Here is a 136,911-nt window from a genome sequence, read left to right as displayed (position 1 = left end):
CACTCCCTTCTCTCTGGGTTAGCGGCTGGAAGTGCTCCAAGTGTGACATGAGAGAGAACCTGTGGCTCAACCTGACAGATGGCTCCATCCTCTGTGGCCGGCGCTACTTCGACGGCACTGGGGGCAACAACCACGCTGTGGAGCACTACAGGGAGACCGGCTACCCGCTGGCAGTCAAGCTGGGGACCATCACACCCGATGGAGCTGGTACTGACCGCCCCCTGCCCTCCACTCCAAGCCCCAGCCACCTCCATGCTGCAGTGTGCTTTGTGAGAGAGAGGTAGAAAGAACCAGAGCATCACTCTTGGCACATTTGACAGTGGGGCTTGAACACAAAATTTCATGTTGCAGCACATCCTCCCAGGCTGAAGCAAAATGGGTTTTAACTGAGAGGAGTTTCGCTTCCTAGAAGTGGTGTCAGGATCTGTTAAGCAAGTGTGCTTTCAAACCTGCCTTACCCTTCCCCTGGGGTGGGGTCACAGTTGATTCCCATTCTTGCCCTCTTTCACCTCATCTTCCCTGACAGTGCCTCCCAGAAAAGCTTGTGACCTCACTGATATCTGAGGGGGTTCCCCAGAGTTCCCCTCATAGGAGATGCTACACCAGGGTGCTCCTGTGCTGGTGGCCGGCCTGCTCTGAGCCTCCCTCTGACATGCCTGCCCTGTGCCCTAGATGTGTACTCATACGACGAAGATGACATGGTCCTGGACCCCAACCTGGCCGAGCACCTGTCCCACTTCGGCATCGACATGCTGAAGATGCAAAAGGTGAGGTCCCCAAGTTGCCACAGGTAACCCACCCCAAGGTATGTGGGCTTCCCTTTAAAAAACTCCAGGGGGCTAGGCAGTAGTGCATTGGGTTAAGTGCGCATGACACAGATTGCAAGGACCGGTGTAAGGATCCCGGTTCAAGCCCCTGGCTCCCGACCTATAGAGAGGTGGCTTCACAAGTGGTGAAGCAGGTCTGCAGGTGTCTATCTTCCCCTCCTCTCTCAACTTCTCTCTGCCCTATCCAACAACAATAATAACAACAAGAGCAACAAAGATGGGAAAAAGTGGCCTCCAGGAGCAGTGGATTCATAGTACAGGCAACAAGCCCCTGGAAGCAAAAAAAAAAAAAAAAAGAAGAAGAAGAAGAACTTTCCAGAATCATTTCCTCAGCAGTGTAACGCTGCTGAGTACCTTATATGTGCTGTCCCGTGGGGAGTGAGACAGGCCTGGGCCTTGCTTAGACAGAAGCCAGGTGTGGATGATGGGAAAGGCAAGTGTTCACCTGAGCTGTGCTCACACACATACGTGAGTCACTGCGAACAGTGGCCTGTGACCCGGCAGGGGCCGTGAGAGCTCCCAGCAGGGAACCTGGCATGATCTAGGGGTCAGATGGAATGAAAGAAGTTCCCCCTGAAGAAGTGGTGAGGAGACTAACTGTAGGAAAACACTCCACATCTGGGAACTGGATTCATCTCCTTTCTTCAGGCAGAGGCCTCGTGAAGGCTTGGGGCCTTCTGGAGAGTGGTCCCTGCAGGGTGTCCCCTAGACCCTAGGTGAGAACCATGTGCCCCTGTTCCTTCCCTCACAGACGGACAAGACGATGACAGAGCTGGAGATAGACATGAACCAGCGGATTGGCGAGTGGGAGCTAATCCAGGAGTCAAGCGTGCCCCTCAAGCCCTTGTTTGGGCCCGGCTACACAGGCATCCGGAACCTGGGCAACAGCTGCTACCTCAACTCCGTGGTCCAGGTGCTCTTCAGCATCCCTGACTTCCAGAGGAAGTGAGTGTTGCCCTGTTCCCTTGGAGCTGCATCCAAAGGCTCTAGCTCCTGTCCTGGTCTCCAGCTCTAGACACACTCCTCAGCCGCCCTCAGTACCTCTGTGTTAGTGTCAAAATAGCGCCTGCCGCACTCTGCAGGCGTGCTCTGAGGGGAGCCAGCTCACTCTGCCACATACAGACCCTACTGCTGAGAGGAGCACCGCCTCTCAGGGTGGAACAGCTGGTCTTTATCTCAGGCCAGTGACATCAGGCAATCACCTCACACAGACTGAAAGGAGAGGGGAGGACCTAGGACACTAGGAAGGTAAAGTGCCAGGATAGCATAAAGGTTAGCATAAAGCAGCTCGGCCTCTCATTAAAAGGACCTGAGGCCTTTGTGAAAACTTTTTACTTATCAAGTTCTGGATCATAGAACATGAACCAGAATGTTACCCTTTCCCTAGACTGTCTCCCTATCTCCTGGCTCTCTCTCTTTTGGGGATGGGCTGGGAAAGAATGCCTGAGTGTGCCTTGCATGCTGACTTAGTTGAGAAGAGGAGGAAGGGCAGGCTACTGGAATGAAAGAAGTGGACTCCAGGGAGTCGGGCGGTAGCGCAGTGGGTTAAGTACATGTGGCACAAAGTGCAAGGACCGATGTAAGGATCCTGGTTTGAGCCCCCGGATCCCCACCTGCAGGGGAGTCGCTTCACAGGCAGTGAAGCATCTCTGAAGGTGTCTTTCTTTTTCTCTCCCCTCTGTCTTCCCCCCTCTCCACTTCTCTCTGTCCTATCTAACAGCGATGACAGCAATAACAACAACTACAACAATAATAAAAAACAAGGGCAACAAAAGGGAAAATAAATATGGATATTAAAAAAATGTTTTTAAAAAATAAGTGGACTCCAGGCTTCAACCACATAGGAACCTGTTCACTAACCTTGGAGTTAATCGCCCCATTCCACTTTCCTCTGAGCCCAGGCCAAAGCCTCTCAATGCTCCTTCCCATAGGTATGTGGATAAGTTGGAGAAAATCTTTCAGAATGCACCAGCGGACCCTACCCAGGACTTCAGCACCCAGGTGTACGTAGCCAGGGCCTGAGTACCAAGGCTCACGCCAGCCTCTTTAACCACCTGGAATGAGCAGCAGTTTGGATCCTGATCAGCGAGCTCTCTGATGATCGTCTCCTGGGCCTGCTGTTTGCTTGGAGTTTGCTTTCTGTGGAACCTCTGGGTCACACATTTTGCAGACTTGTCTGTGGGGGAGGGGCACCACCAGGGCTAAGTTGGGAAGGGGAAGGGGTAGCTGTTAGCTGGTCAGGAGTCCACTGAAGCTAAATGATTCTTTTGAATGCTGATGCAGAGCCAAGCTGGGCCATGGTCTCCTCTCAGGAGCGTATTCGAAGCCAACACCAGAGTCACCTGATGGAGAGCAGGGCCCAGAACAAAAGGTGAGCCTAGAAATCGCCCCTTTGAGACTCTGGAACTGTGGGGAGACTTTGAGCTCTGCAAGATGTCTAAAGAAAGAGTTCCAGCTAAATTACTGCCCCGATTCTGCCTAGGAAGTTCAAGAAGGCATCGCCCCTCGGATGTTCAAGGCCCTCATTGGCAAGGGTCACCCGGAGTTCTCCACCAACAGACAGCAGGATGCCCAGGAGTTCTTTCTTCACCTCATCAACATGGTGGAGGTGAGGGCTGGGAAGATGGCAACAGAGTACTCTTCACAGACTTCCTATCTCCCTCCTGCCCATCCTGTTCACTGTCAGCCCCAGCTCAGTCCCAGCCCTGAAACACAAGAGTCCCAGGCTCCTCTGAGTGTTCCTGTGAATAGCACCTGCACCTGAGGAGAGCTGGAACTCCAAGTGGTGATCCTACACTTGTTGGGCTCCTGGCCTAGTGAAAGATAGACCCAGGGAACTGAGCCAAGGAAGCTTCTTGTTTGTAAAAGGGGATATAAGCAAGAATCAGGAACAGGGAGGAAGGGCTTCTCATGTCTCCGTGCCTTGTGGTGTCAGTCTTCTTCCACTACCCCTCTCCCAAACCCCTAGAAACCATCTCAGCCATTTCATTCCCTGGCCTCCTGGACCTCCCCACCTGTCTCCTTTCTGTAGAGGAATTGCCGGAGCTCTGAGAACCCGAACGAAGTGTTCCGCTTCTTGGTGGAGGAGAAGATCAAGTGCCTGGCCACTGAGAAGGTGAAGTACACCCAGCGAGTAGACTACATCATGCAGCTGCCAGTGCCCATGGACGCGGCCCTCAACAAAGGTCAGAGGCCAAGGCCCAGGAGGGGTCCTGGACTGACCCAGCCAAAGGCCCAAGGCTGGGCCATGGTGGGGAGATAGGCTGAGCCTCAGCGTAGCCTGTTGGCAGAGCTGTCAAGAGTGGTGCGGCCTTACGTGGATGTACAAAGGGGGGGGGGGGAGGCTAAAGGAATTGATGGAGCATGGACACAGAGATGGTCAAGAGACAAAGCAGCACTCTGAAGGATGCACCCTGTTCTGTCACCAGAGGAGCTTCTAGAATATGAGGAAAAGAAGCGGCAAGCCGAGGAGGAGAAGCTGCCACTGCCTGAGCTGGTGCGGGCCCAGGTGCCCTTCAGCTCCTGCCTGGAGGCCTATGGTGCCCCTGAGCAGGTGGAGGACTTCTGGAGCACAGCCCTGCAGGCCAAGTCAGTTGCTGTCAAGTAAGTCCCGCTGGTCTTGGCTGAAAGTTCCAGGACAGGGCCAGGTTTAGGGGAAATCCCCAAAACTCCTCTTGCCACTTTCTTATTCTCTTGTTCCTCTGTGGGGGGACTCTCAGGGAGGTGTCACTGGGGTGAGTGGGCTCCAGGAGAACTGCAGGCCCCAGCAGGGCCCCATCTCATCCTCTGTTCTTGTGCCATCTCCTGTCACTCCCTCAGTTCTGGCAAAGCAAAGGTACTCAGAGCACAGGCATCAGTTGTAGGCAGAATTAGACTTTGCAGCAAGTGGCCCGATGTTTCGCCTGCCTCAGGCACGGGCCTGAGAGCTGAAGGCGTACTTTGGCCTTAGGGGCCACCGGCCATCACCCCTTTGCTGCTCTGGCTGTGCAGACATCCAGGTGTCCTCTGGTTCTCATACCTCCTGCCCCCTCAGAACCCAAACTGCAGGGGTTTTCAGAAGAGAACTTGGGGTTCTGTGAGTAACAGGACATTCCCTCTTTTCTAGGACCACACGTTTTGCCTCATTCCCCGACTACCTGGTCATCCAGATCAAGAAGTTCACCTTTGGCTTAGACTGGGTGCCCAAGAAACTGGGTATGGAGGCTTTGATGAGCCAGGCAGGCGTGGGCAGCAGAGAAAATGCTAGAACACGAAAAGGGCTCGACACACGCAAGCCGTTGTTTCTCTGACTGCCCTCTGGAGAGGGAAATTGTACCTTGGATGTTTAAAAATGCTTCCAGTTGGAAAAGCACTGGCTAACAATGTTAAAAAAAAAAAAAACTCCTTTGACTATAGTTAGACTTAACAATCAAGATGGTTTCATTTTGATTTCATTTTAGTTATTTTTAATTGGCAAGATGTTCCCATTGCTGTCATCTTGAACCAGCTCTTTGGGGTCTTTCAAGCAACTGTCCACCTTGAGAACTGCTAATGTATTATTATTTTTTTATATTTTATTTGCTTATTTGTTAATTTGATAGAGGTAGAGAGAAATTGAGAGGGGGAGGACAGACAGAGACCTGCAGTACTGCTTTACTGCTTGTGAAGCTTCCTCCTTTCAGGTGGGGACCAGGGGCTTGAACTTGGGTCCTTTGTGCATTGTAGCATGTGCGCTTAACCAGATGCACCACCACCTAGCCCTGAGAACTGCTGATTTAACACTGTTTCTTAGACCAGTTGAGACCCACATGAGTGTGAAGTCTTCTTGTCATGCCGCTCTTCTTTGTCCTTTCTTTATCAGTGGTAGATGCAGGACAAGAAGCCGGGCTCACAGTTATTTTATTCCACTGAGCAGTAATTAGGGTGTAATTACATTTGTTGGTTATATTCCACTGCGGGGTAGTGATGGTGGCACCTCACGGAGCTGCTCCTTAGCACAGAGCTGGGTCAAAATAGATAGGGTGATGGGGCTAGAGGTGCCACTTCCTTCAAGGAATGCTTCGGGGGCTGCTGAGGGCCCCCTCTTTCCTGCCACTCCCCTTGTAGATGTGTCCATTGAGATGCCAGAGGAGCTTGACATCTCCCAGCTGAGGGGCACCGGGCTGCAGCCTGGTGAGGAGGAGCTGCCCGACATTGCCCCGCCCCTGGTCACGCCGGACGAGCCCAAAGGTAGCCTTGGTTTTTATGGCAACGAAGACGAAGACTCCTTCTGCTCCCCTCACTTCTCCTCTCCGACATGTTAGTGACTCTTCTTCCTGCCTGTCTCTCTCCCTTGCTGGTGGGGGGGCCTCTCTGACCCTGTCCTGTGTGTTTCTCCTGTCCTCCCTTTCAAATTTCCTCTGCCCTCTCGGGCTGGACGAGGGTAGGGAAGGGGGGGTTCATCTGGCTCCCACCCCCAGCTACTCCCCCTATGCCAGTGCCAGTCTCACTGACCATTGGCTGGAGACAGGGTGCCACCCGTCATAATCAGGGCCCCTTCTGTAAGCATATGCACAAAGGGGAGTCTGCAGTCTCAGCTCTGTGCCCTCAGGATGCTGGACCCACCTCAGGCTGAGCTGTTGTGTTAGTTCCAGAAGGTGCCTGGCCCTGGGAGGAGGAAACTGCATGGAGTGGGAGGTTTTGAGAGGGTGGGTGGGGGGCTGGGAGGAGCACAGACTGTGGCCCCAGGAGTCAGGGCCCTGTGTCTCCTCCTACCCCGCAGCACCCATGCTAGATGAGTCAGTCATCATCCAGCTGGTGGAGATGGGCTTTCCCATGGACGCCTGCCGCAAAGCTGTGTACTACACAGGCAACAGCGGCGCCGAGGCCGCCATGAACTGGGTCATGTCGCACATGGACGATCCAGGTTAGATGGGGTTGGGGCATGGGTGGGATGGGAACAGCCGCCTTCCCCCAGACACTCCAACCTCTTCTCTCTCCCTCCCTCTTTTTTAAATGTATTTTTTAAAAGATTTTATTATTTATTGGGTAGAGATAGACAGAAATTGAGGGAAAGGGGAGAGAAAGAGACACCTACAGCACTGTTTCATCACTCATGAAGCTTCCCCCCCCGGAGGTGGGGATTGGAGGCTTGAACCCTGATCCTTGTACACTGTAATGTATATATGTTCAGCTGGGTGTGCCACGACCTGACCCCTTCCAACCTCTACTCTGTGCAGACTTCGCCAACCCCCTCATCCTGCCTGGCTCCAGTGGGCCAGGCTCCACCAGTGCAGCGGCCGAGCCTCCGCCGGAGGACTGTGTGAGCACCATCGTCTCCATGGGCTTTTCCCGGGACCAGGCCCTGAAGGCTCTGCGTGCCACGGTAAGGGAGTTGGGGGGGAGGAGGCAGCCAGGTCTGTCCTGTGTAGACAAAGCCACTGCTGCAGTGTGACTCCTTCTTTCTGCGGCTGGGATGGAGAAGCCATGGGGCTGCTTTTCTGATCCCTGAACTTAGTAGAAGTGACTCCCAGGCCAGGTGGTGGCACACCTGGTTGAGCACACATGTGACAATGTGCAAGGACCCAGGTTTGAGTCCCCAGTCTCCACCTGCAGGGGGAAAGCTTCACGAGTGGTGAAGCAGTGCTGCAGGTGTCTCTCTGTCTCTCTTCCTCTCTATCACACCATCCCCTCCTGATTTCTGGCTGTCCCTATCCAATAAATAAATAAAGATAATAAAAAAAAATTTTTTTTTTAAATAAATTCTCCCTTCCCTCCAAGAACAACAGCTTAGAGCGAGCCGTGGACTGGATCTTCAGTCACATTGATGACCTTGATGCAGAGGCCGCCATGGACATCTCAGAAGGCCGCTCAGCTGCCGACTCCATCTCTGAATCTGTGCCAGTGGGACCCAAAGTCCGGGACGGCCCTGGAAGTAGGTGTCCCCAGGGAACAGGGCGAGTCCAGGTTGCATCCTTAGCCTAGAGCTGTCCTGCCTCCCCCAGCAGCCAGAGGAGCCACTCCTGCTTTCCACAGATGGAACTGCTGGGCAGTTGACATAGACTTGCCCCAAATATGCCCCATGCCTACCTCCACCCCCAACTCCCCCCCCCCCCGAACTCCTGTCCCTAGTGTGAGCTGTTAGGGCCGGGCAGTGGCACACTTGGTTGAGTGTACACAGTACCTTGTGAGCTGCTGTGTCTGTCTTTGACTGCTGCTCAGAGAGTCAGTCCCCTCACCCTTCTCTTTGCCCTGTCTCCTTCCTAGAATATCAGCTGTTTGCCTTCATTAGTCACATGGGCACCTCTACTATGTGTGGTCACTACGTCTGCCACATCAAGAAGGAAGGCAGGTGAGGGGCTGGCAGTGTGCCTCCTAACGGGTGTGGTTGGTGGTGGGATTGTGGAGGGGCAACCTGGGAGGTCTGAGGAAACAGTATCTCATGAGGACACAGAGACCAAAAGGGTTTGGCTGGTGGCTGAGTTGGGCTACGTGCATTGATAAAGTTCTCGTGAACATAGCCACATTCATTTCTGCCAGCCTGAAATGATTTTTTAAAATATTTTTTTTATTATTGGATAGAGACAGAAAGAAATTGGGGAGGGGAAATAGAGAGACACCTGCAGCCCTGCTTCACCACTTGTGAAGCTTTCTCCCTGCAGGTGGGGACCAGGGGTTTGAATCTGCATCCTTGCACACTATAGTGTGAGTGCTTAGACCAGGTGCACCACTCCTGGCCCCACAGCCTGACATGTTTACTACCTAGCCATCTTCAGAGAATTTGCTGAACCCTGCCTCTTGGGAATGGGTGGGGGCTGCTATAGAACATTAGAAGGTCGGGGGGGGGGGAGAGAAAAAAAAAAAGAACACTAGAAGGTCAGAAGACACTAGGGGTAAATGAGCCTGTGGGTATGTGTTTGGTGAGGAGTTGGGGAAGGAGGGGAAGGGAGAGAGAACTTACAAGAACCAGAGTATGGTTCTGGCACACATCATGTCAGGGTTTGAACTCAGGACCTCATGCTTGAGAGTCTAGTACTTTAACCACTGTGCTGCTTCCCAGGTGGCTAAACCTGTGAGATTTGCATGTTCCTTTCAGATAGCTTTATGGGGCTCTGGAGGCCAGTAGGGGATGCTGGGAGCATTTGCTTCCCAAGTCGGCAGGACCCACAGAGGGGCTGTGTCAGGGAAACTGAAGTAGAAGCATCCAGGTGTGCCCCCAGCATTTACCCCTTTCCTTCCTCCCCAGATGGGTGATCTACAATGACCAGAAAGTGTGTGCCTCTGAGAAGCCGCCCAAGGACCTGGGCTACATCTATTTTTACCAGAGAGTGGCCAGCTAAGGGCCTGCCCCAACTCCCCTCCACTGCGGGATGGACTTCGGCCCCCCTGCTCTGGACCCTTTTTCTTTTTGTCCCCAGCAGCAGGGAAGAAGCTAGAGGCCACAGGAGAGTGGCCACACCAAGCAGGGGAGGCACTGAGAGACTTTGGGGGAGGGGGTTGTGAACCAGGAATGGGACGGAGGGGCCCAGCCGCCTACCTGTGAGGAGACTTCATTGCTTTCCCTGCCCTGGACCCCACAATGCTCTGCTTCTCTGTCCACCTGCCCAGCCTCTGGGATGGAGGGGGGGATTATCTGTGTGTGTGTGTGGGTGTAGCTTTGTGCAGCCTGTGCCCCCCCCCCCCCCCCCCGTCCTTGTTTGTTTGCTCCCCATGTGGTTGGGAAAGGAGAGGTGCGAGGGAAATGGGGACCTCACCCTCCTGCCTTGGTCTCTCCACACCCTGTCTCTTCCCTGTCCTTCTCTTGGAAAATGCCAAAACACATGATGTGAATAAAAGTACAGTAGCTAACCTGTGTCCTGTTTGGTGTCCACAAGAGACTTCTTGAAGTGGGCAGGGCAGGAAGGCCAACTGCCAAAAAGCCTCTGGGCTCAGCACCCCTGCCCACTGGCAGTAAGCAGAGTGGGGTGACAGCACACAGGAAAGATGAAGACATCTTCCCAGTTGTCGAGAGGGCCCAAGAGGCTATTTCCCAAGTCTCTCTGCAGTCTTGTTAGCCCTCAGCCAGCTGGAGCAAAGAGTGGGTACCCCTGGGGGCAGGCCTCCCCACCCCCTCTGAGCCCTGTTCCTCCTGCAGTCACTGGGGCCAGACCTTTCCTGGGTTAAAGGTGCCTGCTGGCATGGGGGTGGAGGGCTCTTTCTAGAGCTGCAGAAACTCCTCTCAGAGCCCCCTCCTCCCAGGGATGGAGGTGTGGCGCTCTTCCTAGCTGCAGAGTTGCCAGAGCACCCTCTTTCTGGGCCAGCACTGGCCAAACTAGCAGTGTGTGTTGGGGGGAGCAATTAGCTCCCGTGGGCAGCCCCTGTGACCTCTCAGGGACAGCGGTCATGAAGTGGGGTCCCCCAAGCACAGGGCCTCCAGTTCTTGCTGCCTCTGTCAGAACAAGCAACAGAGCGTGGGGGCTGAGCCCCCACCTTGGGCCCTAGAACGTTGCTACAAGAAAGGGGGCAACGTCAGAACCTTGGCAGGGGGCTGCGGGCGGGCGGGGGCTGCGGAGGGGCCGGGGCTGCAGGGGCTGGGTTTGCGGGCTGCGGGGCAGGCGGGGCGGAGCGAGCCATGGAGGAGGACTGCGAGGAGGCGGAGTTCTGCCTGACGGCGCTCTACATAAGCGGCCCGTGGCCGCGGCTGCGCGCTCCTGCTGACCTTCAGTGTGCCGGCACCACCGCCATGGCGCCCTCCAGGAAGTTCTTCGTGGGGGGGAACTGGAAGATGAACGGGCGCAAGAACAACCTAGGGGAGCTCATCAATACCCTGAATGCCGCCAAGCTGCCGGCCGACACTGGTGAGCCCCGCGCCCCAGGCGCTGTGGGGGTGATGGTGGAGGGGACAAGGGGGCACTGGATCCCCCGCCGCCCCCAGCAGGCAAGGCTTTCACAACAAAAGCAGAAGGGGCTGCCTTCTGGGGTGTGCGGTGGGACCTGGGTGCGGACTGGGGACGAGGCTGTTACGGTCCAAACAGCGACCCACCTTCAAGTGCGGACCCAGGGGTGTGTCGAGGGCTAAGGCCGCGGGCCCCGTGTAGTGGTGCGCTCGGACTGTGCCGGGAAGGAATTTCGGGGTTCCAGGGTGGGGGCAGGTGGCCGAGTGGCGGACTGGCCAGGGGCGCTGGATCGGAGGGGCACTGGGAGAGGTGGGAGCGCTGGGCCTCCTCAGGGCTGGGGCTCCGTGCACCGCCGCACGTAGTCGAAACTCCGCCCCGCACCTCTAGGGATAGCAGAGCCCCCGGCCGCCCGGCCCGCCCCTACTGCCACCTCCCAAGCACCCTGCCATCCCTCTCCCTGAGCGGCGTGGCTAGCCCCCACCTTTCACAGGGTGGCTGGGCCTGGCTGGGGACTCACACTCACTCCTTCCTGGTTCCCCCCACCCCAAGCCCCACCGCACACGCCAGAAGGCAACCCCTTCTGCTTTTGCTGTGAAAGCCTTGTCTGGTGGGGGCGGGGGGTTATTCTAGAAGAGAGGCGTGGTTGCCCCCCAGAGAATGCTGAGTCTAGGAGATGCCCAGGCCCAGAATAGCCTGGGAAATCCAAGCCACCACGGCTGTGAAAAGTGCAGAGGGCAGTACCAGGGCCACGCTTTCTGGGGTTGGGCGCCCGCCCAGCCTGGCCTAGCAAGTGAACAAAGATCATCCAGTGAGGGGGAAGGGGGAAGCCACGGAACTGAGCTGAAAAGAAGTGAAAGCCAAGGGAATCCAAAGCCCCCCCCCCCCCCCCCCCCCCCGAGGATTCAGGAGAATGAAGGATCCCTGTGATCTCATCCCGGGCCCCCACCATCTTATCCTCAGAGGTGGTGTGCGCGCCCCCCACCGCCTACATCGACTTCGCCAGGCAGAAGCTGGATCCCAAGATCGCAGTGGCTGCGCAGAACTGCTACAAAGTAACTAACGGAGCCTTCACTGGGGAGATCAGGTGAGAACCGGAGGGACAGGGACCCAGTGGAGGAAGCCATGGAGGGGCTCCAAGCTGAGTCTGGCTGTCTCCTCCTGTAGCCCTGGCATGATCAAGGACTGTGGAGCCACGTGGGTGGTCCTGGGCCACTCCGAGAGAAGGCACGTCTTTGGAGAGTCAGATGAGGTTAGTAGCCAGCAAAGCAGCTGGGGTGCCATCTTTCCAGAGGAGTGAGTGGCTCACCAGTTGTATCCTCAACAGCTGATTGGACAGAAAGTGGCCCATGCGCTGGCAGAGGGGCTCGGGGTGATCGCCTGCATCGGGGAAAAGCTGGACGAGAGGGAAGCTGGCATCACTGAGAAGGTCGTTTTCGAGCAAACCAAGGTCATCGCAGGTAGGCATGATAAGGACCTTTGAGCCTAGCCAGGTGTCCTGGCTGACCCCCTCCTCCATGCACAGAGGGTGGACGGGTCTTGATCCCCAACACAAACTGGAGGAGAAAAGAGGGTGAAAACACTTGCATCCTTCCCTGAGACAGATCCCATGTGCTGTTCCTCAGCTGCCACCAGGGGGCGGTCTATGGACAGGATTCTTCATTACCTGGGGAAGGCTGGTTTGCTAGTTCCTGTTCACCCAGCGTCTCTGATCTCGTCCCTCAGATAACGTGAAAGATTGGAGCAAGGTGGTCCTGGCCTATGAACCTGTCTGGGCCATTGGTACTGGCAAGACCGCAACGCCTCAACAGGTAATCCTACCCAGAAACCCTGCCTTCCTCCCATTCTGCTGTGATAGGTAGGACAGGGTGGCAACAGCCTTATTGTAGACAGGGGCCCCCAAGGCCAGAAGAGAGTGACTTGCCTGCTGAGCACCTGGGTGGGATGGGGTCCTGGTGTTCTGTAAGAATTATTATTTCATTCATTGATTTTGATGAGAAAGACATAAAGCGACCAGAGCACTGCTCAGCTCTGGCTCATGGTGATGCTGAGGATTGAACCTCTGACTTTAGAGCCTCAGGCATTAAAGTGTTTTGCACAACCATTATGCTATCTTTTCATCCCCAAGAATTATTTATTGGGTGGGGGTAGATAGCATAATGGTTATGCAAAGGGACTCTCATGTCTGAGGCTCCAAAGTCCCAGGTTCAATCCCCCACACCATCATAAACCAGAGCTGAACAGTGCTCTGGTTTTAAAAAAGAGAGATTTATTTATTGTTAAAATTAATGAGAGGAGAGAAGCCAGAGCAAACCATCACTTGGGCACATGTATTGCTGGGGGTGGAACTCAAAACCTCATGCTTGTAAGTCTAACACTACCCACTGTGCCACCTTCTGGGCCACTTCTGATGTTCTGACTTGGGTCTCAGGGTTCTTAACCCTCAAACCAGCATTGCCTCTTCTCAGGTGCCTAGCGTTCCCCCGCCTACCCCCTCACCCCATGGTAGGGGGAAGAGTCTTACTTGATCTGGCTTGTTCTAGGCCCAGGAAGTACACGAAAAGCTCCGGGGATGGCTTAAGTCCAACATCTCTGACACAGTGGCTCAGAGCACCCGTATCATTTATGGAGGTGAGGGGGCCTGGCCCTGTTCTGGGGTGAGGTGGGATAGGCTGAGAACAGGACTGAGCCATAGGGTGGAGTGAATTGGCTCAGCCCTGATGGAGCTCTCTCCTCCCTCCCAGGCTCTGTGACTGGGGCAACCTGCAAGGAGCTGGCCAGCCAGCCTGATGTGGACGGCTTCCTGGTGGGCGGAGCTTCGCTCAAGCCTGAATTTGTGGATATCATCAATGCCAAACAATGAGCCCCTCCCATTCCTAAGCCAGGGATTAGGTAGCCCAGAGGCTCCGCTGTGCTCCTTGCCCCTGCACATGCTTCCAATGGTGTCTGCTGCCCCTCCTGGCCTCCGCCAGGCCACCCACCACCATGTTTACACCCCTCTGCTACAATGGCTGGGACCAGGCCCATCTCCACTTGCTGTAGTTGAAACCAAGCATGTCACCAAGGTGGCATCTTCTTGACTGAGGGGTGGAGTTTGCTTGGGGAGGGGTGTGTGAGAGGGCTCCCCGCATACTCCAGTGAGGACAGGAGAAGCCATCCTCCTTCCGCCTCACACCAGGAGACTGAGAGCTGAGAGGAAACCCAGTTGTCTGCCCACTCCACCCCACCCCCAGAGACCAGGGGCATCACCATCTCCCATGGTGCCAACACCTGTGTGTGTTGTGTATGTGAGCAGTCCCTTGTGCAGTGGCAATAAACACCTGGCTTAAGGCCCCATGGTTTGTCTTTCTTCACTGCTTTCCCACAGAATCCCTCTCTTTTCTGAGGCAGCCTCAGGACCTGTGTATAGGAGAGGGGGAAGAAAAACAAACAGATTTCTAGAAGAACACATTCTATTTTTACTTGGGGGAAAGAAAAGGAAAAAAAAAAAAAAAAGACACTCGTCTCGTACCAGGCTGCCACAGCCTTGCATAACAACACCCTGCCTCCATCCCTCTGGGTGAGACTTGGGGCCTTGGGTGGGACAGGGGCACAGTCCCCTGGGCTTTACATGGCCACCCCAGACCACCAGTGCCTCTGTGCCATCCCCCAGGAAAGGGTACAGTAAAACCTCAGCAGCACAGTCCGGTGCCCCAGGGGTCACTGGTAGAGCAGGTAGCGCTTGATGGCAGGAGGCAGGGGCAGAACAGACACCTGGCCCAGCCGAGGATCCCCGAGGGCACGGCGCACACACAGGCGACTCAGGTGCAGAAGGGAGTGAGGCTCCGCTGGGAGAAAAAAGGAAGGAAAGGTAAGTTAGGGTGCAGCCTCCAACCCTACATCCTCAAGACTCCTGCTTGACTACCCTTTGCTGCTGCCTGTCCACTCCCACCTTGGCCCCCAGGAGGAGTCTGGGGCACCCTGACATTCCACATCTGCTCACTTGTGGTGGGTGGTGTCACCGAATTTACACATCCCCATTTTATTTCAGCTGGGGCCAGGGGGCTGCCATAGGTCTTGATTCTAGAAGCCTTGTGCAGAGGCTGGTGAGATGAAAAAATGGCTGTTGCCATGGCGATGGGAGAAGAGGCAGGCAAGTTCAACCTTGCCCTGACCCCAACGCAGGCCCTGCCTCCTCGCTGCTCTCATCCCTGGTGCCCTGGGCCTAGATGGCTCCTTTCTGGGATTTGACTGAAGAAGGAAGTAATAGCTCGGATCCCAGAGGAGCTAGGACACACCCTGGCAACCTGGCACTGCTAGCCTCCCTTTGGATTTAGTCTACCTAGCTTAGTACCCTTCACACCCCTTGCTCCAAGGGCTGATGTCTGCTGTTTCCCCAGACCTGCCTTTGACTTTTGTCGCTGTTGGGAGAACAGGATGGGGTGACCTGATGTGAAGACCCTTTTTTTTTTTTTTTTTTTTTTTTTTTTACCAAAGCACTGCCCAGCTCTGGCTTATGGTGATACAGGGGATTGAATCTGGGTCTTCGGAACCTTGGGCCTGATAGTCTCTTTGCATACCATTCTACTATTTACCCCGGCACAGGTGAAGACCCTTCTGCCAGTAATCAGGGCTAAGATGTACACCCATTGCCATGCCTCTTCAAGGCATTGAGTCCCACCCAAACCCCCAGCTCGAGGGACATGATGAAAGTCCCCACCCCATCCCAGGCCTCACCTCTCCTTTCACCCAGGTAGCTGATGCGGACCTGGCACTGGCCCCAGACAGCGCTCACTGCAGGGTAGAGGGTCCTGCCCTTCAGCCCGCGGAAGGCGGGCCCCAGATAGGTGCCCTCAATGGCGTAGCCCAGAGTCCCCTCCTCCATGTCCAAAACCACCAGCAGGCTCTCCGGCACCTCCAGCTGCTCCCCCTGAGGTCTGGCTGGATATCTGGGAGCCCCGGACCCCTTGCTCTGATGGTACAACTTCCCGCGCCCGATGTCCCAACCCCACGACTCGCTGTCACTGCCCAGCAGCGCCGCGTAGTGGTCAGTCTGCAGCGGGGCGCGGGCCGTGGCCACGCCCACCACGGCGTGGGTGCCCCTCTGCTCCGGCGGCCAGCGGATCTCCCAGGCGTGCAGGCCCCTAGAGTAGCCCCTCTTCCCGCGGACCCCATCAGTACTCTGGGCCACGGGGCGCCGCTCAAAACACAAGCCCCCTTCCTTGACCTCGATGTTCTCTGAGCAGTCCTTGGGGTTCCAGCCGTGGCGCTGTTGGGCCCCCAGGTCAGGAGGGGGGGCAGACAGCAGCTCCTCCAGGCCCTCGGGATAGGAGAGGTCAGGGTACGGGGCCTGCAGGGCGGGGGTCCTGCTGCTGCCCCCCGCCAGGGCCGTCTGGCCCATGGAGGTGAGGAGCTAGCTGGAGGACCCCCGAAAGTCTTGCGGACGTGGCTCTTCGGAAAGTCGAGCTCGGGTCCGGGTTGGACCTGGAAAGGAGGCGGAGAGGAGGTGTCAAGTGAGGTGGGCTCCCTCTCCCGCCCCTCTCCAAGCCCCGGAGCCCGTCACCAGCCCACACCCCGGCCCCAGCTCCCCGACACTCGCAAGTCTGGCCCCTGTAGGGTGTTCCCCTTGTCCGCGCCGTTGCCCCCATCACCGCCCCGAACCTCGCTCGGTTCCCGAGGCCGGGAGAACTCCGGACCCTGATAAGGACAAGAACCCAGCAGACTACAGGCGAAGTGAGCCGGCCGCCGGCCGCTTCCGCCTCCGGCCACGCCCCCTCATGGACACGCCTACTGGGCGGTCAAACCTCCGTCTCACCGCCCAGGCCACGCCCACAAGGTTACTACGCCAATAAGGAGGCCACATCCCTCCTGGAGGCCACGCCCCCTCGGTGAGAAAGCGCTGGGCTAGTCCAGGCTCGAATTGACCGCACAGTGGAATTGTCGCTTTTCTGTTCTACTGCCTCGACCGTTGAGCCACCTGCTCTCGCTTCCCTGAAGATGAGGGCCCGTGGGGTCAGGGAGGGACCTGGCGTTGTTTCCATTCCCCTGTGATTCTGGGTTACTGTTTCTGTCCTGCTGGGAATCTGGGCAATCCTGCAGGTGTTCCCAGACCTGGGGGAGGCTGCCCAACTTCCCTAAACCTGTTTAGAGAAATGGTGCTGGGGGTGGGGATGGATAGCATAATGATTATGCAAACAGACTGTCATTCCTGAGGCTCTGAAGTCCCAGGTTCAATCCCCTGCACCACTATAAACCAGAGCTGATCAGTACACAGGTAAAAAAAAAAAGAGAGAGAGAGAGAGAGAGAAATGATGCTGACATTACCTTCAGAGAGTCCTCATGGAGTTGAAATAGTACAGGTATTTCCTCGCATCAAACTTGAGGCACAGAATACACTCATTATGCATAGCTCTTACTTTTAGTTTAGAATGGTAGTGAAGCGAGAGTCGAGCGGTAGCGCAGCGGGTAAAGCGCATGTGGCGCCAAGCACAAGGACAGCGTAAGAATTCCAGTTCGAGCCCCCGGCTCCCCACCTGCAGGGAAGGCACTTCACAAGCGGTGAAGCAGGTGTCTCATCTTTCTCTCCCCCTCTTTATCTTCCCCTCCTCTCTCCATTTCTCTCTGTCCTATCCAACAACGACATCAATAACAACAACAATAATACAAAAAGGACAACAAAAAGGGAATAAATAAATAAATATTTAAAAATCTTTATATAGGGAGTCGGGCTGTAGCGCAGCGGGCTAAGCGCAGGTGGCGCTAGGACCCGCATAAGGATCCTGGTTCAAGCCCTGGCTCCCCACCTGCAGGGGTGTCGCTTCACAAGCGGTGAAACAGGTCTGCAGGTGTCTATCTCTCTCTCCCTCTCTCTGTCTTCCCCCTCCTCTCTCCATTTCTCTCTGTCCTATCCAACAACAATGACAACAATAATAACTACAACAATAAAACAACAAGGGCAACAAAAGGGAATAAATAAATAAAATAAATATTTTTAAAATCTTTATATATAAAAAAAAGACCATGAAAAATGATGAATGAAATAGTGGGGGTTGTATTGTTAAATGGGAATCTGGGGAATGTTATGCATGTACAAACTATTGTATTTACTGTTGAATGGTAAGCATTAATTCCCCAATAAAGAAATAAATTATTTAAAAAAAAAAAAAGAATAGTAGTGAAGGCAGGTGACCAGAGCCAGGCTGGCAGGGTGTGAACATCAGAAAAGCAGTGTACAGGTGACCCTGAGCAACTCTAACCCTTGTCATTCCTCTTGTCAGACACAGGTACATGTCCCTGTAGGTGGGGACCTGGGGCTTGAACCCCAGTCCTTGCACATGATAACATGCACACTCAAATAGGCACACCACCACCTGGCCTCACTTTCTTCTTTTTTCCCACCAGGATTATCACTGGGGTTTGCTTGATGCCTCCATGATGATTCCACCACTCCCAACAATCATCCCCCCCTTATTTATTTATTTTTTTAAAGATTTTTATTTATTTATTAATGAGAAAGATAGGAGGAGAGAGAAAGAACCAGACATCACTCTGGCACATGTGCTGCCGAGGATCGAACTCAGGACCTCATGCTTGAGAGTCAAAAGCCTTATCACTGTGCCACCTCCCGGACCACCTTTTCTTTTTTTATTATTATTATATTTATTTATTAGATAGATACAGCCAGAAATCAAGAGGGTGATAGAGAAGAAGAAAGACAGAGAGACACCCACAGCACTACTTAACCACTCGCAAAGCTTTCCTCCTGCAGGTGGGGATTGGGGGCTCGAACCTTGGTCCTTACGTATTGTAATAAGACACGTGCTCAACCAGGTGCGCCACCATCTGGCTCCCATCCCTTTTTTTATTTTTCTCTTCATCTTCATTTTGATAAGAGACAGAAATGGGACAGAGGGAAAGGGAGAGAGACACCTGCAACACTGCTCTACTCATGGACTTCCTCCTCTTGCAGGTGGGGAACACAGGCTGGAACCCAGGTTCATGAGTGTGGTAACTTTGTGTTTAACCGGGTACTCTACCCACTATTCCCAAATTTATTTTTATGGGAGATACACATACAGGGAGAGAGAGACACCAGAACATCACTCAGTTCTGGTTTATGGTGAATCAGGGAGCACTGGGACCTCAGGTGTGTGCACGGTGTGGGGTAGGGGGTGGAGTAGTGGTGCACCAGATTACAAAGCACAAAAACCTGCACAAGATCTGGTCCCTGGCTCCCCACCTGCAGGGGGTGAAGCAGGTCTGCTGGTGTCTTTCTCTCCCCCTCTCTGTCTTCCCCTCCTCTCTTAATTTCTCTCTGTCCCATCCAACAACAACATTGGAAAAAAGATGGGGTGGGGGTTGATAGCATAGTGGTTATGCAAAGAGACTCATACCTGAGGCTCTGAAGTCCAAGGTTCAATCCCCCACACCACCATAAGCCAGAACTGAGCAGTGCTCTGGTAAAATAAAATAAAATAAAATAGTCTAAAAAGAAAAAAGATTACCAGGTGAACTATCTCACAAGCTCAACATATTTATTCTTTAAGCAGATTTCTTAGTTAAAAGGTCTCTGTAGTTGCAGATATCCAGTAACTAAGGTAACTGGTACATAATATGTGCTCAATGAAATTTATTCCTTTCCATTCATGAATAAAGTGCTTCTTAAAAAAACATATATATATATGGGGGTCAGGCGGTGGTGCAGTGGGTAAAACGCACGTGGTGCAAAGCGCAGGGACCCGCGTAAGGATCCCGGTTTGAGCCCCCAGCTCCCCACCTGCAGGGGAGTCGCTTCACAGGCGGTGAAGCAGGTCTGCAGATGTCTGTCTTTCTCTCCCACCTCTCTGTCTTCCCCTCCTCTCTCCATTTCTCTCTGTCCTATCCAACAACGAACAACATCAACAATGGTAATGATAATAATCACAACAAGGCTACAACAACAAGGGCAACAAAAGGGGGGGGAAAAGGCCTCCAGGAGCGGTGGATTTATGGTGCAGGCACTGAGTCCCAGTGATAACCCTGGATGCAAAAATAAAATTAAATAAATATGTGGAAGCAGCAAGTAGCTCACTTGGATAGTGTACTGCTTTGTCGTATGTATGACCCAGGCTTGAGCCTGGCCCCATCTGCATTGAAGGCAGCTTTGGTGCTGTGGCCTCTCTCATTCTCTCTGCCTCAATCAAAAAAAGGAGGAGGAGAGAGAAAGAAAAAGAAAGGAGAAAAGTAAGATGAATTTATTTCATATGAGAATATCACATGAGAGTTCTTGAGATAAAGAAGCCACTTTGGTACATGTGACACATGGTAACTGTGCTATACTGAGTTAATTCCTGACCTTCAGGTTTCTCTTAAAACATGGATATTACTAAAAAATCTAGTAATTATGTGTGTATGCACATGCACGCACACGTGTGTATTTTTTTTTTAATTTTTTAAAAATATTTATTTTATTTATTCCCTTTTGTTGCCCTTGTTGTTTTATTGTTGTAGCTATTATTGTTGTTGTCGTTGTTGGATAGGACAGAGAGAAATGGAGAGAGGAGGGGAAGACAGAGAGGAGGAGAGAAAGATAGACACCTGCAGACCTGCTTCACCACCTGTGAAGCCACTCCCCTGCAGGTGGGGAGCCGGGGTTCGAACCGGGATCCTTATGCCGTTCCTTGTGCTTTGCGCCACCTGCGCTTAACCCGCTGCACTACAGCCCGACTGCCTTGTGTGTATGTTTTAAGATATTATTTTACTGCCACCATAGTTCGTTGGGGCTCAGTGCCTGCAGAACAAATCCAGAGCTCCTGGTGGTCATTCCCTCCCCCCCCCCTTTTATTTTTCCCTTTTCTTTGTTTGATAACAGAAACTGAGAGAGAAGGGGATATAGAGAGGGAGAGACACCTGTAGTACTTCCTTCACCACTTGTGAAGCTTCCCCCTTGCAGGTGGGGAACAGGGGCTCAAATCCAGGTCCAGTGACAGTAACATTTGTGCTTAACCAGGTGTGCCACTGCCTAGCCCCCAAGATCTTATTTATTTATTGACATGAGAAAGAGTAGAAAGAAGGGGAGTCCAGCGATAGCACAGCGGGTTAAACACACATGGTGCCAAAGCGCAAGGACCAGAGGAAGGATCCTGGTTCGAGCCCCTGGCTCCCCACCTGCAGGGGGGTCACTTCACAAGTGGTGAAGCAGGTCTGTAGGTGTCTGTCTTTCTCTCCCCCTCTCTGTCTTCCCCTCCTCTCTCCACTTCTCTCTGTCCTATCTAACAACGATGACATCATCAACAACAACAACAATAACTATAATAACAATAATGACAAGGGCAACAAAAGGGAAAATAAATAAATAAATATAAACTTAAAAAAAATTTTTTTAAAGAAAAAAGAAAGAGTAGGAAAAAAACCAGAGCATCACTCTAGCATATGCATGCCAGAGATCAAACTTGAGAACTTACACTCCCAAGCCTAAAGCTGTTGTTTTGTCTTTCCATTGTCAGAGCTCCACCACTTTGGGTGGATTTTTTTTTTTTTCTAGATAGAATGAGAGATCACGAAAGACAAAGATATACCACCATTAGATATTTCACAGTATGGAAATTTGAGCTAGTCTTCTCTTCCTGTTTATATCACCATTTTTTATAGATTATTATTACTTTTTAAATATTTATTCCCTTTTGTTGCCCTTGTTGTTATAGTTATTATTGTTGATGTCATTGTTGTTGGATAGGACAGAGAGAAATGAAGAGAGGAAGACAGAGAGGGAGAGAGAAAGATAGACACCTGCTGACCTGCTTTACCACTTGTGAAGCAACTCCCCTGCAGGTGGGGACCTGGGGGCTCGAACCGGGGATCCTTGTGCTTTGTGCCACTGCACTACTGCCCGACTCCCAGATTATTATTTTTTGTTAACCAGCTCCAGTTTATAGTGGTATGGGAGTTTGAACCTGGGACTTTGGAGCCTCAGGCAAGAGTCTCTTTGCATAACCATTATTCTATCTACCCCTCCCTGCTCTCTATAGATGATTTCTCAATTCAAGTTTTTTTGTTTTATTTAACAAGTTGTCTTTCTCAAGTTCAACTTATTCCACCAAGCCACCACAAGGCACTTGCTAGAACACTGAGTTCTACTTCGTCCAGAAGCAACCCTTCAAATCCTAAACACAGTTCCATGTGTACTATTTCCATCGCCTGTTTAATGAAAACATGCAACTTCTCTAGGAGTCAAAACAAAATCTCAAGTATGTGGTTCTGAAGCAGCAGCTCAAGCTTAGAGCAATGGAGTGTAAAGGACAGGTGTGACACTGGGTGGAAGAAAAGACTTTGATGTCTTTATGAGCTGTCTGAGATCAGCAACACTAAAGCCAAGGTCTTTTTCTTTGAGATCCAACTAGATTTGTAGACTGTAGAAGTCTGAAAGGCAGGGGGAAGACATACTGCAGTCACCAGAGCTTTTTTTTTTTTTTTTTTTTTGCCTCCAGGGTTATTACTGGGACTTCGTGCCTGCACTACAAAATCACTGCTCCTGGTGTCTATTTTTCCCCCATTAAAAAATATTTATTTATTTATTTATTTATTCCCTTTTGTTGCCCTTGTTATTTTATTGTAGTTATTGATGTCGTCATTGTTGGATAGGACAGAGAGAAATGGAGAGAGGAGAGGAAGACAGAGAGGAGGAGAGAAAGATAGACACCTGCAGACCTGCTTCACCACTTGTGAACTAACTCCTCCCGGGATCCTTATGCAGGTCCTTGCGCTTTGCGCCACCTGCGCTTAACCCGCTGCGCTACCGCCCGACTCCCCCCATTTTTTTTTAATTGGACAGGACAGAGAGAAATCGAGAGAGGATAGGGGATAGAGAGGAGAAGAGAAAGACACCTCAGACCTGCTTCACCTGCTTCACCACTTGTGAGGAGACTTCCCTGCAGGTGGGCAGACAGAGGATCTAAATGGGATCCTTGCAAGGGCCCTTGCGGCTTTTTTTTCTTTTTCTTTGACACCTGCAGACCTGTTTCACCGCCTGTGAAGCGACTCCTAGGTGGGGAGCCGGGGGCTCGAACCGGAATCCTTACGCCGGTCCTTGTGCTTTGCACCACGTGCGCTTAACCGCTGTGCTACCGCCCAACTCCCGGCCCTTGTGTTTTGTACTACGTGCATTGAACGCACTATGCCACTGCCCAACCCCCAGAACTTTGCATTTTGAAGGCTCCAAGAGCAGATCTTTTATTTTTCGATAGAAACAGTGAAATCAAGAAGGGAAGAAAGGAGAGGGGTCGACAGCACTGCTTCACCACTCCTGAAGCTTTCCTTATGCAGATCACTCACTCAACTAGGTATGCCACCACTGGCCAGCAAAGGTTTTCTTTCTTCCTTCCTTCTTTTCCTTTTTTTTTTTTTTTTTTTTTCCAGCTCTGGTTTCTGGTGGTGAGGGGGATTGAACCTGGGACTTCGGAGCCTCAGGCATGAATCTCTTTACATAACCTTTATGCTATCTATTCCCAAGAAGGGTTCTTTTTTAAAGGCACTGGAACCTGTATCCTTGCAGAACATATCTGGCTTTACTAGTTACACTGTTGTCTTGAGAGGTGGCTACAAGATGGATCCTTTCTTTTCTTTTTAAATTTTTGTTATTATTAGAGACAGAGAGAAATTGAGAGGGGGAGATAGAAAGAGACGTGTGGTCTGGGAGGTGGTACAGTGAATAAAGCATTGGTCTCTCAAGCATGAGGTCCAGAGTTCAATCCCCAGCACACATGTACCAGAGTGATGTATAATTCTTTCTCTCCTGTCTAATTAATAAATAAAATTTAAAAAAAGGGAAAGAGACAGAGAGACATCTCCAGCTCTACTTCACCACTCGTGAAGCTTTTCCCTTGCAGGTGGGGGCCAGGGGCTTGAACCTCGGACCCTGTACATTGTAGTGTGTGTGCTTAACCAGGTGTGTTACCACCTGGCTCTGGTTCCTTGCTTTCAAGCCAGGGTCTCCTATCCTAGTTTGGAAACATAAAAGCAGCTGGGTTTGCTCCCCTCAAACCCTCTTCATATTCTGAAAGACAGCCCTTTTGTAGCGCTGTGCTGCCTGTTGCATCATAAATACAGCTTCACCAAAGGTTTTCCTGTAGGTTGAGGTTAATGTGGTTTCTGAAAACTGTTACTCCATTTGAAAGTGTTTGGAAATCCTTCCCCATCTGAAGCTCATCTCTGACAGTCCCAGAGGTTTTTTGTTTTTTTTTTTTTAGCCTTTTTGTTATTTTATTATTATTTTTTTGGCCTTTTTGTTACATGTTGCAATTCCATTGTTAAGCATTATTCCTCATTCACTCCCCCAGGCATAAGCTTAATGCACGTTCACTCTCCATTAAGGTTTGTTTTTTTTTTAATAATTTATTTATTGATGAGAAAAATAGGAGAGAAAGAACCAGACATCGCTCTGGTCGCTCTGGTACATGTGCTGCCGGGGACTGAACTGGGGAACCTCATGCTTGAGAATCCGATGCTTTATCCACTGCGCCACTAAGGTTTTATATTTTTTAAAAAAAGTATTTTCTTTATTTTTTATTTTTGAGTGAGATGAAGAAAGAGAAAGACACAGAGAGAAACATCAGAGCACAGTTCAGCTCTGGCTTATGGTGGTGCTGGGGACTGAACCTGGGACTTCAGAGCCTCAGGGATAAGAATCTCTTTGCATAACCATTATACTATCTACCCCCTGCCCCATTAAGGTTTTATCTTTTTTTAAAAAAATTAATTTATTTTCCTTTTTGTTGCCCTTGTTGTTTAACATTGTTGTGGTTATTAATGTCGTCATTGTTGGATAGGACAGAGAGAAATGGAGAGAGGAGGGGAAGACAGAGAGGAGGAAAGACAGACACCTGCAGACCTGCTTCACCGCTTGTGAAGCGACTTCCCTGCAGGTGGGGAGCCGGGGCTCGAACTGGGATCCTTACGCAGGTCCTGGCGATTTGCGCCACGTGCGCTTAACCCGCTGCGCCACCGCCCGACTCCCTAGGTTTTATCTTTAAGACTCGTTTGCTTTGGTCATCACTCAGGCTTCACTGCTGCCAGCTTTTGTCAGCTTGACATACAGACAGACAGGAACAGACGCTAGGAAATGGAAGCTTCTCCCAGTGCTGTAATATTCAGATGTGGTGTGCTGGAGACTTGGAACCTGAGTCCTGCAAGGCAAAGCAGGCACTCTCCCAAGTGAGCTAGCTATCTTGGCAGCCCCTCCATAAAGATTTATCACATGCTCCTATTTATCACTGTAGCAGTTATAGAGAACCCGAAGAGCCCGCTTCACAAATTGAGTCTTCTCTTCCCTTTTCATTTTTTCTTTTTTTAATTTAATTTTTAACCAGAGCACTGCTCAGCTCTGGCTTATGGCGCTGCGGGGATAGAACCTGGGACTTGACGGAGCACTGGTCCACTGAGTGGTAGTGCAGCAGCTTAAGCTCACATGGCACGAAGCACAAAGGACCGCTGCAACATCCTGGTTGGAATCCTGGCTCCCCACCTGCACAGGGGTCGCTTCACAAGCAGTCAAGCAAGTCTGCAGGTGTCTGTCTTTTCTCTCCCCCCTCTGCTTCCCCTCCTCTCTCCATTTCTCTCTGTCCTCTCCAACAACGACAGCAATAACAACAAGAAGAAGGGCAACAAAAGAGAAAAAATAGCCTCCAGGAGCAATGGATTCGTAGTGCAGCCACTGAGCCCCAGCAATGACCCTGGAGGCAAAAAAAGAAAAGAAAGACCTAGTTTCTAGCTCTGGGTCTCCACATGCAGAGCGAAGCTTCACATCATCAGTGAATCAAGTACTTCATGCAGGTTTCGCACTCTTCCTTTTAGTATCTTTGTCACTATAAAAATAAACAAAATATTAGATGATAATAAAAAAGAATGGTCCTGGGGAGTCGGGCGGTAGCACAGCAGGTTAAGTGCATTTGGCGCAATGGCTTAAGGATCCTGGCTCGAGCCCCCCGGCTCCCCACCTGCAGGGGAGTCACTTCACAAGCAGTGAAGCAGGTCTGCAGGTGTCTATCTTTCTCTTCCCCTCTCTGTCTTCCCCTCTTCATTTCTCTGTCCTATCCAACAACAACATCAATAACAACAAGAATAACTACAACAATAAAGCAACAAGGGCAACAAAAGGGAATAAATAAATAAATAAGAGTGGTCTGGGAGGTGGCGCAGTGGTAAAAGCTTTGGACTCTCAAGCATGAGGTCCTGAGTTCGATCCCCAGTAGCACATGTGCCAGAGTGATGTCTGGTTCTTTCTCTCTCCTCCTATCTTTCTCATAAATAAATAAAACCTTTTTTTTTTTTTTTTTTAAAAAAAAAAGAGTGGTCCGGGAGGTGGTGCAGTGGATGAAGCATGAGGTCCTGAGTTCAATCCCTGGCAGCACATGTACCAAGATGATACCTGGTTCTTTCTCTTTCCTATGTTTCTCGTTAATAAATAAAATCCTTTTTAAAAATCTTATATATTTTTAATTCTTTATTTATTGGAGACAGCCAGAAATTGAGAGGGAAGGGGGAGGTAGAGAGACAGAGACACCTGCAGCCCTGCTTTACCACTCACAAAGCTTTCCCCTTGCAGGTGGGGACCGGGGGCTCTAACCTGGGTCCTTGAGCACTGTAACATGTATGCTCAACCAGGGGTGCCACCACCCAACCCCAATAAATAAAACCTTAAAAAAAAAAGTGGGTGTAGTCGGTGGTGCGCCTGGTTAAGGCCACATATTATAATGTGCAAGGTCCCAGCTTCTAACACCTGGTTTCCAGCTGCAGTGGGAAAGCTTCACAAGTGCTAAGCTTTCTCCCTCTATCCCCTTTCCTCTCAATTTCTGTCTCTACCCAATAAGTAAATTAAAAAGAAAAAAAAACTTTCAAAGAATAAAGAACTAAGTAGGAGGGAGATGTTGGAAAGAGGCTGATTCAGATTCAGTGCCCCACATATTAAGCCAAAAATGAGTATTCTGGTAAAATAATAGTAATAATAAATAATATGTCCAAACCAGATCCTTGCACATGGTAATGTATGCACTACACTGGGTATGCCACTACCCAGTCTCTTGCTTCTGTTTTTAGTATTTATTGTTATTTTTTAATTTTTTATTTATTTATGAGAAAGATAGGAGAGAGAAAGATATGTGCTGCCAGGGATCGAACTCGGGACCTCATGCTTGAGAGTCCAAAGCTTTACCACTGCGCCACCTCCCGGACCACTTTAGTATTTATGAGAGGAGGTTGGCACAGACAGCTTAATGGTGATACAAAGAGATTCTCATGCCTGAGTCTCTAAAGCCCAAGGTTCAATCTCCTTTGCACCACCACCGTAAGCCACTGCTCTGGTAAAAAAACAAATAAATAAGGAAAGAAATAGGTAGTACTTTGAAGAACCTGCTTTTCTTTTCATGATTTTTAATTTTATTATTTTTTTCTTTATTGAGGGATTAATGTTTTTACATTCAACAGTAAATATAATAGTTTGTACATGCATAACATTTCTCAGTTTTCCACATAACAATACAATCCCCACTAGGTCCTCTGCCATCCTGTTCCAGGACCTGTACTCTCCCCTCCCACCCACCCCAGAATCGTTTACTTTTTGTTACAAAATTTAAAAAAGATAAATCTTTTATATTTTACTTTACTTTATCTTTTAATGATATATTCATAGAGATGCAGACACAGACCGTAGCGGTGCTCAGCTCTGGTTTATGGTGGTGCTGGGGGGTTGAACCTGGGACATTAGAGCCTCAGGCACAAGACTTTTGCAGAACCATTATGCTTTCTCCCCAGCACCACCCCTTGTGCAATGTACCCTGTGGTAACAAAAGTCCTATAGGTCAACATGTCCTCGATACGGTGATACTGGATTTTAAAAGAAAAAGCATAGTGGAATCATGGTCATCCTCAATACATACACACCGCGAGACCCAGAACCGGGGTGCGGGGAGCACAGCGCGCGCTGCGACTCCGGAGTGGGGGCTGGCTCAGGGCGCTGGGGCTGCACCAAGCTTAACTCTCAGCACAAACATGCCGGGTAGGTTTGATTGTTGCTCAACTCTGGCTTACGGGAAGGACTGAACCTGGGGCTTTGGAGCCTCAGGCATGAGCGTCTCTTTGCATCCCCGTCATCCTGTCTGCACCACCCCCATCCTGTCTGCACCCCCCCCTCCCAGAGTAAGATGCCTTTTGTTTACCGACTCCTACGCTGAGGTTGACCCAAATGTACCCAAGTGGCCCACGGCTGCGTCAAGCTTTAAAACCTCGCAGGCTGGCTGCACAGCCAGGGCAGGCGAGGAAATGGCGGCTGCAGAAAATGTCTGCGCCCCGCCCCGCCCCGCCCCGCCCCGCCCCGGTGATAGTTGCATAACCAGTACCCTGGCCGACGGGACGCTGACTCACGACGCCCGCGGTCACCAGACCAGTCACGTGAGCAGGCTGCCGCACAGGCGGAGTGTCTCGTGCGTCCCCCTGCGGACGCCCTACCCCGCCCGCTGCCCCGCCTCCTCCTCACCCACCCGAAGGGGCCTAAGCTTGGGTCCTGTTCCCCGCAGCCTCCGCCGCCCCCACCCCGTCACCCGCGCAGGCGCTCGAGTGTGGAGCGTCGTCAGCCGGAACAAAGGCCGGAACAGCACCGAAGCGAAAGCCGGAAGCCTTGGCCTGCAGGGGCGGGTGGGAGGAGCTAGACCTGCAGATGTAGTCGGCCCGCACTCCTGGAGTTCCTTTTTTTTTGTCATCACTAAGGCTTCTCTGTTCTAGGTTGCCTTTTTCTATTCTTTCCCATTCTCTCTCTCTCCCTCTCTCTTTTACTGGGTAAAGACAGCACTTGAGGGAATCGGGCGGTAGCGCAGCGGGTTAAGCGCAGGTGGCACAAAGCACAAAGCCAGCTTAAGGATGCCGGTTCGAGCCCCCAGCTCCCTACAGGCAGGGGAGTCGCTTCACAAGCAGTGAAGCAGGTCTGCAGGTGTCTTTCTCTCCCCTTCTCTGTCTTCCCCGTTCTCTCTCCATTTCTCTCTGTCCTATCCAACAACAACAATGACAACAATAACTAAAAATAAAACAAGGGCAACAAAAGGGAATAAATAAAATATATATATATTTAAAAAGACAGCACTTGAGAGGGGAGCGGGAGATAGAGAGGAAGAGAGGAGACTCCTGCAGACTTGCTTCACTGCTCATGAAGGGCCCCCTTCCGCAGGTGGGGAGTGGAGGCTTGAACCAAGGTCCTTGTGCATAGTAACATGTGCGCTCTACCAGATGTGCTATTTCCCGGACTCTGTATTCTGTATCTGTTTATATTATTTGTTTATTATTATCACTGGCTTATGGTGGGTGGTGTGGGGGATTCAGTTTGGGACATTGAAGCCTCAGGCACGAGACTTTCTGTAACTGTTATGCCATCTCCCTTCCTCCACATTCTATATTTAAAAACTTTAAAAGTCACTTTAAAATGAATTGAAGTCTGGCCCCAGGAATTAGTTCATTCAAGAGGTTATAGCTGAGCATGCCCAGAGACCCCCAGTTCAAACCCTGTAACATGGCAACACTGGACAGCACCAGAAGCTCCACAGAAGGTGGAGTGATGCTTTGATGTGCCTATCTCCCTCCCTCTCTATATAGCTGGGGAGGGAAGATTACTGAGAGGAACCGAGTGATAGTGCACCGGGTTAAACACACATAGTGGGAGTCGGGCTATAGCGCAGCGGGTTAAGCGCAGGTGGCGCAAAGCATAAGGATCCCGGTTCGAACCCCGGCTCCCCACCTGCAGGGGAGTCGCTTCACAGGCGGTGAAGCAGGCCTGCAGGTGTCTATCTTTCTCTCCACCTCTCTGTCTTCTCCTCCTCTCTCCATTTCTCTCTGTCCTATCTAACAACAACAACATCAATAATAACTACAGCAATAAAACAAGGACAACAGAAGGGACTAAATAAATAAATATTTAAAAAAAAAAAAAACACACATAGTACGAAGCACAAGGATCCTGGTTGGAGCCCTTGGCTCCCCACCTGGCGGGGTGGAGGGGTGTCATTTCACAAGCGGTGAAGCAGGTCTGCAGGTGTCTTTCTCCCTATCTTCTTCCCTCAGTTTCTCTCGGTCCTAAAAAAAAAAAAATTTGAAAAAGTGGCTACAGGTGCAGTGGATTTGTAAAAAAAAAAAAAGAAAAAAATTGTCAGGTAATTGTGAGGAGCCTCACAAAGCACCCTGTATTCCTGATAATATGGCCTAGCTACATAGTCATTGTTTTGCCTGAGAGATCCCCACCCATTCCATCCCTTTGATCTATCTTCTTTCTACCTCAAGACACTCCCTGCCTGCAGGGTAATACTAATCCTACCAGTTAAAACCCTTGCAACAGTTGCTAAGGAAGTTCCTACCTTTCCGGCGCACTTTTGCCTTTCTCCACCCACTTCCTAGCCATTTCTGTTTCCGACTTCCCGGTCTGCTGTTTAAAAGTGATTAATAAAGACATTGCATTACTACTCTGCCACAAGTTCATGAGTCATCTCTCCTGAGTCACTGAGTGAGTAGCAGCCCAGGCTGGCTCAGGTCCAGTTCCCTCCAACCCAGAGAGTACATGCCAGGGAAGAGGCACCCCCATGCTAGCCCGGCAATTAATGGGGAAGTTGGCCAGGAACTGTGGAATTGTACATGTGTGTGGCCCCAGTGCTGCAAAATTATATATATATATACATATATATATATATATATCCTACACTTTATCTAATTGACTATTCTTTTTTTTTTAGTATTCTATTCTTAGAACTAAGAAGGTAGCAGGATATGTTTTACATTTTTTTAAGTTTTTTTTTTCTATTTTATTTGAGAGGGAAGGGGAGATAGCGACTAAGAGAGATAGACACCTGTAGACCTGCTTCATTGTTGATGAAGGGTCCCTGAGAGTTCAAACTGGTCCTTGATGCATAGTAATGTGCACCACCACCCCAGGATATATTTTATATACATATATATCAATATGAAAATCAATAGAAATGACAGTGTAGTGCTAGCTAGAGAGTATTCAGAATATAAATGGAAATAGTCAGAACATTTAATTGTATATATAAATGATAAAGATGGCATTTCAAATCACTATGGTACCACGAAACTAATTTGTAAGTAGTACTGGGAAAATTAGCTCCCTATGCCATGGAGGATGTGGTATTTTGGATTTTAAAAGCCTGAAATAGGGAGTCAGGCAATAGCTCAGTGGGTTAAGCGCAGGTGGCACAAAGTGCAAGGACCATCATAAGGATCCTGGTTCAAGACTCCCAGCAGGGGAGTTGCTTCACAGGTGGTGAAACAGGTGTCTGTCTTTCTCTCCCCCTGTCTTCCCTTCCTCTCTTCATTTCTTTCTGTCCTATCCAACAAAAACGACATCAATAACAACAACAACAATAAAACAGGGGTAACAAAAAGGAATAAATAAATAAATAAACATTTTTTTTTTAAAGCCTGAGGTCCCAGGACTGGGAGACAGCATAATGGTTATGCAAACAACTGACATCCTAAGGTTCTAGGTTCAATTCCCTGGCACCACCATAAGGCAGAGCTGAGCTGTGCTCTGGTAAAAACCTCATGGGACTCTCTGGTCAAGCACAGTTAAACCCATATCATGCACAAGAACATGGGCTCAAGCCTCTAGTTCCTACCTGTAGTGAGGAAGCCTCGCAAGTCATGAACTGGTGTTGTAGGGGTCTCTCTCTCTCTCACCCTTCTCTCTCTCTAACCCTTCTCTCTATCTTCTCAATTTCTCTCTGTCCTAGCAAAACAAACAGAGCTGCCAAGAGCAATGGATTTGTTGTGCAGGCACTGAGCCCCAGAGATAACCCTGGTGATAATTTAAAAGCAGCAACAACAACTCACTTTAAATATAATGATTAGATTAAAAACATTAGGTCCCAAATTTGATCCCTGGCATTTCAAATGCCAGAATGATGTTCTGTTTCTTTCTATCCGTATGTTAATAACTGGATAAATGTTATACAAATTATTCCGGATGGAAATATATGTGAATCCCAGAAGAATGTACAAATAATATTTTCATAACTTAGGGATAAGAAAAGCTTTTAATTTTTTCAATTATCTTTATTTATTTATTGGATAGACACAGCCAGAAATCGAGAAGGGAGGGATAGAGAGGGTGAGATACAGATAGACACCTGGAGCACTGCTTCACCACTTGTGAAGCTTTCCCCCTGCACATGGGGACTGGGAGCTTAAACCTGGGTCCTTGTGCATTGTAACATGTGCACTCAACCAGGTGCACCACCACCCAGCCCCTTAAGAAAGGCTTTTGTGGGAGTCAGGTGGTGGTGCAGTGGGTTAAGCATATGTGGCACAAAGCTCAAGGAGCCGCTTAAGAATCCCGGTTCGAGCCCCTGCAGGGGAGTCTCTTCACAGACGGTGAAGCAGGTCTGCAGGTGTCTGTCTTTCTCTCCCCCTCTCTCTCTTCCCCTCCTCTCTCCATTTCTCTCTGTCCTATCCAACAACAATGACATCAATAACAACAATAATAACCACAAGGGCAACAAAAGGGAAAATAAATATAAAAAAATTAAAGAAAGGCTTTTGTAAATCAGATTCACAATTCAAGAGAAACACGACATTTTGTAACACAATATAAACATCACATTTCTATGAGGCAACATTTTCAGCCTGTATAAAAGACAAAAAAGTGAACCTATCAGTGCAGTGGTTTTAAAATAAAACCACAGGGAGTCAGGCGCAAAGTGCAAGACTGGCAGAAGGATCCTGGTTTGAGCCCCCGGCTCCCCACCTGCAGGGGAGTCACTTCACAGGCGGTGAAGTAGGTCTGCGGGTGTCTATCTTTCTCTCCCCTTCTCTGTCTTCCCCTCCTCTCTCCATTTCTCTCTGTCTTATCCAGCAACAACAGCATCAGTAAAAACAACAATAATAACTACAACAATAAAACAACAAGGACAACAAAAAGGGAATAAATAAATAAATAAATAAATACAAAAATAAAATAAAACCACAAGTGGTCTGGCAGGTGGCGCAGTGGATAAAGCATCTGACTCTCAAGCATGAGGTCCCGAGTTCAACTCCCGGCAGCACATGTACCAGAGTGATGCCTGGTTCTTTCTCTCTCCTCCTATCTTTCTCATAAATAAATAAATAAATAAATAACCTTAAAAAAAAAGAATAGCTTAAAAAAATAAAAATAAAATAAAGCCACAAATTCATCAATTCCAATTCTTCCCTTGAGTGTGGGCTCCAGTGGAGTTGCTAGCTCCTTAAGCCTGGAATAAAAACAGAAGTGATGGACTGTGACTTTGGAGACTAAGACATAATACGCAGTCACTTTATCTTGGTCTTTCACTCTTGGCTTACTACACTGGTGGAAGTCAGCCACTGTGTTATTAAGACACCCATGGAGAAGCCCATATGCTAAGGAACTGTCTTGCTTGCAGCCACATCAGGGGACTATCTTGGAGACAGATCCTTTAGGACAGTCCACAGTTTACCTGCAACCCAGTGAAGACACACAGGAAACCCCAATCCACAGAAACTCAGATGGTAAATATTTGTTGTTTTAAGCTGCCATGGCTTGAGAGGATCTGTCACAATTACTTAGGAAGTATATTCAGCTATTACATAGAGTGCCCAAGTTCATTGACATAATCAACTTTTCTTAAGTCTGGGGGCTATGTAGTGGAACACTTGGTTGAGATGTGCAAGGACTGGGTTTGAGCCCCCAGTCCCCACCTGCAGGGGGAGAGCTTCACAAGTGGTGGAGCAGTGCTACAGCTGTCTCTCTGTCTCTCTCCTTCTCCCCCTTCCTCTCCATTTCTGGCTGTCTCTATAAAAAAAATAAAGATAAAAAAGTCTGGGGTGGGGGTAGATAGCATAATGATTAAGCAAAGAGACTCTCATGCCTGAGACTCTGAAGTCCCAGGTTCAGTCCCCTACACCACCATAAGCCAGAGCTGAGCACTGCTCTGGTATTAAAAAAAAAGAAAAAAGAAAAAAGAAAAAGCCTGAAGGAACCAGCTAATAAGCACAGGGATTTATCCAACAGACTTCATGCCTGAGACTCTGAAGTCCCAGGTTCAATCCCTGGCACCTCCATAAAGCAGAGCTTTGGAGTGCTCTACCAAAAAAAAAAAAGTTTGGAAATAGGCATTTCCAGTTGGTATGAGAGCCTCATGATAATTCCAGTACCCAGGCTGCTCTCAATTTTTGTTGTGGCATCTTCCCATGTGGCTTATATTCTCCAGGTCACCTCATGGTCCCATCTGGTTGCTGGAAATCAAGCATCTATTTTAGACAGGAGTAACAGGAAAGAATGGGAGAGGAAAAAGAAACTTTCTAGACATCTCACCCAATGCCTTTCACTAATATGTTAGTGACACAGTAGTGGAACCCGAGAAACTTCTTAGCTGGCACAATGGTGCCTCAAAATTATAGTAAAAGTTAGTTAAACAATGAGAAAATAACCCAGTTAAAAATAAACATGGGGGGTGGGATAGATAGCTTAATGGTTATGCAAACAGACTCTCATGTCTGAGGCTTGGAAGTCCCAGTTTCAATTCCATGTATCACCATAAGCCAGAGCTGAGCAGTGCTCTGGTAATAAATAAATAATAAAATAAATATAAACACTGTGGGGACCCGGTGGTGGTGCACTCAGTTGAGTGCATGTGTTGCCATACAGGAGGACCCAAGTTCAAGCACCTAGTCTCCAACTTGCTGGTGGGAAGCTTCACAGGCAGTGGAGGAGTGTGGCAGGTGTCTCTCCTTTAGCTTTCCCTCCCTCTATCAATCCTTCCCTCTACATTCCCTCCCTTTATCTCTCACTTCTATCAAATAAATAATTAATTAAATAACACACAAAAACTTTCATGCCCAAGTCTCCAAAATCCCATGTTTAATCTTCTGCACCACCATAAGCCAGAGCTGAAGAGTACTCTGGTCTTTATCTTTGATTAAAATGTTTTTTAATGGGGAGTCCGGCGGTAGTGCAGCTGGTTAAGCACACTTAGCGCCAAGCACAAGGACCCGCATAAGGATCCTGGTTAGAGCCCCTGGCTCCCCACCTTCAGGGGATGTTGTTGAGCCAGATGTTGTTGTGCGGCTGCGGAGAAGAGAGAGAGGAGGAGAAGAGAGAGAGGAGGGGTCCAGAGCAGAGGAAACACAAATCTTTATTTGCACTGGCACCTCAGAGTTGGGTGCTAGAGAAGCAGGTTGGGCCACGTGGAGGTAGCGAAAATGGCCGCCTCACACAGTAACCTTTCCTGCGTCTGAACACCTGAGTAAAGCGCTGGCAAGAGAGTGAGGTGCTGAAAATGAAGGGCTTTTATAGGAGCAGCTTTCACGAGAATGGGAAGGGGGAGGAGTAACCATAGCACTCCAGGATAGGATGATAACTCTCGTGAGAATGGGAGGGGGGAGGAGTAACCAAAGCACTCCAAATATCACGGGGATATAGACAATGCCCTGAGGGCACAACATGGCTGAACAGGCACTCCAGAATGTCCCAACTCTCGTGGGAACCAGCAGTAGCCTGAGGGGAAAACATGGCAGATGTGACTGCATTGGCACAATTTCCCAGCAAGGGGAGTCATTTCACAAGTGGTTAAGCAGGTCTGCAGGTGTTTATCTTTCTCTCCCCCTCTCTGTCTTTCCCTTCTCTCTCCATTTCTCTCTCTCCTATCCAACAACGACATCAATAACAACAACAATAATAACCACAACAGTAAAACAACAAGGACAACAAAAGGGAATAAATATTTTTTTTAATTTAAAATAATAATAAGGGGGAAATGTCTGCCAGGAGCATGGAGTTGCCATGGAAACATCAAACCCCAGTGATAACCCCGACAACAAAAATAAACGCATGCTTACGCAATAAGACAGTCCTGAGGCTCCAAAGTTCAATCCCCCACACCACCATAAGCCAGCACTGAGAAGTACTCTGGTAAAATCACCATCATATATATACATACATACATATATTAAAAAGGCAAGGTGACCCAGGTGGTGGCTTATTAGATAAAACATTGAACTCTCGGGAGTCGGGCTGTAGCGCAGCGGGTTAAGCGCAGGTGGCGCAAAGCACAAGGACCGGCATAAGGATCCCGGTTCGAACCCCGGCTCCCCACCTGCAGGGGAGTCGCTTCACAGGCGGTGAAGCAGGTCTGCAGGTGTCTATCTTTCTCTCCTCCTCTCTGTCTTCCCCTCCTCTCTCCATTTCTCTCTGTCCTATCCAACAATGACAACAACAATAATAACTACAATAATAAAACTACAAGGGCAACAAAAGGGAATAAATAAAATAAATATTAAAAAGAAAAACATTGAACTCTCAAGCATGTGATCCCAAGTTTGATCCTCAGCACTGTATGTGCTAGAATGATGCTATGGCTCTCTTCCTTCTTCTCCCTGTCTTGTAAGTAAGTAAGTAAGTAAGTAAGTAAATAAATAAATAAATAAATGTTTTAAAATAAGCAAGAAAGGTGGTCCGAGAGGTAGTGCAGTGGTAAAGCTTTGGACTCTCAAGCATGAGGTCCCGAGTTTGATCCCTGGCAGCACATGTGCCAGAGTGATGTCTGTTTCTCTCTCTCCTCCTATTTTTCTCATAAATAAATAATTTTAAAAAAATAAGCAAGAAAGGCAGCTGAAGAGGTGATTTAGTGGTAGAGCACAAAAAAATGAAAATGGAGAAATGGAGAGAGGAGGGAAAGACAGAGAGGGGGAGAGAAAGATAAACACCTGCAGACCTGCTTAACCGCTTTCTTTTTTTTTTTTTTTTTTAAAGATTTTATTTATTAATGAGAAAGATAGGAGGAGAGAGAGAGAAAGAACCAGACATCACTCTGGTACATGTGCTGCCGGAGATTGAACTCAGGACCTCATCCTTGAGAGTCCAATGCACCACCTCCTGGACCACAGAGCACAGAATTTTCAATTGTGGGCCAGGGTAGATAACATAATGGTTGTGCAAACAGACTCTCATGCCTGAAGCTCCAAAGTCCCAGGTTCAGTCCCCAGCACCACTATAAACCAGAGCTGAGCAGTGCTTTGGTTAAAAAAAAAAAATTCAGTTGTGAGGTCCCTGTTATTATGTATGCCAGAGTGGTGTTATGGTTCTCTGTCACTAATAAATAAATATCAATTAATACTAATTGATTATATTACTAATATTAATTAATATACATACAGTCTGGGAGGTGGTGCAGTGGATAAAACCTTAGACTCTCAGGTATGAGATCCTGAGTTCCATCCCCGGCATCACATGTGCCAGAATAATGCTGTGGGTCTCTCTCTCTTTCCTCTGTCATAAATAATTTAAGAATGAAACTTTTGTAAAATTATATGAACTGCAGAGGTACACACAGCTGTTAAGTGGATGGGTGGCTTTGGAATCTGGTATCTCTGACCTTAAAGCCCCTGCTAGCTTCATACATCCAGAGAGCAGACTTCTATTAATTGTGTTACCCAGGCTGGGCAGGGCAAAAGATATTAATATTTACTTATTCTATACTACCACATTTGCCATCAGACCACTTTGGATGTTACAAGAAGTCTGTAACATGCCCAGGAAGTGGCAAACGAATAAAGCATTGAGTTTTCTTTTCTTTTTTTTTTTTTTATGTATTCCCTTTTGTTGCCCTTGTTGTTTTTATTGTTGTAGTTATTATTGTTGTTGTTATTGATGTTGTTGTTGTTAGATAGGACAGAGAGAAATGGAGAGAGGAGGGGAAGACAGAGGGGGGGAGAGAAAGATAGACACTTGCAGACCTGCTTCACCACCTGTGAAGCAACTCCCCTGCAGGTGGGGAGCTGAGGGCTCCAACCCGGATCCTTACACTGATCCTTGTACTTTGCATACTTTGCACCATGTGTGTTTAACCCGCTGTGCCCAACTCCTAGCATTGGGTCTTCAAACATTAGATCCTAAGTTCAGTTCCTGACATCACATGTGCCAGAGTGAAGCTCTGGTTCTCTCTCCTTTTCTCATGAATTATTATTCATTATTATTATTGTCATATTTTACCAGAGCACACTGATAACACTCTGGCTTATGGTGGTGTGATGATGAAACGTGTGACTTCAGCATCTCAGGCATGAGAGTGTGTTTGTATAACCATTATGCTATCTACCCCCATATTATTTTTTTTCCTTTTGTTGCCCTTGTTTTATCGTTGTTGTGGTTATTATTGTTGTTGTTACTGATTTCGTTGTTGTTGGATAGGACACAGAGAAATGGAGAGAGGAGGGGAAGACAGAGAGAGGGAGAGAAAGACACCTGTAGACCTGCTTGTGAAGTGACTCCCCTGCAGGTGGGGAGTCAGGAGCTAGAACCGGTCCTTGCGCTTTGTGCCATGTGCGCTTAACCCGCTGCACTACGGCCCGAACTCTCGCACCCCATATTATTTTACCAGAACACTACTCAGCTCTAGCTTACGGAGATGCGATAAATTAAACCTGGGATCTGAGATCCTCAGGCATGAGAGTCTTTTTGTATAAAAACTACACTATCTCCCCACCATAAAATCTTAAAAGGGCTGGGGAGACAGCTTGCCATGTGCACTTAACCCGCTGAGCTACCGCCCGGCCCCCTATTTATATATTTTAATGAGAGAAATACAGTGAGTGAATGAGTGAGACCAGAGCATTGCTCAGGGTTGTCTGATGGTGGTGCTAGGGATTGACTGGGATCTCAGGCATGAAAATCTTTTTGCATAACCATTATGCTGTCTCCCCACCCCCACAGTATCATTTCTTTCTTTCTTTTTCTAATATTTATTTATTCCCTTTTGTTGCCATTGTTGTAGTTATTATTGTTGTCGTCGATGTTGGAGAGGACAGATAGAAATGGAGAGAGGAGGGAAAGACATAGAAGGGGAGAGAAAGATAGACACCTGCAGACCTGCTTCACTGCCTGTGAAGCAACGCCCCTGCAGGTGGCAAGCTGGGGACTCGAACTGGGATCCTTATGCCGGCCCTTGCGCTTCGTGCCACGTGCGCTTTACCGCCCGACTCCCAGTATCATTTTTTAATTGTGTAAATAGTAACTCTGGGCTGGGGAGACAGCATGGTGGCTATACAAAAGACTCTCCTGCCTGAGGTTTCAGGTCCCAGGTTCAATCCCCGGCACCACCATAAGCCAGAGCTGAGCAGTGTGCTGGTCTTTCTGTGTCTCTCTCTTTACCTCTCTGATATTAATACTAATAAAGATATTAAAAATACTAACCCTGGATGAGAGGTATTTGAAAGGGCACATGTTGTCTTGTCCCCCAAAAGGGTTACACCAAACCAGTGGAGGGTACAAGGAGTAAAATCTCTCAAGATGGCTCAGCTGGTCATCCTCCTGCCTTGTAAGCATGAGGTCCTGAGTTCGATCCTGGGCGCTACACCTGTAGCAATGGCTCCTTTTTCTCTGTTGTTCTCTCACACTAGCAAATAAAAAAGAAGGGGCTGAGGGAGATAGTGCCGTCAGTAGCACAAAAGACTTTCATGCCAGAGACAGCATGGTCCCAGGTTCAATCTCGGGCATCACCAGGAAGCATGGGTAAGCAGTGCTCTGGAAATGATGATACGTTTCCTCAAGTGAGTTTAGCAACCAACCCGAAGTGAAGAGCGCTTCGAGTACAGATTACACTCATACGGCCGCACTGTCAGTGGGTTTAACGAAGCCCATTTCACAGATGAGAAAGTGGAGTCTCCGTTGCATCTCAACGGAAATGCAAAGGGCAGATCTGCTAAGACACGGGCCTCGCAATACCTGGGGCTCACTACACTCCATCAAATCATCTTCCAAAGGTCTGGAAGTAGCTTAAAGGAAGAGGATGAAGGCGGATCCCCGCTTTTGCTTTAGGCGCCTGCTTCGTGCACCAACACCGCGTTGTCATTGAGGCTGCCGGTCCCCTGGAGATGACGCGATGGCCCTTGAAGCCCCCGCCCCGCCCACGGCTTCCGCTCTCTGCAGACTAACGAGTGGCATCCCAGTTCCGGGGCAGTGGAACGAGGCCCCGTTACCAGGCAACCGCTGACCCTGAGGCCTGCCGGAGGGTTTTCAGTTGAGCTAGTCCAGCTCTGCGCTCAACTGTCACCCAACTCCGCGCCCCGCCCCCGTTGCTATAGCAACTGTACACAACGCCTCCTTGCTCACCTTTCAAAACAGACTCCTTTCCCAGAATCGCTGCGTCCCTTTACGATTTTATTTTATTTTATTTTATTTTATTTTATTTTATTTTATTTTATTTTACTTTACTTTACTTTACTTTACTTTATTTTATTTTATAAAGAGAGAAAAAAGAGGGAGAGAGAAAGAGTGATGTCTACAGCATCGCTTCACCTCTTGTGAAGCTTCTCTCCTGCAGGTGAAAACCTCGTGCATGGTAACAGGTGCACCCAACTCGGTGCGCCACCGCCCAGCCCCGCTGTGTCCCTTTGCAAGGGAAGATCCTTGGGGAGGGGAGACTGGAGCCCAAACTGCTGGGCTGGTCCCAGAGACAACAGGGGAAAGGCGCTCAGTGGGTGGGAGAGTTAGAAGAAAGGAGATGAGAACTGGACAAGGGGGAGCCCCAGCTGCTGAGGAGTGCAGGAGCCTCCGAGAAAGGCGGCTGAGGCCTTACGGGTCTGGGCAGGGCTGCCCAAGGGACAGGGCTCCCTGGACATTGGGAGTCAGAAGGAGATGTTCATAGCCTCTGGAGGGGCCTCAGGGGGTGGAGTGCAGGCCTTGCCTGTGGGGCGCCCTGGGTTCCATCCCCAGCTAAGCAGATGCCTGAATGGTGTCTGGGGTTTCTCTTCTCACATAAAAATCAATTAAAAAGTTTTTTTGTTATATATTTGTTTTCCCTTTTGTTGCCCTTGTTTTTTATTGTTGTTGTAGTTATTGTTGTTGTTGTTGTTATTGATGTTGTCATTGTTAGGACAGAGAGAAATGGAAAGAGGAGGGGAAGACAGAGAGGGGGAGAGAAAGACAGACACCTGCAGACCTGCTTCACCACCTGTGAAGCGACTCCCCTGCAGGTGGGGAGCCGGGGGGGCTCGAACGGGGATCCTTGTGCTTCGTGCCACATGTGCTTAACCCATTGTGCTACCACCTGACTCCCAAAAATCAATTTTAAAATAGTTTATTTAATAAAAATGATACAGAGAGAGACCAAAGCACTGCTCGGCTTTGGCTTGTGGCAGGGCTGGGGCCTAATCTTGGGACAGAGCTTTGGGCATAAAGGTCTTTTGCAGAACCAATATGCTGTCTCCTCAGTTCAAAAATCAATCCTTTTTGGAAAGCAAAATGTTCACAGGAATGAATAAGGAGCGTTAGGCAGAGATGGTAATGGGAGGGCACCTGGAAGGTGGGGGTTAGGGACGGGCAGCTGCTGAGCTCATCTTCTTTCTCAGGAGGAGGGCTGAGCTTGATCTGATTCCAGAACCTTCCATGGGGAAAAATGACAGATGAAGAGGATCTGGAAGACTATGATCTGGACCAGGACCAGGACCAGGACCAAGACCAGGACCAGGATGACCTTGACAAAGAAGATGATGATCAGGAGACAGAAGAGTGGGATGAGTTAGGGAAAGAGGAAGAAGTCTCTGAGGAAGTGAGCCTGCAGGTGGAGGTGTCCCCCATTAAGGGAGGGGGTCTTGGAGACCAGGATGCCAACTCCCCTTCCTCCTGCAGTGGGTGCCAACGCCCCTCACAGAGGACATGATGAAGGAAGGCCTCTCCTTGCTCTGTAAGACAGGCACTGGGCTGGCACATGCTTACGTCAAGTTGGAGGTGAAAGACAGGTGTGTTGTGGGGTGAGAACCAGAAAAGGAGTGTGAAACCCTGGGGTCCAATATGCTTTCTCACCTTCATTCCTGGGTATTTCAGCTGAGAGTTTATATCCCTTTCACTTTGGGCCAGTGGAGAGGGAAGACAAGAGTTGACTTTTCAAGAGCTAGGATTTCTTGTATCCAAGCTGGCCTGGAGGAATTGGGGGCTGTGAGGGTAAGGGGGGCATATGTGTCTGGGGGGGCTCCCCAATAGTCCAACTCCCTCACATGTCTCTTTAGACATGCTTAGTCCTTCATAGACACAAGTCCCCTGCCCCCTGCTAAGACCCATTTCCTCTCTTCTATATCCCTCTGCCACCCTTCTCATCTGCTACCTATTCTTTTTTTTTTAACTTTTAAAAATATTCTTAAATTTTTCAAAAAATATTTCTTTATTCCCTTTTGTTGCCCTTGTAGTTTTATTATTGTAGTTATTATTGTTGTTATTATTGATGTCCTTGTTAGGTAGGACAGAAAGAAATGGAGAGAGGAGGGGAAGACAGAGATGGGCAGAGAAAGACACCTGTAGACCTGCTTCACCACTTGTGAAGCAACCCCCTGCAGGTGGGAAGCTGGGGGCTTGAACTGGGATGCTTGCACATCACATGCGCTTAATCCGCTATGCTACCACCCGATTCCCATTTTAAAATTTTTGATAGGATGGAGAAATTGATAGGGAAAGAGGGGATAGAGAGGAAGAGAGAAAGAAAGATATATCAGCACCACTTCACCAGTGGTGAAGCTTCCCCCCTGCAGGTGGGAACTGGGGTCTTGAACCTGGGTCCTTGTACATAGTGACATGTGTGCTTTACTGGGTGTGCCATTGCCAAGCATCCTTCCCTCTCATAAACTCCTTCCATATTGCCCTCTGTCAAGCCTAACGATTTTAAATATTTATTTATTATTTATGAATCTTTACTGCTCCAAGTCAACATTTTCAGATAAAAAGAAACAGAAAGGTGGGGCAGTGAAGCAGTGCTGCAAGTATCTATCCATCTTTCTGTCTCTCTATGAAAGGTTTATTATCTTTGCTAAGACAGTGATCTTGAAAAAATATTTATTTTAATGAGAGAGAGAGAGGAGTACTGCTCAGCTTAACTAATGGTGGTGTTGGGAATTGAATCTGGGACCTCAGAGCCTCAAGCATGTAAGCCTTTTGCACCACTATTACTTATCTTCACTGTCCCTAGACTTCTAAAAATATTTATTTATTAATATTTATTATTTATTGGATAGAGACAAATCATGAGGAAAAATGGAAATAGAGATGGGGGAAAGAGAGTGGTCTGGGAGGTGGCACACTGGATAAAGCATTGGACTCTCAAGCATGAGATTCTGTGTTCAATCACCGGCAGCACATGTACCAGAGTGATGGCTAGTTCTTTCTCTCTCCTCCTATCTTTCTCGTGAATAATAAAATCTTAAGGGGGGCGGGGAGAGATGGGGAGAGAAAGTGCTGCAATATTGCTTCATGCATGAAGATTCCCCCAGCATGTGGAGACTGGGGGCTTGAACCTGTATTCTTGCACAAGGTAACATGTTTGCTCAACGTGGTGCACCATTACCTGGTCCCAGCCCCTAGATTAAAAAAAAAATTAAAATTTTTTATACTTATTGATTTTCCCTTTTGTTGCCCTTGTTTTTTCATTGTTGTTGTAGTTATTGTTGTTGTTATTCATGTTGTCGTTGTTAGATAGAGAGAAATGGAGAGAGGAGGGGAAGACAGAGAGGGGGAGAGAAAGACACCTACAGACTTGGTTCACCGCTTGTGAAGCAACTCCCCTGTAGGTGGAGAGTCAGGGGCTTGAACTGGGATCCTTATGCCGGTCCTTGTGCTTTGCGCCATGTGCGCTTAACCTGCTGTGCTACCTCCCGACTCCCACTCCTAGACTTTTAAAAAAAATTTTAAAAAATATATAGTTATTTATTTTCCCTTTGTTGCCCTTGTTTTTTATTGTTGTTGTAGTTATTGTTATTGATGTTGTCCTTAGGACAGAGAGAAATGGAGAGAGGAGAAGAAGACAGAAAGGAGGAGAGAAAGATACCTGCAGACTTGCTTCACTGCCTGTGAGGTGACTCCCTTGCAGATGGGGAGCTGGGGGATCAAACTGAGATCCTTAGGCTGGCCCTTGCGCTTTGCGCCATGTGCGCTTAACCCACTGTGCTACTGCTTGACTCCCCCACCCCTAGACTTTTTTTTTTTTTTTCCTCCAGGGTTATTGCTGGGCTCGGTGCCTGCACCATAAATCCACCGCTCCTGGAGGCCATTTTTTCCCCTTTTTGTTGCCCTAGTTGTTGCAGCCTTGTTGCGGTCATTATTGCCATTGTTGACGTTGCTTTGTTGTTGGATAGGACAGAGAGAAATGGAGAGAGGAGGGGAAGACAGAGAGAGAGGGGAGAGAAAGATAGACACCTGCAGACCTGCTTCACCGCCCGTGAAGCGACTCCCCTGTAGGTGGGGAGCCGGGGGCTCGAACCGGGATCCTTACGCCAGTCCCTGCGCTTTGCGCCACGTGCGCTTAACCCACTGTGCCACTGCCCGACTCCCACCCCTAGACTTTTAACTGGAACCTGGCCTTTATCATCCCTAGGGAGCTGACAGATATCACTTTGCTTCGATCCTACATCCATCTGCGCTATGTGGACATCTCTGAGAACCACCTGACAGACCTGACCCCACTCAACTACCTCACCCACCTGCTCTGGCTCAAGGCTGACAACAACCAGCTGCGGAGTGCCCGAATGAATGTGCTTCCCTACCTGCAGATTGCCAGCTTTGCCTACAACCAGATCGGTGATACGGAAGGCATTTTGCACCCCCGGCTGAGCAGTCTGGATCTCAAAGGTTGGTCCCGAGAAGGAGCTAGAGAAGACTCTTTCCTCCCTAGCCTGAGACCAACAGGAGCAGGCAGTGTGGCCTTTTGAGAATACCACATAGCAATCTGAAGTCATTGATTCATTCATCCCAACACTGATCATGATTCATCGTGATAGCTCTATGCTGAAGTTATAGCAGTGAACAAAGAACGTGTGTGTGTGTGTGTGTGTGTGTGTGTGTGTGTGTGTGTACCAGGGATCAAACCCAAAGCCACATCCTACAGTGATAAGGTTGGAGGGTGGCTTAGGAGAAAGCATAGTGAGTAGGAGGCTGGATCTGTAAGTATGAGGCTCAATCCCTGGCACTGCTTATGTCAAGGTTCTTGGGGTTCTCTTTCCCTCCTACCAAATAATAAATACATCTAAATAAACAAACAAAAACTCAGGGAGGCCAGACAGTGAAGTACCTGATTAAGCTCACACACATTTCAGTGTGTAATGATCTGGGTTCAAGACCTCATCTGCAGGGGGAAATTTCGTAAGTGGTGAAACAGTGCTACAGTGCTACAGTGCTCTTTCACTCTCTCTTTCCTTCCCTCTCAAGTTCTGTCTCCATCCAAAAAATAACTCCATATTCTAAAGTCAGAGATATGACTTAGCAGTAGAAAGTTTTAAAAAAATATATATTTTGTTTGTTTTATTTTAGTGAGAGAGCTACAGAGGGAAAGACAGACAGACCAGAGTCCTGCTCAGCTCTGGCTTATGATGGTGGTGGGGACCTCAAAACCTCAGGCATAGAAGTCTTTGCGTAACCGTTATGCTGTCTCCTCAGCCTAAGCATGTGTTTTACATACACAAAGTCTTGAGTTCAATTCCTCTCACCACATAGAAGTAACAAAGACAACTAACATGTGGAACTCTATGAATGATGGAGTGGTGTTTTGATTTCTCTTATAAATTAAAAATTGAGCTGGTGAGGTGACTTAGTGGTAGAGCACATGCTTTTTTTTAAATTTCTTTATTGGGGAATTAATGTTTTACATTCAACAGTAAATATAATAGTTTGTACATGCATAACATTCCCCAGTTTCCCACATAACAATACAACCCCCACTATGTCAAGAGCACATGCTTTTTATGGTTACTACCTGGTTTCCATCCCCAGCACTACATTAAAACAATAAGGAAAAAAAAAAAGGAAAGAAAAGCCCTATTTTTTTTTTAAAGAAAGAAACTTTCATTTTATTTATTTCTCTTTTGTTGCTGTTGTAGTTATTATTATTATTGTTATTGATGCTGTCGTTGTTGGATAGGACAGAGAGAAATGGAGAGAGGAGGGGAAGACAGAGATGGGGAGAGAAAGATAGACACTTGCAGACCTGCTTCACCACCTGTGAAGTGACTCCCCTGCAGGTGGGGAGCCAGGGGCTCAAACGGGGATCCTTAGGCTGGTCCTTGTGCTTTGCGCCACCTGCGCTTAACCTGCTGCGCTACTGCCGGACTCCCAAAAAGCCCTATTTAAAAAAAAATATTTATTTATTTATTCCCTTTTGTTGCCCTTGTTTTATTGTTGTAGTTATTATTGTTGTTGTTGATGTCATCATTGTTGGATAGGACAGAGAGAAATGGAGAGAGGAGGTGAAGACAGAGAAGGGGAGAGAAAGATAGACACCTGCAGACCTGCTTCACCACCTGTGAAGCAACTCCCCTGCAGGTGGGGGGCCAGGGGCTCAAACTGGATCCTTAAGCTGGTCCTTGCGCTTTGTGCCACCTGTGTTTAACCAGCTGTGCTACCTCTGGACTCCCAAAAGCCCTATTTTTATATGGTTTACATTCTAAGTGAGAAAGACAACAGTGAACACAATAAGTAAATTTATACAAAATTTTAAAAAGGTTTATTAACAGAAGAGCAGAGGGATGACAGAATAACTCACCTGTATAGTTTGCTGCTTTGACATGTGTACAACCTAGGTTTTAGCCTACCCCTCACCACACTGGAGTGTTGTAGTGTCTCTCTCTCCCTCCCCTCACTGTCTCTATCTTAGAGAAAGAAGTAGAGCACCACTCTGGCTCATGCCAAAGATCAGATCAGGAACCTCAGTCATGCAAGTCTGATACAGTACCATTTGGGCTATCTCCTAACTGTTCACTCTTAAAAACAAACAAACAAACAAAAACAAAATCAGGAGAGAAAGAACCAGACCATCACTCTGGCACATGTGATACTGGGGATTGAGCTCAGGGCTTTGTTTTTGAGGGTCCAGCTTCACCCACTGTGCCATGCGCCACCTCCCAGCCCTATAAATAGCACACTGAAAGGAGGTATATGTTATAGAAGAAAAAAAAGATTCATAGGAGGGGATGTGGGGCACAGGTGGTCATTCCCAACAGGTTGGTGTGAACAAGCATCATTTATGAACTGACATTTGAGCAAAGACATGAAGCAGGAGAGGACACCACCATGTGGATTCTTTTTTAAAAAAATTATTTATTAATTAATGAGAGGGATAGGAGAGAGAGAAAGAATCAGGTATCACTTCGGTACATGTGCTGCCAGGGATTGAACTCAGGACCTCATGCTTGAGAGTCCAGTGCTTTATCCACTGTGCCACCTCCTGGACCACCCATGTGGATTCTTTATTCAGTGCCCCTGGGAAGCATAGTTGGACCTCCTCAGAGGTCCTTGGACTTCCAGGTCCTGTAATGTTAAATCTGAAGCGAATCTTTCTCAGACCCAGCTGGCATTGGATGGACAGGATGATATGGAAGGTCCCCAGACTCAGATGAGGGTGGTGAACCTTCATGGGGGACTTCTGAGCTCCTGACAACTTCCTGTTCTTCAGGGAACCGGATTCAGATGGTGACAGGTCTGGACCCCATGAAGTTGCGCAGTCTGCACACACTGGAGCTTCGGGGGAATCACCTGACTAGCACTCTGGGACTCGAGCTCCCGACACTGAAGAATCTTTTCTTGGTAGTACATTGGGGCAGAGGGTGGTATGTGGAGGAGACTACCACTCTGGGGACCAAAGGGCCTGGCTTTCAATGGGTTCACTTATTCATCCCCATAGGGGCCGGGTGGTGGAGCATCTGGTTAAGCGCACATATTGCAATGTGCAAGGACCTGGGTTCTAGCCCCTGGTCCCCACCTGAAGGAGGGAAGCTTTGTGAGTGGTGAAGTAGTGCCACAGGTGTGTCTCTCTCTCTCTCTCTCTCTTTCTCTCATCAGTTCCCTCTTGATTTCTGGCTGTGTCTATTCAATAAAGATAATAAAATTTTTAAAAAATCATTCCCATGATAATCAGGGTCATTTATTGAATCCTTAGTGCTAAGGGCCCAACATAAAAAAGCTGAGGAGCACAAAGAAGACAGCATAATGATTCTACAAACAATTTTCAGACCTGAGTCTCTGAAGTTCCAGGTCCAATTCCCAGCACCACCAGAAGCTGGAACAGAGCAGTGCTCGGGTAATAAATAAATGAAGCAAGCAAGCTAAGAGGCTGATAATCCATAGCACAATGGTAAAGTGCAGATGGTTAGCTTTTTTTTTTTTTGTCTCCAAGATTATCACTGGGCTCGGTGCCTGTACTACAAATCCACTGTTCCTGGAGGTTTATCTTTTTCCCTTTTGTTGTCCTTGTTGCTTATCATTGTTGTTATTGTTTTTGCTGTCGTCATCGTTGGATAGGGACAGAGAAATGGAGAGAGGAGGGGAAGACAGGGGGGAGAGAAAGATAGACACCTGCAGACCTTCTTCACCACCTGTGAAGCAACCCCCCTGCAGGTAGGGAGCCAGGGGCTCGAACCGGGATCCTTATGCTGGTCCTTGTGCTTCACGCCATGTGTGCTCAACCTTCTGAGCCACAGCTAGACCCCCATTAAAATTTTTTTTTGTTGTGGTCTGGGAGGTGACACAGTGGTAAAGCTTTGGACTTTCAAGCATGAGGTCCTGAGTTTGATCCCCGGCAGCACATGTGCCAGAGTGATGTCTGGTTCTTTCTCTCTCCTCCTATCTTTCTCATAAATAAATAAAATGTTTTTAAAAAAAATAAAAATAAATAAAAATTTTTTGTTATCTTTATTTATTGGATAGAGACAGCCAGAAATCATGAGGGAAGGGGATGATAGAGAGGGAGAAAGACAGAAAGATACCTGCAGCCCTGCTTCACTACTCACAAAGCTTTCCTTCTGCAGGTGAGGACTGGGGGCTTGAACCCAGGTCCTTGCTCACTGTAATGTGTGAGCTCAACCAGGTGTGCCACCATTTGCCCCCCCTTTTTTCCCCAAGTGGCTACACAAGGAGACTGATGTCCAGATATCAGGCTCTGAAGGCCCCTGAAATGTTTTAATCTTTTAGACACTTAGCCTCTTCATCCCTGGATGTTCTGAAGTCATGTCTCAGTGGAACAGAGAAGGCTGGGGGATGGGCTGGAGTATATTCTCCTTAATTGAGGTGGCCTTGGTTGGGGACAGTGGCCCTTCCCCTGGAACAGCAGCAGCTCTTGGGCTTCCCTCCTCCACTCTTGTTCCCCTTCCCCCCTCCATGTTCCAGGCACCCCATCTGTCTTGTAGAGATCTTTTCTGGCTTCATCTTTCCCTAACTTCCTCCTTTATCCCTTATCCTTCTCCCAATGGACCTGCTGTTCTGGGGGAGCTAGGCCCAGAACATGCTGAAGAAGGTGGAGGGCTTGGAGAACCTAGCCAACCTCAACACCCTGCATCTTCGAGACAACCAGATTGAAACACTGAGTGGCTTCTCCAAGGAAATGAAGTCCCTGCAGTACCTCAACCTGCGGTAGGCACCCCTCCTTATCCCAGGGGCAGCTTTTGACTTTGTGTTCCCTCTTGGCCCATCTCCCAAGCCCCCAGTCCTAACTGCCTCTCTCCTCTATTTTCACCTCTAATCCTCTCCTTTCGTTCCATTATTGTTATTTTATTTTAGATTTGTTTATTTACTAGTGAGAGAGACAAAGAATAAAAAACATCAGAGCATCACTCTGGTACATGAGATACGGGGAACCAAACTTGGCACCTCATGCTTAAGAATCCAATATTAGGGGGGGTCGGGCGGTGGTGCAGTGGGTTAAGCGCATGTGGCGCAAAGCGCAGGGACCGGAGTAAGGATCCCGGTTCGAGCCCCCGGCTCCCCACCTGCAGGGGAGTCGCTTCACAGGCGGTGAAGCAGGTCTGCAGGTGTCTTTCTCTCCCCTTCTCTGTCTTCCCCTCCTCTCTCCATTTCTCTCTGTCCTATCCAACAACGAATTGCGTCAACAAGAGCAATAATAATAACCACAACAAAGCTACAACAAGGGCAACAAAAGGGGGGAAAAAATGGCCTCCAGGAACGGTGGATTCATGGTGCAGGCACCGAGCCCAATAACCCTGGAGGGGGGAAAAAATAAAAAATAAAAAGAATCCAATATTAGGGAGTCGGGCTGTAGCACAGCGGGTTAAGCGCAGGTGGCGCTAAGCTCAAGGACCGGCGTCAGGATCCCGGTTTGAGCCCCCGGCTCCCCACCTGCAGGCAGGTCCCTTCACAGGCGGTGAAGCAGGTCTGCAGGTGTCTTTCTCTCCCCCTCTCTGTCTTCCCCTCCTCTCTCCATTTCTCTCTGTCCTATCCAACAACAACGACATCAATAATAACTACAACAATAAAACAACAAGGGCAACAAAAGGGAATAAATAAATAAAATAAAATAAATTAAAAAAAAAAGAATCCAATATTAGAGGCAGCCACTTTTTAAAAAAATGTTTTATTTATTTATGAGAAAGATAGGAGAGAGAGAACTAGACATCACTCTGGCACATGTGGTTCAAACTTGGGACTTCATGCTTGAGAGTCCAAAGCTTTATCACTGCACCACCTCCCGGACCACTGAGGCAGCCATCTTGCTTAAATGCACACACTACAGTGCACATGGACCCGAATTCAAGCCCCTGGTCCCCACCTGCAGGAGAAGAGCTTCATGAATGGTGAAGCAAGGCTGCAGGTGTCTCTGTCTCTCTCTATCTCCTCCTCCTCCTCTCAATTTCTCGTCTCCATCCAATAATAAAGAAGGAAAGAAAGAAATAGAGAAAGAAAGAAGAAAGGAAGGAAGGAAGAAAGAGGGTGTCGGGTGGTAGCGTAGCAGGTTAAGCGCACATGGCGTGAAGCACAAGGACGGTGTAAGGATCCTGGTTCGAACCCCCAGCTCCCCACCTGCAGGGAACTTGCTTCACAGGTGGTGAAGCAGGTCTGCAGGTGTCTTTCTCTCCCTCTCTCTGTCTTCCCCTCCTCTCAGTTTCTCTCTGTCCTATCCAATAACAATAGCAATGGTAACAACAACAAAAATAACAACAGTGGTTTGGGAGGTGGCACAGTGGATAAAGCATTGGATTCTTATTATTATTATTATTATTATTATTAGTGTTTTTAAATATTTATTTATTTTCCCTTTTGTTGCCCTTGTTTTTTTATTGCTGCTGTAGTTATTGTTGTTATTGATGTCATCATTGTTAGATAGAACAGAGAGAAATGGAGAGAGGAGGGGAAGACAGAGAGGGGGTGAGAAAGATAAACACCTTCAGACCTGCTTCATCACCTGTGAAGCGACTCCCCTGCAGGTGGGGAGCTGGGGGCTCGAACCGGGATTGTTCCACCGGTCCTTGCGCTTCGTGCCACGTGCGCTTAACCTGCTGCGCTACCGCCCGACTCCCTAAAGCATTGGATTCTTTTTTTTTATTCTTTTATTTATTTATTTATTTATTTATTCCTTTTGTTGCCCTTGTTGTTTTATTGTTGTAGTTATTATTGATGTCATTGTTGTTGGATAGGACAGAGAGAAATGGAGAGAGGAGGGGAAGACAGAGAGGGGGAGAGAAAGACAGACACCTGCAGACCTGCTTCACCGCCTGTGAAGTGACTCCCCTGCAGGTGGGGAGCCGGGGGCTCGAACCGGCATCCTTCCGCTGGTCCTTGTGCTTAGCGCCACCTGCGCTTAACCCGCTGCGTTACCGCCTGACTCCCAAGCATTGGATTCTTAACCATGAGGTCCTGAGTTCAATCCCTGCCAGCACATGTACCAGAGTGATGTTTGGTTCTTTCTCTTCTCCCATCTCTTTCAGGAATAAATAAATAAATTCTAAAAAAAAAAAAATGACAACAACAAGGGTAACAAGGGCAACAAAATGGGGAAAATGGCCTCCAGGAGCAGTGGATTCGGTGCATGCACTGAGCCCCAGCAATAACCCTGGAGGCAAAAGAAAGAAAGAAAGGAAGGACGGAAGGAAGGAAGAAGGAAAGAAAATCCAATATTTAGAGCAGGGGAAATAAGTATAATGGTTATGTAAAAATACTTTCATGTCTGAGGCACTAAAGGTTGTGTTCAACCCCCAACACCACCATAAGCCAGAGCTGAGCAGAGCTCCCAAATAAATAAATAAATAAGTAAAATGAGTAAATAAATAAGTAAAAGTCCAATATTTGAGGCTAGGCAAATAGCTGAACTGGTAGAGCACTGGCCTTTCATGCCTGAGGCTACAGGTTTGACTCCTGGCACCACATATACTGGAGTAGTGCTCTGTCTTGTCTCCCCTCTCTGCCTCATGTGAACTCATTTATGTGTAATAAATAAAAATTTTTTAGGGAGTCAGGCAGTAGCACAGCGGGTTAAGTGCAGGTGGCGCAATGCATAAGGATCCCGGTTCGAGCCCCCAGCTCCCCACCTGCAGGGGAGTTGCTTCACAAGCGGTGAAGCAGGTCTGCAGATGTCTTTCTCTCCCCCTCTCTGTCTTCCCCTCCTCTCTTCATTTCTCTCTGTCCTATCCAACAACGACATCAATAACAACAACAATAAAACAACAAGGGCAACAAAAGGGAATAAATGAATAATTTTTAAAAATTAAAATTAAAGTATTTTTGATTTGTGTGTGTTTGTTTTAGTTATCATTATCATTATTCCAGAGCACTACTCAGCTCTGGCTTATTGATTGAACCCAGGACTTTGGAACCTCAGATGTGAGTCTTTTTGCATATCTATTTTGTTATCTTCCTTTTGCAGTAAAATAAGTCATATAGGGGCCAGGCAGTAGCACAGTGGGTTAAGTGCACATGGTGTGAAGTGCAAGGATTGGTGTAGGGATCCTGGTTCGAGCCCCTGGCTCCCCACCTGCACAGGGGTCGCTTCACAAATGGTGAAGCAGGTCTGCAGGTCTGGGGAAAAAAGTCACACACACACACACACACACACACACACACACGCACACACGCACACACGCACATCACAATACTCTATCCACTCTACCAATTGCCAGGCTATCTGTATATCATCTACCTATCTATTTATCTATCTTATGTATTTTTTAAAATATTTATTTATTCCCTTTTTTTTGCCCTTGTTGTTTTATTGTTGTAGTTATTATTGTTGTCGTCGTTGTTGGATAGGATGGAGAGAAATGGAGAGGGGAGGGGAAGACAGAGAGAGGTAGAGAAAGGTAGATACCTGCAGACCTGCTTCACCACCTGTGAAGTGACTCCCCTTCAAGTAGGGAGCCGGGGGTTCGAACCACGATCCTTAGGCTGGTCCTTGCGCTTTGCGCCACCTGCACTTAACCTGCTGTGCTACCGCCTGACTTCCCAAGGAAAGGTTTTATCCTGAGTCACCAGGCAGGGTCAGTGACATTGACATCAGTATAGAGTTTCCCTCTGGTTGTTCAAACTTCTGTGGGGCAACAACATTGGAAACTCAAGAAGTCACAGTTGTAAATTGGTGAATTTTTAGGTGATTTTTTTTTCCTTTTCTTTTTAACAGTTATTTGAGGGACTGTTCAGTGGAACACCTTAAATGCAGAGTACAAAGTGCAGAAGACCCACACACGATCACCGCTGGTGATTGAACACAGGACCTATGCTTGCAAATTCAGCACTTTACCCTCTGTGTGAGCTCACAGACCCACGTTTAAGCCTCTGGTCCCCACCTGCAGGGGAAAGCTTCATGAGTGGTGAAGCAAGGATGCAGATGTTTGTCTATCTCCTTCTCCTCTCTCAATTTCTCTCTGTCTCTCACCAATAATAAATGCAACTAAAATATTAAAATAAATTGATGTAACACATAGGTCTCAGGTGTGCATCACTGAAGAAAAAAAAAGAGGGATCTGGGTGGTAGCACAGTGGGTTAAGCGCACATGATGCCAAGTGCAAGGACCAGCATAAGGATTCCGGTTCGAGCTCCCAGTCCCCAGCTCCCCACTTGCAGGTGGGTCGCTTCCTAAGTGGTGAAGCAGGTCTGCAAGTGTCTGTCTGTCTTTCTCTCCCCCTCTGTCTTCCCCTCCTCTCTCAGTTTCTCTGTCCTATCAAAAAAAACAAAACAAAACAAAAAAAAACTACAGCAACAACAACAACGACAGCAATAGCTATAAAAAACAAAACAACAAGGGCAACAAAAGGGAAAAGTTGGCCTCCAGGAGCAATGGATTCATAGTGCGGGCGCCGAGCCCCAGCAATAACCCTGGAAGCAAAAAAAGGGGACACATATTACCCCTTTGTCAAGGGGACAAGCAGAGAGTTAGAGACTTGTACACTGAGCCATCTCAGGATAGGAAGCTCCCTCTTCACGCTAGAAGGCCTCATCCCATCTCGACTCTGAATTCCTTCCTATGGGAACCCTTTCATTAAACCAACACTCCAAACCCAGTTGCTTTTCCATTCTAACCTCTGAGTGGGTGTGACTGAGAGAGTCTCTCCCTGCATGGGTGATGGCCCTCTCCCTCCCCAGCTACAAGATAAGATTGTGACCTAGCTTGGCCACCCTAGTATTCACTGCAGAAAAGAGTATGGCACACATGAAATCCTTAATGGGCAGGATCAGGAGGGGAGTAAGTTTGCAAAGTATATCTGCCAGTGCTTGGCAACCTAATCTATAGATGCAGGGTTTCTTTATTTATAATTATTTATTTTTTTGCCCTTTTGCTGTCCTTGTATCCTTGTTGTGGTTACTATTGTTGTTGTTGATGTCGTTCGTTGTTGGATAGGACAGAGATAAATGGAGAGAGAAGGGGAAGACAGAGAGGGGGAGAGAAAGATAGATACCTGCAGACCTGCTTTACTGCCTGTGAAGCGACTTCCCTGCAGGTGGGAAGCCGGGGGCTCCAACCGGGATCCTTCCGCGGGTCCTTGTGCTTTGCGCCACGTGCGCTTAACCTGCTGCACTACTGCCCGACCCCCCCCCCAAAATTATTTTTTACCAGAGCACTGCTCAGCTCTGATTTATGGTGGTGCAGAGGGGGTTATTATTTATTTACTTATTATTGTATAGAGACAGAGAGCAGTTGAGGTGGAAGGGAAAGATAGAGAGGGGGAGAGACAGAGAGACACCTGCAGCACTGCTTCACCACTAGTGAAGCTTCCCCCTGCAGGTGGGGACCAGGGGCTTGAACCAGTGTCCTTGCACACTGTGATGTGTGCATGTAGCCAGATGTGCTACCATCAGGTCTCCTATTTATTTATTTATTTATTTTATTGCCACCAAAGTTATCACTGTGACTCAGTGCTGGCACTTCCAGTCTACCATTCCCAGCATCCATTTTTTTTTTCTATTTTATTTGATAAAAGAAATAAAAAATTTCTTTTTTCTCTCAAAAAGAAATTGAGAGAGAAGGGGAAAGACAGAATGGGAGAGAGAACGATAGACACCATAGGTGCCTGCTTCACTGCTTCACTGCTTGTGGAGTTCCTCCCTGCAGGTGGGAAGCTGGGCTTGAACCCTGGCCCTTGAGCATTGTAACATATGCACTCACTGCCCAAACTCCTTTTTTTTACCAGAACACTGCTCAGCTCTGGCTTATGATGGTGCAGGTTACTGAACCTGGGACTCTGGAAGCTTAGGCATAAGAATCTTTTTGTGGGGAGTCAGGCGGTAGAGCAGCAGGTTAAGCACAAGTGGCGTAAAGCGCAAGGACCGGCATAAGGACCCTGGTTCAAGCCCCCAGCTCCCCACCTGCAGGTGGAGTCGCTTCACAAGCCATAAAGCAAGTCTGCAGGTGTCTGTCTCTCCTTCTATCTGTCTTCCCCTCCTCTCTCAATTTCTCTCTGTCCTATCCAACAATGATGACATCAATAACAATAACTACAACAATAAAACAAAGGCAACAAATAAATATTTTAAAAAACTTATAAAAAATCTCTTTGCATAACCACTATGCTATCCCTCTCCACCTCACCTATAGATGCAGGGTTTCTAGGGAAATCAGAGACCTGTGGGAGATTCTCTCTCAACCAAAGGTAAAGCACTCCTCACCAGGCACCTTTCCTGGTAGCTGGCTGCCAACATCCAATGATCTGCTAAACCTCTCTTGATTTTACTCGTCAGGAGCAACATGGTGGCTGACCTGGCGGAGCTCTCCAAGCTCCGGGACCTGCCTAAGCTTCGAGCCTTGGTGCTGCTGGACAACCCGTGTGCAGATGAAAATGACTACCGCCAAGAGGCTCTGGTGCAGATAGCACAACTCGAACGCCTAGATAAGGACTTCTATGAGGAGGATGAGCGGGCTGAGGCCGAGGAGGCCCGTCAGAGGATCAAGGAGGAACAGGAGCAGGAAGCTGAACCTGACCATGAGGTGGAACTGGACCAGGCCCCGCTCTAGCACTTCTGGCCCCCAGAAGACAGTAAGGAAGAGGACAGGGAGGCCGGAGGACAGGAGGAAGCCAAGGGTCTGGCAGATAGGAAAGGCCAGTCAAGGAGGGGAAAAGATGAAGAATGGAATAAGGCAGGGAGAACCTGTGGTGGCGACTGGGGGTGTTTCAGTGCAGAGAAAAGACAGGAAGAAGCTGGGAGGAGCTGAGAAAAGGCAAGAGGTTGGAAGTGTGTGTGAAAAGCAAGAGAGGCAGAGAGGGGATGGAGGTGGGGAGTGTCTTACCAGAATGCAGCTGGACCTAGGAGAGAAGGCAGGAGGGGAAGAAAGAGCCTGCAGTACAAGTCTGAAGCTAAAATTGACAGGACACAGGGCTAATAGAAAGCTAAGAGGTGGCACCAGGCAGTGGTGCACCTGGTTAAGCACTCACATTACAGTGCCCAAGGAGCCAGGTTCAAGCTCCTGGTCCCCACCTTCAGGGGAAAAGCTTCACAAGTGGTGAAGCAGGGCTGCAAGTGTCTCTGTCTCTCTCCCTCTCTATCTCCCCCTCCCCTCTCCATTTCTCTCTGTCTCTATCCGATGTAAGTAAATATTAAAAAAAAAAAAAAAGAAAAAAGAAAAAGAAAAGAAAAGAAAGAAAGCTAAGAGGTAGAGAGGCCGGCAGAGGTGCAGTGGATAGGTGCTGGGGGGCCTGGCCAAGTCCGCAGGGCCCTTCGGATGTTGGGGGGCGAGGGCAGAGACTACAGTGGGAACAGGACCAGCCCAGAGAGTTTACCCCTGTCCTCTTCCTTCAGGAGACCCAAGGCCCAGTTTAGGGCGGCACCACCTGCACACACCCGACCTGGAGACATAGGACACCCAGGACCTGGGGATTCATCCCAATCTGAGTTAAGAGTATGGGGGCGGGGGTACCTTGGGCACCGTGGGAGCTGGCCCTGGAACCCCGGGCCAGCCTGGACTGACCGAGTTGGCTGCGGGGGAGGGCGGGTGTTGGGAACAGCCTGGTTCTGGAATAAAGAGACATTTGGATACTGTTGCGTCTCCCTGCCCAGGGGAGCCTGCCTTGGGTTGCTCTCTTGCGCGCTGGGAGGCCCAGGAGTGAGTGACAGTCAAGGGGGGCCGAGCGTGGGCGCAGGCTGGGTCCCCCGCAGCCCTGCCCCCTCCCGGGGCCGCCCCCGCCCGCGCCCCCCGCCCGCGCTCCTGCGCGCTCCGCCGCGGCTCCTGACTCATCGGGGGCTCCGGGTCACATGCGCCCGCCCGGCCCTATCGGCGCCGCCCCCCGCCCGCCCGCCGCCAGTCGCCCGTGAGCCGCAGCCTCCACCGCTGCCACTCCCGCTCGGTCCCCGCAGCAGCCGGCAGAGCCTGCAGCCCCGAGGTGAACTCTGCCGGACCCCGCGCCTCAGCCCTGCGCCCCTGATCTATCACCTGCGCGCTGCTGGCTCCGTAACCGTCCATCCCCTGCTTCCCTCCCACCGCCAGCACCCCCCCCCCCGCTTCTGCTTGCCGCCCCCTCCTCCCGTATGCGCTGTCCTCCCCGCACCTGTCCCCCTCCCCCCCCAGCTCTGCGCTGCTGTGTGCAAGGTCTTCCGGGGCTAGGCATCTCATCCCCGCGCTTTGCCTTGTCTCAGCATCGCGGAATGAGAGGGCATCTTGCCTCGCCCCTCCCCAGCACCCCCAGACTTCCTAGACTCCCCCCGGCGCCCACATGCCCCCCACGTCGCCCTCCCTAAGGGCAGACTCGGGGAGGGCTGGTCCAGCCGGGAACACTCACCCTGGACCCCTCACCCCTGTGTCTCCCGCGAGGAGGGAAGCTTACTAGGGTATGGGGTGGGGGGAGTGGGGGCTGGGACGCGGAATTGGTTGGGGTGGGTGGACGCTTCGGAGGAGCTGCCCGGACAGCCCATCCTCTTCTTGGATCCAAGGGGACACCAATCTGACAGCCATTCCTCTCTTGGGTTTCCAAGGGGAACCCCAGCAGCTGGCTGGTAAGCTGCGGGCGAGGGAGGGGACCACTGCGCCCCCCCTCCTGCGGCACATCCCACCCCACCCCCCACTGCAGTGACCTCCCCTTCCTCACTGCAGTGACCTTCGGGAGGGAGGGGGCGGCCCAGCGGCTGCAGCCAGCTCCTCCCCACCCCCTACCTACTGCAGTAACCTCCCTTTCCTCCTCCCCAGCCTCTGACCCCGCCCACTCACGGCGTGCCCTGCCTCCCTAAACCTCTTATCTCCACCACCCCCCCACATTCTTTCTCATCCTTTCACTCCAGGAGATCCCTGCCGTCATGTCGATAGAGAAGATCTGCGCCCGGGAGATCTTGGACTCCCGCGGGAACCCCACGGTGGAGGTGGATCTGTACACGGCCAAGGGTGCGCGACCTCGCGGCCTCCCCCGCTCTGCCTGAGCGCAGGGTTGGGGAGGGTTGAGGAGGTCCCAGGGGGAGGGAGGGGAGTTGGACCAGGTCTATACTCCAGGGGCTGTAGGCGGGGGTCTTGTCCAGGGGAGCAGGATGGGCAGGGATAGACTCACACGCGGGGACGTGTGTCCGCCCGTGCGTGTGCGTGTGCATGACCTACACAGCTGTGTTCTGGGGGTGCCCGCCTGTGCCTGTGGGGCCCTCAGTTGGGTGGGTGAGATCTAAGTGCTTATGCATCTTCATGTGAGAGAGAGGAGAGATGGTGAAAGCAAGAAAGAGGGAGCGCGCGCATTCTTGTCTCTACTAGCTGTACTGGGCAAGAGGGTGCAACCAGAACTGGTGGAATAGCTCACCTGGACAGTGCGCTACTTTGTCATGCTTGACCCGGGTTCTAGCCTGGCTCCCCTTCACATAGGAGGAAATTTTTGTGCTTTGGTCTTTACTCTCTGCCTCTATCTTAAAAAGAAAAAGAAGTGCAGCCCCTAGTCTCTAGAGAGTCCTCGTGCACTCTGGCTCTCTCTCCAAGTTCTGGTTCCTCCTGCAGGTCTGTTCAGGGCTGCAGTGCCCAGTGGCGCGTCCACTGGCATCTATGAGGCCTTAGAGCTGAGAGATGGGGACAAGCAGCGTTATTTAGGCAAAGGTGAGGCCCTCTCTCTTCTTCAGGCCCTCTGTCCCCGGCTCTGCTCCAACCATCTTCCCTCACCCATCTGGTCTCTGCCTCTCCCAGGCGTACTGAAGGCTGTGGACCACATCAACAGCACCATTGCACCAGCTCTTGTCAGCTCGGTGAGGCCCAACTTCTGAGGCCCAGCTCCTTGTGGTGATGGTGGTAGGGTGGTGGTGGGGTGGGGAGGGTGGCAGTCCTGAGTTTGGGGAGAAGGAAAAGGAGTGAGGAAGCCCCCCCCAAGTCTTGGGAGTCCAAGGGGTTACCAAGAGGCTACCAAGGGGAGAGGAAGGAGAAACCCTCATTGGCCTGGTGGGGGTTCAGATCCTTGCCCCAGAGAGGCCTCTGGTGAAGAGCAGGGTTTAGCCTCCACTTGGGCCAGGCTGACAGAGGCTCTTCCCATAGGGTCTGTCTGTGGTGGAGCAGGAGAAACTGGACAAACTGATGCTGGAGCTGGATGGCACTGAGAACAAATGTAAGGGGGGTAGGGAGAGAGGGGAGGTCTGGAGGCCCAGGAGCTGACAGATGGGGCCGGTGGCTCTGTGGGGAGTCCTTTAGGGAGAACTGGCAGAGGTCCAACCTTCCCATCCTCCTCTCAGAAGAGAGAGGGAGTGACTTCACACAGAGGAAGAACTTGGCAGTGTAAAGAGGGGAGAGCTGGCACAAGACTGCCAAGGATCTCAGCTAGTACTCAGGCTAGGACTGGGGATGCAGTTCCCTATAGAGGACATGCTTTTAAATATACATAAGGTGGGGATGGCATAGTGGTGCTGCAAAAGACTTTCATGCTTAGGTCTTCAAAGTCTCAGGTTCAGTCCCCCGTACTACCGTAAGCCAGAGCTGGCATATATATATATATATATATATATATATATATATATATATATATATATATATATATCTCTGAGGCTTCAGAATCCCAGGTTCAAGCCCCACACCACTATAAACTAGAGCTGAGTAGTGCTTTGGTATCTGTCTCTCTCTATCTCATTAAAACTATATATAGATGTTTTTTCTCATGCTTGAGGTCGTGAGGTCCCAGTTCCAGTGCTCTAGTGCCTCTCTCTGGTATTTTCTTTTTTCTTTTTCTTTTCTTTTTTTGCCTCCAGGGTTACTGCTGGGGCTCGGTGCCTGCACTATGAAGCCACTGCTCCTGGAGGCCATTTTTTCCCATTTTGTTGCCCTTGTTGTCACTATTGTTATTATTTCCATTGATATTGTTGTTGGATAGGACAGAGAGAAATCAAGAGAGGAGGGGATACAGAAAGGGGGAGAGAAAGATAGACACCTGCAGACCTGCTTCACCACTTGTGAAGTGACCCCCCCCCTCCCCCGCAGGTGGGGAGCCAGGGGCTCGAACTGGGATCTTTATTCTGGTCCTTGTGCCTGGCACCATGTGCATTTAACCTGCCCCGATGTGCTACCACCCAACCCTCTTTCTTTTTTCTTTCTTTCTTTTTTCCCTCCAGGGTTATTGCTGGGGCTTGGTGCCTGCACTACAAATCCACTGTTCCTGGTGGCCATCTTTTTTTTTTTTTTTCCATTGTTGTTGCTTGCTGTTATTGTTATAGGTTAGGACAGAGACATTGAGAGAGGAGGGGAAGACAGAGGGAGAGAGAAAGATAGGTACCTGCAGACCTGCTTGAAGCAACCTTCCTGCAGGTGGGGAGCCAGGGGGGCCTTGAAGTGAGATCCTTGTGCTGGTCCTTACACTACAGACTATATGTGCTTAACTCTGTATCTCTGTCTCAATAAAAATTAGAGAGAGAACCAGAGGATCATCATTACATGCAGTGTCAGGGATCAGACTCTGGTCTTCATATTCTAGATTCCAAAGCCTTATCTACTGTGCCACCTGCCAGGCCATTAGAGCACAGGCTTTGCATGTGTGAGGCTCTGGGCTCAATCCTGGCACTAAATATACAAATAGACAGACAGACAGATGGATCTAAGCTAGAAAGCAAAAGGTCTAACTCTCTGTGGGTCCCCATGGCTTCCTTTCCTCTGCTCTGCTCATCTCAGGTGAGAATGGGAGAGAAGAAGCTAGAGGGGAGGGAAGGGTCTCTGTTAGAGGCTCTTTTAGGGAGGGAGAAGAGGTGGGGCTGAGGGCTGATGGGGAAAGGAGCCATTTGTACTGAGTAGCCTCCCTCTGGACACTTCCCAGCCAAGTTTGGGGCCAATGCCATCCTGGGGGTGTCCCTGGCCGTGTGCAAGGCAGGTGCGGCCCAACTGGAGCTGCCGCTGTACCGCCACATCGCGCAGCTGGCCGGGAACTCGGACCTCATTCTGCCAGTGCCGGTGAGCAGACCTGCAGCCACACTGGGTGGGTGGTGCCCCTCCCCCCAGACCTTATGGGGCACTGTGAGCAAGGGAGGAAGTGCTATGTGGCCTGGCTGTCTCCTAGGCCTTCAATGTGATCAACGGAGGCTCCCATGCTGGCAACAAGCTGGCCATGCAGGAGTTCATGATCCTCCCTGTGGGCGCTGAGAGCTTTCGTGATGCCATGCGACTGGGGGCCGAGGTCTACCACACGCTCAAAGGGGTCATTAAGGACAAGTACGGCAAGGATGCCACCAATGTGGGTGATGAAGGTGGTTTTGCCCCCAACATCCTGGAGAACAGCGAAGGTGAGACCAGTAAGCCCCTCTTCCCGCCCCCAGCTCTGGGTCTTCCCCTATCTGGAGACACAGAGAAGTGCCAGGTATCTCACCCTCATCCTGAGGATGTACTTGGGACAGTTTCACAGCACCTGCAGTTGGAGAGAACAAGCCTCCCATGCAGCCTGTGAGTGCCTTTCACTTCTCACCTCTACCCCCCAGAATGGTGGGAGGCAGCCTGGTGACCTGTGGGGTGTGTCCCTGTCAAGCCCTCTAAAATTCTGGAGACTTCTCAGTCTGGTGAGCTGTACCAAACTCCAGGGTATCCTCCTCATCAGTCCCTTCCTGTGACCTGAGAGCTGGCTTGGTGGGCAGAGTGCATCTCCTTGTGTGCGTGAGCCCTGGGTTTGATTCTCTGCACTGTACAGTATGGTCTTTCTCACTGTCATAACAATAAATAAAATTTGGGCAGGGGAGATAGCATAATGGTTATATAAATGACCTAGGCCTGAGGTTTGAGATTCAGTTCATGTAACCACCATCAGCCAGAGCTGAACAGTGCTCTGGTTAAAAAATAAAATAAAGGGAGTTGGGTGGTAGCGCAGCAGGTTAAGCACACATGGCACAAAGCACCAGGACCGGCAGTTCGAGCCCCTGGCTCCCCACCTGCAGAGGAGTCGCTTCACAAGCGATGAAGCAGGTCTGCAGGTGTCTATTTTTCTCTCCCCCTCCTCTCTGTCTTCCCCACCTCTCTCAATTTCTTTCTGTCCTTTCCAACAACATCAATAACAACAATAACTACAACAATAAAACAAGGGAAACAAAAGGGAATAAATAAATATCAAAAAACAAGGGCAACAAAAGGGAAAATAAATATTTAAAAAATTAAATAAAAATTAAAATATAAATAAAATTAAAAGTATTTCTGTTAAACAACAAAACAGAAACAAACAAAAGTAAAAATAAAGGTCCAGGAAAACATTATAGTTATGTGAAAACACATTTTTTAGAAGAACATTTTTTAAAAAAATGTTTTAATTATTCATTTATTAGATAGAGAAAAGAAAGAAACTGAAATGAAAGAGGAAGAGAGAGGGGCCAGGCGGTGGCACACCTGGTTAAGCACACACACATTACAGTGCACAAGGTCCCAGGTTGAAGCCCCTGGTCCCCACCTGCAAGGGGAAATCTTCATGAGTGGTGAAGTAGAGTTGCAGGTGTCTGTCTCTCTCCCTCTCTGTCTTCTCTCCTCTCAATTTCTGTCTCTATCCAATAATAAATAAATAAATAATTTTTAAAAAGAGGGTAGTCCGGGAGATGGTACAGTGATAAAGCTTGGACTCTCTAACATGAGGACCTGAGTTTGATCCCTGGCAGCACATGTGCCAGATTGATGTCTGGTTCTTTCTCTCTCCTCCTGTCTTTCTCATGAATAAATAAAACCTTAAAAAAAAAAAAAAGGAAGAGAGAGAAAAACACTAGCAGCACTGCTTTACAAAAACATTCCTGAAGCTTACTCCCCTGTAGGTGGGGACTGGGGGCTTGAACTTGGGTCCTTGAACAACGTAACATGTCCTCTACCAGATGTGCCACCTCTCAGACCCATAAAATCCTTTCATACTTGTAGCTCTGAAATTCCAGGTTCAATCCTTGGCACTACCATAAGCCAACAAAGCCAACTAGTTCTCTGATTCAAAAGTAATTATTAATAAAGAAATAAATTAAAATTTAAAAAAGTAATTATTTGGGGACCCAGTGAAACAGCTCACTTGGATGATGCGCCACTTTGCCATGTGCACATCCCAGGCTTGAACTCAGCCTGTACCTTGTTGAAGGAAGCTTTGGTGCTGAGGTATCTCTTTCTCTCTTCCTCTTTGTCTGTGTCTCTACCTGGAAGAGCTATCTCTGAGCAGTAAAGCCTTGATGGTGGTGATGAGGATGATGATAATGAGTTTTAACAGTTAATAACATTTTAAAAATATAAAAAAGTAAATAAAAATCTTCAAATTGACTCCATTCCCACCCCAACCTCTTGGACCTCCCTGATTATTATTATTATTATTATTATTATTATTATTATTATTCCTGCCTGGGAGAAACTGTATAGTGAATAGAAATTATATAGGTAGTCCCTGAGAGTTAAGGTCCTGGGGTCAATGTGCTTAGACTTGAACCCAGACTAGAAGAGTTCTGGGCTGGTGATCTTTTCCTGCATAACTTCTCTGGGCTTCATCTTTCCTATCGGTAAAGCTGGAATAACAACAGTGTTGCATGTATGAAGCTCTGTATTTGATCCTCTGTATTTGATCCTCAGCACCACATAAAAAAATTAATTTGGGGAGTCAGGCAGTAGTGCAGTTGGTTAAGCGCACGTGGCACAAAGCGCAAGGACCAGCATAAGGATCCGGGTTTGAGCCCTGGGCTCCCCACCTGCAGGGGTGTCACTTCACAGGTGGTGAAGCAGGTCTGCAGGTGTCTGCCTTTCTCTCCCCCTCTCTTGTCTTCCCCTCCTCTCTCCATTTCTCTCCGTCCTATCTAACAACGACAACATCAATAACTACAACAACAATAAAAAACAAGGGCAGGGAGTCGGGCGGTAGCACAGCGGGTTAAGTGCAGGTGGCGCAAAGTGCAAGGACTGGTATAAGGATCCGGGTTTGAGCCCCAGGCTCCCCACCTGCAGGGGAGTCACTTCACAGGCAGTGAAGCAGGTCTGCAGGTGTCTATCTTTCTCTCCCTGGCTCTGTCTTCCCCACTTCTCTTCATTTCTCTCTGTCCTATCTAACAAAGATGACACCAACAATAAAAAACAAGGGCAACAAGAGGGACAATAAATAAATGTAAAAAAATTAAATTGGAATGGGGAAGATAGCATAATGGCTACGCAAACTGTAATGACTGAGGCTCTAAAATCCCAGGTTCAGTCCTCTGGACTACTATAAGCCAGAGCTAAGCAGGAAGTTCTATCTCTTTCTTCTTCTCTCTTGCTTAGGTGAATCTTTTTTTTTTTTTTTTTTTTTTCTGAATTAAGGAACAGGGAGTTGGGTGGTAGTACAGTGGGTTAAGCGCCTGTGGCTCAAAATGCAAGGACCTGTGTGAGGATCCTAGCTTGAACCCCGAGCTCCCCACCACAGGCGGTGAAGCAAGTCTTCAGGTGTCTATCTTTCTCTCCCCCTCTCTGTCTTCCCCTCCTCTCTTCATTTCTCTCTGTCCTATCTAACAATTACTAACAACGATGACAATCAACAACAATAAAAAAAAGGGCAACAAAAGGGAAAAATAAATAAAAGTCTAATAAAAAAAAAGAAAGAAGAGGGAGTCAGGTGGTAGTGCAGTGAGTTAAGCGCACGTGGTACAAAGCCTAAAGACCAGCTGAAAGATCTTGGTTTGAGCCCCAGGCTCCCCATCTACAGGGGAGTCACTTCACAGGCAGTGAAGCAGGTCTGCAGGTGTCTATCTTTCTCTCCACCTCTGACTTCGCCTCCTCTCTCCATTTCTCTCTGTCCTATCCAACAACAACAATAATTACATAATAATAATAATAAAAAACAGGGCAACAAAAGGAAATAAATATTTTTTAAAAAATTAAAAAAAAAAGAAAGAAGAAAATAAGGAACAATGACAGGGAAATGACAAGTAGAACATTATCAGAACTGTTATATCTGAAGTTCCCAGTTCAATCCTTGTCACCACAAGTATTGAAATCCTGCTTTGGGTGGTCTTTCCTTCTCCCTGCCTCATGTGAAATTCTTTTTCTTTTTTTTTAAATTTTTTAAATATTTATTTATTCCCTTTTTGTTACCCTAGTTGTTTTATTGTTGTAGTTATTATTGTTGTTGTTACTGATGTTGTTGTTGGATAGGACAGAGAGAAATGGAGAGAGGAAGGGAAGACAGAGGGGGAGAGAAAGGTAGACACCTGCAGACCTACTTTACCACCTGTGAAGCAACCCCCTTGCAGGTGGGGAGCCAGAGGCTAGTACCGGATCCTTATGCTGGTCCTTGCGCTTTGCGCCATGTGCGCTTAACCCACTGTGCTACCTCCTGACTCCTGTGAAACTCTTTTTCTTGGGCTAGGGAGACAGCATAATGGTTCTTCAAAAGACTTTCATGCCTCAGACTCTGAAGTTCCAGGTTCAATCCCCAGTGCCACCACAAGTTAAAACTGCTCAGGTCTCTCTGTGTCTTCTTTCTATATTTCTCATTAAAATAAAAAAAAATTTGTCTCCAGGGTTATTGCTGGGGCTCAGTGCCTACACCATGAATCCACTGCTCCTGGAGACCACTTTTCCCCCCTTTGTTGCCCTTGTTGTTGTAGCCCTGTTGTGGTTATTATTATTGTTGTTGATGTTGTTCGTTGTTGGATAGGACAGAGAGAAATGGAGAGAGGAGGGGAAGACAAAGAGGGGGAGAGAAAGATAGACACCTGCAGACCTGCTTCACAGCCTGTGAAGCGACGCCCCTGCAAGGAGAGAGCCGGGGGCTCGAACCCGAACCCGGATCCCTACACCGGTCCTTGCGCTTTGCGCCACATGCGCTTAACCCTCTGTGCTACTGCCCGACCACCCAAAATAAAATGTTTTTAAAAGATAGTATCCCTTCTTTAAAAAGAAGAAATTCGGCTCCCCACCTGCAAGGGAGTTGCTTCACAAGCAGTGAAGCAGGTCTGCAGGTGTCTATCTTTCTCTCCCCCTCTCTGTCTTCCCCTCCTCTCTCCATTTCTCTCTGTCCTATCCAACAATAATGACATCAATAACAACAATAACTACAACAACAATAAAATAACAAGGGCAACAAAATTGAATAAATAAATATTTTAAAAAATTTTAAAAAAATAAAAAGAAGAAATTGTCTTTCTCATATGCAATAACTAAAATGAATCTTTTTTAAAAAAAATTAAGTGGTGGCCCAGGAGGTGGGCGCAGTGATGAAGCTTTGGACTCTCAAGCATGAGGTCCTGAGTTTGATGCCCCGGCAGCACATGTGCCAGAGTGATGTCTGGTTCTTTCTCCTCCTGTCTTTCTCATAAATAAAATCTTTAAAAAGAAAAAAAAAACTTACCTATAAAAAAATTAAGGGGGGAGTCGGGCTGTAGCGCAGCGGGTTAAGCGCAGGTGGCGCAAAGCACAAGGAACGGCATAAGGATCCCGGTTCGAACCCCGGCTCCCCACCTGCAGGGGAGTCGCTTCACAGTCGGTGAAGCAGGTCTGCAGGTGTCTATCTTTCTCTCCTCCTCTCTGTCTTCCCCTCCTCTCTCCATTTCTCTCTGTCCTATCCAACAACGACAACAACAATAATAACTACAACAATAAAACAAGGGCAACAAAAGGGAATAAATAAATAAAATAAATTTTAAAAAATTAAAGGAAGGGAGTCGGGCAGTAGCGTAGCGTAGCGGGTTAAGTGCACATGGAGCAAAGCGCAAGGACCGGTGTGAGGATCCCGGTTCAATCCTCCGGTTCCCCACCTGCAGGGAAGTTGTTTCACAGGCTGTGAAGCAGGTCTGCAGTTGTCTTATCTTTCTCTCTGTCTCCCCCTCCTCTCTCCATTTCTCACTGTCCTATCCAACAACAATGACAGCAATGACAACAACAATAATAATAACAACAACAATGACAATAAAACAACAAGGGCAACAAAAGGAAAAAAATAGCCTCAGGAGCAGTGGATTTGTCGTGTAGGCACAGAGCCCCAGTAATAACCCTGGAGGAAAAAAAAATAGTAACAGCAACAACAACAATGGTGGTGGTGGGGGAAGATGGCCACCAGGAGCACTGGATTTGTAGTGCAGGCACCAAGCCCCAGTGATAACCCTGGAGGCAAAAAAAAAAAAAAAGTTGTTGTTGTTATTTTAACCTGAGCACAGCTCAGCTCTGTCTTATGGTGGTCACGCTGGGGATTGAACCTGGGATCTCGGCCTCAGGCATGAAAGTGTTAATACACAACTGCTATACTACCTCCCCAGCCTTCTCCAAAAGAAAATCTGTAAGATATTTCCATTTCTCTGGCTTTCTAGATGCTGATCATTCTTCCCAGACCTGGGGGTACTTCAACAGCGGCCTTAGCTACCCTCCCCAACAGCAGTCCACCTCTGCAATTCCTTCGGTCCACTGTGCCGTTGACCATTTTATTGTATTCCATCTCCAGCCCTGGAACTGGTGAAGGAGGCCATCGACAAAGCTGGCTACACAGAAAAGATTGTCATTGGCATGGATGTGGCAGCCTCAGAGTTTTATCGAGATGGCAAATACGACTTGGACTTCAAATCTCCTGCTGATCCTTCCCGGTATATCACTGGAGACCAGCTGGGGGCGCTCTACCAGGACTTTGTCAGGAACTATCCTGGTGAGAGGGGTGTTGGGAGAGTGGGTGGGTTTAGGGCAGGCAGGAGTATGTTGGGAACCACTCTGGACCTTGTGGAGTGCTAGCACTCACTGGCTTAGGTACCAGGTGGAGGCATCCCAAGAAGCATCTGAGATGCAGGGCTGGGAGCTGAGCTCCTGCAGAGAGCGGGTGCGTAGAATGAACGTGCACCTGTGCATGTTGTTTCATCTGCTTTGGATCCGATGAAAATCCTGGGCACTGAGGTTACTGGGGCCATGGGGGTAGGAGGCTTTGGAAGGAACCAGGAATCATGGTGAGTGACTTGGTCTGGGAGAGAACTGGCAACTTCCAGTATCTACATATCTATCTATCTATCTATCTATCTATCTATCTATCTACATTATTATTATTATTTTGCCTCCAGGGTTATTGCTGAGGCTCAGTGCCGACACTATGAATCCACTGCTCTTAGAGTCCTTTTTTTTTTTATCCCATTTTATTTGATAAGACAGAGAGAAATTGAGAGGAAAGGAGGAGACAGAGGGGGAGAGAGAGACACCTGGTGACCTGCTTCACTGCTTGTGAAGTGACTCCCTGAAGGTGAGGAGCAGGGCGTGAGCCCCGATCCTTGTGCGGGTCCTTATGCTTTGTACTATGTGCACCTAACCGAGTGTGCCACTGCCCAGCCCTTTATAAATCTTTTTTTTAAAAAAAAATTTTTATTATTTATTCCCTATTGTTGCCCTTGCTGTTTTATTGTTGTAGTTATTGTTGTAGTCACCACTGATGTCACTGTTGTTGGATAGGACAGAGAGAAATGGAGAGAGGAGGGGAAGACAGAGAGGGGGAGAGAAAGACAGACACCTGCAGACCTGCTTCACCGCTTGTGATGCGACTCCCCTGCAGGTGGGGAGCTGGGAGCTTGAACCGGGATCCTTACACCGGTCCTTGTGCTTTGCGCCACCTGCGCTTAACCTGCTGCGCTACAGCTCGACTCCCAAATCTTTTTTTTTTTTAAAGATTTTATTTATTCATGAGAAAGATAGGAGAGAGAGAGAAACAGCCAGACATCACTCTGGTACATGTGGAGCCAGGGATTGAACTCAGGATCTCATGCTTGAGAGTCCACTGTGCCATCTTCTGGACCACTATAAATCTTTTTAATGAAAAATTTATTAGTGGGACTTGTTGCCTACATGATGAATCTATTACTCCCAGTAGCCATTTTTTCCCTCTTTTACTTGATAGACTAGAGAAAAACTGAGAGGGACAAAGGGAGTTAGAGAAAGAGAGAGAGATGGAAAATTAGAGAGAGAGAGATCTGAAGCTCTGTCTCACCACTTGGGAAGCTTCTCCCCTACAGGTGGGGAATAGGGGCTTAAACCTGTGCCCTAGAACATGGTAACATGTGTTCTCTACATGGTGTGCCACCATCCAATCCCCACTATTTTATTTTATTTGTTATTTATTTTTATTTGTGGGCTGTGGAGATAGCATGATTGTTATATAAAAAGAATTTCATTCCTTCCAACAACGACGACAACAACAATAATAACTACAACAATAAAACAACAAGGGCAACAAAAGGGAATAAATAAATAAAATAAAATATATATATATAAAAAAAAAAAAGAATTTCATTCTTGAAGCACCAAAGGTTCCAGGTTGGATCCCCAGCACCATCATAGACCAGGACTGAATAGTGCTCTAAAAATGAAAGACAGAAAGACAGAAAGAGAGAAAGAAAGGGATGATGGGGGGGGGGGCATTTTTATGGAGTTAACATGGGGGGAGAGAGAGGAGAGAGCCAGAACATCACTTTGGCACATGTGATGCTGGGGGTTGATCTTGGTACCTCATGCTTGAGAGTCCAATGCCTTATCCACCACCATGTCCCCTCCCAGGCTACCCTTCCTGTATTTTTGATTGACAAGTTATGGATGCTGAATAGAGCTGGAGGTGATTTGTGCATAGAACAGACTTGAGGAGGAACTACCCTGAATTACCTTCTCTAAGTCTGCCTTTGGCTAAAGACTAAGAGAGGGAGAGACTAAACGAAAATAATAACCAAAAAACAGCGTCAGAGATACAGCCCAGGTGTGAGTCCCTAAACCATGTGGATGTACCATGGGGGAAACTCTAGTATTGTATGTGTGTGCGTGTGTGTGTGGGTGGGGGGGGGAATGGGTTGATGACCTTGGAATGGTAAAATCATACTTGAAGCTCAGACTGTAAGAAAGAGAGAAAGAAAGAAACACACACAGAGAGGTAGGGGAGATAGCATAATGGTTATGCGAAAAGACTTTCACGCCCCAAGGCCCCTGGCTCAATCCCTGGCTCCACCATAAACCAGCAGTCAGGTGGTGTGTGCACATTTAAGCACAAACATTACAGGGTGCAAGTCCCTGGTCCCTAACTGCAGGAGGGGAGCTTCACAAGTGTTGAAGCTATGCTGTAGGTATTGCTCGCTCGACCCCCCACCCCCATCTCTTTCCCTTTCTTCATTTCTGTTTCCCTTTCTTTCTTTCTTTCTTTCTTTTTTTTTTTTTTTAGAATTTATTTATTCATGAGAGACATAGGAGGAGAGAGAACCAGACTTCGCTCTGGTACATGTGCTGTGGGGGATTGAACTTGGGACCTCATGGTTCACCTCCCAGACTACTTCATTTCTGTTTCTAAACAATTTAAAAGGGAGTCAGGCAGTAGCACAGTGAATTAAGCGTACGTGGCACGAAGCACAAGTACTGGCAGAAGGATCCCGGTTCGAGCCCTGCTCCCCACCTGCAGGAGAGTCGCTTCACAGGTGGTGAAGCAGGTCTGCAGGTGTCTATCTTTCTCTCCCCCCTCTGTCTTCCCCTCCTCTCTCCATTTCTCTCTGTCCTATCCAACAACGACATCAATAACAATAATAATAACCACAACAGTGATAAAACAACAAGGGCAACAAAAGGGAAAAAAAAAGTAGCCTCCAGGAGCAGTGGCTATTCATGGTACAGGCACAGAGCCCCAGCAATAACCATGGAGGCAAAAAAAAAAAAAAGTATTTAAAAAATTTTAAAAGAGAAACAATCTGAAGAAGAAAAAAATTAAGCAAAAGTTGAGTAAATCTGGATGGAGAGGAGATAGTTTCCATCATTCTGAGACAGAGCAAGAGAAAACGGACAATAGTAAAATGAAAGATTTCAATAATTAATGAGAAAGGATTTCTGGTAGTAGAAATAGAAAGGTGCTCCTTGTGTTTGAAAAAGTATGAAAGAATCAAGCTAAGAATAAAACAAAAAAGGTTAGGGGAGGGGAGGGCTGTGGAGCGACCATAATGGTTCTGCAAAAGACTTCCATACCTGAGGATCCAAAATCCCAAATTCAATCCAAGCACCACTATAAACCAGAGTTGAGGAGCGCTCTAGCCTCCCCCTGCTTCCCCCCCCCCATATTTCATATATATTGGGTAGGGGAGACAGTGAAATGGTTATATGTAAAGAGATTCTGATGCTTAAGGGTCCAAAGTCTTAGGGTCAATCCTCAGAACCACCATAAACCACAGCTAAGCAGTGTTCTGGTACAAGGAAAGGGAGACTGAGAGGGAGGGAGAAAGAGGAGAAGGGGAGGAAGAGGAGGAGGAGATGACTTGGAATGAATAGGGGGAGGGGCCGGATGGTGGTACACCTGGTTGAGCGCACATCTTACAATGTGCAAGGACCTGGGTTCAAGTGCCCGGCCCCTATCTACAGTGGGGAAGCTTTGCAAGTGGTGAAGCAGGGCTGCTTTGTCTTTCTCTCCTCTATCACCCCCTTCCCTCTCAATTTCTGACTATCTCTATCCAATGAATAAATAAAGATAATAATAATAGGTGGGGGCCAGGTGGGGAACACCTGGTTAAGCCCACACATTAGAGTGCACAAGGATCAGGTTCAAGCCCCTGGTCCCCGCCTGCGGGGGGGAAAGCAGGTGAGTGGTGAAACAGGGCTGCAGGTATATCTCTACCTTTCTCCCTCTCTATCTTCCCCTCCCCTCTCAATTTCTCTGTCTCTATCCAATAATAAATAAAAAATTTTTCCCCTCCAGGGTTATTGCTGGGCTCGGTGCCTGCACCATGAATCCACTGCTCCTGGAGGCCATTTTTTTCCCTTTTTGTTGCCCTTGTTGTAGCCTCGTTGCAGTTATTATTATTGCCATTGTTGATGTTCGTTGTTGGATAGGACAGAGAGAAATGGAGAGAGGAGGGGAAGACAGAGGGGGGAGAGAAAGACACCTGCAGACCTGCTTCACCACCTGTGAAGCGACTCCCCTGCAGGTGGGGAACCAGGGGCTCGAACTGGGATCCTTAAGCCGGTCCCTGCGCTTTGCGCCACATACGCTTAACCCACTGCGCCACCGCCTGACCCCCTATAAAAATATTTTTAAAAGATAATAATAATAATAAAGAATGAATGGGGTGGGGGTGCTGGGTGGTGGCACATCCTGTTGAGCATACATGTCACCATGCACAAGGACCTAGGTCCAAACTCCCTATCCCCACCTTCAGGGAGGAGGGGAAGTTTTATGAATTCTTTTATTATTTTAATTAACTAATTAATTAATTAATTGATGTGTATTTATTTTTTTTGCTCTTGTTTTATTGTTGTTATAGTTATTATTGTTGTTGTTATTGATGATGTTGACATTGGATAGGACAGAGAGAAATGGGGAGAGGAGGGGAAGACAGATGGGGAGAGAAAGATAGACACCTGCAGACCTGCTTCACCGCTTGTGAAGCGGACCGCCCTTGTAGGTGGGGAGCCGGAGACTCAAACCAGGATCCTTACTCTAGTCCTTGCGCTTTGCACCACCTGCACTTAACCCACTGCACTACCACCCATCTCCCTTTAATTAATTTTTTTAGCCAGTGCATTGCTTGATTCTGGCTTATGGTAGTACGAGGGATTGAACCTAGGATCTAGGATCAGCCTCAGGCTTGAGAGTCTGTTTGTATTACCATTATGCTATATCCCCTGCCAAAGCTTCATAAGTTGTGAAGCAGTGCTTCAGGTGCCATCTCTCTCCTTTCTCCTTCCCTCTTGATTTCTCTCTATATATCCAGAATTAATTAAAAAAAGGATGGACCAGGCAGGTTTATGGGGGGTGGTGGGGGAGCAGGTTCAGTGAGCCAGGGCATCTACCTAGTCCTGGGAATCCAAGAGGTGTCTCTCCCACCTACAGTAGAGACCCTAAAAGGGTCACCGGCACCCTGATGCTCTCCCTGCAGTGGTCTCCATTGAGGATCCCTTTGACCAGGATGACTGGGTGGCCTGGTCCAAGTTCACAGCCAATGTGGGGATCCAGATCGTAGGTGATGACCTGACAGTGACCAACCCAAAGAGGATCGAGCGGGCAGTGGAGGAAAAAGCCTGCAATTGTCTGCTGCTCAAGGTCAACCAGATTGGCTCGGTCACTGAAGCCATCCAAGCGTGAGTGCCTCCAGGACCCCTCCTCCTCCTCCTCCTCTCTCACCTCTCTCTCCTCCTTTCTTCCTCATTCTCCTCCCCTCCTTTCTAGCCTGATCCCCTCTTGTGGATGCAGAATGTGGGTGTCCTGTGTGGTTCCCAGTTCTATTCCCACTAGTCCCAGACTCCCTGCACCACTCCCAGACCACTTCCAGATGTTTCTTATTTTATTATTATTATTTTTTTTTACCAGAATATTGCTCAGGTCTGGTTTATGGTGGGGCTGGAGATTGAACCTGGGATCTTTGGTGTCTCAAGCATGGAAGGGTTTTTTTTGTTTGCAGAACCATTATTCTGTCTCCCCAGTTCCATTTTTATGATTTATTCATTTATTGGTAAGTGAAGAGGAGAGAGACAGAGAAAAATAACCAGAGCATCATTCAGGCTTACTGTGGCACATATAATGCCAGGGATGGAACTCCAGACCTCATGCTTGAGAGTTCAAGGCTTTGTCTGCTGTGCCACCTCCTGGGCCTCCCAGATATTTCTTGCTACTGGGCAGACAGGGTCCAGATGAGGGTTGGGAGTTCAGCACTTGTGCATGGGTGCAGGTGCAAGCTGGCCCAGGAGAATGGCTGGGGAGTCATGGTGAGTCACCGCTCCGGAGAGACAGAGGACACATTCATCGCAGACCTGGTGGTGGGGCTGTGCACAGGCCAAGTAAGTGTGTGTGTGTGTGTGTGTGTGTGTGTGTGTGTGTAGGGGGTGTAGGGGTGGGGGTGGAGGTGGGTTTCAAGCCTCCAGAGGGTCCTTCCTTCCAGGTGTCTGGGGATATGGGACTGTCAGGGATGTTTTAAGTGTCTTTTTTTCAGGGGGCAGAGTGAGTGGCCTTGTCTTTTTGGATGTTTCAGATCAAGACTGGTGCCCCCTGCCGTTCGGAGCGTTTGGCTAAGTACAACCAGCTCATGAGGTGAGGGGGGCTGGGGGCTGGGAGCCAGGGTTAGGAGGGCTGCAACCCCATACCCCCAGTGCCCAAGAGGATAGCACGTGTCTAGGAAATGTTTTGCTGTATTTTTAAAAATATTTATTTTGGATAGAGATAGAATTTGAGGAGGAAGAGGGAGGTAGAGAGGGTGAGAGACACTTGCAACACTATTTCACTCCTCATGAAGCTCTCCCTCTGTAGATGGGGACTGGAGCCTTGAACCCAGGACCATGAGCACTGTAATGTGTGCCTTTTACCAGGCATGCTACCACTGGACCCTTATTTTTATCTTATTTCTTTATAATATTTTATTTTTATTTATTTAGGGTAGAGACAGAAATCAAGAGGGAAGGGGAAGATAAGGAGGGAGAGGGAGAGAGATAGGATATGCCTGGTGGTCTGGGAGGTGGTACAGTGGATAAAGCATAGGACTCTCAAGAATGAGGTCCTGAGTTCAATCCCCAGCAGTACATGTACCAGAGTGGTGTCTGGTTCTTTCTCTCTTTCCCCCTATATTTCTCATAAATAAATAAATAAAATCTTTAAAAGAAAAAGGAGGGATACCTGCAGCTTTGTTTCACCACTTGTGAAACTTCTCTCTCCTTGCAAGTGGGGGCTGGGGGCTTGCACTTGGGTCCTTGCATACTGTAAGATGTATTCTCAGCTAGGTGTGCCAGGTCCCAGCCCAAGAAAACATGCGTTTTAGTTAGATAGGTTTACCAGTGACAAAGCCAGGGAATGTCCATCCACCGTGGTATATGGGAGTCTGAGGTGTGTGTGTGTGTGGGGGGTGAAGGCCACAGGGCCTCTGGAAAGAGAAGTGCTGCTCTCATATCTCCTTTCTGGCTCCTCTCAGAATTGAAGAAGAACTGGGTGATGAAGCTCGCTTCGCAGGACACAACTTCCGCAACCCCAGTGTGCTGTGATCCCTCTCTGCCTGGAGACTTGGAATTTCTCTCCTGCCCTCTGACAGCCCAAAAACCTGTTCCCCCATTCTGCTCTGAGATAGCTCCCTGGCTGCCCTGCTTCCCAGCTTCTGCAGCCCCTGCTGTGCCTGCTCTCCCATCTCCCTCTGGCTCTCTCCTTTCTTTCTTTTCTCTCACCTTAGAACCTGGACATGGGACCCAGGACTCTTAAGGGGGTCCTCGGAAGAAGGATCAGCGTCTGTGACAGGAGCGTCAGGGTTGGTGGATGCCATGTGTCTGGTGCTTTGTGCTGGTCCCACATGGCTTCTGTGAGGAGACTGATGCCAGAACTGCGCTGTGTGTGTGTGTGTGGAGGGGGGCATGCTGGTGCCGTGGACCAAGCCTGGGCTAGGACTTTAGTGTGCTGTTTATTTATTTAATTTTTATTATTTATTTTTCACTTATCCTGTTAACTAATCAATTCCTATAACTCTAAGCCTCCCCCACCCCTGCCTAATTTGAGAGGACTTTGTGTGTTTCTCATGTGGCTGTAGGTTCTGAGATGACCAGGGGTGGAGGTACTTGCTGGAATGTTCCCATGTGCACAGCAGCCCTGACCTGAAGCCTGGGTTTGCCCAGCAGTGGGGGCTGTGCACCTAGGAGCTCCTCCCCCTCCAAATCTCTCTGCACCCCTCCCTAGCTTCCCTGTTGTCCCTCCAGCTGCCCCAAAGCTGCCTCACTCCCTGCCTCCCACTATGCCTGGCAGTTGCCCTCTCCCCTGTGGGTTTGACATCAGCACCACCATTAAAATCTGAACCACAGTGCACTGTTGTGTCTGAGCAGTCTTAACTCTGGTCTAGAGGAGGGGAGAGAAGACGGGGAGCACAACGGATTCAGGGACACTGGACAGCAGAGCTGGGGAAGACACAGAAAGGAGACGCAGTAAACTAGCCAGTGAAGATGGTGGCATTCTCTGCCCCAGCCTGGCCAGGCGGTTCCACACTGTCCCCACCACCTCAGCAGCAAACCCAGCCCCAGGACCCAGGAGAATTAATGGTCCTTCACCTATAGAGTAGGGGTCCCCCCCCAAAAAAGGTAATGTGTGTTTAAATTCATGAAAGGATAGTGCTGTGAGGTGGAGCAAGCTTCTCTGCTAGAGCCACCCCGAAACAAACCCAGGGTGGGAGAAAGGTGCATAGAAGTGAGGTAGGAGTGGTTCGGGAGGTGGCGCAGTGGTAAAGCTTTGGACTCTCAAGCATGAGGTCCTGAGTTCGACCCCCGGCAGCACATGTGCCAGCGTGATGTCTGGCTCTTTCTCTCTCCTCCTATCTTTCTCATTAATAAAAAAAAATAAATAAGTGAGGCAGGAAGAATGTGGGGGGGGTCTGCGGCTGCAGAAGGCCTGAGGAAACGCGAGATTGAGAACCGGAAGTGCCCGCAGGCTCCCTGTGTGGGCCACCCCCTCACTCCTCAGACCCCTGCACTGAGGCTCCTGGGACGCCAGCAGGCAGGCACAGTGGGGGAACAATGGCCACTAGAGGGCGTCGAGACTCCGCAGGACACCATGCCCAAGCCCCACAGGGGCTGGCTGGGCGGGAGGACTTTCTAGTTACCCTCTGCGGGCTTCCTACTTCCAGCTCTGGTTCCAGACTCCCTTTGCCATCCGGCCCCCTCTGGAAGTAGAAGACTCCAGGGCTATACAGGCAGGGCCGTTCCTCTGCTCCCCTTCTCCCTGACGTCTCAGCCGTTTTAGGCCAAAGAACTCCTTCCTTCCTGTTCAGGCATCTCATCCCGCAGGGCACAACAGTTCTCTCTGCATCTCCTGGGTCTCCTAGAGTCCATGTGTCTCCGCATAACTCCTGGCCTGCAGTACTCTGGCTCCAGGCTCACATCTAGCCTCTGCCCTTTCCTTCCTTCCGGCTAGGTTGCCTCTAGCCTCTTCCTCCTCGGCAGTCAAGCCTCCTCCCCCCTCAGGTACGGGGGTGGATTGGGTTACAACTAACTCTGCTGGGCCTCCCAGGCCCCTCTCTCCACTTTCCCTTTGTGCCGTTGCCTGGAAACCACTGGGTTGTGGGGGGCTGGGGTGAGGCCCGGTGGGGTGTGTGTGTAGTCTGTGTGTGTGATGCTCTCTGAAGCTGAACTTCCGTGCCTAGTCGACCCTGGTCGTCAGAGAGGGGAGGAACTGGAAGCAGCAGCTCCCCACTTCTCTTCTGATTCTTCACCATCCCCTGCTCCTACATTTTCCTTCCAGACTCAGATTTGTTTCTTCTGAGCCCACCCCTTAGTGGCAAACAACAACAACAAAACTGAAAGAGGTGTTCAGCCTGGGAGAAGAGCTAAGGCAGAGGTAGAAAGGAACTATAATCACCTTGGGGGGGCAGTTGGGAAGGGTTAGAGGGAGGGGGAAAAGGAGCAGGGGCTATCTTAGAACACCGTGGAAGGGAACTTGGGCAATAATGGGAAGAAAGGACCTGGTCTCTGGAAGGTTTTGAGGGATAAGGAAGGTAGGCACTAGGCTGGCAAAATAGCTCACTTTGCCATGCATATGTTTCAGGTTTGAGCCTGGCCCCTACCACATGAAAGGGGCTTTGGGGGGAGGGAGTAAATAGCATAATAGTTATGCAAAGGTTCAGCCCCCCCCCCCATAAGTCAGTTGATCAGTGCTCTGGTAAAAAAAAAAAGGGGGGGGGTAGGTTTTGGTGCTGTGATCTCTTTCATTCTCTGCCTCTACATAAAGAACGGTGGCCTTGGGGTAGCAAAATGTGTCAATGCAACAGGCTAGAGTGATTTGCCTCCTAGACTAAGGAAGCCACTGCTCCCCCAAGCTTTAGAATAATCCATTTACGGCTTTAGGGTACTCCCAGAACTTGGCTGAACCAGGCTCACAGAAATGGGAGAAGAAAATCTAAGCAGCTTGCTGCAGAGTCAACCTTCTCCCTTCCGAGAATGCTAGTGGGATCCTGGCATCCGGGCCCAGCCTTGGCCCCCCGTCTATGCTATGCCAACCCCAATATGGGCAGCTCGCTAGGGCTTCCAATCCAGACTCCAGCTCCAGCTCTTCCTGTTTCCCAGCCTGCCTCCCTCCCATGCTCAGGCCTTCTCGGTTTCTGCTGCCAAAAATCACCCCATGTCTTGGTGTTCTTTGTCCTAGGAGACTTTGAGTGAAGCCGGGGAGAGAGCCCCCGAGGAAGACACTGGTGGTGGACTGGTGGGGGTGCAGACTGCATGGCTGCAAATTGGGGGTGACTGCCAGTGTCATGGGCAGCCTAAGAGCAGTGGAGGGAGAAGGGAGAGCCCGCTGTCAGCGGAGGGGACTATGTTCACACTGGAACGAACGACTGGGACTGGAATGGAGAGCCCAGGGGCTGGGGACTTTGCTCCACCTTCAGTCCCAAGGCTTCCTCCTCCATGATGACTGCAAACAGACCTGAGAAGGAAAATGAAGATACCAGCAAACAAAAGTACCCAAGAATGGTGGCTCACTCCTACAAAGCCACCCCTCCACTGGGAGTCCATTCTGTCCCCTATGGTCTTTTCCATCAGGGACCCCTCCTTCCTTCACTGTGCTACTGAAGGCCTTGTTTATCTTCCATTTCTTTCTAATTCTCTTACCTACTACCTACCCCATCAAATCTCAGTTCTTTTGGAAACCCACTCACAGAATCCAGCCATCCCTATCTCTTTCCCTCCTTTCCCACACAGTACTCCAGTCTTCCCTGGAACATGTATCTGGTCTCACTTCCTTTTTCCTTAGTATTTCCTCCACTACCCCCAGATTCCTTATTATTTATTTATTTATCAGAGAAACATAACATCACTCTGGCAAAAGTGATGATGCTGGGGATCAAACATGGCACCTTATGCTTGAGAGTCCAAAGTTCTAGCCACTGTGCCATCTCTTGGGCTGCCCCCTCCCCATTCTTGTATTCCCTATTCTTTCCCCCAAATCAGTCACCTCCAAACTTCTTTTACCTTCACCTGGAAACCCAACCTCTTATAGGCCTCATATTTTCAATTTCTCTCTTCCTTTATGATTGTAATTTCCATCGTATTCTCTCTTTGCAGTTGCCCTCTCTCCCCCACGCTCATTTTTTCATCGGCCACAGTCGCGTGTCAACCCAAGCTAGTCCCCTCACCGCCTCCAAAGTAGCTCCCCATCTTCTTGCCTAACCCCTTTACCCCAATCCCTGTCACATAACCCCTCACCCCCGCTTCCGCCACAGCCCCCACGCCCCCCAACTACTGCATTCCCCCGACATCTGCCCAAGCAGCCCCCCAAACCTCCCCCCGACCCTGTGGGACGCCAGGCCCCCGGGCACCTCGCGCCGCCCCCGCCGGCTCCCCCTCCCGCCCGCGCTCCCTCCCTCGCGGCTCCCTCCCGGCCTCTCTCCTCCGTTCCTCCGCGCTCCCTCCTTCTCCCTTCCTCCCTTCCTCCCTTCCTCCCTTCCCCACCCCCTCTCCCGAGCGAGCAAGCGAGCGAGCGAGCGAGCGCCCTCCCTCCGCCGCCGCTTTCCTGTGCGAGTCTCGGGCCGCACCGCCCTGCCGCCCGCAGCCCGCAGCCCGCAGCCCGCAGCCCGCAGCCCGCGCCCGGCCGGAGCCTGGGGCCGGGACGCGTGTGGGGGCCGCGGCGGGGAGGGGCGCGGGGGGCGAGGGCGCCGCGAAGGCGGGGCAGGCGGACGCGCGTGCGGGCGGCGGAGGGCCGGGCCGGGCTGGGCGGACGCCGGGTGCGCGCGGCTCCGGGGCGGGAGGCCAGGCGGGGAGCTCGGGCATGGGGGCCGCCCTGCGGGGGGGTCGGGGCCGCCGGCGCCGGCGCCGCGGCGGCGACTGAAGCCGGGAAGAGCAGGGGGGGCGGGGGAGCGGTCGCCGCCGCCCCCCGGAGCCGCCGGAGCCCCGCCGCCCGCTCGGAGCCGCCAGCCGCCGCCAGCTCACAGGTAAGCCCGGCCCCGGGGCCCCGGCTCCGGTTCCGACTCTGCCGCGGCTCCCCGCCCCCACCCCCGGCGTCGCCGCCGCCTCCATTTGTTATTTTTCTGACTCGGTTCCCCCACTGCGGGCACTGCCTGGCCTGAAGCTGGGGGACCGCGCTCCCCGAGGATTGAAAGGCTCTCTGGAGGAGGACTGCAGGGGTCGCCAGGACCCGAAGACAGAAGAGGGACACCGAGGTGGGAGGGTGGCAGAGGTAGAACGGGGTGCCCGTGCGGGGGACCTCGCTGTGAAGGCAGGAAGGGCTGGAGAGATGGCAGCGACCTGGGTCAGGAGTCCGAGAAAAAGCCCCGCAGGCCCAGCACCCCGGTTTCAGGGCCCGGGCTTGGGGGTGCTGGGAACATCAGGGAGATGGGGAAGGGGTGTGGTAGGTGATGAGGGAGGGGAATGGAACTCGGGGGGCTGGAGAGGGCCGGTTTTGAGAGGGCAGCCTGCGGGCCCTCCGGTGGCCGTGGGAAGGGATTGCCTTTGTGACTCAGTTTGCCTTTCCTGGCTCCGGCTCGCTTCTCTCTGCGATCCCAAGCCCCGTGACTTCCCGGAGAGGGGCGCCCCGGCCTGGTGTGCGCCCCGCTGGACCCGGGAGGAGGGTGGAGCACCGAGGGCCCTGCGGAGGGAGGAGAGGACCCAGGGAGGGTGGGAACGGCAGGGGACGGCAAGCTCACAGACGCTCTAAGCAAGTTGTGCCCCCACCCCGCCCTCAACCCCCCAGAGCATCCAGGGCCCCTCTTGCTGTGGTTTCCGTAGTGTGTGTGCATGGGGTTGGGGGGGTGTCTTCGTTCTTGATCTGAGCTCAGAGATTTCCCTTTGTGCCTGGCCTTATCTCTACTAGGGTAGGTACTCTTGGGCGCCCTTTCCTGAGGGTGCTGTCGGCGGGTAGGAGTTGCTTTGACAACTGGAGGGGGAGTGGCTGACAGGTGGACCCCTGGGATGGACTCTTGAGGGGCAGGTTCTGCCATTCCGTTGCCATGGCAACGATCCGGTGGGAAGTCCGCTAGGTGGGGGCTCAGAATCTTGATTGGACTGCAGTCTTTCGCTATGTCCTTGGGACTCTGAGTTCTGGGGGTGCCCCCGGTGCTGCCCCTGGCTAGGTACCTCCCCCCTCCCCAGCTGTCTGCTGGAACCGGTACTTGGAGGTCAAGAGGTGTTTCTCAGGCCCCGCCCCCTCAGGCAGGGTGGGAAATTCTCCCGTTCCTCTGATACCATCTTTAAGCATTCTGCTGGCCTCAACCACCCTTACTCTTAGGGCCTTCTTACATCCAGTGCTCTTACTGCTACTTTGCACTGATAGTCTCTCATTTTCAGAGATTGAGTCTCCCTTCCCAGGTGTCCTTTTTCCTTCTTCCCAGGCTGACCCCACAGTGACCCCTTCTTAGTGCTGCTAACCTTTGACCTTCTGTTCCCCTGACCTTGTAGGAATCTCTGGGCTCTCTATATAGGCCCATCCCAGGAGAGAGCGGCCCTGGGGAGAGGCCTGTGGAGCCGCCTGGTGCTGTGGAAATACTCTGGAACAGGAGCCAGGAGACCTGGGTCTCTTGGCTTGGCAGGACCTCTGTGACCTTGGACAAGTCACTTATCTTTCTTTTGAGCCTCATCTTCATTGTAAGATGGAGGAGTTATAAATAGGAAGCCTAGGTCCCAAGACTTAGACTAGAGTTTGGCTGTTATCTTCTGATCCAGGCTGTTTTGTTATCTCAAACCACTTTGGACTGGTTTGCTAGTCTGGCAGGGAAGGAATGATGATGGGGGCTGGGCCAGTGCTTCTGAAATTCAGCCTGCAAGCCCTTGGGCCTTGACTGCATTTCTTCTGACAACCTTGAAAGAGTTCTCCCCCACCTTTTTTGTTTTTACTTAAGAGACTCTCCCTGTTTCTCACTTCTCCACCTTCATCATCATCTGTTCTTTATCACTTTCCTTTTGCAGTAAGGCCACAGAGGTGTTTAGTATGGTGCCAGATGTGTAGTAGGTGCTGTATAAATAGTTACAGTGACTAGCCACAGTGGCAAGATGGGGTGTGGGACAGCTTGTGGCTGCTAGAACCCCGGGTTCAGCAATATACAGGTCCACAGTAATTCCTTCTCTTTCCCTGCCATTCCTTAGCCTCATATCACTTACCCTTTGAGGACTGCTTCCCCCCTTCTTTGCTAATTCTGTCAGTTTTAATCTGATTAAAATAGTTGAGAGTGGCTGGGGAGTTAGCATAATGGTTATGCAAAAAGACTTCCATGCCTGAGTCTCAGTGTCCCAGGTTCCATCCCTAGCACTACCAGAAGCTAGAACTGAGTAGTGCTCTGGTTAAAATAATGAACAGAATTTTCCTTTTTTTAAAAAAAATATTTATTCCCTTTTGTTGCCCTTGTTGTTTTATTGTTGTTATTGTTGGATAGGACAGAGAGAAATGGAGAGAGGAGGGGAAGACAGAGGGGGAAAGACAGACACCTGCAGACCTGCTTCACCGCATGTGAAGCAACTCCCCTGCAGGTGGGGAGCCAGGGGCTCGAACCAGGATCCTTACGCTGGTCCTTGCACTTTGCACCACTTGCACTTAACCCGCTGTACTACCGCAATATTTTCCAACTTAGAATGCGGGAGTGGCAACTGGTAGTTGCTTGATTATTGGGGTACATCTCTGTATTTCCTTTTTTTTTCTTCCTAGAGCACTGATCAACTCTGGTGCAGGGAACTGAACCTGGTACTTTGGGGTCTCAGGCTTGAGAGTCTCTTTACATAACCGTTATGCTATCTGCCCCCATCACATTCCTGTATTTCTCTAACCTGGACTGTCTAGTTCTGAGTTGGTGAGCAGGTTCCATGATGGGGAGAGAGCTGGTCAGGGCAGGCGAGACACACCAGTCACAAAGTTATTTGTTGTGCTTTGGTGAGGACTGTTTCCCCCTTCCTATTTCATTGGGCTTTGTTCTGTGATGATTTTGTTAGTTTCACTTTTGAGTTGGTCATAATGAAAAATCAAAGTCCTTGGGCCAGGTGGTGGCACACCTGGTTGAGTGCACGTGTTACAGTGCACAAGGACCCAGGTTTGAGTACCCAGTCCCCACCTGCAGAGGGAAAGCTTCATAAGTTTTGAAGCAGGGCCGCAGGGGTCTGTCCGTCTCTCTCCCTATCTCTCCTTCTTGACTTCTGGCTGTTTCTATTCAAAAAATAAAGATTAAAAAAAAAATCAAAGTCCATAATAATCTGTAAATATGTTAATAGCTGCACTTGAAGAAAAATGGTTGGTTACCTGGACTTAAGCATAAGTTGAGAGTTTAACAGCCCCAGCCAGTTGTTACTTAGTTTCCTGGGAAGGTAAGGCTCACTCCTTAAAGCCAGCCTCACTAGGGTTCAGTGGAGATGAGTGAGAAGTAGATGGTACTCCTTAGGGCTGTATGACATAGAGTATGGAAATCCCATTTACCTGGCTAGGCCTTCTGACTCAGGACAGGTAATAGGACTCTGCTCTCAGGAAACACCACTTACTCAAGAAGACCTGCTAGAGTCAATGGTGTAACGAACAAGAAAAGGGTACCATCTATACATGGTGTTCATGGAGGGCAGGGTTATAGCTCTGCACATTTGTGTTATGGTCACTATTACTCTGAATGCTTGGTAAAGTGAAAGCCCTGACTTGCCCTCTAGCCTTATGGAACTGGAGCACTGAGAAAGGGTCTTGATGAAGCTCTAAAAATAGTCAGAATCAGGAGATAGGTCACCTGGTAAAGCAAACACTTTACCATGTGCAAGAACCCAGGTTTGAGCCCTTTGGTGACCACATGAGGGCATAGGGCAAGCTCCACAAATGGTTGAACCCTGCTGTAGTGTCTCTCACCCTTTGTCTAGTGGGGGAAAAGCATTTGTTGGCAGTAGAGGAGGAACTGTGCAGGTATAGAGACCCTGGTGGCAAAAAATAAAGTTGTGTGATTTGGAGATGGCAGGTTAGGTGGGTTTGTGTGCTTTACACTGCAGAACAGGGCGTTCTTCCCACCTTCTCTCGTGTGAAAAAAATTCTTTTCATATTTCTGGGACTGATCTAGGCCTTCTGAGAACTGCCCCCTACCAACTTCTGACAAGAACATAACAGTAGTCTAAAAAAGAGGGCCTATGCCATGAAGTTGGGGAGACGTGGACTTCATTCTAGTTCTGTTTGTGTGCTCATGACATAAAATTGGGCAAGTCACTGTCATGACTTGTGAGCCTCAGTTTCCTCACTGATAAGTAAGAATAATAATACCTTCCTTTGGCTGGGTTGGTTGTAAATCTTAAAAGAGATTGTGTTATGTAAGGACTTGATATTGAGTAGGTACAAAGAAAATGCTTGGGGGGGGGGAAGGTTGATAGCATAATGGTTATGTAAAGAGACTCCAAACTCCCAGGTTCAATCCTTCCCACCCCCCATAAGTTAGAGGTGCTTAGTGCTCTGGTTAAAAAAAAATGCTTCAGGTGCGTTTCATATATATATATATATGATATATATATCACAGGACTCTATGTGGCACTACAAATCCACTGCTTCTGGTGGCCATTTTTTTCCTTTTTTTTTTTTTTTCTATTTTATTGGATAGAAAATAAATTGAAAGGGGGATAGAGGGAGAAAGAACTGCTTCACCACTCGAAGTATCCCCCCTGCAGGTGGGAAGCAGGGGATTGATCTTGGTTCCTTGCCCATAGTTCTTCCATATAGTAAGTACTATGTGTGCTCAGCCAGGAGCGCCACCGCCTGCCCCCCCAGCTACATTTTTTTTTAAATGCTTCTTTGCAAGGCTTTGTGGAGTTAGTGCACACAAATATTCCCTAGGGGGTAAAATAGTTCGAGTTTCTGAAGTGGAGCTCTTGGGGACACTTGAATTTTCTGCCTTTCCCAGAGATGAGAGAGATGATGATGGGAGCAGTCCCTGCTACTGGTATAGGGGGTGGGGGCACCCCTAGGGGGCCAGCCAACAGTGTCTTATGGGGCCCCCAGAGCTTGAGGTGGACTGCTTCCTCTGTCTTGTTGACATGCACAGGATAACCCCCTCAGACTGTTTTCTAACCTGGAGACACTGATGGTCTTGCTTCCCAATAGGCCACACTGAAAACAGACCCTGTGAAGTCCGGGTGACTGCACTGGACCTGGCTGGGAGAGCCCACTTCCTGCTTCCCAGGCCTCAGCTGTGGGGACTTGAGGTGAAGCAGAGATATTTCTGTATCCAGCTGCCCAGGCAGAGGAGAATGGGGTCTCCACAGCCTAAAGAATGAAGACACGACAGAATAAAGACTCAGTGAGTGATGGCTTTAGTGCAGCCTGAAAGATGGAGGGTGGGGAAGCTATGAGGAACAGTGTGGTGAGGAATCACAGAAAAAAATGACATGGCAAAGCTAGACTGACATCATTTGCCACCTTCCTTCTCCCTCAGATGTCAATGAGGAGTGGACGGAAGAAAGAGGCCCCTGGGCCCCGGGAAGAACTGAGATCGAGGGGCCGGGCCTCCCCTGGAGGGGTCAGCACATCCAGCAGTGATGGCAAAGCTGAGAAGTCTAGGCAGACGGCCAAGGTATCCTGTCCTCAGGTCCTCCCACAGGATGCACAGGCGCTGTGTGCCATGAGGGAACTTCCTGTCTGGTGGAGAGACTTGGGAGGTATAAAGCAGGAATTTGCTCTCTCTCTCTCTCACACTAACAGAAGGCCCGAGTAGAGGAAGCCTCCACCCCGAAGGTCAGCAAGCAGGGCCGAAGTGAGGAGATCTCAGAGAGTGAAAGCGAGGAGACCAATGCACCAAAAAAGACCAAAACTGAGGTAAGAGACTCTTGGATCCATACTGACCTGTTTCTGGTCATTCTTTACCATGCACTTCCTTCTTGTTCAGTGTTCTGGCCTTAGCCTTGCTAGGGATAGGAGCAACAAGCCCACTCTTAATGCTTGGTGAATGCTGCCTAGAATAACATCAGATAGATATGGGGGGTGGAAGAGTGGGGACTATTCCAGCATTTCAGACCTCTTCTAGTTTCTGGGTTTTTTTTTAAATTAATTTATTTATTTTCCCTTTTGTTGCCCTTGTTTTTTATTGTTGTTGTAGTTATTATTGTTGTTATTGATGTCATCGTCGTTAGATAGGACAGAGAGAAATGGAGAGAGAAGGGGAAGACAGAGGGGAAAAGATAGACACCTGCAGACCTGCTTCACTGCCTGTGAAGTAACCCCCCTGCAGGGGGGAGCCGGAGGTTCCAACTGGGATCCTTACGCTGGTCCATGCACTTCACGCCATGTGCGCTTAACCCGCTGTACTACCGCCCGACTCCCAGTTTCTGGCTTTTATGAAGTGATGGGAGAGGAGGTTCAGGGTGAGAAGTCCTAGTGGAAGGGGCAAATAACTCACAGGGAACATGTAGAAATGGCCTCTAAGAACCAGAGGTTTCTGGGATGATTAGTTAAAGGTTTGGGAGAGGAGAGGAGGCCCGGCTGTGAGCTGGGGCTTGGGCTTAGAAGTAGATGGGAGGTGGACACTGGAACAGTTGAGAATGTGGGAAGAAGGGGAGTGGGCCTGGATGCAGGGAGGAGGGTTGAGATTGGGCCAATGCATTCCTCGAATCCTGGAGCACACAAGGGGGTGGGGCTAGCATAGGGGGCAGGGAAGGGAGGGGAACTTGGCTTCCCTCTGCCCAGCAGGAGCTCCCAAGGCCACAATCACCCTCCGACCTGGACAGCTTAGATGGACGAAGCCTCAATGATGATGGCAGCAGCGACCCTAGGGACATTGACCAGGACAACCGCAGTACATCCCCCAGCATCTACAGCCCTGGAAGCGTGGAGAATGACTCTGACTCGTCCTCTGGGCTATCTCAGGGCCCTGCCCGCCCCTACCACCCACCTCCTCTCTTCCCCCCCTCCCCACCACCACCAGACAACACTAACCGCCAACCAGAGCCGGGGTTTGAGCCCCACCCTTCTGTGACCACCACTGGATATCATGCTCCCATGGATCCCCCCCCATCTCGAATGTTCCAGGTTCCTCCTGGAGCCCCTCCCACTCACCCGCAGCTGTACCCTGGGGGTGCTGGTGGTGGTGGGGTTTTGTCTGGACCCCCCATGGGCCCCAAGGGGGGAGCGGCAGCCTCTTCAGTGGGGGCCCCTGGTGGGGGTAAGCAGCACCCCCCGCCTACCACCCCCATCTCAATATCAAGCTCTGGGGCTGGCAGTGCTCCCCCATCAAAGCCATCCAACGCTCCAGTGGGTGGTGGGAACCTCTCCTCCGCACCCCCAACGGCCAACTTTCCCCACGTGACCCCAAACCTGCCGCCCCCGCCAGCTCTGAGACCCCTGAACAATGCCTCAGCCTCGCCCCCTGGCCTGGGGGCTCAGCCCCTCCCTGGGCATATGCCCTCACCCCACGCCATGGGGCAGGGTATGGGCGGACTCCCTCCGGGCCCGGAGAAAGGCCCCACTCTTGCTCCTTCACCCCACCCCCTGCCCCCGGCTTCCTCCTCTGCCCCTGCGCCGATGCGCTACCCTTACTCTTCCTCCAGCACGAGCTCGGCCGCAGCCTCCTCCTCCAGCTCCGCCCCCGCCCCCCAGTACCCCGCTTCCCAGGCCCTGCCCAGCTACCCGCACTCCTTCCCTCCCCCCGCCGGCCTCTCCGTCTCCAACCAGCCGCCCAAGTACACGCAGCCTTCTCTGCCCTCCCAGGCCGTGTGGAGCCAGGGCCCCCCGCCGCCCCCCTATGGCCGGCTCTTAGGCAGCAACAACGCCCACCCGGGCCCCTACCCTCCTTCCACGGGGGGCCAGTCGGCGGCGCACCCCCCTGGCCAGGCTCACCACCACCACCAGCAGCAGCAGCAGCAGCAGCACCATGGCAGCTCGGGGCCGCCCCCCGCGGCCTACCCGCACCCCATGGAGGGCAGTGGCTCCCACCACGCGCACCCCTACGCCATGTCGCCCTCCCTGGGCTCCCTGAGGCCCTACCAGCCGGGGCCGGGGCCGGCGCACCTGCCTCCACCTCACAGCCAGGTGTCCTACAGCCAGGCCGGGCCCAGCGGACCCCCAGCCACCGCTTCGGCCACCGCAGGCGCCACCTCCCAGGGCTCCTACCCGTGTGCGCACCCCTCCCCTAGCCAGGGCCCCCAAGGGGCGCCCTACCCCTTCCCAGCGGCGCCCCCGGTCACCACCTCCTCGGCCACCCTCTCCACGGTGATCGCCACGGTGGCCTCCTCGCCCGCGGGCTACAAGACAGCCTCCCCCCCGGGGGCCCCCCAGTACGGGAAGAGAGCCCCGTCCCCGGGCTACAAGACAGCCACCCCGCCGGGGTACAAGCCGGGGTCACCGCCCTCCTTCCGCACCGGGACCCCGCCGGGCTACCGAGGCGCCTCGCCGCCAGCGGGCCCGGGGACTTTCAAGCCGGGCTCGCCCACCGTGGGGCCGGGGCCGCTGCCGCCCGCGGGGCCCCCCCTGCCGCCGCCTGCGGCCCCCGCGGCCGCGCCGCCCCTCAACGCCTCGCAGATCAAACAGGAGCCGGCCGAGGAGTACGAGGCCCCCGAGAGCCCGGCGCCCCCCGCACGCAGCCCGTCGCCGCCGCCCAAGGTGGTGGACGTGCCGAGCCACGCCAGCCAGTCGGCCAGGTGAGGAACGGGCGGGAGGGCTCGGTGCGCCCGCGGCCCGGGGTCGCAGGGCTGAGCGCCGGCTGCCTCTACGCCCACCCGTCCGCAGGTTCAACAAACACCTGGACCGCGGTTTCAACTCGTGCGCGCGCAGCGACCTGTACTTCGTGCCGCTAGAGGGCTCCAAGCTGGCCAAGAAGCGGGCCGACCTGGTGGAGAAGGTGCGGCGCGAGGCCGAACAGCGCGCGCGCGAGGAGAAGGAACGCGAGCGCGAGCGGGAACGCGAGAAGGAGCGCGAGCGCGAGAAGGAGCGCGAGCTGGAACGCAGCGTGGTGAGTGCGTCACCAGCTGCGCCGCCCGCCCCGGGCTGGGCCCGCCTCCCTGGCGAGGCTCGAAGTGGGGGGGGATGGGGAGGTGGAGAGGCGTGTCCGGGCGCCATCTGTCGGAGGGGAGGAGGCATTGCAGCCTGCCTTGCGGGGGACGACTCGAGCTCGATCGCAGCGGAGGCCGAGGGGCTTCTATGTTGCGCAGTCTTCGGGCTCGCCCCCCTGACTCCACTTCCTCCTGTGCCCCCGCAGAAGTTGGCTCAGGAGGGCCGTGCCCCCGTGGAATGTCCATCTCTCGGCCCAGTGCCCCATCGGCCTCCATTTGAGCCGGGCAGCGCGGTGGCCACGGTGCCGCCCTACCTGGGCCCCGACACCCCGGCCCTGCGCACGCTCAGCGAGTACGCGCGGCCCCACGTCATGTCTCCGGGCAACCGCAACCATCCCTTCTACGTGCCCCTGGGGGCAGTGGACCCGGGGCTCCTGGGCTACAACGTGCCGGCCCTGTACAGCAGTGACCCTGCAGCCCGCGAGAGGGAGCGGGAGGCCCGCGAGCGAGATCTCCGAGACCGCCTCAAGCCTGGCTTCGAGGTGAAGCCCAGTGAGCTGGAGCCCCTCCACGGGGTCCCGGGGCCAGGCCTGGATCCCTTCCCTCGGCACGGGGGCTTGGCGCTGCAGCCCGGCCCGCCCGGCCTGCACCCCTTCCCCTTTCATCCGAGCCTGGGGCCCCTGGAGAGAGAGCGGCTGGCGCTGGCTGCCGGGCCTGCCCTGCGGCCTGACATGTCTTACGCTGAGCGCCTGGCTGCCGAGAGACAGCACGCCGAAAGGGTGGCGGCCCTAGGCAATGACCCACTGGCTCGGCTGCAGATGCTCAACGTGACCCCCCATCACCACCAGCACTCCCACATCCACTCTCACCTGCACCTCCACCAGCAGGATGCCATCCACGCAGGTGAGGCCCTGGCCCTGTGGCAAAGGGCTCTGTGTTTCTCAGACCTTCTCAACATCTTCCGATCTCTAGTGTGGCATGAGCTTCTCCAGAGATCATTGCCCCGTCAGCCCCCTTGGCCTGGCACCTGCTCCCTATCTCTGCTCAGAGCTCACTGCCCACACCCTAGCCTTTTGTAGAATCTGATCCTACCCTCCACAATCGAGGCCCAAGCTGGGAACTTCTAAAAGAACAGACCTCTCTGCCTCACAGCCCCTTCACAACTGTTTTCTTGGCCCTCTTATTCAGATCTTGTTTTTTGCCTTCTTTCCTGTCAGGGGAGGCCTCATGTTTCTCCCATTTCTAGCATTCTGCCCTTCCAGAAAGCAACGTAGTCTTGGCTGTGGGTGTTGTAAGTGATGCAGGCCTTCGCCTACTGACCTTTCACTACTTTTCTTCCTCTTTTACTTTTTAAAAAAATTATTACTATTTTTTAAAAATATTTATTCCCTTCTGTTGTCCCTGTTTTTTTAATTGTTGTGGTTGTTGATGCTGTTGTTGGATAGGACAGAGAGAAGTAGAGAGAGGAGGGGAAGACAGAGTGGGGGACAGACACCTGCAGCCCTGCTTCACTGCTTGTGAAGCGACTCCCCTGCAGGTGGGGAGCTGGGGGTTCAAACTGGGATCCTTACAACGGTCCTTGTACTTTGGGCCACCTGCGCTTAACCCGCTGCACTACTGCCCAACTCCCGTCTTTTACTTTTCTATTAATTATTTTTGCCAGATAACTACTCAGATCTGGCTTATGGTGGTGCTGGGAATTGAACCTGGGGCCTCTGGCTTGAGTCTTCTGCATAATCATTGTGCTGACTCCCCACTCCATCTTTCATATACATGAATTATATATGTTATTTATTAGTTAGAGACAGAAATTGAGAGAGGAGAGGCAGGTAGGGAGAGAGAGAAACCTGTAGCACTGCTTTACCACTTGTGAAGCTCCCCCTTGCAGGTAGGGACCAGGGGCTTAAACCTAGTTCTTTGCAGATTGTAGCATGTATGTTCTACCAGGTGTGCCACCACATGGCCCCTCCTTATTTTAAAAAATTTATTCTTTTAATTGTAGAGTTTTCTTTCTTTTTGGTTACTTATTTATTTATGAGATAGAGAGAAAGCAGCACTTTGGCTCACTCAGTGCTACGTACCGAACTTGAGAACTCATATTTCAGTCTCTTTGAGAACTCATATTTCAGTCTCTGCTCTACCTGCTGCATCATCTCCTGAGGTGTTTTTTAACGAAACACATAACACAGGTTTGTGTCATTCTTGTGCAGAGGCCATGCTGATCTTCATTGTATCACTTCAGTTTTAGTATATGTGCTGCAGAAGTTAGCACTTGGTTTATTTATTTATTACTAACAAGGGGAGTGGGAGAGACAGAGAATCAGCATCTCCCTGGCACATTCAGTACCAGGCAAGGATTGAACTTGGAACCTCGTGTTTGAGAGTCCAGCACTTTCTCCATTGTACCACCCCCCCAGCCACCTTCACTACATTTTCTTTCCCTCTTTCTTATAAATTTTCTTTTTCATTTATTTATTATTATTTTTTTATTTGACAGGGCAGAGAGAAATTGAGAGGGGAAGAGAGATAGAAAGAAAGACAGATACCTGAAGACCTGCTTCACCACTCATAAAGCATTCCCCCTGCAGGTGGGGAGAGGCTCCAAGCCCACATCCTTGTGCATGGTGATAAATGCATTTAACTGGGTGCACCACAGCCCAGTCCCCTCACTACATTTTCTTATTGTCCAGAAGTTGTTCTGACTAGCCTAGTACTCATACTCACGGCAGGCTTTTTCGTCCTATTTCTCATCTCCTCTGTCTTCTAGTTGTACGTCCTCACTTTCTCTTTCCTCTGAGTAGTCTACTTCTGTCTTTTCCTCAAACATCTCTGGCAACTGTAACCCCCTCCTCTGTTGTCCACATGCCCCAGTAAGGCTGGTCCTTTCTGTTCCCCAAGACCCTAGTCCTTCCACGCTACCTCCTGTAGGCCGCCTTGCCCTGTGCTTGACTGTCCGCCTCTCTGCTCAGGCACGGGTTCCCACCTCTCCCCATCCGCCTCATGGTGACACCTTCCTTCCTCTCCTCTGCCCTCCAGCCTCTGCCTCGGTGCACCCTCTCATTGACCCCCTGGCCTCAGGGTCTCACCTTACCCGGATCCCCTACCCAGCTGGGACCCTCCCCAACCCCCTTCTTCCTCACCCTCTGCACGAGAATGAAGTTCTTCGTCACCAGCTCTTTGGTAAGGATAGAGGCGATGACCTGGTTGGACTGGGGGAGCAGTATGTGTGTGTGTGTATGTGTGTGTGTGTGTGTGTGGGGGGGGGGTGTACCCAGAGGAGCTGGGAATGGGAGTTGGTAGGCTGAGGCCCTGCCAAGAAGAATCGCAGGTGTCAGGACATGGTGAGAGGTGTGACTGCCGACCCCTGCTGGCAACTCTCAGCCATCGCTGCTTCCAGTGCCCTCTGGGCACTAAGTGTGGGAGGTCTCAGTCTTCTTACACTCATGTGCCCCTGCCCATCTTGCTCACAGCCACTCCTTACCGGGACCTGCCGGCCTCCCTCTCTGCCCCAATGTCTGCTGCCCACCAGCTGCAGGCCATGCACGCGCAGTCGGCTGAGCTGCAGCGCCTGGCGCTGGAGCAGCAGCAGTGGCTGCACGCCCACCACCCTCTGCACAGCGTGCCGCTGCCTGCCCAGGAGGACTACTATAGGTATGCCAGGCGCCTGGTTGGGGGGGGGGTAGGGTTCTGGCCCGGGGAGGGCACCCCTACTTTACCATCCTCCTCCAGGAGAGGGGCCCGCCTCACCTCTGCTCTGCACCTCCTCCCCAGTCACCTGAAAAAGGAGAGCGACAAGCCGCTGTAGAACCCTCAGTCCACAGCACCCAAGGCCCCTGCATCTGGACCCAGGAGGCCTCCCTCGCGCCCTGCCACCCAGAGCCACGGAGGGCTGCTCAGTCGCCCGCAGCCTCAGCAGCCAGGCACAGGGAGGGCACAAGAACCCGCTGGAAGGCCCAGGCCCCTGTGGCCCGCACAGATGGGGAGTGGCAGGGGCTGAAACGCACAGAATCTTGGACCAGGTCCCTCTTCTTGCCCCCCTGCTTCCTCCCTCCCTCGTGCCCAGCCTCCCTGGTGGCCATCACCCGCCCGCCCCCACCCCTTTGGTGTGATGATTTCATCTGTTAGATGTGGCTGTTTTCCGTAGCATCTCGTGCCTCCCTGCCTCTCTCCCGCCCCCGTGTGCGCACCCCCTCTGCGATGTATGCCCCCTACCCCCAGCCCCTCTCCTACATTAATAATTTATATATATAAATATCTATATGACGCTCTTTAAAAAAACATCCCAACCAAAACCAACCAAACAAAAAACATCCTCACGACTTCCCAGGAAGATGGCTATGACTGGTTCTTTCCAGACTGGGTTGGTGAGGGGCACAGGGAGGGGGAGCAGTGGAAACCAGCGGGCAAGAGAGGAGGGCCACAGAGTCGGGATCCTGTGACCCTGGAGCTTTTGCTTCCGGGCTGGGGTTGCTGGCTGCAGGGACCTCAGCTCCCGCTCATGGCTGGGATGTCAGCCCCACAGAGCTGCTCATGGGCGGGGTCAAGTTGGAGCACTTAGTGTTTGGGGGGGTTCTCTGTCCCCCACGGGCGCCGCCAGAGTTTCGAACCCTCTCGGCAGAGCAGTCTTGAGAAATAATGGTGAAGCCGTGGCGACTGGGAGCGCAGCAGCTGAAGGAAGATGCTTCAAGCCTGGGGACGGCCGGGGGGGGGGGGGGGGGGGGCGCGGCAGGCGCCCAGACGCAGCGCATGCGTCCAGGCAAGGCCGTTCAGAGGCGGGCAGCTCAGCGCCGACCTCCGTCAGAGCTACGACCTTCTAGCCAATCAGCACGGAGTTCATTTGCATAGTCGGGTAACGAACGCACAGAAACTCTGGAAGTAAACGATTTCGGGGACTTCTTTAGGGAAATCGCTTGGCCACCGGAAAGTTCCAAAGGACCTAGTGACTGGCTCTGTGACAGGAGTTCGAAGGCGCCACTCTCGCGCTCACCCTCACTTACAGGGGAGTTGGCGGGTCTCCAGTCTTCTCCGAAGGATTTTCTCCAGCAGTGTTACAGCTCTTTTAGAATTTGTCTAGCAGGTCTTCCGGTTCCTACCGGAAGGCCCCCCCAGCACGCTGTATTTAACAATAGATGATTGTATCTCCTGCACTCAGTCTCTTTCCCGGAGTTCTGTATCCTGCTCTAGAATTTCAGGGTGGGTGTATAGTGACAAGTGCCGGCGATTGGCTTCCGGCTTGACGACAGCCGTTCTCTTTCCGCCTCCATCTCTCTTGGATGGTTCTCTTCTTCTGAGCCTCCCTTTTCCTGCTGCACGTGCAGCTTTCGTGGCCCCATGGCGTCTGCCTCGTCGCAGCCAGCGACCCTGAGTGCCGAGCAGGCCAAGGGTGAGGATCCCCTTGGCGACTGAGTGGGCTTGACCGCTGGAGGAGGAGGAGGAGGAGGCGGGTGCGGGGTGAGAGATGGCTGCGGGGGGCGCGGGGCACTTCCTCTCTAGATCAGGGCCCTTGTTCCCCTGCAGCGGGACTGGGTATCTATCTAGCTGGCAGGGTGACTCGGTCGGCTCATTTTCTGCCTCTTTCCCTCCGGCCGTGCTCGGGGACCCCCACCCTGGGCCGCCCCGACTCACAGTGGTCCTGGCCGAGGTGATCCAGGCGTTTTCGGCCCCGGAGAACGCCGTGCGAATGGACGAGGCCCGGGACAACGCGTGCAATGACATGGGCAAGATGCTGCAGTTCGTGCTGCCCGTGGCCACGCAGATTCAGCAGGAGGTTATCAAAGCCTATGGCTTCAGCTGCGACGGGGAAGGTGGGTCGGCCCAGGGTGCGGGTGGTGCGGGTGGGGGAGGTGACGCTACACTGGCTGGATCCCTGAGTTGTGGTTCCCGTTTCTTGCCACAGGGTGGCAGCCACAATCTTAACATCGGAAGTCTCATCGGCCAGGCCACAGTCCCTAATGCACTTTGTAGCCATGAACCATGATCCTTTAGAACTGTTTTGTATTTCATATTTTATTTACTGTAAGAGACCAGAGAATCACTCTAGCATATGCTATGCTAGAGATCGAACTTGGGACTGCATACTTGCAAGTCCAAAGCTCTGTCACTGCACCTCCTCCCAGGATAGCTGACTTTTTTTTTTCTTTTCAATTTTCGTTTAGAAAAAGGAAACACTGACAAAACCATAGGATAAGAGGGGTACAACTCCATACAATTCCCATCACCAGATCTCCGTATCCCATCCCCTCCCTTGAAAGCTTCCCTGTTCTTTAACCCTCTGGGAGTATGGAACCAGGGTCACTGTGGGATGCAGAAGGTGGAAGGTCTGGCTTCTGTAATTGCTTCCCAGCTGAACAAGGGCGTTGACAGGTCGATCCATACTCCCAGCCTGCCTCTCTCTTTCCCTCATGGGGCGGGGATATGGGGAGGCGGGGCTCTGAGACACATTGGTGGGGTCGTCTGCCCAGTGGAGTCGGGTTAGCATCATGTTAGCATCGTAACCTGGTGGCTGAAAAAAGAGTTAACGGGGGTCGGGCGGTAGCGCAGCGGGTTAAGCACACTGGCGCAAAGCGCAAGAACTGGCGTAAGGATCCCAGTTCGAGCCCCCAGCTTCCCACTTGTAGGGGAGTCGCTTCACAGGCGGTGAAGCAGTTCTGCAGGTGTCTATCTTTCCCTCTCTCTGTCTTCCATCCCTCTCTCCATTTCTCTCTGTCTTGTTCAACAATGAACGACATCAACAACAACAATGATAACCACAACAAGGGCAACAAAAGGGGGAAAAATGGCCTCCAGGAGCAGTGGATTCTTGGTGCAGGCACTGAGCCCCAGCAATAACCCTGGAGGCAAAAAAAAAGAAAAGAAAAGAAAAGAAAAAAAGAAAAGAAAAGAAAAAAGTTAACGTATAAAGTCAAACAAATTGTTGACTAATCATGAACCTAAAAGCTGGAATATTGCAGATGAAGAGTTGGGGGACTCCGTTTTGAAGATAGGCCTATTTTAGTTATATTCCAAAAGGCCTATGACTATCCTAGTTTTTTCCAGAGCCTGACATCTGATATGCAGGTGGATCCAAGTTATTGTCTGTGGAGATGATGTCATGGCTGGAAAAAGAGCCAGAAAGCTGGATCAGGAAAGAGAGTAACTCCCAAATATGGGAAAGGTGTATAAATATTGTTGACTGTAGACCCCATCGATTTGAGCTAGGGCCCATATTCAGCCTAGGAGTCCATGTAACCTCTGTATCCCTGTAGGTCTGATCTCACATTCTGTGGTCATGAGTAGCACCATTCCAAGCTGCCCCAATTTCAGGACCCATCTTCCTCAGGTGGTAGATAGAGTATGTTATCCTATTACCCAGCTTCCCTTGGGAGGATGGCTTATTATTTTAAGATGAGAAAACAAAGTAGTTGGTGGAGGGTAGATAGCATAATGGTAATGCAAAGAGATTCTTATGCCTATGGTTCCAAAGCCCCCGTACCACCATATGCCAGAGGTGAACAGTGCTCTGGTTAAAAAAAAAAAAAAGTAGTTGGAATGTAAATGCCCAAGGACTCAGCAGATCTGGACTGGAACTCTGTTCTGATAGCTTTTAATTTTTTAAAAAAATTTTTTTTATTTTTTTTATTTTTGAGAGAGATGCAGAGAGAGAGACACACACAGAAACACCAGAGCACTGCTCAGCTCTGGCTTCTGGTGGTGCGGGGGATTGAACCTGGGACTTGGGAGCTCAGGCATGAGAGTCTGTTTGCATAACCGTTATGCTGTCACCCCTGCCCAGCTTTTAATTTTTTAAAACTATTTTATTTATTTATGAGAAAGATAGGGCATCAGACATCACTCTGGTACATGTGCTGCAGGGATTGAACTCAGGACCTCATGCTTGAGAGTCCAATGCTTTATCCACTGCACTACCTCCAAGACCACAATAGTTTTTTTTTTTTTTTTTTTGCCTCCAGCGTTATCGCTGGGGCTTGGTGCCTGCACTATGAATCCACTGCTCCTGGAGGTCATTTTCCCCGTTTTTGTTGCCCTTGTTATTGCTGTTGTTGGATAGGACAGAGAGAAATCAAGAGGAGGGGAAGACAGGAAGGGGGAGAGAAAGATAGACACCTACAGACCTGCTTTGTGGCTTGCGAAGTGACACACACCCCCCCTCAGGAGGGGAGCCAGGGGCTCCAACAGAGATCCTTGCGCAGATCCTTTCTTTTTGTGCCATGTGTGCTTAACCCACTGTGCTACCACATGTCCCCCTACAATAGCTTTTTAAAAATATTTATGTATGTATGTATGTATGTATGTATTTATTTATTTCCTTTTGTTGCCCTTGTTTTTTTATTGTTGTAATTATTGTTGTTGTTATTGATGTTATCATTGTTGGATAGGACAGAGAGAAATGGAGAGAGGAGGAGAAGACAGAGAGGGGGAGAGAGAAAGATAGACACCTGCAGACCTGCTTCACCACCTGTGAAGCAACTTCCCTGGAGGTGGGGAGCCGGGGCCTCGAAACGCGATCCTTATGCCACCTTATGCCAATCCTTTTGCTTTGCGCCACCTGCGCTTAACCCGCTGTGCTACTGCCCAACTCCCAGTTTTTTTGTTTGTTTGTTTGTTTTTTGCCAGAGCACTGCTCAGCCTTGGCTTATGGTGGTTGGGGGATTGAGGGACCTCAGAGCCTCAGGCATGAGAATCTGTCTGCATAACCATTATGCTATCTTCCCCGCGCCCCATGATAACTTTTAATTTGATGTCTGTGTGATTATGAGCCTCTACAGCCCCTTCAAGATATTTCAACTATTCCCTGAAGGTTGGTAGTTCGTATTTCTTGAGATTATAGTGTTTCTTCAAGGGTTCAGTTGCCCCAGAACATGCCTGTGTCTGTCCTATCCAGCAATGACAACATCAATAACAACAATAATAATTACAACAACTAAACAACAAGGCAACAAAAGGGAATGCAACAAAAAAAGATTGTCTTTGGGAGTTGGACGGTAGTGCAGCGGGTTAAGCACAGGTGGCGCAAAGCGCAAGGACTGTCACAAGGATCCCGTTTCGAGTCCCCGGCTCCCACCTGCAGGGGTGTCGCTTCACAGGCGGTGAAGCAGGTCTGCAGGTGTCTTTCTCTCCCCCTCTCTGTCTTCCCTTCCTCTCTCCATTTCTCTCTGTTCTGTCCAACAACAATGATATCAATAACAACAACAATAAATACAACAAAAACAACAAGGGCAAAAAAAAAAGGAATATAAAAAAAATTGTCTTTTCATGAGAGGGAGAGAAGACACCATAGCACTGCTTAGCTCTGTCATATGTGTTTTGGGGACTGAAGTTGCATGGCGTCTCATGTCTCAGACATGAAGGTCTGATGCGCAATCACTGCATGATCTCCCTCAGCCTCCAGGGCTTCTGCTCTGAATTCTCATTCTTTTCTTTACCTGTGTGCTGGGGCCTGTGTGCTTCCACCACTCCTGGCTGACTCCTTTATTTTTCCTTGTTTAATTTCATACAGAGACCAAGAGAGAGACACACACAGAGAGAAGGAGAGATACTACAGCACTGTTCTAACATTCAGAGCTCTTTTTTGTGCTATGTATGATTCTCTCAGGTGGTGCTGGGGTCTAGAACCTGGGTCCTTACACATGGTAAAGTGCACTCTACTGTGTATGCCACCTTCAGGCACCCATCCTTGGATTCTTGTGCCTATAATTGCTAACCAGAGAGTAAAAAGAAGGCTGCTGTGGGGACCTCTGCATTCACTGTACGCCATCCCATTGTGCCTGGTGCAGACCAGGAAGTCCTTGTTCCAAACTACATAAGGCAGAGGCTCCCCAGTTTGCAGACAGCTTCCTGGCCAGAGGGGAACATTGGGGAGTCATGTCTGGGCTGTCCTGCCTGCCTTCTTGGGCACCCTTGTCTACTGCAGTGGGGAATTGACCACCTGTTCCCACTTACAGGTGTCCTGAAGTTTGCCCGCTTGGTCAAGTCCTATGAAGCCCAGGACCCCGAGATCGCCAGCCTGTCAGGCAAGCTGAAGGCTCTGTTCCTGCCACCTATGACGCTGCCACCCCATGGGCCCGCGGCTGGTGGCAGCGTGGCCGCCTCCTGAGGGCTGGCCTCCCCTGCCAGGGAAGACTGAGGATAATAAACTTGTCTGTGACTTGGCCTCTGCCTCAGTCCCTTGTGACCCTGACAATTCCTACCTCTTGGCCCACTTCCCACTGCTGTTTCAGGGCTCTGGGCAAGGGAGGGGACAAGACAAGGGAGGGGACTAGTGGGTGTGTCTGGGCCAGCCCCTGCTTCCCGGTCTTTGCCCCCTCCAGGTGGCGCTCCAGGTGACTCCTCCCTCCCTAGGGAAGGCACAGGCTGGGCAGTGTGTTGTGGGCGGTCTGAGACCAGCTCCGCCTCACCTGTCCCTTTTCCGGGGAATTGTTAGCCCAGGGCCCTGTCCCCGAGGTGTCTTTGACCTGGCTGGCAGTAGCAAAGAACCGAGCAGCTTCTGAGCTCTTGTCTTCTCCTGATTGGAGTCCTTGGTGCTCAGCTTTGCCCACCAGGGGCTTCCCACCTGAGCTTCTCACCCCCTGGGGAGATGATTTCACGAGGGTAAGTCGGCTCCACCTGGGTGCAGGGAGGTGGGGTGGGCTGCATGCATTCACCTGTCAGGTGTGAGATTTTGAGTGTCCCCGCTCTACTGGAGGTCAGGAAAGCCAGGCCCAGACCCCTCTCCTTTTCTCTAGCATACCCCTTCCCCCCATGCACACAAGTGTGCATTTATTCTCTTCATTTTCTTCCTCCAGCTTCTGCCCACCCCATCACCCACCCCTACCTGTGTCTCCAGGAAAACACTTGGGTCCCTATTCCCTTTCCCAGCATCTGACCCTTGTTCCACTGTCCCCTTGACCCCTCCTTCCACATCATCCACTTGGTGCTGTGGCAGGTGCATACTGAGATTCTGGCAGTACTGCAGGGAACTTGGCACAGCCGTGCCTGCCCTCAACAGGGCCTCCTTCCAGTGTGGGAGGTTGACAGCTACACAGAGTGCCTGAGGAGCCTCAGCCATGTGACTCTGATGTGACTCTGAAAATGAAACCAGCCCGTGTGCCCATGTGTGGCTGGAGGAACTCAGGAGGGCTTCCAGGGGAGGTGGCCTGGAAGCAGAGTGGTTCCCTGGGGCACAGCTGTATGTCCCAGGCAGAGGGAGAGAGTCCAGACAGCTGAGCCTGAGGCCTTGTGGAGTGTGGAAGTTAAAGTGGAGACCTGCTGGGAGGGCTGGAATTTGGAGTGTACTGCCCCCCACAGCCAGCTGGGTCTTGCTTCTCCCTCTCTGACATCTATCTTACTTCCCTCCTCCCCATCAGCCTGGCCAACAGGCATCTCTGAGTCCCTGGTTCCTCCCTTACTGCTGTCTGCTGTTAGAGGAGGTTGTCTGCAGCAGTGGTCCTTCAGCCTGGCCTGTGCACCCTCTGCAGCAGGGCCCACAGCCTACAGCTCCAGCCAGGCTCCTGTGGGTGGCCTCCTGGGGCTTGTGCAGATGCTGCCTCCATGGGAGCATGGACCCTTCACCTTCGGTGTGGGGCTTGTCCACCCCCTGTCCCAGCTGTGTGTCAGATGGGTTGCCAAGGGCAGCGGACTCCTGTATCAGGCCCGTTGCCTTCTCGACCTACCCGCTCACTAATTTATGAATATGAACAATGCTTAACTTTTCTCTCTCCCTTTTTTTTAAAGAAAGAATTTTTATTTGTTTATTTATGAGAACGATAGGAAGAGAGAGAGAGAGAGAGAATGAACCAGCCATCTTTCTGGTACATGTGCCTGCCGAGTATTGAACTCAGGACCTCATGCTTGAGAGTCCAATGCTTTATCCACTGTGCCACCTTCCGGACCACTCTCTCTACTTTTCTCTTTCAATATATTTTATTTATTTTGCATAGAGACAGAAATTGACAGGGAAGGGAGAGATTGAGAGAGAGAGAGAGAACTAACTTCAGACTTGCTCCACTACCTACAAAGCTTTCCCCCTGTAGGTGGGGACTGGAGGCTTAGACCCAGATCCCCATGTACTTATATGTGTGCCCCGCTTAACTTCTCTATGCCTTAGTTTTAGTTTATTTATTAAAATTATCCATTATTTATTGGATAGAGGTAGAAATTTAAAAAAGCATTTTTATTTGTATTGGATAGAGACAGAGAAATTGAGTGGGAATAGGAGATAGAAAGGGAGAGACACCTGTAGCTCTGCTTCACAGTTCATGAAGCTTCCCCCCTGCGGGTGAGGAACCAAGGACTTGAACCTGATCCTTGTGCATTATAATGTGTGTGCTCAACCAGGTGTGTCACCACCTAGCCCCTAGATTTTATTTCTAAGAAGCAGCTAATAAGACCTACTAGGCCTAGCAAACTAGCTCACTTGGCTAGTGCACTGCTTTGCTATGCGCATAATCCAAGTTCGAGCTTGGCCCCCACCATACTGAAGGAAACTTTGGTGCTGTGGTTTCTCTCCCCCCCCCCGCCTCTCTATAAATAAATAAGAAAGAAAAAAAGGAAGCCTATTATGGAGTATTGGTGTGAGGAATAATAATGATGTGTAAAAGGACTGGAGAGATAGCAAAATGGTTTACTCAACAGACTTCCATGCCTGAGGCTTAGAGATCCCAGGTTCAATCCCTAGCACCACTGAAAGCCAGGCCTGAACTTAGGTTATACGCATAGCAAAGCAGTGCACTAGCCAAGTGAGCTAGTTTGCTAGCCCTAGTAGGTCTTACTAGCTGCAGTGCTGGTCTGGGAGATGGCACAGTGAATAAAGCTTTGGACTCTCAAGAAGCACAGTGCTCTGGGTAAAAAACAGTCGGGGGCTGGGCAGTGGTTCACTTGGTTGAATGTACACATTACAGTGTGCAAGGACCCAGATTCAAACCTCCAGTCACAACCCATGGTGGGGGGTGGGGTGGGGAGGGAGCTTCACCAGTGTTGAAACAGTACTGTAGGTCTCTCTTTAATTTTGGAAAATACGTTTTATTTTATTTACTTATTTATTTTTAAATCAGACTATCACTCTGGTACATGTGCTGCCGGGGACTGAACTCAGGACCTCATGCTTGAGAGTCTAATGCTTTATCCACTGAGTCACCTCCCAGACCACCACTTTAATTTATTTTATTTATTGGATAGTGACAGAGAAATTAAGAAGGAAGGGGAAGATAGGGAGAAAGACAGAAAGACACCTGCAGCACTGCTTCACCACTTGTGAAGCTTCCTCCCTGCAGGTAGGGAACAAGGGCTTGAACTCTGGTCCTTTCTCAATGCATCATGTGTGCTCAACCAGATATGCCACCACCCAAACCCCCTCCCCACATCCCTCTCAATTTCTGTCTCTATCCAAAATAAGTAAAAATCTAAACAAAAAAACAATAATCAAACATACAAAATGTAATATAAAAGCCATCATTAGGCTGGGGAGAAATAGTGTAGTGACTGTGTAAAATGTCTTTCATACCTGAGGCACAAAAGTTCCCAGGTTCAATCCCCAGCGTCACCATAAAGCAGAGCTGTGCAGTGCTCTGGGATTCAAAAATAATAAAGACTACAACCTCTGGTTGTGCAATAAAGCAGGTTCCCTTAAAAAAAAATTAGGGGGCCAGTTGATAGCGCAGTGGGTTAAGTGCACGTGGCACAAAGCTCAAGGATCAGTGTAAGGATCCTGGTTTGAGCCCCCGCCTCCCCACCTTCAGGGGAGTCGCTTCACAGGCGGTGAAGCAGGTCTACAGTTGTCTATCTTTCTCTCCCCCTCTCTGTCTTCTCCTCCTCTCTCCATTTCTCTCTGTCCTATACAACGACGACGACATCAACAACAACAATCGTAACTACAACAAAACAACAAGGGCAACAAAAGGGAAAATAAATAATAATAAAAGAAATTTTAATAAAAAAAAAAGCCATTAGCACCCAACCTGCTATTTTTCATTAGAGTTTGGGAAATAATGTTAGGCCCATTTATCAGGTGGGAGATACTGAGACTCAGAGGAATTCAGTAACTTTTTAGAGATGATTTCACCTTCTTTGCTCTCCAGCCTGTCTTTCCTTTTCTTTGTCTATGTATCTACATTTTTACTAAAGTACTGCTAAACTCTGGCTTACAGTGCTGCTGTGACTGAAGTTAGGAGTCCAGCGCTTCAGGCAGGAGAGTCTTTTGGAGAGCCATTATGCTGTCTCCCCAGCCCCCGTCTGCCTGTTTTTCTGCATCACCATTAGTCTTTGTCTTTATCTTCCTGCTTCCCTAGAGAATATGTGTCTTTTGTTAATTATCAGACACTAGAAACAAAAAAGGCAAGCAAAAAAAAAATTAAAAAATTATCAGGCACTTGCTTTTGTAACTCTCAGTGTCCTTGAGTCGGCTTTGCTTTATTTATTTATTTATTTTTAAAATATTTACTTATTCTCTTTTGTTGCCCTTATTGTTTTATTGTTGTAGTCATTATTTTTGTTGTCCTTGTTGGCTAGGAAGAGAGAAATGGAGAGAGGAGGGGAAGACAAAGAGGGAGAGAGAAAGATAGACACCTACAGACCTGCTTTACTGCCTGTGAAGCAACTCCCCTGCAGGTGGGGAGCCGGGGGCTCGAACTGGGATCCTTATTTATTTATTTATTTATTTACCAGAGCACTGCTTAGCTCTGAGTTATAGTGGTGTAGGGAGCTGACCCTAGAACATTGGCGGCTCAGGCATGAGTCTGTTACATAACCACTATGGTATCTGGGCCTTCTTTAAAAAAAAAAAAAATTCAGTTGAGGAGATAGCACAATGGCTATGTAAAGTTTTTTTTTTTTTTTTTCTCAGAGCACTGCTCAGCTCCAGTTTACAGTGGTGCAGGAGGTAGAACCTGGGACTCTGGAACCTCAGGCATGAGGGTCTCTTTGCATAACCATTATGCTATCTACCCCTGCCCTGCAAAAAGATTTTAGTGCCTGATGATCTGATGTCCCAGGTTCAGTCTCCAGCATCACTATAGCCAAGAAAGAGGAATAACCAAAATTTACCACTCTGGTACTAGAGAGGGAGGGAATTTCACATGACACAGAAAGGGAGAGAGACAAGCTAGAGTACACTCTTTGTGGCACCAGAGATAGAACTGGGAACCTCAGACATGCAAGTTCAATGCTCTGCCACCTGAGATATTTCCCCAGCTATGACACTGTTTTCTTTAAAAAATAAGAATGGGGGCCAGGTGGTGGCATATGTGGCTGAGTGTACACACTACAATTACAGTGCACAAGGACCCAGGTTCAAGCTTCTGGTCCCCATTTGCAGCAGGGAAGATTTATAAGCAGTGAAGCAGTGCTGCAGGTATCTCTCTCTATCTCCTTCCCTCTCAACTTCAGTCTCTATATAAAATAAAATATTGAAAAATGTAAGGGGGGGCGGGAGTTGGGCGGTATAGCGCAGTGGGCTAAGCGCACGTGGCGCAAAGCGCTAGGACTAGCATAAGGATCTGGGTTCGAGCCCTCGGCTCCCCACCTGTGGGGGAGTCGCTACACAATCTGTGAAGCAGGTCTGCAGGTGTCTATCTTTCTCTCCCACTCTCTGTCTTCCCCTCCTTTCTCCATTTCTCTGTCCTATCTAACAACGATGACATCAGTAACTACAACAAAAATAAAAAACTAGGGCAACAAAAGGGAAAATAGATAAATATAAAAAAATTAAAAAAAAGAAAAATGTAAGGGGGTGGTCTGGGAGGTGAAACAGTGGATAAAGTATTGGTTTCTCAAGCAGGAGGTCCTGAGTTCAATCTCCAGCAGCACATGTACCTGAGTGATGTCTGCTTCTTTCTCTTCTATTTTTCTCATTAATAAATAAACAAAGGGCGCCGGGCAGTGGTGCAGTGGGTTAAGTGCACATGGCGCAAAGCGCAAGAACCGGCGTAAGGATCCTTGTTGGAATTACCACCCCCCCACACCCCCACACCCCCTTCCCACCTGCAGGGCAGTCGCATTGCAGGCGGTGAAGCAGGTCTGCAGGTGTCTGTCTTTCTCTCCCCCTCTCTGTCCTCCCCTCCTCTCTCAATTTCTCTCTGTCCTATCCAATAACAATAACAACAATAATACTAACAACAGCAATAATAACAACAGCAACGATAAACAACAAGGGCAACAAAAGGGAAAAAATGGCCTCCAGGAGCAGTGGATTCATAGTGCAGGCACCGAGCCCCAGCACCAGCAATAACCCTGGAGGCAATAAACAAACAAATAAATAAAATAAAATCTTTAAAATAAATAAGGAGTGGGGGAGATAGCATAATGATTATGCAAAAAAATTCTCATGCCTGAGGCTCAGAGTTCCCAGGTTCAATTCTCTGTACTACCATCAGCCAGAGCTGAGCAGTGTGCTGGAAATAAATAAATAAATAAATAAATAATAGTGGGGGGGGGGCTGGGGGCATAGTATAGTGGTAGTGCAAAAGACTTTTATGGGGGGAGTCGGGTGGTAGTGCAGCAGGTTAAGCGCACGTGGCGCAAAGCACAAGGACCTGCATAAGGACCCTGGTTGAAGACTCCGGCTCCCTACCTGCAGGTGAGTCACTTCACAGGCAGTGAAGCAGGTCTGCAGGTGTCTATCTTTCTCTCCCCCTCTCTGTCTTCCCCTCCTCTGTCCATTTCTCTCTGTCCTAACAATGACTACATCAATAACAACAACAATAAAACAACAAGGGCTACAAAAGGGAAAATAAATATATAAAGAAATTAAAATAAAAAGACATTTATGGGGAGTCCAGTGGTAGTGCAGCGGGCTAAACGCAGGTGGCTCAAAGTGTAAGGACTAGCATTAAGGATCCAGGTTCGAGACCTGGGCTCCTCACCAGGGAAGTCGCTTCACAAGCGGTGAAGCAATTCTGCAGGTGTCTTTCTCTCCTCCTTTCTGTCTTCCTCTCCTCTCTCCATTTCTCTCTGTCCTATCCAACAATGATGACATCAACAAGAACAACAATAAAAACAAGAGCAACAAAAGGGAATAAATAAATAAATATTAAAAAATACTTTTATGCCTGAGGCTCTGAGGCTCCAAATTCAACCCCTTGCATCACCATAAGTCAGAGTGGAACAGTGCTCTGGGAAAAAACAAAAAAGAAATGTGGGGAGTCGGATGGTAGCGCAGTGGGCTAAGTGCAGGTGGCACAAAGCACAAGGACTGGCATAAGGACCCCAGTTCGAGACCCCGGCTCCCCACCTGCAGGTGAGTAGCTTCACAGGTGGTGAAGCAGGTCTGCAGGCGTCTATCTTTCTCTCCCCCTCTCTGTCATCCCCTCCTCTCTCTGTCCTATCCAACAACGACATCTATAACAACAACAATAGTAACTACAACAATAAATAAAACAAGGGCAACAAAAGGGAAGAAATAAATAAATAAATCTTAAAAAAAAAAAAGAAACGTGGAGGGGAATCCTTCCTCTCTGTCTCTTAGCACTCTTCAGCTCTGGCTACTGGTGGTGCTGGGGACTGAACCATAGATGTCTTTTGCAGTACTACTATGTTATCACCCTGGCCTGAAAGCAATTCTTATATCATAAGATGCTGTGGCCCTGATGGGCTCCTATTTGCGTTAGTGCACTGTAGACCTGAGCTGGGGCAGTGCTTATGGCTGGTCTCCTGCAAAGGAAGGGCAGCAGAGGCCATATGTCTTTTAATGTCTCTACCTGTCTGCCTCTGTTTTGACGTCCTTGGGAGAGAGTCCTGCCCCTTTCATGGGGCGGACATTTCAGGGTGCCTTGTTAGCTTCTTCCCACCAGTGGGGTCTAAAGCCCGGGTGAGATGACCGTGGAATGCTCTGGGATCCTGCAGCATCATGTGTAGTGTAGTCGGGGGGGTGTTCCCTCTTCCTATGTGGGGGTTGCACCAGCCCAGGTATGGTATATGTTGGTGGACATGGGTGCCAAAGCTGCAGAGGAGTGTGTGTGTGTGTGTGTGTGTGTGTGTGTGTGTGTTTGTGTGTCTAAGTGCCAGGCAGGGTATGTAGCATCATGAGGCTGGTCTTGTGACCATTTCTGCACATACATACTGATGAGCTTGTCCACTGGAGTCTTTGTGTGAGGCATCCTGTGAGGTTGTCAGCATTTGCAAACAAAGAAAGGAAAGACTGTAGTGAATTCCTACCACAAGGCCTTTCCTCACCTCCTGGGCTTCCAGGGAGACAGTGTAAGGCTCCAGGGTTGGCTAGTCAGAGTTAAACCATACAATCAACCAGCCAACCCCCAAGAACAAAGGACATGTGTGTGTGATGGAATTTTTTTTAAAACCAGAGCACTGCTCAGCTCTGGCTTATGGTGGTGCCAAGGACTGAACCTGGCAACTCTGAGCCTCAGGCATGAAAGTCGATAGGCCTGTCATTGTTGCTATCTCCCTGATCCAATTTATTTATTTATTTTTACTTTTGATTAAACTTTTTCATTTTGTTTGTTAACTATTTCTATTTTTTTATTTGATATACAGAGATGAATTGAGAGGGAAGGAGGAGACAGAGAGACAGAAATACCTGCAGACCTGCTTTACTGCTTATGAAGCTTCCCTCCTGCAGGTGGAGACTGTGGGGGCTTGAATCCAGGCCCTTGACCTTTGTGATGTGTGCACTCAACCAGGTACAACACTACCTGACTGCTACTGCTTCTTCTTCCTCTTTCATTTCCCCTTCCCTTTCCCCTTCCCTTTCTCCCTCTCCTTCTTCTATCAGACCACTGCTCAGTTCTGGCTTATGGTGGTGCTGAGGATTGAACCTGGGACCTCTAGTGCCTCAAGTAGGAAAGCCTTTTGCATAACTCTTGTTCTATCTCTCCTCAGCCCCTGTATTTTCTAGCAAGATAGCTTTCTTAAATAGTGCAACTGCTTTGCCATGTGCATAACCCAGGTTTGAGCCTTGCCCCCTGCCTACACACACTCTCTCTCTCTCTCTCTAAGGGAAACTTTGGTGCTGTGGTGTCTTTATCTCTCTGTGTCTGTTTTTTATAATTTAATTTAATTTTTATTGTCACCAGTAATGTTGCTGGGGCTTGGTACCAGCACTACAAATCCACTGCTCCCAGTGGCCATTTTTTCCATTATATTTGATAGGACAAAGAGCAATTGAGAGGGGAGGGTAGATAGAGAGGGAGAGAGAGTGGTCTGGGGGGGTGGTGTAGTGGATAAAGCATTGTATTGGGGGTTGGGTGGTAGCGCAGCAAAGCAGAAGGATCCGTGTAAGAATTCCGGTTCAAGGCCCGGGCTCCCCACCTGTAGGGGAGTCGCTTCACAGGCAGTGGAGCAGGTCTGCAGGTGTCTGTCTTTCTCTACCCCTCTCTGTCTTCCCCTCCTCTCTCCATGTCTCTCTCTGTCCTATCCAACAATGAACGACATCAACAAAAACAATAACCACAAAGCTACAACAACAAGGGCAACAAAATTGGGGGGGGATGGCCTCCAGGAGCAGTGGATTCATGGTACCCGCACTGAGCCCCAGCAATAACCCTGGAGGCAAAAAAAAAAAAAAGCATTGGTTTCTCAACCATGAGGTCCCGAGTTCAATCCCTGGCAGCACATGTACCAGAGTTATGGCTGGTTCTTTCTCTCCTCCTATCTTTCTCATGAATAAATAAATAAATTCTTAAAAAAAAAGGGGGGGGGAGTCAGGCGGTAGCACAGTGGGTTAAGCGCAGGTGGCGCAAAGCACAAGGACCAGCATAAGGATCCCAGTTCAAGCCCCTGTCTCCCCACCTGTAGGGGACTCACTTCACAAGCAGTGAAGCAGGTCTGCAGGTGTCTATCTTTCTCTCCCCCTCTCTGTCTTCCCCTCCTCTCTCCATTTCTCTCTGTCCTATCCAACAACAACGACATCAATAACAACTACAACAATAAAACAAGGGCAACAAAAGGGAATAAATAAATTTAAAAAAACAACAGAAAAAAAGGGGGGCTGGGTGGTGGCGCATCTAGTTGAGCGTACTTGTTACAATGCGCAAGGACCCAGGTTTGAGCCCCCAGTCCCCACCTGCAGAGGGAAAGATTTGCAAGTGGTGAAGCTGTGCTGCAGGTGTCTCTCTGTCTCTCTCCCTCTCTATCACCCCTCCCCCTCAATTTCTGGCTGTCTCTAAATAAATAAATAAAAGCTAATAAAAAGGAAAAAAATCGGGGCCTGGGCAGTCGCGCAGTGGGTTAAGCGCACATGGCGCAAAGTGCAAGGACCAGCAGAAGGATCCCAGTTCGAGACCCCGACTCTCCACCTGCAGGGGAGTTGCTTCACAGGCTGTGAAGCAGATCTGTAGGTGTCTGTCTTTCTCTCTCCCCCTTTGTCTTCCCCTCTCCATTTCTCTCTGTCCTATCCAACAACAATGACAACAATAATAGTAACAACAACACTAATAAACAAGGAAGGGCAACAAAAGGGAAAAAATGGCCTCCAGGAGCAGTGGATTTGTAGTGCAGGCACCAAGCCCCAGCAATAACCCTGGAGGCAAAGAAAAAGAAAGAATCATTAAAAAAAAAGAGAGAGAGAGAGACCTGTAGACCTGCTTAACGACTCATGAAGTGTCCCTCCTGCAGGTGATAAATGAACCTGGTTCCTTGCTCATGGTAATATGTGTGCTTAACCGGGTATACCACTTCCTGGTCCCCTCAGTGTCTGTCTGTCTTTCTTTAAAAAAAAAATTTTTTTTTGATATTTATTTATTTATTCCCTTTTGTTGCCCTTGTGGTTTTGTTGCTGTAGTTATTATTGTTGTTGTTGATATCATTGTTGTTGGATAGGACAGAGAGAAATGAAGAGAGGAGGGTAAGACAGAGGGGGGAGAGAAAGATAGACACCTGCAGACCTGCTTCACCGCTTGTGAAGTGACTCCCCTGCAAGGTGGAGAGCTGGGGTCTCGAACCGGGATCCTTACACTGGTCCTTGAGCTTTGCACCATGTGCACTTAACCTGCTGCGCTACTGCCCGACTCCCTGTGTCTGTCTTTCTATCTAAAAAAGTTGGCCTGGAGTGGTAAAGACATATATAACAATAACAACAACAGAAATAATTCAGTATTTTATTTTTGTTGTTGTTGTTTGTGACTTTTTAAAATAAGTCTTTTTTTTAAACTAAGTTTTTTATATAGATTAATTTTATTTATTTATTTATTCCCTTTTGTTGCCCTTGTTGTTTTTTTATTGTTGTAGTTATTATTGTTTTCGTCATTGTTGGATAGAACAGAGAGAAATGGAGTGAGGAGGGGAAGACAGAGAAGGGGAGAGAAAGCTAGACACCTGCAGACCTGCTTCACCGCTTGTGAAGTGACTTCCCTGCAGGTGGGGAACCAGGGGCTCGAACCGGGATCCTTATGCTGGTCCTTGCGCTTTGCTCCACCCGCACTTAAACCGCTGCACTACCACCTGACTCCCTAAATAAGTCTTTTAAAAAATTATAGTTTATTTAGGGACAGCCAGAAATTGATGGGCAAGGAAAGTAGAGAGGGAGAGAGACAGAGATACCTGCAGCCCTGCTTCACCCTGCAGTTGGAAATCAGGTCCTTGAACCTGGGTCTTTGCACATTATAATGTGTGCACTTAACTAGGTATACCACCACCCAGCCCCCCTTTTTATTGGTGGATTAATGGCTTACAGTCATTAATAACAATAAAATACAGTAGCTGGTACATGAGTAACAGTTCTCAGTTTTCCACATAACAATTGAACCTCCATTAGGTTTTCCTTTGCCATCATGTACTTAAACCCTCTCCCTCACCCAGAGTCTTTTACTTTGGTGCAATACACCAATTCTGTATTTTCTTAAAGAATTATTTATTCACTAATGATAGAAAGGAAAGAGAGAGAGAGAGGAGAGAGAGAGAGAGAGAGAGAAGCAGAGCATCCCTTTAGCACATGCACCATCAGGACTGGAATTCAGGACCTCATGCTTGAGAGTACAACACTGTATCCACCTGGCTGTGTCCCAGATCACATTTTTCTTTTGTTTTGATTTTAGCTCTGTGCTCATGGGAGGGCTGTACAGGTAAGCTTTCAGCACTCAGGGCCTCTTTTTTGAAAAAAAAATTTTTTTATTGTATTTATTTATTCCCTTTTGTTGCCTTTTTTAAAATTATTGTTGTAGTTGTTACTGATGTTGTCATTGTTGGATAGGACAGAGAGAAATGGAGAGAGGAGGGGAAGACAGAGAAAGATAGACACCTGCAGACCTGTTTCACCGCCTGTGAAGCGACACCCCTACAGGTGGGGAGCCGGGGGCTCGAACCAGGGGCTCGAACCAGGATCCTTAAACCAGTCCTTCCACTTTGAGCCACCTGCGCTTAATCCGCTGCACTACCACCCGACTTCCACACTCAGTGCTCCTTCTCCTCCTCCTTCTCCTCCTTCTCCTCCTCCTCCTTCTTCTTCTTTTTTTTGTTTTTGCTCCTCCAGGATTATTTCTGGGGCTCGGTACCTGCACTAGGAATTCACTGCTCCTGGAGGCCATTTTTCTCCTTTTGTTACCCTTGTTGTCTATCATTGTTGTGGTTATTATTGTTGTTGTTATTGTTGATATTGTCAACAATAACAATAATGGAGAGAGGAGGAGAAGAAGGGGGGGAGAGAAAGACAGACACCTGCAGACCTGCTTCACCGCCTGTGAAGCGACCCCCCTGCAGGTGGGGAACTGGAGGCTCGAACCAGTATCTCTACACCGGTCCTTCAGGGCTACCTAAGGTCAGCTAAGCCCAAGAAAGCTGACCATAGCCTCCTATGGCCTCAGGCCCCAGGGTGCAGGATCCCATGGCCCAGGGAGAGGCTCCTACAGGGTGCTCTTTGCCAGACCTGCTTCTCTTCTCAGTCTGTGGCCCCAATCACGTGACCAGGGGACACCAAGTAGGAAAAGGTGAAAAGTCTGACAGGGCTGTGTGTGGGTCTCTTTGTCCCTCTCTGTCCCAGGGGCATCTCTTATCATGTGCATGTTGGGAAGACGTGCACCCCACTATTGGGGTGTCCACCTTCCCATGTCAGCCCCTATGAATGTGGAGTCTCCCAGCCCCATGCTTAGAAACTGGAAGGCCAGTATTAGTGGGAATCACTTGTTCTGGAACCTGACCATCTGGATTTGCATGCTGCACTGCCACTTACTACCTGGGTGGCCCATGATAAGCCCCCATCTGTCCCCCAGCCTCAGGCTCCTTTTCTGGGCAGTGGGAGCTGGAGTTGGAGCTGGCCCTGCTTCACAAGGATGTCAGAAGGACATCAAGATAAGTCACTCAACATCACAGTACAGGCCGGGCCTACAGTGAGACTCCACTAAATGACAGTGGTCCCCACCACCATCCTTATTATTAACTCAGAGCAGAGAAGAGGTGGCCTGTGACCCTGATGCTTCACATGTGCAGAGCGTGTCCAGAGTGTGAACTCTGCCTGGAGAGTGCTGGTCACACACATCCCCATGCCCCGAGTCCTCACATTTGTGGGGGACCTGGCCTGGGGGGGGAGCTGGCTGGGGCAGTGTGGGAAAGTGAGCTGTGTGTCCCCAACCTCCCCCCCCTGCCCAGCTGCTCTTCACTGGGCCCTGAAAGGAGAAGTAGGGTGAGTTCCCCCAAGGGGTCGGCCGCGCCCCTTCCTGTCTCCGCCCGGTTGCTCTGTCACTGCCCCAGGCCAGTGGAGTGGCCCCAGAACCCCAGAACCAGATCGATCGGGGGTGGCAAGTTGGCCTGGGCTCTGGGTCCTGTGTGAACCTTGACCCTGGAGGGAGGTCTCTGCCTGCCTGCACAGCCACGCTACCTGCTTCCCCAAACCCTCTTCCTCTTGGGGAGTTCCCAGGATGGTGAGGTAAGGGCCTTGGATCTGCAGAAGGCAAGGGTCCTGAAGGGGGGCTGGTGGGCTATCCTCACCATCTTGCTGGCACTGCCTGCAGGTGGTTTCACAGAGACCTCAGTGGGCTGGATGCTGAGACACTGCTCAAAGGCCGCGGCGTCCATGGCAGCTTCCTGGCCCGGCCCAGTCGCAAGAACCAGGGCGACTTCTCCCTCTCAGTCAGGTAGGTGTCCTGGATGGGGGCAGTGCCCCAGCCCCTGTCTGTACCCACCCCTCGCCATGTACACCCCTGTCCACTTGTATGCCCCGGTCTGACCATTGGTGTCCTGTAGGGTAGGGGATCAGGTGACTCACATTCGGATCCAGAACTCGGGTGACTTCTATGACCTGTATGGCGGGGAGAAGTTCGCCACACTTACTGAGCTGGTGGAGTTCTACACACAGCAGCAGGGGGTCCTGCAGGACCGAGATGGCACCATCATCCACCTCAAGTACCCGCTCAACTGCTCCGACCCCACCAGTGAGAGGTGAGGGCCCCCCACCAGCACTGTCGCCCTGGGACCCCAGGATCCCATCCCTGGCTGCTGACTGCTGCCGTTTCCTCTCCACCTCACGATGGAGGGCAGGAGCAGGCCTCCAGGCCCTAATCCAGGCCTCCAGCCCCACCCCAAGCAGTACAGGCCTTCTGTTCTGTGTTGCTAGAAAGCTATAAAGCTATTCTTTCTGTGACTGTCCCCTCCCCCAGCACAGGGCAAGGTGCGCAGACAGGACAGAGGGAGAGGGCCCACACTGCTGCTCAGGACACTTGGTACCTTGCAGCAGCACTCAGTGAGGAGCAGTCTGCCCATAGATGCTGGGCAGCACTTGATCACTGGCTTGAGCCAAACCTGGCTTGTGTGCAAGGCCAGGCCCCCCTCAGTACAGGGTAGCCTCCAGCCATGTTCTTCTCCTCCTTTGGACTCTACTCCTATAACTGGGCTGGCTGCTTCCTAACTTACCAGCAAGGAGTGGGGACCCCAGTATCTCCTAGTACTCTCAGTACTGTGCAGTGACAGCTCCTATGGAGGTTGGGGGAGAGCAAAGCTGTCTGCTTCCTGATCTTGGAGACCACCTTGCTCACTCTGGCCTATGGTCATTTGCATATTGGTTGGTCAAGCAGCTCTGAACCTCTTCATGTCCAATTTCCCCTCTGAGAGGAGGCCCACAGACCCCTGTCCTCTTTCTAGTAGTCCACATGAAGCTTCATGTCCTTACTGCCGGTTCTTCCAGGAAGGAGGCTCAAAATGCCTAGGCTCACTCTGCTCAGTACTCTCCTGCCCTTTCATATGCCCCTCCTGCAGTACTTGGGTGTAGGCAGGGGAGGTAAGGAAGGGGTTGCCACCCAGGCCCTCTGCAGCACCTCAGGTCCACTTTCCCTCTCACCCAGAGCTGGGATGGGCCCACAGGAGGAGTCTGGAAGAAGCATAAGAGGTGGTGGTGGTGGTGGGGGGCGACTCAAGCCCAGGGAAGCCACTGTGAGAGGACAGGTTTTGGGGTTCACCCTTGATCTGGGAGCAGGGGGAAGCTCCCTCTCTAGAGCACCAAGTGTTCCTGGCCTTGACTGCCCCTCCTCCCCCAGGGATATTTGCATTTGTCCTTTCAATGGCTGCTCTCAGGCCTGTGGTCAGCCTGACATTTGCATGGAAACTTCCTCATCCTGGGGCCTGGGGAAACTGGGCCAACCTCCCTCCCCATTGCTAGGGGGCCCTGGCCTTTCCCTGAGTGCTGGCCTTTGATAGCCCAGGGGGCATCTGGGCAAGGGTTGTGAGCTTGTCCACTCAGAACCTTAGAGCCCAGAGCCACAGTGTCCTTGTCCTCAGGGCTGCAGAGAGCTGGGCCAGGAGAGGGGGCCCCTCCCACCTCCCCCCATCCCTGCGGTTGGAAAATGCCCCCCCCTCCCCTCGTCCCTGGGCTGAGGAAACCTCACAACCTCACTTCTCACTCTCTCCCCAGAAGGAGTTTTGTATTTTTTCCATCACGTGGTTTCCTGTGGGGCTGGGCATTGTGGGGCTACAGTTTCCTCCTGGGAAGGGGGGTGTGCTTTGGGGAGAGGTCCTAGTTCTGCTTTCTACCCATCTGAGCCCCTCTGAAGCCCTTTTGAGCCCCAGGCCCCCCTTCAGTGATATCATGCCAGGTCCTCCAGAACCACCTTACACCCCCTCTCTTTCAGGGCTGGCTGTCTTCCCCAGCTCCCTAGGGGAGTGTTCCCTGCCAGGCCTCCCTGGAGACTTCCTCTACCTCTCTCTAGCTCCATTGCTCTTTGTGGTTTAGCGTCTGTATTTCTCATGGTTTCTGTCCTCTTTCCCTGGATTAGCTTAGCCTTTTATGAAGCCCTTTTCTTTGTCTCCCCCTCCCACCCCCCCACACACACCTCCCAGCCCAAATAGTATGGATAAAGCCTCCCTTTATGCCTTGGTTTTAAACTTGCTTAAAAAGCAAGCAAGCAAGAAAGAAGACTAGAATTTATTGATATATTTACTGATGAGAGAAACACACACACTCACACACACAGAGAGAGAAAGAGAGAGAGAGAGGGAGAGGATGAGGAGACAAGAGAAAACCAGAACATCACTCTGGCATATATGATACCCAGATGGAACCCAGGACTCATGCTCTTTAAGTCCGAAATTCTAGCCACTGCACAACCTCACCATGAGCTTTCAACTTTGACAAGTGGATGTGGTTAATGCCCTCAAGACCTATCTCTTCATCAAGGCTCTGGCTTAGTGTGCAGCTGCCCTGACTCAATTTCCCCTGGTATAAAATGAGGCCAGAACCCACTCCTCAGCTTCCTGGTAAGAGCAATGGGCCTAAATGCAGTGGTAGATGCAAGAGCATCCAGACTGTACCTAGCATGCTGGTGGCACTCAGTGGCCCTTTCCCACCCGACACTGTGTCCTCCAGATGGTACCATGGTCACATGTCCGGGGCACAAGCCGAGACACTGCTGCAGACCAAGGGGGAGCCCTGGACGTTCCTGGTACGTGAGAGCCTCAGCCAGCCTGGTGACTTTGTGCTGTCTGTGCTCAGCGACCAGCCGAAGGCTGGGCCCGGCTCCCCACTCAGGGTCACTCACATCAAGGTCATGTGTGAGGTGAGGCAGTGGGCAGTGGAGGAGGAGTGGGAAAGATGGATGGGTCAGGGGTCAGGCTTCTTCTGTCTAAGCCTTGGACCTGACTTGTCTTCCCTTCCCCCACAGGGCGGCCGGTACACAGTGGGCGGCACAGAAACCTTTGACAGCCTCACGGACTTGGTGGAGCATTTCAAGAGGACGGGCATTGAGGAGGCCTCGGGTGCCTTTGTCTACCTTCGGCAGGTGATACCCAGGGGCCTGCCCACCTGTGTCTAGAGGCCCCCAGCCTGAGCTCCCTATCCCCCAGTTGCTGAGTCGCCCTTCTGTGCCTCCATGCGCCCCTAGCCCTACTATGCCACCCGGGTGAATGCAGCTGACATTGAGAACCGGGTGCTGGAGCTGAATAAGAAGCAGGAGTCGGAGGAGACAGCCAAGGCTGGCTTCTGGGAAGAGTTTGAGGTGCATGGTGGGCCCCCCTTTGGCTGACCCTGACTTCTGTCCCATGGTCTCTGGGACTGACTCTCTGCTCTGTGTTCTCCCTCAGAGTCTGCAGAAACAGGAGGTGAAGAACCTGTACAAGCGGCTGGAAGGGCAGCGGCCAGAGAACAAGAGCAAGAACCGATACAAGAACATCCTGCCATGTGAGCACCCTGCCCTGTGCCCACCCTCTCCCTCTGGGCAGGGAGGTGCTCCATCCACACCACAGAGCCCCTATACTGCCTGGAACCCCTCCCTACACCCCAATGGGATGTGCATACATCCTCCCCGCCCAAAGAAGGAGGTGCTCTAGGGGAGGACTCTTTGCAGTACTCCTGTTGAGCCAGGCCTTCCTCCCCTGTTCTCCCTAGTCGACCACAGCCGAGTCATCCTGCAGGGCCGGGACAGCAACATCCCTGGATCCGACTACATCAATGCCAACTATGTCAAGGTGGGTTGGGCCCACAAGGACTCCTCTGGTCCTGGGTGGCCCTTAGAGCCCGAGGTGGGGTGGCCAAGGACCTGGGGTGTATCCCAGGCCTGGGCTCAGGGTCTCGGCTGTGCTTCACCTGCAGAACCAGCTGCTGGGCTCCGATGAGAACTCCAAGACCTACATCGCCAGCCAGGGCTGTCTGGACGCCACTGTCAATGACTTCTGGCAGATGGCCTGGCAGGAGAACACCCGCGTAATTGTCATGACTACACGGGAGGTGGAGAAAGGCCGGGTAAGGGTACATCAGCCCCAGGAGACTCCTAGGGCAAGGGAGCCATGATTGTGGGGAAAACAGAGGCACAGAGAGCAAGTCTTGGCTGCACACTGACGCCCAGACCTCTGCTTACAGCCACAGGCTCTTTTGAGCCTCAGATTCAGGTTGTATTTCATTAACAAAAACATGGGGGTGGGGGTGTGTGCCGGGCTAGCATTGCTGGAGAGAGAAGAGACCAGGAACTCCTGGCGGAGCGGGAACATAAATCTTTATTGATGTGAATGCCCCAGAGTCGGGTGTGAGCACAGCAGGTTTAGGTCACATGGAGCTAGCAAAATGGCCGCCTCCCGCTATGCACGCCAACCCTTCTCCAGGTTGGGACATGGAAGAGAAAGAGAGAGAGAGTGGAAACAGAAGTGACTTTTATAGGAGAATTTCGGAAGTGGCAAGTTGGGATGGAATTGGCTAGGAAAGGGGGTGGAGAAAACAAGGCACTCTGGGACGCTAGAAAGCTTCCATAGCAGCTGTTGCGAAGGTTCTAACCAGTGGGATTAACCAATACCCTGCAGGCAGGGTGGGCCTCAGGCAAAACAATGATTATGTAAATAGATCACAGCATCAGAGCAGGGGGGGTGCCCGACAGGTGTGGGCTAGATAAAATAGTTCACGTGGATAGTGTGTTGTTTTGCCTTGTGTGCAACCCAGGTTCAAGCCCAGTCTCTGCTGCACTAGAGGAAGTGGCAGTGCTGTGATGTCTCTCTCTCTCCCCATCTCTGCCTCTATTTTATTTTAGTTGGTTTTTATTATTTATTTATTTATTCCCTTTTTTGTTGCCTTTATTGTTTTATTGTTGTAGTTATTATTGTTGTTATTGATGTCATTATTGGATAGGACAGAAAGAAATGGAGAGAGGAGGGAAGACAGAGAGGGGGAGAGAAAGATAGACACCTGCAGACCTGCTTCACCACTTGTGAAGTGAGTCCCCTACAGGTGGGGAGACAGGGGCTCGAACCAGGATCCTTAAGCCAGTCCTTATGCTTTGTTCCACCATAAACCAGAGCTGATCAGTGCTCTGGCAAAAGAGAGAGATAGAGAGATAGAGATAGAGATAGAGAGAGAAAGAAACCACAGCACCACTCTGGTATATGCAGTGCTGGGGATTGAACCTGGAGCCTCAGACATCAAGGCCTGAAGGCCCACCAGCTGAGCCACTCCACTGCCCACTATAACTACTGCTGGTAGCCTTCCTTCTACAGCATCCTCTGCTCTGGCCTCATCATGACCCAGTCCAAGTCCACCCTGAAGGTTTCTCTCTCTCTGGAAAGCCTGTGATGGCTTCCTGTTGACATGAGGATGTCTTGTCCCAGTGCAGGCTTGCTGGCTTCCCTCCAATGAAGCCAGCCTCTAAGGTGGTTTTCAGGTTTCCCAACCTTTGCACAAGCTCATTTTCCACAGAGGAGGGACTTCCTTTTGGACCATCTCTGCCCCACAGACTCCTTTTTTAAATTGTTGTTGTAGTTATTCTTGTTGTTGTCGTTGTTAGATAGGACAGAGAGAAATGGAGAGAGGAGGGGAAGACAGAGAGGAGGAGAGAAAGATAGACACCTGCAGACCCGCTTCACCGCCTGTGAAGCAATTCCTCTGCAGGTGGGTAGCCTGGACCTCGAACCAGAATCCTTATGTTGGTCCTTGTGCTTCGAGCCACATGCACTTAACCTGCTGTGCTACTGCCCGACTCCAGGAATTTAAATTTTCTTTGTAACAGTTTTAGTTCCATTTACAGATTTGTCAAAGATTTGGAAAAGGAGAACAGTGGTTACTGGTATTTGTTTGTTTGTTTATGTATTTATTCTTCTCTGTGAAGCCACCTCTGATCTCTCTACAGCCTCTAGAGGAATTAGCCTCACCCCACACTGTGTTATCCTTGTTCACCTGTCCCTGTGAGCTCCCAGGGCCATTGACTTATTTGTGCCTGTCACTCTGACTTATTGACAGCCCTTCTGGTTAGTGCAGGCCCTTGTGGGTGTTTTTGGAATGGACTGTGAGGTTATGAGGCTGCTGGGGTCTCTCTCTCAGTGAGGACTGAGCTAAGACAGGTGTAGGCATTTTTATTTGTATTTATCTACTTACTTATTTAAAATTACTTTTATTGGGGGCTGGGTGGTAGCGCAGTGGGTTAAGCGCACATGGCGCGAAGTGCAAGCACGGGCAGAAGTATCCCAGTTCAAGACCCCTGGCTCCCCACCTGCATACGGTCGCTTCACAGGCAGTGAAACAGGTCTGCAGGTGTCTATCTTTCTCTCCTCCATCTGTCTTCCCCTCCTCTCTCCATTTCTGTCTGTTCTATCCAAATACAACATCAATAACAATGATAATAACCACAACAATGATAAAACAACAAAGGCAGCAAAGGGGGAAAAAATAGCCTCCAGGAGCAGTGGATGTGTGGTGCAGGCACCGAGCCCCACAAATAACCCTGGAGGCAAAAGAAAAAAGTTACTTTTATTAATGAGCGATAGGAGGAGAGAGAATGAGAAAGTTAGAGCATCACTCTTGTACATGTGCTGCTGGGCACTGAACTTGGAATTTTGTGCTTGAGAATCCAATGCATTATCCACTGTGCTACCTCCCAGACCACTTGTATTTATTTTAGCTTCTTTTTAAAAATATTTATTTATTCCATTTTTTGTTGCCCTTGTTGTTTTATTGTTGTTGATGTCATTGTTGTTGGATAGGACAGAGAGAAATGGAGATAGGAGGGGAAGACAGAGAGGGGAAGAGAAAGACAGACACCTGCAGATCTGCTTCACCACTTGTGAAGTGACTCCCCTGCAGGTGGGGAGCTGGGGGCTCGAACAGGGATCCTTACGCTGGTCCTTGCGCTTTGTAGCACGTGCGCTTAACCCGCTGCACTACTGCTGGACTCCCTCTAGCTTCTTTTTTATGCTTTATTTGTTTTATTATTTTTTTAAATCAGACAGAGCACTGCTCATCTCTGCTTATGATAATGCCAGGGATTGAACCTGAGACTTTGGAGGCTCTTTGCATAATCTTTATGCTCTCTCCCCTACCCTGTATTTGTTTATAATTTTTACGTAAATAAACTATTTTTATTTATGGGGAAGGGATAAAGAGAGAAAGATGGGAGTGTCACACTGGCACATGCAATGCTGGGTATCAAACTCAGGACCTGATGCTGAGATGAGGAGACAGTATAGTGTTTCTGCAAAAGACTTTTTTCCCTGAGGCTCTGAGATGCCAGGTTCAATCTCCAGTACCACCATTAGCCAGAGTTTATCTCTCCCTGTGTCTCTTTTATTAAAAAACAAAAACCAAAAAAACAAGGAGTTGGATATTAGCCCACATGGTATGAAGCGCAAGGACCAGCATAAGAATCCCGGTTCAAGCCCCTGGCTCCTCACTTGCAGGGGAGTCGCTTCACAGGCGGTGAAGCAGGTCTGCAGGTGTCTCTTTCTCTCCCCCTCTCTGTCTTCCCCTCCTCTCTCCATTTCTCTCTGTCTTATCTAACAATGATGACATCAGTAACAACAACAATAACTACAACGACAATAAAAAATAATAAGGGCAACAAAAGGGAAATTAAATAAATAAATATAAAAAAATTAAACAAAAAACAAACAACAAAAAAAAAAACCTCTCATGCCTGAAGCTCTGAAGCCCTAAATTCAATCTCCCCTCAACTGAATATGCCAGAACTGAGCAGAGCTTGGCAAATAGTAATAGTACTACCACTACTATTAATACTAATAATACTAACATGAATAATAGTAATGTCCAATGCTATAGCCACTTTGAGCCACCTTCAGGGCCATCTGCATGTATTTATTTATTTTGCTAGAGCACTAATTAGCTCTAGGACCTCAGAGCTTCAGGCATGAGTCTTTATTTATTTATTTATTATTGTTTTTTAACCAGAGCACTGCTCAGGGTGGTGCAGGGACTTTGGAGCCTCAGGCATGATAATCTGTTTGCATAACCATTATGCTACCTACCCCTGTCTTGCATGAGAGTCTTTTGCAGAACTGCTATACTGTCTCCCCAGCCTGGTCTAGGTCTACTCACCTGACCAGTTCATTCATTCATCCAGCACCAGCAGCTCTGTCCCTAGAATAGAGCCTAGAATGGCCTCAGTGCCTTGCTTCTGGGTTCACCTCCTACCTCCTCCTCCCTTTCCAGAACAAGTGTGTCCCCTACTGGCCAGAGGTGGGCACCCAGCGTGCTTATGGACCCTATACTGTGACCAACTGCAGGGAGCATGACACGGCTGAATACAAGCTCCGTACCCTGCAGGTCTCTCCACTGGACAATGTGAGTGTCCTTTACCCCTCTCTTCTGGGGGGGTCCCCTCAATTGTCTCTCCTCCTCTCAGGGTGGGAGGGGGGTACATGGGGGCAGGGAGTCCTGATGTGTTCTTGGAACAGGGGGACCTGGTTCGGGAGATCTGGCACTACCAGTACCTGAGCTGGCCTGACCACGGGGTCCCTAGCGAGCCTGGGGGTGTCCTCAGCTTCCTGGACCAGATCAACCAGCGGCAGGAGAGTATGCCGCATGCGGGACCCATCATCGTGCACTGCAGGTGAGGACACTCAGGGCATCGCAGAGTCAGTCAAGGGGTGGCTTGCCAGGTGGCAGGAGGTGGCTCACCTGGCAGAGCCATTGCTATGTGTGAGGACCCAGGTTTGAGTCCCTGGCCACCACATGAGAGTGCCATGCAAACAAGAAGGAAGTTTCATGAGCAATGGAACAGTTCTGTGTTGTCTCTTTTCTCTTCCTGTCTCTCACTTATCTAAAGAAAAGAGAAAGGAAGGATTGAAGGAAAGAAAGGAAAAAAAAAGAGAAAGAAAGAGGCCTGATGGGCAGGGGTAGATAGCAATATTCTGTCCATGTTCTCCCTCTACTTTTGGGGTTATTTGTTGTCTTGTTGAGATTTGCAAGTTCTTTATATATTCTGGTTATTAGTCTCTTGTCTGATGTATGCCATGTAAAGATCTTCTCCCATTCTGTGAGGGGTCTCTTGGTTTGGGTAGTAGTTTCTTTAGCTGTGCAGAAGCTTTTTAATTTGATGTAGTCCCATAGGTTTATGCTTGCCTTAGTCTTCTTTGTAATTGGATTCGTTTCATTGAAGATGCCTTTAAAATTTATGTGGCAAATAGTTCTGCCAATATTTTTCTCTGAGTATCTGATAGTTTCTGGTCTAGCATCCAAGTCCTTGATCCACTTGGAATTTACTTTTGTATTTGATGAAATATAGTGGTTCAGTTTCATTCTTCTGCATGTTTCCATCCATTGTTTCCAACACCATTTGTTGAAGAGACTCTGCATTCCCCATTTAATAGTTTGGGCACCTTTGTCAAAGATCAGATGTCCATAGGTGTGGGGGCTTACTTCTGGGCTCTCAATTCTATTCCACTGGTCAATGTGTCTATTCATGTTTTAAGTTTATTTTTTATTTCTTTTTCTTTCTCTTTCTGACTGAGGCAGAGAGAACTAGGGAGGGAGAGAGAGATACCTGCAGGCCTGCTTCACCACTTAGAAGCTTCTCCCCTGCAGGTGGGGACCAGGTGCTTGAACCTGGATTCTTATGCATGTTAATGTGTGCTCTACTGTCTGTGCCACTGCCTGGCTCTGCTTTTGTTTATTTCTTTACTTATTTATTGTGTATTTAAGGCCACATACATTCATGAGTTCACTTTTCCTGGCCTGCTTTCTAATTCAAACAGAAACACAAAGAGGGAGGGAGAGACACCCCTCTGGATCTTCCTCCCATGTTGCAGCACTCTTATTGGTGCTAGCACTTGGACTCAAGCTTTGTGCATGATTAGACACACATGCTACCCAGTTTGCTATCTCTCTTGCCCCTCTCACAGGGCTTTTATTATACTCTTCTCCTTCTATTTGAAAGGACAGAGAGAAATTGAGATGGGAGGGAGCTAGATAAGAAGAGAGAAAGAGAGACACCTGTACCACTCAAGAAGCTTCCCTCCTGCAGGTGGGGACCAAGGACTTGAACATGGTAACATGTGCACTCCATTGGGTGTGCCACTGCCCAGATCCTCATAGGGCTTTACACACTATAACACGTGCGCTCAACCAGGTGCGCCACCTCCTGGCCTCCTAATAAAACATCTTAAAGCCCTATGAGAATCTGGGCAGTGGCACACCCAGTGGAGTGCACATGTTACCAGTCCCCATCTGCAGGAAGAAAACTTCATTAAGTGGTGAAGCAGGGCTGCAGGTGTCTCTCTGACTCTCTCCCTCTCTATCTCCCCCTTGCCTCTCAATTTCTGGCTGTCTCTATGCAATAAATAAAGATAAAAAATAATAATAAAAGAAAAAAGTTTTAAAATGTTTTTATTAGTTACAGTAATTATTTATAAGACTGTAGAGGTACAGTTCCACCATTGTACCACTGTGTACCATCTGTATCCATTTTTATTTAATTGCATTTACTTCTTTTCTTTCTTAGCAGACCATTGCTCAGCTCTAGCTAATGGTGGTCCAGAGAATTGTACCTGGGGTCTCAGAGTCTCAGGCATGAGAGTCTTTTGCATAACTCCTTCCTTCCTTCCTTCCTTCCCTTTCTCTTTCTTTCCCTTTTCTCCTTTATTTCTTCTTTTCTTTCCTTCTTTCTTTCTTTCATATATATATATATATATATTTTAAAATATTTATTTTATTTATTTATTCCCTTTTGTTGCCCTTGTTGTTTTATTGTTGTAGTTATTATTGTTGTTGGATAGGACAAAGAGAAATGGAGAGAGGAGGGGAAGACAGAGAGGAGGAGAGAAAGATAGACACCTGCAGACCTGCTTCACCGCCTGTGAAGCGACTCCCCTGCAGGTGGGGAGCTGGGGTTCAAACCGGGATCCTTATGCCGGTCCTTGTGCTTTGCGCCACCTGCGCTTAACCCGCTGCGCTACAGCCCGACTCCCCTTTCTTTCATATATTTAAAAATATATATTTTTTTATTGGAAAGAAACAGAGACGAGAGGGATGGTGGAGATAGGGAGAGAGAGAAAGAGACACATGTAGCACTGCTTCATCACTTATAAAGCTCCCCCCTGCAGGTGGGGATCAGAGGCTTGAACCTTGGTCCTTGCACAGTTTAACATGTGCACTCAAGCAGGTGTGCCACTGCCTGGCCCTTCTTTCATATTTATAATAAGAAGCATTTACTTATTTATTAATGTGGGAGAGAGAGAGCCAGAGTATCACTCTGACATATGTGATGACAGGGATTGAAATCAGGACCTCAGGCTTGACATCTGGCACTTCATCTGCTGCACTTCCTGGACTGCTATTTTATTGACTTCACATGAGACATTCATATGAGAGAGGGAGAGATAACCCAGAACATTACTCTGATACATACAGCACTGGGCTCCAACTGGCTGTCTCAGTGTGCAAGTCCCATGCTCTCCCAGCTGAGCCGTCTCCCAACTGCTGGGTCTCACAGGCTGGCAGTGAGGTGGGGTGAGACCTGTTGCTGTCCGGACTCCAGTGACTCCTTCAGAAACAGGTCTGCGAATGCTTGTCAGACAGAGAAATGGGAAACTCTCATGTCCTTGTCCTTCCTGCTCCCTGCATGTGACCCTGGTGTGTGTGGGCCTCACTTCCTTCAGAAGCCCCCCCCCCCCAAGCTGCCTTGGGGACTCTGCTCTGCCCTCAGGACTCTGCTCTGCCCCAAGCTGCCTTGGGGACTCTGCTCTGACCCAGCCTAAAGGAGGATGCTTCTGCTGACTGCCCCCCCCACAATTTCTTGAAATCCCCAATGTCTTTATTTAGACATTGCAGGAAGGAAGTGGGTGTGGGGGGGTATTTTTGACAATCTGGGTTTGAGATTAGATGGTGTGACTTGGGGCACCGGCCTGACACACAGGCCCAGCACTAGGGCTAAGCTGGAGGCCCATTTGTGTGGTGTCCTGAGGCTTTGGGGTTCAAGGGTGGTTCAAGGGAGCTGGGGCAAAGAGCATGGAGTTTCTGAACCCCAGTGTACCCACTGCCCCCGCCCACACTCTGCTGTCTGCAATCTGCCCTTTTCCCACCCACAGTGTCTGGAGAAAAAGGGAAACCGAATCAGAACAGGAAGACTGTTCCTAATAGAACAGAATAAATAAATTTTATTTATTTATTTATTTATTTATTTATTTATTTATTTCCTTCAGGGTTATTGCTGGGGCTCGGTGCCTACACTACAAATCCACTGCTGTGGAAGACTATTTTCTTCCCCTTTGTTGCCCTTGTTTATTGTTATTGTTGTTACTGTTATTGTTGCTGGATAGGACAGAGAGAAATGGAGAGAGGAGGGGAAGACAGAGGGAGGAGAGAAAGACAGACACCTGCAGACCTGCTTCACTGCTTGTGAAGTGACCCCTCTGCAGGTGGGGAGCCGGGGGCTTGAACCTGGATCCTTGCACCACCTTGCGCTTTGCGTCACCTGTGCTTAACCCGCTGTGCTACCGCCCGCCCCCCCTATTTATTTATTTTTAAATATATTTTTTTATTTAGTCATGAGAAATGAGAGAAGAGAGAGAGAACCAGACATCACTCTGGCACATGTGCTGCCAGGAATGAACTTGGGATCTCATGCTTGACAGTCCAGTGCCCCATCCAGTGTGCCACCTCCCGGACCACAATAAATTTTATTTACACATTCATTCATTCATTCATTTTCAGATAGAGACAGAGAACACTGAAGCCTCCTCCAATGCAGTGGGGCCTGGGCTTGAACCAAGGCTGTATACAGCATGGCAAAGCAGCGCACCATCTGAGTGAGCTATTTTGTTGGCTGCCCCTGGCCCCACCACCACCCCACCTTAATTTTTTTTTTTTTAGCTGTGCCAGGAATGGAGTCCAAGGTTCATACATGCAGAGCAGAGCGTTTCCTACCACTAAGCCACTGAGCTAAATCACCATCCAAAATAGAACTTAATTATTGTTATTATTATTATTTTGGTTATTTTTTGGCTTTACTACTTCAGGCTAACTTTTTTTTCAGTTAGAACAAGAGAGACAGAGACAGCTACCACAGCACTGAATGGTGGGAGGCAGACTCAAACCTGGGTCTTGGGAATGGCAATGTATGTGCTCTCCACAGTGAGCTATTTTGCCAGCTTAGATGTTACTTTTCTTGCCTCCAGGGTTATTGCTGGGGCTCTGTGCCTGCACCACGAAGCCACTGCCCCTGGAGTCTATTTTTTTCCCTTTTTCTTGCCCTTGTTGTTTTATTGTTGTTGTGGTTATTATTGTTGTTGTAACTGATGTCATTGTTGTTGGTTAGGACAGAGAGAAATGGAGAGAGGAGGGGAAGACAGATGGGGAGAGAAAGACAGACACCTGCAGACCTGCTTCACTGCTTGTCAAGTGACTCCCCTGAAGGTGGGGATCTGGGGGCTCAAACCGGGATTCTTACGCCAGTTCTTGTGCTTTGCACCATGGGCACTTAACACTACTGCCTGACCCCCAGATTTTTTTTCCCCACCAGAGTTGTGGGGAATAGGACATGGTGCCATATTTTTGTTGGCTATTTATTTATTATGGAGACAGAGAGAACCATGGAGAGATGAGGGAGAGAGAAAGACTTTCTCTCATGAAGCTTCCCTCCTGCAGGTGGGGGCTGGGGGCTTGAACCTGGGTCCTTGCACGTGGTAATATGTGCACTCTACTGGGTGTGCCACTATCAGCAACACCCCCCCCCTTTTAAACAGATATTTATTTTGAGAGAGAGAGAAAGAGATATATACAAAACAGCACTGCTCAGCTCTGATTTATGATGGTTCTGGGGATTGAATTTGGGATCTTTGAGTCTAAAACATGAGTCTTTTGCGGAGCCATTATGCTATCTCCCCAACTGCCTCCCCCTCCTTATTTATTTATTTATTTATTTATTATTTTTTTTTCTCCCCTTCCTTTTTAAAACTTATTTGCTATGGCCCAGGAGGTAGTGTGTGGTTGAAGTGTTAAACTCTCCAGCATGTGGTCCTGAGTTAGTTTGAGGCCTGATTTACTTAATGGTTGCAGCTGGGGAAACAGCGCAACAGTCTCGCATGCCTGAAGCTCCTATTCCATCCCTAACAGGACATAATGCTCCTGTAATCTGACTTCTCTCTCACATGAAACTCTGTGCATTTTATAGGGGATAAATCAAGTGAGTCTTTAAAAAGAGGGAGGGCCAGCAGGCAGGGAACGTTGCCTTGTGTGACCCTGGGTACCATGTGTGAGATGCCAGGACACTAGTGCAAGCTCTGGTGCTGTAGACTCTCTCTCCATTTTCTTTTTACTTTTAATATTTTATTTTAATTAGAGTCTTATACAGAGAGAGAGAGAGATAGAGAGAGAGAGAGAGAGAGAGAGAGACCAGAGCACTGCTCAGCTGTGGCTTATGGTGGTTCTGGGTATTGAATTTGGAACCTTTGATGCCTCATGCATGAGGATCTTTTTGCATAGCCATTATACTGTCTCCTCAACACTAGAACTTTTTTTAAAAATTATCTTTATTTGTTGGATAGAAACAGTCAGAAATTGAGAGAGGGGAGACAGAGAAGGAGAGAGACAGAGAGACACCTATAGCCCTGCTTCATCACTTGCAAAGCTTTCCTCCTGCAGGTGGGGGCCAGGGGCTGGAACCTGGGTCCTTGTGCATTGTGATATGTGCTCTCAACCAGGTGCGCCACCACCCGGCCCTGAAGTTTTTTTTTCCTTAACTTTAGTTTGATAGGGCAGAGAGAGGTTGAGAGGGCAGGAGTAGATAGCATAATGGTTATGCAAAGAGACTTTCATGCCTGAGGCTCCAAAGTCCCAGATTTAATGCCCTGCACCACCATCAGTCAGAGCTGAGTAGTGCTCTGGTGGTGGTGGTGGGGGGAGACCAGGCTATCTGAGCCCCCCACCCTTGTTGTGCCCGGGGGTGGGGGGCGCCCCCTGCTGGTGGGCTCTCACTCTGCTCCTCTCTGTAGCGCGGGCATCGGCCGTACAGGCACCATCATCGTCATCGACATGCTGATGGAGAGCATCTCCACCAAGGGTGAGGGGCTGGCCCAGGCCAGGGTGGAGGTGGGGCGGTAGGGGGCGGCGGGGTCTCTTCCCCACTCGCTCGGTGCCGACAGCCTCCCGTTGCAGGTCTGGACTGCGACATTGACATCCAGAAGACCATCCAGATGGTGCGCGCACAGCGCTCGGGCATGGTGCAGACCGAGGCTCAGTACAAGTTCATCTACGTGGCCATCGCGCAGTTCATCGAGACCACCAAGAAGAAGCTGGAGGTCATGCAGGTAGGTGCTGGCGGATGGGGACGAGTTGAGTCCCTCCTCCTGCCCCAGGTCCTCCCAACCTATCTCCCTCCCCCCACCCCCTCCTCCCCCGTCTGCACCCTTACCCCCATCTCTTTCCACAGTCCCAGAAGGTGCGGGAGTCTGAGTACGGGAACATCACCTATCCCCCCGCCATGAAGAATGCCCATGCCAAGGCCTCTCGGACTTCGTCCAGGTGAGTGCACCTTGAGAGCCAGCTGGCCTTCCCTTACTGGAGAGGATGCACAACTGTAGTGTTTTTCCTTTCTTTCTTTTTCTCCCCCCCTTATTTATATGAAAGAGATTGAAACTAGAGCACTGCTCAGTTTTCTTTCTTTCTTTTTTTTAATAAGATTTTATTTATTTATGAGAAAGATAGGAGAAAGAACCAGACATCACTCTGGCACTTGTGCTGCCGGGGATTGAACTTGGGACTTCATGCTTGAGAGTCCAAAGCTTTATCACTGTGCCACCTCCCGGACCACTCAGCTTTAGTTTATTGTGGTGCTGGGGACTGAACCCAGGAGCTTAGATCCTCAGGCATGAGAGCATGAGAGACTTGCAGAACCATTATGCTGTCTCTCAGCCCAGAAGAGTATGCTTTACCAGGCACAGGGAGCAGGGTTTGAGCTGCCTCATACCCCCATTACATGGGAATGCCAGGCACTGGGGGTGGGGGTTGGGAGGAATTGCCAGCTATGGAGGTGTCCTCCACGGTGTTTCTCCTTCTGTCTCAGTCTCTTTCCTCCTTGCTGTCTCCTTCTATATGGGGTGGGGGGGGGAGTTCACTGGGAGGCTGAAATCAGGCAGGTGTGAAGCCCCAGCCAAGCCCTGGAAGGAGTAAATAAATAGGTAAATAAACAAACAAGAAAGACTGTGCCCTAGGAGGTGGCACAATGGAAAAAGTCTTGAACTATCAAGCATGAATGAAGTCCTAGGTTTGATCATCAGCATTTTATGTGTCAGAGTGAGGTTCTGGTTCTCTCCTTTTTCTCTCTTCCTTTCTATTTAACATTTTAATTTTGTTTGTTTCCTTTGAATAGAGACAGAAATTGAAAGGGGGGGGAGATAGAGAGAGAAACACCTGTGGCACTACTCTACCACTCATGAAGCTTCCTCCCTGCAGATGGGGACCGAGGACTTGAACCCTGGTCCTTGAGCATTATAACATGTGTGTACCACTGGGTGCACTACTAACCACCCCCTTCTCTTTCTTATGAACAAAGAAATTAATCTTTAAAAAATAAAAAGGGGGGGTCGGGTTATAGCTCAGTGGACTAAGTGCAGGTGGCGCGAAGCACAAGGACCCCCAGTTCAAATCCCTGGCTCCCCACCTGCAGGGGAGTCGCTTCACAAGTGGTGAAGCAGGTCTGCAGGTGTCTATCTTTCTCTCCTCCTCTCTGTCTTCCCCTCTTTTCTCCATTTCTCTTTGTCCTATCTAGCAACAACATCAATAACATAATAATAATAATAACCACAACAATGATAAAAACAAGGGCAACAGAAAAGGAAAATAAATAAATAAAATGCTAAAAGAAGGGGAGTCGGGTGGTAGCGCAACGGATTAAGCGCACGTGGCGCAAAGCGTAAGGATTGGAGTAAGTATCCCGGTTCAAGCCCCCGGCTCCTCACCTGCAGTGGTTCGTTTCACAAGCGGTGAAGCAGGTCTGCAGGTGTCTGTCTTTCTCTCCTCCTCTCTGTTTTCCCCTCCTCTTTCCTCCATTTCTCTCTGTCCTATCCAACAATGATGACATCAACAACAATAGCTACAACAACAAAAACAAACAAGGGCAACAAAAAGGAAATAAATAAAATAATATAAGAATATTAAAAAAATAAAAAGGGTGACTAGGTGGTGGCCCTTTTGGTAGAGTACACATGTTACATTGCACAGGACTGAGGTTTAAGCCCCCACCCCCATTTGCACCTGCAGGGGAGAAGCTTCACGAGTGGTAAAGCAGTGCTGCCTGTGTCTCTCTGTCTCTCTCCCTTCCCTCTTGATTTCTCTATGTCTCTATCTAATAAACTAAAAAAAAAAAAAAAGGCACAGTGGATAAAGTATTGGATTCTCGACCATGAGGTCCTGAGTTCAATCCCCGGCAGCACATGTACCAGAGTGATATCTCGTTCTTTCTTTCTCTCTGCCTGTCTTTCTCATGAATAAATTCTTTAAAAAAGACAGTTGTCAGGGAGACCTGGGTTCAAGTCCAAGCCTGGTCCTTTCTCTGAGTGCCAGCTAAATACTGATACAGCTTCTTCTACTGAGACACTTCTGGTCTGGTGTGGGGATGGGGATCAGACCTCATATTCCCAGGCTCTGTTTGCTGACCTGGGAGATGGACTAACCCAGTAGGGGCAGGAGGAGGTGCTGGAGACCCCCCTCTGTCTCCTGACCTTCCCACACCCCACCTGCAGGCACAAGGAGGATGTGTACGAGAACCTGCAGAGTAAGAATAAGAAGGAAGAGAAGGTGAAGAAGCAGTGGTCGGCGGACAAAGAGAAGAGCAAGGGGTCCCTCAAGAGGAAGTGACAGCTGGCCCTGGTATGACCCCTGCAGCCAGCCAGCCAGCCCTCTCCTCCACCACCCCCCCCCCCCCCCCCGCCTGCCCCAACGACCACCCCCATCCACCCAGCTTACTCTCTACCCCCTTCTTTTGGCAGTTTTGGCAGCTCCCTGCTGGTTGATCCTCTACCCACCGGAGTTGAGGAGCCGCCCCCCAGTCTACTGTAATTTAAACATGCCCCCACCTCCTTCTCTCAGACCCTGTACATAGCCCCGCGCAAGGGCAGGCCCTTCCACTCCTGTAAATAAAGCCCTGGGGTCTCTGTGTGTCTCTTCCTCTGTGTGCCTGAGCAGGGGGGTGGGGGAAGAAGAGGGTAGGCAGGGGATGTCCTGGCAGGGCCTCCATAGCCTGACACATCTTTTTAATTTAATTTTTTAATTTTTTTAATATTTATTTTATTTATTCCCTTTTGTTGCCCTTGTTTTTTTGTTGTAGTTATTATTGTCATTACTGATGTCATCATTGTTGGATAGGACAGAGAGAAATAGAGAGAGGAGGGGAAGACAGAGAGGGGGAGAGAAAGATAGACAGCTGCAGACCTGCTTCACCGATTGTGAAGCGACCTCCCTGCAGGTGGGAGAGCTGGAGGCTCGAACCTGGATCCTTACAACAGTCCTTGCACTTTGTGCCACCTGCGCTTAACTCACTGCACTACCGCCCGATTCCCCTTTTTAATTTTTTTTGTAATAAGATTTGTTTTTTTATTTTTTTAATATTTATTTATTTTCCCTTTTGTTGCCATTGTTGTTTTATTGTTGTTATTGATGTAGCTGTTGTTGGATATGACAGAGAGAAATGGAGAGAGGAGGGGAAGACAGAGAGGGGGAGAGAAAGACAGACATCTGCAGACCTGCTTCACTGCCTGTGAAGTGACTCCTCTGCAGGTGGGGAGCCAAGGATTCAAACTGCGATCCTTATGCTTGTCCTTGTACTTCGCACCAGGTGTGCTTAACCCACTGCGCTACTGCCCGACTCCCAAGATTTGTTTTTTTAATTTATTATTATTGATTTACTTATTGAAGAGAGACAGAGAGAAACTGAGAGGGGTGGGGGAGATAGAGAGACAGCTGCAACACTGCTTCACAGCTTGTGGAGCTTCGCACATGCAGGTGGGATTGGGGGCTTGAACCTGGGTCCTTGTGCATGGTTAATGATTAATGTGTGAGCTCAACCAAGTGCATTACCACTCCTCCCACACCGAAGCTTCCTTCAAAGCAGTAGGGGCTAGGCTCAAACCTGGGTCCTGCACATGGCAGTTTCCCCCTATGCCAGCCAACCTAATCTTTCTCCTCTACTTTATTTCCCCATGGAAAACCCCTCCAGCTCATTTGACTAAACAAAGTAAAAATAAGTTGCATTGGAACAATTTGAAAATCCAGAGAGACATCAACTCCATTTTAAGTTGCAATTGACACACAGTGTCTCCAAACTACCTTCTCCTTCCTCTGGAGCCCACAGCAAGACATCTGGAAGCTTGTTTCAGTTTATCTTTTGCCAAAGTTACTGCTGCCACTCGGTGCCTGCACCTGCCCACCCCACCCCCACCCATCTTCACTGGGGCTTTGTCTTTTCAGGCTGACTTTTTCAGATAGACAATAGACAGAGAGATAGGGGAAAACTATCCAGTTGAACTATCTTGTCAGTTTTATTTGTTTTTGTTTTTTTTTAAGATTTTATTTATTTATGAGAAAGATAGGAGGAGGGAGAAAGAACCAGACATCACTCTGGCACATGTGCTGCCAGGGATCGAACTCGGGACCTCATGTTTGAGAGTCTAAAGCTTTATCACTGCGCCATCTCCCAGACCACAGTTTTATTTGTTTTTATTATTTGTTTATTTTTATATAAGAGGGACAAAGAGAGAGGCAGAGGGAATAGCAGCACTGTTCCAGCTCTATGAAGCTTCTTTCCCTTTGCATGATGCTGACAAGGGCTTGAATCCAGGTCTTTGGCCAGGGTAAAGTGTATGCTCTACTGGGTAAGATATATTCTGGCTCCCTGAGAAGCTTGTCAATACAAGAGTGTTGAATATGAAAGAGAGAGAGAGGGAAGGAGGGAGGGAGGGAGAGAGAGAGAGAGAGAGAGAGAGAGAGAACACCATGCTTGGTGTGTATCCCAGGTTGAACTTCAACCCCTATTGCATTAAAGGAATCTTCAGTGCTATCTTTCCTTCTCTCTCTTTTTTTTTTTTCCTCTTTAGCTCTCTGTTTTTACCTGGAAAAGTTAGCTTGGAGTGGTAAAACTCAGATGACAAAACAAAATAAAAATCCAAAGCCCATTTATTCACATTTTTTGTTTTATTGACACTAGGGTTATCATTGGGACTCAGTGCCAGCTCTATGAACTGACTGCTCCCAGTAGTCACTTCCTGCCTGCCCTGCTTTTACCTTTCTAATTTTATTTATTAGATAGGATAGAGAGAAATTGAGAGAAAGATAAACACCTGCAGACTTGCTTTACTGCTCATGAAGCGTTCCCCCTGCAGGTGGAGAGTGGGGACTTGAACCCCAGTCCTAGCACAAGGTAATGTATTAATGTGTTTACTCAATCAGGTGTGCCCCCACCCAGGACCTTATTTATTCACTCTTTATTAAAGTTTTTTTTAAATAGAGAGGAAGAGAGAACCAGAGAGGAAGAGAGAACCAGAGCATCTTTGGCATGTGTAATGCCAGGGGTCAAAATGAAGACCTCATTTGTAGATCAAATCCTCTACTTACTGTAGCAACTCCTAGGGAACTTTTTATTCATTAGAAGAAGGAAGAGGAGGAAGAGGAAGAGGAGAAGGAGAAGGAGAAGAAGGAGAAGGAGAAGAAGACGACGATGACTTATGAGGGTGGGAGTAGATAGCATAAAGGTTATGCAAAGAGACTCATACCTGAGGCTCCAGAGTCCCAGGTTCAATTCCCTGCAGCATTGTAAATCAGAGCTGAGTAGTCCTCTGGTTAAAACAAAACTAACAAAACAAAATAAAACCAAATTATTTATTACATATGAGGAAAAGGGTTTCATATGAGACAGACACAAGGGGAGGGAGAATCAGAACAGCATTTTTACATATGTGTTGGTATTGCAGACTGAACCAGGAGCCTCAGGCACAAAAGTCTAATGCTCAACCTGTCTAGCTATTTCCTCAACTTCTGTTTATTCACGAGAGACAGTACAGAGCACATGTCAGCTCTGCCATATGGAGGCTGAATGTGGGGGCCCAGGCATGCAAGTGCTGTATTCCAAGCCTGAGTTATCTCCCCAGCTCTTAGTCTTGGACACGTGTCCACTAGTTCTCTGCCTGTAGCCCACATTTAACATTTCAAAGTCAAAATCTGGAGGGGAAATATCCCCCCCAAAATCCTGCTTTAAAGGTTGGATGGAAGGCATTTAAAATTATTTATTAAAGTGTATGTGTGTGTGTGTGGGGAGAGAAATACCACAGCGTCAAAGTTTCCTTCACTGATGCTGATGTGGGAGTTGGGCTCAAACCTGAGTTGTGCACATGGCAAAGCAGCATGCTATCCAAGTGAGCTATTTCACCAATCTGGGGAGAAGCCTTTGATTTCTCATTCTCTACTTAGTTGGTAGGGTCTATACTACCACTGTAGTCTCTACTTTTTGATTATTAATTTTTTATTATTTTTCTTTATTTATTGGATAGAGACAGCCAGAAATTGAGAGGAGGGAAGCTAGAGAGGCAGACAGACACCTGCAGATCTGCTTCACCACTCTCAAAGCTTTCCCCCTGCAGGTGGGGACTGGGGGCTCGAACCCTGGTTCTTGTGCACTGTAGCGTGTGCGCTGAACCAGGTGTGCCACCATCTGGCCCCTTATTTATTTTTTAAAAACATTTAAAAATATTTATTTGTTTATTCCCTTTTGTTGCCTTTGTTGTTTTATTGTTGTAGTTATTCTTGTTGTCATCATTGTTGGATAGGACAGAGAGAAATGGAGAGAGGAAAGGAAGACAGAGGGGGGAGAGAAAGATAGACACCTGCAGGCCTGCTTCACCACCTGTGAACTGGTGGCTCGAACTGGGATCCTGCAGGTCCTTGTGCTTTGTACCACCTGTGCTTAACCTGCTGTGCTACCGACCGACTCCCCCCAATTAAAAAAAAAATTATCTTTATTTATTGGATAGACAGCCAGAAATTGAGAGAGGAGGATACAGAGAGGGAGAGAGAGGGGCCAGGTGGTGGTACACCCCGTTGAGTGCACGTTACAATGCACAAGGGCCCAGATTCAAGCCGAGCCCCCAGTCCCCACCTGCAGGGGGCAAGCCCTGTGAGTGGTGAAGCAGTGCTTCAGGTGTCTCTGCCTCTCTCCCTCTCTGTCCCCCATTCCTCTCAATCTGACTGTCTCTATCCAATAAATAAATAAAGATAATAAAAAATTTTTTAAAAAGAGAGGGAGAGAGACAGAGGGATACCTGCAGACCTGTTTCAGACTCACAAAGGTGGGAATCAGAAGCTCACTCGAACCTAAGTCCTTGTGCATTGTAGTGTGTACACTCAACCAGGTGAGCCACCGCCCAGTCCCTATTTATTTTTTCTTTGTCTGTGGGGGGGGGAATTAACAGTTTAGAGTTGACAGTAGAATACAGTAGTTGATACATGTGTAACATTTCTCATTTTTTTGCGTAACACTCTAACCCACCAACCTAGGTTCTCTTCTGCCATTTTGTTTTAGGACCTGACTATTCCACCCACCCAACCCACTCCTACCTCAGAGTCCTTTACTTTGGTACAATATACCAAATGTCTACTTTTAAAAGTTTTTTAAAAAAAATATTTATTCCCTTTTGTTGCCCTTGTTTTATTGTTGTAGTTATTATTGTTGTTGTTATTGATGTTGTCATTGTTGGATAGGACAGAGAGAAATGGAGAGAGGAGGGGAAGACAGAGAGGGGGAGAGAAAGATAGACACCTGCAGACCTGCTTCACCACTTGTGAAGTGACTCTCCTGCAGGTGGGGAGCTGGGGGCTCAAACCGGAATCCTTACACTGGTCCTTGCATCTGTGCTTAACCCACTGTGCTACCGCCTGACTCCCTAAAACTTTTATTTATCTTGTGAGAGAGAAAAATCAGTGCTTCAATGGGCCAGGCAGTGGTGCACGTGATTATGTGCACACATCACAGTGTGTAAGGACCCAGGTTCAAGCCCCTGCAAGGGGAAATCTTCATGGGTAGTGGAGAGGGCTGCAGGTGTCTCTCTCTCTCTCTCTTCCTCACCTCTCAATTTCTCTCTGTCTCTGCCCAGTAATAAATAAATTAAAAAAATCAGAGCTTCACTCTGGCACACTCAATATTGGAGATGGAACTTAGGACCTCATACTAGTAAATGCAGGATTCTATCACTGAGCCACCTCCTGGACCATTCTACAATGTATATATATATTATATATATATATATATATATGATCTTTATTTATTTGATAGAGACAGAAAATGAGAGGGAGGGGAGATAGGGAAAAAGAGTGACAGAGGCCACCCGAAGCACTGCTTCACTACTCAAAGCTCCCCTGCAGGTGGGGGACCAGGGAGGGGTTTTGAACCTGGGTCTTTGTGCACTGTAACATGTGTGCTTAATCAGGTGCACTACCACCCAGCCCCTTAATATTTTTCATTATATATATGTATTTTGATAGAGACAGGGAGAAATTGAGAGGGAGAGGGGAGAAACCAAGGAAGAGAGACAGAAAGACATCTGCAGCCCTGTTTCACCACTTGTGAAGACTCCCTGCTGCAGATGAGGACCAGATGCTTGAACCAGGGCCTTTGCACACAGTAATACATGCGCTAAACCATGTGCATCCTTGCCTGGCCTCTACAGTGCCTGCTTTAAAATGCATCAACGGGGGGACCGGCGGTAGCACAGTGGGTTAAGTGCATGTGGCTCGAAGTGCAAGGACCAGGCCTAAGGAT

At 49.6% G+C, this 136,911-nt stretch overlaps 8 protein-coding genes and 2 non-coding genes across 20 annotated transcripts in view; 8 read left to right on the top strand and 2 right to left on the bottom strand.

Moving 5' to 3' along the window:
• The window catches only part of USP5 (ubiquitin specific peptidase 5), a 15,632-nt gene extending 6,000 nt beyond the window's left edge, over nt 1–9,632 (top strand). Inside the window, exons 6-20 of one of the 3 annotated variants that reach the window (XM_060190146.1) lie at nt 23–207; nt 673–767; nt 1,579–1,772; nt 2,759–2,830; nt 3,111–3,198; nt 3,310–3,435; nt 3,859–4,012; nt 4,256–4,430; nt 4,933–5,021; nt 5,913–6,104; nt 6,568–6,711; nt 7,025–7,170; nt 7,566–7,719; nt 8,052–8,132; nt 9,031–9,632. In XM_060190146.1, coding sequence (XP_060046129.1) covers nt 23–207; nt 673–767; nt 1,579–1,772; nt 2,759–2,830; nt 3,111–3,198; nt 3,310–3,435; nt 3,859–4,012; nt 4,256–4,430; nt 4,933–5,021; nt 5,913–6,104; nt 6,568–6,711; nt 7,025–7,170; nt 7,566–7,719; nt 8,052–8,132; nt 9,031–9,038 — 1,903 coding nt within the window. In that variant the 3' untranslated portion in view covers nt 9,039–9,632. Of the gene's footprint in view, nt 1–22; nt 208–672; nt 768–1,578; nt 1,773–2,758; nt 2,831–3,110; nt 3,199–3,309; nt 3,436–3,858; nt 4,013–4,255; nt 4,431–4,932; nt 5,022–5,912; nt 6,105–6,567; nt 6,712–7,024; nt 7,171–7,565; nt 7,720–8,051; nt 8,137–9,030 lie in introns of all 3 variants that reach the window. The other 2 variants (XM_007537045.3, XM_007537046.3) reach the window with 2 other exon arrangements.
• A 748-nt stretch (nt 9,633–10,380) lies between these two features.
• Nucleotides 10,381–13,993, top strand: TPI1 (triosephosphate isomerase 1). Its single transcript, XM_007537047.3, has 7 exons — nt 10,381–10,621; nt 11,621–11,744; nt 11,825–11,909; nt 11,985–12,117; nt 12,383–12,468; nt 13,201–13,288; nt 13,402–13,993. Exons 1-7 carry the CDS (start codon nt 10,396–10,398, stop codon nt 13,518–13,520), a joined length of 861 nt encoding a protein of 286 aa, XP_007537109.2. The 5' UTR covers nt 10,381–10,395; the 3' UTR covers nt 13,521–13,993.
• Nucleotides 13,994–14,091: 98 nt separating this feature from the next.
• Nucleotides 14,092–16,411, bottom strand: SPSB2 (splA/ryanodine receptor domain and SOCS box containing 2). Of its 2 annotated transcripts, none has more exons than XM_007537050.3 (3): nt 16,298–16,411; nt 15,374–16,120; nt 14,092–14,484 (listed from the first exon to the last, which is right to left on the bottom strand). In XM_007537050.3, the coding sequence occupies exons 2-3, from the start codon at nt 16,035–16,037 to the stop codon at nt 14,357–14,359; spliced, it is 792 nt and encodes a 263-aa protein (XP_007537112.2). In that variant the 5' UTR covers nt 16,038–16,120; nt 16,298–16,411; the 3' UTR covers nt 14,092–14,356. The 2 variants fall into 2 exon arrangements, with proteins under 2 accessions (XP_007537112.2, XP_060046128.1); XM_060190145.1 differs by having other exon boundaries at nt 16,236–16,369.
• Nucleotides 16,412–39,524: 23,113 nt separating this feature from the next.
• On the top strand, nt 39,525–56,949 carry LRRC23 (leucine rich repeat containing 23). The gene is made up of 8 exons (XM_007537065.3): nt 39,525–39,972; nt 41,000–41,199; nt 41,280–41,389; nt 44,008–44,261; nt 47,077–47,207; nt 48,892–49,028; nt 55,579–55,874; nt 56,635–56,949. Exons 2-7 carry the CDS (start codon nt 41,047–41,049, stop codon nt 55,850–55,852), a joined length of 1,059 nt encoding a protein of 352 aa, XP_007537127.1. The 5' UTR covers nt 39,525–39,972; nt 41,000–41,046; the 3' UTR covers nt 55,853–55,874; nt 56,635–56,949.
• A 169-nt stretch (nt 56,950–57,118) lies between these two features.
• Nucleotides 57,119–75,977, top strand: ENO2 (enolase 2). 4 transcript variants are annotated; one of them, XM_016194288.2, is made up of 12 exons: nt 57,119–57,215; nt 58,108–58,207; nt 58,799–58,894; nt 58,982–59,040; nt 59,324–59,393; nt 61,083–61,216; nt 61,323–61,545; nt 67,662–67,859; nt 73,084–73,285; nt 73,873–73,981; nt 74,173–74,231; nt 75,103–75,977. In XM_016194288.2, exons 2-12 carry the CDS (start codon nt 58,123–58,125, stop codon nt 75,170–75,172), a joined length of 1,305 nt encoding a protein of 434 aa, XP_016049774.1. In that variant the 5' UTR covers nt 57,119–57,215; nt 58,108–58,122; the 3' UTR covers nt 75,173–75,977. The 4 variants fall into 4 exon arrangements, with proteins under 4 accessions (XP_016049774.1, XP_060046125.1, XP_007537113.1 ...); XM_007537051.3 differs by lacking the exon at nt 57,119–57,215 and adding an exon at nt 57,686–57,825; XM_060190142.1 differs by lacking the exon at nt 58,799–58,894.
• A 3,714-nt stretch (nt 75,978–79,691) lies between these two features.
• On the top strand, nt 79,692–93,395 carry ATN1 (atrophin 1). Of its 4 annotated transcripts, none has more exons than XM_060190136.1 (10): nt 79,692–80,082; nt 85,188–85,383; nt 85,519–85,656; nt 85,785–85,898; nt 86,766–88,714; nt 88,803–89,025; nt 89,272–89,968; nt 92,102–92,245; nt 92,536–92,716; nt 92,795–93,395. In XM_060190136.1, the coding sequence occupies exons 2-10, from the start codon at nt 85,357–85,359 to the stop codon at nt 92,868–92,870; spliced, it is 3,549 nt and encodes a 1,182-aa protein (XP_060046119.1). In that variant the 5' UTR covers nt 79,692–80,082; nt 85,188–85,356; the 3' UTR covers nt 92,871–93,395. The 4 variants fall into 4 exon arrangements, with proteins under 4 accessions (XP_060046119.1, XP_060046120.1, XP_060046121.1 ...); XM_060190137.1 differs by having other exon boundaries at nt 79,694–80,082; nt 86,769–88,714; XM_060190138.1 differs by having other exon boundaries at nt 79,694–80,082; nt 92,837–93,395.
• LOC132538452 (U6 spliceosomal RNA) lies at nt 91,231–91,337 on the bottom strand. The gene has a single exon (XR_009549817.1). It is a non-coding gene; the product is annotated as a U6 spliceosomal RNA (small nuclear RNA).
• Nucleotides 93,396–93,955: 560 nt separating the features above from the next.
• Nucleotides 93,956–99,214, top strand: C4H12orf57 (chromosome 4 C12orf57 homolog). Its single transcript, XM_007537054.3, has 3 exons — nt 93,956–94,448; nt 94,693–94,869; nt 99,007–99,214. The coding sequence occupies exons 1-3, from the start codon at nt 94,397–94,399 to the stop codon at nt 99,156–99,158; spliced, it is 381 nt and encodes a 126-aa protein (XP_007537116.1). The 5' UTR covers nt 93,956–94,396; the 3' UTR covers nt 99,159–99,214.
• Nucleotides 94,109–94,170, top strand: LOC132538477 (U7 small nuclear RNA). The gene has a single exon (XR_009549833.1). It is a non-coding gene; the product is annotated as a U7 small nuclear RNA (small nuclear RNA).
• A 275-nt stretch (nt 99,215–99,489) lies between the features above and the next one.
• On the top strand, nt 99,490–131,260 carry PTPN6 (protein tyrosine phosphatase non-receptor type 6). 2 transcript variants are annotated; one of them, XM_016194289.2, is made up of 16 exons: nt 99,490–99,652; nt 112,930–113,052; nt 113,162–113,356; nt 115,773–115,962; nt 116,068–116,184; nt 116,287–116,400; nt 116,486–116,582; nt 116,790–116,869; nt 116,994–117,143; nt 121,323–121,454; nt 121,568–121,722; nt 128,102–128,169; nt 128,265–128,416; nt 128,539–128,630; nt 130,850–130,976; nt 131,096–131,260. In XM_016194289.2, exons 1-15 carry the CDS (start codon nt 99,639–99,641, stop codon nt 130,962–130,964), a joined length of 1,794 nt encoding a protein of 597 aa, XP_016049775.1. In that variant the 5' UTR covers nt 99,490–99,638; the 3' UTR covers nt 130,965–130,976; nt 131,096–131,260. The 2 variants fall into 2 exon arrangements, with proteins under 2 accessions (XP_016049775.1, XP_016049776.1); XM_016194290.2 differs by lacking the exon at nt 99,490–99,652 and adding an exon at nt 112,684–112,844.
• Nucleotides 131,261–136,911: the final 5,651 nt, after the last annotated feature.

The sequence above is a fragment of the Erinaceus europaeus genome, chromosome 4 (genome assembly GCF_950295315.1).
Source record: "Erinaceus europaeus chromosome 4, mEriEur2.1, whole genome shotgun sequence".
In the NCBI taxonomy this organism is placed as follows: Eukaryota; Metazoa; Chordata; class Mammalia; order Eulipotyphla; family Erinaceidae; genus Erinaceus; species Erinaceus europaeus.
The sequence above is the reverse complement of the archived record's forward strand: the minus strand, read 5'-3'. Positions and strand labels throughout refer to the sequence as shown.

Bases quoted from the DNA above. Each gene is read 5' to 3' on its own strand.
- ENO2 (XM_016194288.2), top strand. From the start codon at position 58,123: ATGTCGATAGAGAAGATCTGCGCCCGGGAGATCTTGGACTCCCGCGGG. The intron at 59,041-59,323 runs GTGAGGCCCAAC...CTCTTCCCATAG, and splicing joins CACCAGCTCTTGTCAGCTCG to GGTCTGTCTGTGGTGGAGCA. The intron at 73,286-73,872 runs GTGAGTGCCTCC...GCATGGGTGCAG, and splicing joins GTCACTGAAGCCATCCAAGC to GTGCAAGCTGGCCCAGGAGA.
- C4H12orf57 (XM_007537054.3), top strand. From the start codon at position 94,397: ATGGCGTCTGCCTCGTCGCAGCCAGCGACCCTGAGTGCCGAGCAGGCC. The intron at 94,449-94,692 runs GTGAGGATCCCC...CCCGACTCACAG, and splicing joins GAGTGCCGAGCAGGCCAAGG to TGGTCCTGGCCGAGGTGATC. The intron at 94,870-99,006 runs GTGGGTCGGCCC...TCCCACTTACAG, and splicing joins CTTCAGCTGCGACGGGGAAG to GTGTCCTGAAGTTTGCCCGC.
- SPSB2 (XM_007537050.3), bottom strand. From the start codon at position 16,037: ATGGGCCAGACGGCCCTGGCGGGGGGCAGCAGCAGGACCCCCGCCCTG. The intron at 14,485-15,373 runs GTGAGGCCTGGG...TTTTTCTCCCAG, and splicing joins CTACCTGGGTGAAAGGAGAG to CGGAGCCTCACTCCCTTCTG.
- LRRC23 (XM_007537065.3), top strand. From the start codon at position 41,047: ATGACAGATGAAGAGGATCTGGAAGACTATGATCTGGACCAGGACCAG. The intron at 41,390-44,007 runs GTGTGTTGTGGG...TATCATCCCTAG, and splicing joins AAGTTGGAGGTGAAAGACAG to GGAGCTGACAGATATCACTT. The intron at 47,208-48,891 runs GTAGTACATTGG...TGGGGGAGCTAG, and splicing joins CACTGAAGAATCTTTTCTTG to GCCCAGAACATGCTGAAGAA.
- TPI1 (XM_007537047.3), top strand. From the start codon at position 10,396: ATGGAGGAGGACTGCGAGGAGGCGGAGTTCTGCCTGACGGCGCTCTAC. The intron at 11,745-11,824 runs GTGAGAACCGGA...CTCCTCCTGTAG, and splicing joins GCCTTCACTGGGGAGATCAG to CCCTGGCATGATCAAGGACT. The intron at 13,289-13,401 runs GTGAGGGGGCCT...CCTCCCTCCCAG, and splicing joins CACCCGTATCATTTATGGAG to GCTCTGTGACTGGGGCAACC.
- PTPN6 (XM_016194289.2), top strand. The intron at 116,870-116,993 runs GTGGGTTGGGCC...CTTCACCTGCAG, and splicing joins TCAATGCCAACTATGTCAAG to AACCAGCTGCTGGGCTCCGA. The intron at 121,723-128,101 runs GTGAGGACACTC...TCCTCTCTGTAG, and splicing joins CCCATCATCGTGCACTGCAG to CGCGGGCATCGGCCGTACAG.
- ATN1 (XM_060190136.1), top strand. From the start codon at position 85,357: ATGAAGACACGACAGAATAAAGACTCA. The intron at 85,657-85,784 runs GTATCCTGTCCT...TCACACTAACAG, and splicing joins AGTCTAGGCAGACGGCCAAG to AAGGCCCGAGTAGAGGAAGC. The intron at 85,899-86,765 runs GTAAGAGACTCT...CCCTCTGCCCAG, and splicing joins CAAAAAAGACCAAAACTGAG to CAGGAGCTCCCAAGGCCACA.